General features: G+C 50.6%; 2 protein-coding genes across 12 annotated transcripts in view; both read left to right on the top strand.

Moving 5' to 3' along the window:
* The window catches only part of LOC144934104 (uncharacterized), a 24115-nt gene extending 11173 nt beyond the window's left edge, over positions 1 to 12942 (top strand). For both annotated transcript variants that reach the window (XM_078859499.1, XM_078859498.1), the window contains 3 exons: positions 1399 to 1599; positions 5955 to 6101; positions 12201 to 12942. In XM_078859499.1, coding sequence (XP_078715625.1) covers positions 1443 to 1599; positions 5955 to 6101; positions 12201 to 12313 — 417 coding nt within the window. In that variant the 5' untranslated portion in view covers positions 1399 to 1442 and the 3' untranslated portion in view covers positions 12314 to 12942. The remainder of the gene's footprint in view (positions 1 to 1398; positions 1600 to 5954; positions 6102 to 12200) is intronic.
* Positions 12943 to 25644: 12702 nt separating this feature from the next.
* LOC144934103 (calcium-activated potassium channel subunit alpha-1a-like) lies at positions 25645 to 132041 on the top strand. 10 transcript variants are annotated; one of them, XR_013637132.1, is made up of 31 exons: positions 25645 to 26703; positions 35174 to 35329; positions 39746 to 39807; positions 44918 to 45011; positions 46165 to 46276; positions 51639 to 51714; positions 55077 to 55152; positions 56009 to 56179; positions 60066 to 60157; positions 67066 to 67176; positions 68629 to 68734; positions 69873 to 69955; positions 71031 to 71100; positions 72093 to 72248; positions 75655 to 75764; positions 77124 to 77192; positions 87510 to 87596; positions 89442 to 89518; positions 95129 to 95257; positions 98968 to 99061; positions 99835 to 99958; positions 100552 to 100776; positions 102245 to 102437; positions 111095 to 111208; positions 112764 to 112894; positions 117152 to 117346; positions 117697 to 117815; positions 118683 to 118880; positions 120048 to 120288; positions 121320 to 121355; positions 122556 to 122601. XR_013637132.1 is itself a non-coding variant. In XM_078859495.1 (31 exons), the coding sequence occupies exons 1-30, from the start codon at positions 26536 to 26538 to the stop codon at positions 121343 to 121345; spliced, it is 3444 nt and encodes a 1147-aa protein (XP_078715621.1). In that variant the 5' UTR covers positions 25645 to 26535; the 3' UTR covers positions 121346 to 121355; positions 122556 to 122670. The 10 variants fall into 10 exon arrangements, 9 of the variants coding, with proteins under 9 accessions (XP_078715621.1, XP_078715622.1, XP_078715616.1 ...); XM_078859495.1 differs by having other exon boundaries at positions 120048 to 120067; positions 122556 to 122670; XM_078859496.1 differs by having other exon boundaries at positions 120048 to 120067; positions 122564 to 122639.
* Positions 132042 to 144179: the final 12138 nt, after the last annotated feature.

The following is a 144179-nucleotide window of genomic DNA, read 5'->3' as shown; positions in this document are numbered from 1 at the left end:
CGGCTCTTGTGCAGGAGTGAGATGGACGAATGCATCGTGAGACCGCGATAGACGGTGACGACTTGGTGACGCCTTCATCTGGCAGTGGAGAGATTGAGGCTGATAATGATGATGGTGATGTTCTTCATGCAGTCAACAGAGCGTAGCATTGTGTTTACTGGTTAAACCCAGCGCATACCAATTGGGTGTGGAGTCTCGTCTTGAAAACTTTTAATGTTATGCGGGCGGTTTTGGGCAGCTTGGTGAGGTTTTTTCAGGTTTGGCTGTGTGCCCCAAGCCATTAGCACGAACGAGTCTCATGGTCTGCATGTTCCTCTCCTCTGCGGCGCGTGCACGTGATGGCACGGCCGCCGGCAGTAGGCATGCGATGATTAATCTCACGTGAGTTGCTTTGTGTCTTCAGAGACGGGAGCTCGAAAGTGCAACTGCTGACATCATGGCCAAAACTGGGTTTTGGCTACCCCAACTCGGAATAGACCAGATTTCTTAAGGTGTTGTGTGCAGATGGTCTCATTGGTCACCCCTCTGACTGCACAAAAAAATATCTTTTATTTAGTCGGGCAGTCTATAAGGGGGATCTGGGGATAATCCCGCTGTGTCGGCCCCCTAAACTGGGAATATTACGCCTGACACTGTGACATCAAAACGCAGGGCCTGGGGCGATCGCCCCGATCAGTCGTACCCTCGGGATGGTTCTGATATTTTGGTTTCAATTAATCTGTTCATACATGACAGCACTGTAAATAAATACATTTACTAAAAATTGCCTGCATCGTGGCTACGTACGGTGCGAAAGAAGTTCAACATACGCGCAGTTCAACATACGAACGTATTTTTAGAAGGAGCGCATGGTACAGTTGCCCTGGTGTGGATAGGAGGTCATGTGAAGGCATCTCACAATTAGTTTAGTGATATCCGTTCATGGGCCATTATCTGATGTTTAATGCTGCATTGCTGTGCATGAGTTCTGAAGGGACACAGTCTCTGCTGACATGCTGTTGATAGCACATTTTGTAATAAAATTCAAAAAATCTATTTTACAGCATGTTTTCGTGCTCACGACACATGCGTCGCTTGGTGCACATGTAAATGTTTTATTTCCAATTCCTACTTCGTATTTCATGGTATTCGTTCATGGAAACCCTATCACGTGTGTGAACGTTTTGCTTGCACTATGAATTCACAATGGCAATATAGAGATTGAATCCTACTTCGAAGGTATCTGTGGTTGTGCTGCATATCTGTCAGTTGTATTTTTGGCTAAACTGTGTATCGTTAGACATGGTGTCTGACGTTTCGAGCCGTGCGCCGGCGATCGTGATCATGAATTGTGGGGAAGAAATCATTTTCTTGCGTAGTCAACGTGTCCCTTTCTTCCCACCCCTCTCTTCCTGACAGGGATCCTTCTTCTGCAGCTCGGCTGACCCTCTTGTGCGAAATAAATGAATCCGTCGGCACCGCCTCCGTACCCGGGTGCTGAACCCTACCCGCCGTACCCTCAGCAGCCGTACCCTCAGCAGCCGTGCCCTCAGCCGGCAGGCCCCTACCCAGGTCCCGGAGGACAGCCCCCACCTTACGGAGGCCAAAACCCATACCCAGGTAACCACGCGGCACTCTCACCTGGTGAAGGAAACACCCGTTCGTCCGATAATTATTTTTTTGAGAACTGAGATTATTTAAGTAATCAATTAGTCTGCCGATTATCTGTTTGATTGTTTGGCTAATTTTATTGCACCAAAATAGTTGGTCGTTCCCATGTTTTGCTGGGTGTGGGAGGTGATGGGCAGGGCATGGTGGTTTTGTCGACATTGTCAACCTGGGGGTGGGGCTTGTAGGGACTTCCCACCTTCGGGAGGGTGCGTGTGTCGGGAGGAGGGGCTGCCATTTTTAAAGGGCACAATAAATAAACCAGAAAAAAGTAGGTGATTGCAATTTTTTATCGGTTAATCAACGAATCATCCGAGTTTTTTTTATTTAAAGGCAGGTCCACCTTATTGTACTAATATTAAGACCGGGTTGTCAGTGTATTATTGTCTCAAGTCTCTCGACCTTGTGGTGTTTCTCCTGCATCATCTCAATGACATATATATCCCCACTGTGTTTTTACAGTGTCTTGAGATACGGTCACAATTGAATGCCATGTATGTCCAAATTGTAATGTAAATTGCCCTGTGGAGGAAGGACCTTTCTGATACCATTCTGCCAGTTGTCTAAAAACACCATCAGAGACCGCTCAATCTGTCGAATATTCTCTCAGGATCCCATCAAGGATCGGTGCGTCATTGTAACATTGTCCAAAGACCCCCCCCATCAGACATTGGTGCGTCAGTCTAATATCGTTCCAAGACCCCAACAGAGGATGGTCTGTCAATCAAATGCTGACTAAAATGCCCAGCAGGGACACAGTGACACTTTCTATCTGTGTACTTGGAATAGTGACACTCATTATAAGTAAAACGCAACTTGGCCTCTTTAGTGTCATGCACAAAACACAATACAACAACCCCCTACCCCCCATATGGTACATTTACATTATTAAATATGTTATTATTTTAAAGTTTGCCATGCTCCTATTAATCTCATCCACACTGCCTTGCTGAACTGGACCACTCATTGTTTGTGCTGTCACTGCTGGGCAAACAATGCTCTTCGGTCCACTTAAGTCCGCCGCTAAGTCCGTTTTGTTGTTGTTGTTTGTCATGCGCTTTGTAACAGCAGCCTGGGGTAAATGTCACGACTTTAACAATGGACGTTTTTTTCTCCAGACTCCTTGCTCCGCGCGTGTGTCTGTGCAGGTGTGTAAATTACAGCGTCAAACCCCCCAAAGGAGAAAACGCTGACCCCCCCATACAATAATGTATGGCTTAAAAAAAAAGAAGCATGTTGACTACTTGTGCGCGGGTTTCATGGCTGTGCTGGGCAGCTCCCTCGAGTGTAATCGGGTTGTGTGCGCTCTGCCTCGTTCGACACACGATGTCTGACGTTTCGATCCACGTGCCGGAAGCGTGTTCATGAACTTTGTCTTTTCCCCTATTACATACATGTACTACAACTTGTTCTCCGTGTGGCAACGTTATGTTTCTGTTTTTTTTACGTTTCCCTTCCGTCCCTCCCATGTGCACAGCCGCTCCAGTTGAGCACTGTGCTACCCAGTGTCACGGAGCTGTTTTAGAGCGCAACAAAACAATGACTCTGTACTTTACCCAGTGCTGTGGATGCGTCATGAAGAAATACATCCACATTCTTTCTCATGTCAATCATTTGTTTATTGAACGTGTGGAACGAAATGTACAGGCAATTGCACAGAGGTATTTAAACGATATGAACGGTACATGCTTGCGTAATGAAATGTAATCAATCGCCAGATTAAAGTTACGTTATTTCCTGCTCAAGTGAGTATTATGACAGCGCTCTCATCTCATCTGTATGCCTTTGAGCCAGTGGTGGAATTAATCAGAATCTGAATTTTTATTTATACTGGAGGAATCCAATGAGCTCTAAACCTATTCTTCTCAGATGCCCAGTCGGGGCGGTTAAGAACGTTACAACAACAAACAATACAAAAACATGATAGCAGTGCAAAGTACAATAAAGGTAAACAAATCACTCAAACAAATGCAATTAAAATTAAACCATCCTCATCCTTCGAGGCGAAGCCCACTGAGGTATTAATTTTTCAGAAGTGACCTGACTATCACAAAATGATGGCCACTCAACAAAGTGGCCCCATCATTTGGGACGAGTCTCTCCACAGGACCAACCACCACCGTTGGTTTCCCAACCAAAGTGTGGAGGGCTGATGAGCCGAGTCGGCCGCCCAACGAGCTTGTAAACTCGCAACATTGCGAGCCGCTCGCTCGCTCTCTACCACTGAGCCACTGGCCGGTTGGTGAGTCGTGCCATGCCTACAGGGGGCCCCTGCACAACAGTTAGAAGGGGTTGGGTGTCAGCTAAGCCAAAGGTATGGGAGAATGTCCACGGCTCGAGCTTGGCTTGCAGTTCAAGGTGACCTTAATCCATTCTTCTACTTGTAGAGTATGCGCCTGTGTGCGCGCGCGCGTACGCTAAAATCTCCACAAACAATAACATCGAACCAGGTAGTCTGAATGTGGATTCGGTACTTTCCTGAGGATCGTACTTTGTGATGTTCAGCCGGGTGGCGCAGTGCTTAGAGCGCACGGCTCACAAGTCGGTAGATCGCAGCTTGAAATCTCATTCGGGGTTCAAATTGGTCCGATAAATATCATCAATTGGTATATTTCCACGATCAACTTCAGTCATGTTTCCTGGGCAAATAATGAATGATAAATACAAATCTAAGTACAGTGAATGTAATTAATCCTCGGGGGCGTGTGCATTTTACAGTGGATGGTTTTTGTTGTATGACTCGGTGCTTAGTGACGCTGTCCCAAGGGAAGAGTGGAGTTCATTAATATCTGTACAACAGACACATTGGAGTATCACTATACAATCAGAGGCTTGTGTTCCATTGCTGCCATGTACGCAGCATTGCAAGGGTGCGCAATAACGAGCGCACAGTGTATTTACCCCTCTCTCTTTTGTACATACTCTTGAAATGTTTCATTTAGAGGGCTCCATAAATGCAAATTATATTTTACTCGTGTATGCAATGGGGGGAGGGGGGGTTGGCGTGGCGACCAGACAACCTACTTTCGGTTCCTGGCCATGGCTATAATATCAGTGGCGAGTGATATTTTAATCGTTGCTGGCTGCCCCTGACAACTCTTTCAATTTTTAATTTAAAGCTTTCGTGACTGCAGGGATTCATATTCTTGGTTCTTTCCCTTCTACGTGACTTTACCGAAAGAACCAAGAATATGAATTCTTTCAATGACTCCATCCTGCACTGACCAGCGTGGTGAAGATTGGTCAAACAACGTCATGTCAGGAGGCCATCATCCAGCAGTGGATTGATGAAGGGCTATATTTTATTGACGTGTGCATCGATTCTTCCCTATGTCACAGTTTGGTTCGTGATCAAATTCAAGTTAATTATTGTCCTGTTTAACTGTCTCGTTTGTATTCTTTCTGAGTTTATCCCATCTGGTTTGTGGTTTTGTTAACTTAAATTCATGAATAGCATGCCATTACCAGACGTCATGTGCAGAAACCTATGGCTAATGTAATGTCCTTAAAAGTCAAGTCATTTTAGCCATCACGAGGTATAGATTTTTTTGTTATGTGGATGCCCACTTTTTGTAAAGCGTTTAGAGGTGCAGTCTTATTTAAATGCTATATTAATCCACGTTGTATTGTACCAAACCCATCTCCTATAAGTACACTGAGACATTGTTGTAAATTAAACATTATTTTTGCAGGCGTTGTCAATCAATACAAATAATCAACTATGGACATCTAACAAAGTAGTACCAAATTTTGTTAATCATGAAAGAATAATCAGCATGCTTAGTGTTCACGCTGATAACTATAATATCTGCTGAAAGTGGTACTCATTGTATTAACCGTGCAGGGATGATGGGCATGTTTCGTGTTCACACGGAGAAACAGATCTGCTTCAAGTGGCATTCATTGTATCGACCTTGGAGGGTCGATGGGCATGTTGCGGTGGTGAGATGTTAACTCCCTCGCCTGGTATGCAGGAGCTTGTGGGTTTGATCCTGACTGACACCTGTATATTTGGAGTTTGCGTGTTCTGTCGGTGGTCGCGTGGATTTTTCTTCAGGTCCTTCAAATTTCCCCTCCACGTTTAGAATCAGCATGCGTTTAGAGTATCACGGCTGCAATAAATTTCCACTTGACGATAAGCCACGTCGTCGAACTACGATTTGTGGCTCTGTAAAAAGAGCTGTATAGCTCAAAATGAAGATTGTTTAGCTTAATAATGTAGCAGTTTACACACGGAGGTGAATGTATCCGCTGGGCACGCTTTATCCCTTCGTCACATTCACCTCGCGTTCGCCGTCTCTCCCCAGCGCCCTACCCTCCTGGTTCCCAGCCGGGCTACGGGCCGCCGGGACAGCCGCAGTACAACTGGCAGCCCGGGGCGCCAGGCTACCCGGGATACGCTCCACAGCCACAGCCGCCGGGACACTATGGCGCGCAGCCCAAGCCCGATACAGGTACGGCTACCGGATTCCTGCGAGCTCAACCAGGGTGCGCCCTGGTTCCCAATCCTGTCTCCAGCCACGCCCACCGCTCATGGGCTCCACCCACTCGCCTGCCAACCTCGCCCACTACACCGGTAGCTTAGATACGGGTGAGAGGGGGGGGCGACGGGCACGTGGGGGGGGGGGAGTATTTTGGCCTGTGGAGCCGAGTGCCGGTGGGTGCCGAGTCTGTTGGACCTCGGTGTGTTACAAGAATAACACCGTCGCTTGTATGCTAGGGGGCCACTCGACATGTACACTTTAGCGATAAGTGAAGTTTCGGCTGCCTTGGATCACACCCTAAGTCGACTGCTGTAATTCTAACCTGTTAATATTTACTGGTTGCTCAAGATTCCCTCTTCTGCTCTACATCTATGCCTCTATACTTTGTCGATATATATAAATGCGTTTTTCACCAGCGCTGAGCGGCCAGTAAATATAGAGGGATTGTCTTTAAACAAAACACGCAGTGCTTCAGCTTAACGGGCAACTGAATAGAATCCGGGAGGCTTGACTTGGAAAATAAATAAATACAACTTTCATGTTGAGTGGCTTTTGAAAAAGTTAATACCTCAGTGGGCTTTGCCTGGTAGGAGGGAGATGTTTCAGTTTTCATTGCGTTTATTTGGGTTATTTTTTTCCCTTTTTGTACTTTGCAGTGCTATCGTGTTTTTGTGTTGTTTGTTGTTGTAACGTTCTGACCCGCCTCTACTGGACATCTGTGAAAAATAGTTTTATAGCTCATCGGATTCCTCCCGTATAAATAAGTATTCTGATTCTGTACACTGGAGAAAGCCTCGCGGGGGCTTTATCGTGTGACAGAGCGATGTGGTGAATTTCAGACCGATGGCCGTTGCTTGTGACCAGATAAAAAAACTCTTCAAGAGGGAGAACCTGGCTTTCAATAGCTGCAGAAACATGGCAAACAAATTCAAATATGTGAAACAGATAGGCTTTGACAATAAATGGCGATTGTATAAGAATAATCATAATAATGGACTTAATTAATCCTGGGAAATCCTTTGCCGGATCTTAAGAGAGGTGGACTGTTTCACAGGGATGCACGGCCAATTCTACGAATGTGTTGTGTGTGGCATGTGAGAGGCAACTGGAGAAGCCTCCGTGTTAAGTTGAACTAGAGAACCTGGAGACAACCCAGGAATACGAGGAGGAGGGGTAACCTTTAAATCTCCACACAGATGCAATAAGTCATTGCTGTTCCACCATCTTCTGCCCACGTTTATAGGGTGAAGGACATTATTATGCTTAAGGAGATCATAGTGAAAAGGTCAAATAAAAACGGTGGTGGTTGTAGTAGTCATCATTGGTCTGTTTATCCAGCGTCACAATGGGGTGAAGTATGCACAGCACCATTTGAAGGGAGGGGCAGTGGGGCAGTGGAGAATGGTGCAGACAGTTCTGTAATCTGCTTCATTTGCAGTCTGACCCGAAGATCAGCACATTGCAGATGCTGTTTGCAGATAAGCATTTAAGTTAACATTTACACCCAGCTAGGGGAAGGGTGAGGGACATGTGGGGTGCCGAGTGAGGCATGGGAGTTGTAGTTATTGATCAAGCTTTAAAATAAATAATATTTAAAAATACTTTTAAAAAACACGCTTTAATGAAATGTACCTTACTCGTAATGGCAAAACTCTGATAGTGCACTGTTTTTGAGTTGTACGCCTTTTGGCGTCATCTGGTCCAACACTAATGGAGACTAGGCTCTAAGAAAAGCTGTCTCGGGTGTGGACCAATCAACTTCAAGGACAGTGCATATCATTATCATCATCAGAGTTGTTTCTTTTTGTTTGCATTTTGACTGCTTCTGTTGTGGTTATTGCAAACATGATGCCTTGTATAAAGGTGTCAGTTTTTGTACCAGTTGAAAGGATAAAAACCTATTACTATATTACTATAATACTTCCATGGACAAACTTATCTTGGGAAAGCAATGTGTAATGCATGATTTTTCTTGTTAAAAGTTTGGTTGGAAAACCCAGAGCAGGCACGACTGTCCACCGATAATTGGTTTTGCAAGCTTAACGCACTTATAATAATAGGGTTTTTCCACTTTTTTCTGGCAACAAAACTGAAACCTTTTTACAAGAATTCATGTCTGCATTGACCACAATACTTGCAATCAAAATACCATTCAGTTTCAAGGACAATGCATATATTATCATAGTATGTTTTTTGTTTGCATTTTGACTGCAAGTATTGCGGTTAATTCAGACATGAATCCTTGTAAAAAAGTTTCAGTTTTGTTGCCAGAAAAAAAAAGGGGAAAACCCTATTATATTTTGGTACTGGCAAAGGAGGTCTAATGATGTAGATGCTTAACGCACTTTTCCCTGAAGGCCCCCCCTCTCTCTCTCTCTCTCCCTCCCTCCACGGAGCCCCATGATTTACCCGGCGGTGAGTGGAACAGAGCACGCGTTGTGTCTGAACTGGTGCCTTGTTTAGCATACGATACAGGGTGGGAGGCCCGTTGGCATGGCTCTGGTTATATTTGGTGTGTGTGCGAGTCGGGCCTGCGACACCATTCCCCCCTAAGAGGCTGCTGGTGTACAGTGGTTGCATTTGGCTGGAAGTTGCTCGCCGAAATTAGGACCCCCAACGTCAGGGTTGGTGCTGCCTGGCGTTTGCGTCCAAAATCCTTTCTTATTTCTAAAACAATAAAATGCTAATTCGTTTTATACAGCGATCTCAAGACGTTGTACAGGATGAGTGCGCATATGCATTTTGTGGAGGCAGTCAGGCGTAGACGGAAGGTCTTTAACTTCGGACTTGAACAACAGCAGGGAGTCAACAGCACAGATGGCTGGGAGAAGGGAGTTCAAGGCTACGGGGTCGGCAGAGGAGGATGGGTAACCTACTCATTCGGAAGATTCTACATCACGCCACTCTTCTTTCGCGACTGCGCAACAAGGAAGCACGCCTGCGACTGCAAACGCCTCCTTACGTTCTGAAGAAATATCTGACGAAAGCCTTTCTCCACGTTTCTCAATTTCTGCTTTGCACCGCTATCTCGCCGCTGGTGTGTCGTCGGGCACAACAGCCCTGAAGCGCACGCTGGGGTTTGTGCGTTACCAATGCGACGCTTTGTAAAACTTGCACAACTGACCTCAATATTTCCTTTTGCGTATTCTGTGTTGCAAAAGTCCTGGACAAAGGTTGTTTTTGAACTGCAACTACAGATTTTAATCATCGCCGGAAACTCATTTACGTTGAGCAACTACGCCAACTTTGCATGATTAATCTTCTTTCCCACGGTGGGGAGTTGATCAGCAGTGTTTGTCTGGTCATGTCTGGTGGGTGAGCCAGTGGACAGCTTTGGAGTAGCCTCATGGTGAAAAAATCTGAAACTCTGCTCGTGAATGATCAAGGGGATGGTGGCCTTCCTACGTACTCCACAGTTTTAGATTGGTTACTGCAGTTGCACTGTGGGTTATTCCTAATTGTTCAGTGTATGGCAATAGTACCGTTGATTGATGGAGTTGTGTCTGGCCAGTGAAAACAAGTGTTTGTTGAAAAGTGAGTGATCAACAATGACTGGACTACAAAACACTGCAACCTCGGGTAGTCCACGTGACTTCGTCAGCGATTCTGATTTGAAGTTGCCATCCCAGTTGTCCGCTTGGGGGAGCAGTTATCAGCAACTTTGGAGTGCGTTTCCACGAGCCACAGGACTTGAGAAGCGACTTTCTCCCTGCGCCCCCCCTTCTCCCCTCCCAGCACTCTGGTTTCTATATTTTTTGTGAACATTTAGAACTGTCCAGGCGAATGACGAGATTCAGTTATTTTCTCTCAAATGTTTTTCCCCATCTTGCGATGCATCACTCCTCTCGTTTTGTTTCATCTCTACAATTTTGTCCACTCCTTTAACCCAACTGCAACATTTGCATGTAATTTGCGTTTGACGTAATTTACAAATTGTCACCTGACTGTATCGCGAGTGTAGCAACCAAGATTGAAGTGCAATCTGGCTAAAATTCACTTCATTTTAACACCTGCTATTTGTATTTTCCGGATATGATCCTCAGACTTAATTGAAGAAGCCTTCCTCCTGAGAATCAATACATGTTTATTGAGGACCACAGTGTGAGATAAGTTTCCCTTGAGTGGACTTTTGCTCTCAACTGGTTCTTGAAGCGTGTGGCACTTGCTGACTGCACTTCCTGTTTACAGTCGACTAAACGGCCGTCTTCATTCGCGGCTTTAGCAGGCATGCGATGCTTTTACACCTGGACAGTTCTACGTTTTTGGATGTACATGTCAGACGCCTTTAGGCTGTGGGTAACGATTAGCAGGTAATGATCACAAAGTGGCTATTTATTTTGAGTTGGCTCTTTATTTGGGCGTAGCATGTTAACCAATGAGCACTGTAATTCAGATATACATTTTTTCTCCACTTTTATTAATTGGGGAGAATGTTGTTAATATCGTGGCAGACAAACTGACTTTTTCATCCACCCTGGGATGGTGATGGTGCATTGAATTTCATCGAAGTGTCAATTCGTTAGTTTTATTCCATGACAATCCATGTTTTCTAAAACTATAATTATCTTCAAAATAACACTCCATATGTAGTCTTATTAGAATGATAGTGAAATTGACCACAACCCATCATATGAGGTCTCAGAAGCTAAGCAAGACTGAGCACGGGGGTAATGCTTGTATGGGTGATCACCATGTATGACAGTTTATCATAGGCGTGGGGGCTACCTGGTCAGAATCGGAGGACAGTTGTATTGTACTCAGCTCCCATATCTATGCTCCAAGGCACACTGCCCAGCGCACTGAACCAGTAGAAGTTAGTCACCCCCGACGATGCACACGTGGTGAGAAGGGCCCTCATCCTGCAGTGTGCATTGACGCACGGCTGCACGATGGCGTTAGGAATTGCAAGCTTGCCCTGTTCGTGGAACTGCCCCAACTTCTCTAGCCCCATGGACACCACAGTCCCTATCCCCCACAGATGTATGGGACGTTTTAGCTTGCACGGCTTGGAGGTCATCGTGCGTTGAGGGCGTGCGTTTGTGAAATGGCACATCTAATGTTGTTTAACCTATCGCAACCTGAGTGACCGATGTAAATTTTAATCGCATGCTGATATTTAGTGCAAATATAGTCGGATCTATGTTAAGCTATTACGCAAATACCAACGTTTTCCAATTGTGGGCCATTGAAAATTATGGCCGGGAGTTTCATTGGTTTTACGCATAGGGTAGCATTGGCCTCAATCTCTAATATGTCTCAAATTTCACGCTAGTACTTGCAAACAAATGATCCTCGTCATCGGTGAACCCGGTAATTTGCCTTCCATTGAGTGTGATGATGATGATATAATAATGTGGGCAAAGTCTACTGCCAGTTATTTATTATAAAGGTCACCTGCGAATACATAAATTATGGAACGTTCTCCTGTTGTGTGTGTGATGAATAATTAACAGGTAGACCTCCCTTTTATTATTTCTTCAAACGGGGTTGCAGTGATGTGGCCGGGTGGCTCCGCTTTTCCAGCAACATTGAGGGCCCAGGGTTCAAGTCCACGATTCAACCGTGCATGATTAAAACCAGATTTTCGAGTGGAGCGAGTTAATGATCAATAACTGTTCCCAAAAAACAACAACACTTTAAATTTGTTGTGAATGTGTCTAACGTTCTTCTCTTGAGAAGGTCTATAGTATAAGTTTGATGAACACTTTGTCAATCCACTGCTGGATAGGAGCCTCCCCAATGCCACGTGGGTTGATAATGGTGGGGAGCGTTGACGCGGGAGCATAAATGTACAGTACAACAATCGATTTCGCTCCACTGCTGTCTGGTTCCCACCACGCAGCCAAGCAGCAACCCCATGTCGCACAACTTGTTGTTCCATGGTGGTCGCCCATCCAACCCCCTGCCAAGCCCCACCCCGCTTAGCTTTCGAGATCAGACGATCAGGGGCGAGATCTGACGGTTGAGTTCGTCGAAGGCCGTGCCGAAGTTCGGTTCCAAAGTTGTCAACTCGTCTAACACGTGCACGCTTGCCGTTGTTGCTGCTGTTGGATGTCGTGTCGCCCTCAGTGTACGTGGTGCAGGAGCAGAGACGCAACAACAACAGCAGCACCACCGAGACGTGCCTGACGGCCTGCATGGCCGCCATGTGCTGCTGCTGCGTGTGGGACATGCTCACCTAGGTGTCGCCACTGCTGCTGGCGCCGCCTGTATATACACCGACACGCGCACGCACAACAACAACACACACGCACACAACAACAATACACGACCTTCGCCACTAAGTGGCGGTGACGTCACCACGGCGCTTGTGCCAGGCTAAGTGCACACGTACACGCATACGGACACATGCTGCCCAGACAGACGTTATGGGTGTGTGTTGCCAACATTGCACCCAAAGTCCTTGTGTGTGTGTGTGTGTGCCGAAAATCACAGTGCGGTAAAAAAGCACCGTCCTTTCGCGTACGCACGGGCAGGTGCCACGTCGACAAAATTCGACGGCAGTCGTTCACGTTGAGGGGGGGGGGGTGGGCTCTCCGACGTGTGTGCCGCGTGTCGTGCCGCGTGACGTTCGGCGCGACGTCCCGGAGCTGAAGCTCCCCAGCATGTGGAGCGAAACGTCGTGACACAGTTAACGGACAGCACGCGGTACAACCCGGAACCACATCGGAACAACATCGGAGAGCGACACCGTAACACAAGCTGGCGGGGGGTGGGGCGCACGTAGGCGTTTGCGGTCGTGAGCGTCAAAGCGCACGCGTGAATGCGCACACTTAGACATACGCACGCACCCGGCCCTTCCTAGCGTCCATAAATACCCGGCACAAGGCCCCCCCCCCCTCCCTCCTCCCGTCGTGTACTCCTGAGCGAGGTTCTGCCCACGGCATGCACCTGCCACCTCGGGCTTGAGTTTCACTCTCGCCACCTGCCAACTCGACTCCCCCCCCCCCCCACCGTTCTCCACTCTCGCCGCTACACCACCGCCCCCCGCCCACTGCAGCATCCCATGCTTAGGTGAGGCGATCGAGCGACAACAGAGAGGGGCGGCAGGTATTTTTATCTCCGGCAATTGGCGCTCACTCGGGCGATCTGCTCACGTCGCCCTTTACCCCCTTAGTGCCTCGTTTTTGTAGAACGTCAGCGATGGCGACCACGTTGCTATGGAGAATTGCGATTGGTGCACTCTTTTTTTGGCTTCTGATTTCTTTAGTTGCGGTTAGATGTCGATCCTTACGGTTAAAACAAGATGCGGTTTATTTTTTCCTGCTGTGGAGGTAGGCAGATTATAAGGCGTTGTGAAGAAAATCATTGCATTTTGAAATAAACACGATTGGAAATTTGTCTTGACTATTTGACACCGTTAAGAATTGCAGTTCCGACCATCCCTACATCATAGCCACTGGCCTGCAACCCCGAGTCCCTTGAGTGGGAGCTAAAGAGCAATCCTCGCTGTGTACGGAGCGTACAGTGCGTACGGGGTGCTGGTGCGGTTAAACAGCCCGCGTTTCACAAGTCGCGATGCAACAGCAGCTAAAGGTCGTTGGGTTGTAAAGGAACCTAGAAATGTATTTATACTGCAACTGGCAGGGCAAGTGAGGAATAGTCGACGTTGAGCACTCGGTAGCAATCGCTCTTGCTAAAGTTGATCTCATCCACCAGCTCCGGCGGTGATGCCTCCTAGATAATTGTTGTACTTAGCGGCCCCATCACCCCACAATGACCTGTAAGCCCCATTTGAGAGGATGTGTCACAAGCGTCCGACGCGGATGGTGGTGTTGATAAACCGCAGCCTTTGGAGAAGTTGGTGACTGGGATAGTGGGACGATCCAGTTCATTTCAGGACGTGTGTGTGTGCGTGCGTGTAGGGAACGGTGGCGCAGTGCACTACGAACCACGCGACCCGAGTTCGATTCCAGCTCGTGACCAATAGTGACAGCGAATATCTGAACCGATCCTGGGCCTCCCCTTGGTAGACTCAGTCTCAAATGAGTACCTGGTGTGACATGTAAAAACATCGCCACTGGGGAGGCAAAGGCGGCCCCGAGCGTGGTGCTGGCCACACCATCCTCTCGTATGCCGTTCTGGCCTTCATATGTTGTTGCTGACAGCACTGGCCTCAACTGTCTATTAAAGGCTTGCGTGTGCAAATGCCAGCAACTACGTATTTGTGCGAGCACTGATTTAGGACTTAATAATGGACAACCAACTAACCCCTTCGTTTATATCCCAACGTGTAATCTGACTTGGTTTTACTGACTTGGTTTATCATCCATCTCCACCACAAACCCGCGAATGGCAAAAGTCGTCCTCTGCCTTCCAACCAGTGTCCCCCCCCCCTCCGAGACTATCAGCTCGAGCATCCGGCCACCCTAATCAGAAAGCGCAGCAACTTCCCACTGTCACAATTCAATTAAGAAAAAAATAATGTGCATAGGTTTCCAGCAATTTCAAATTATGCAGTCAGTCATTCAGGGACGAAATGCCTTTTGAGCAGCTGTAGAAAAATCCACCTCGTGCGCACTAACGTTGATGTTATCGCGTGGATATTTTTGGCGTCGTGTGTTCAGACGCTGAAATAAATGCTAAAATTATTCAATAGCTGCAATGCTTGCAGACATAGACATGGCACGCGTAACATACATATGGTTGGTAGGTCAAGCGCTTAAGATAAAATTAGTTTAAGCACACGCACACAATCGTGGTTACTGTGGTTTCGAGTGGCTGTTAACTAAACCACCAGAGCTTAACAAAAAGCAGATAGCATGAAACATGTCTTTTGTTTCTTTGCAGAATATTACATTTTATTTGGCAACCTCAATTGAAGGAAATGCATGTAACTGTGCATGTACACCACATATGTAGCCTGATACTTGGTGACTCCAAGCACTAATTAATTATTTTTAACATTGCATTAAACTTTTTTTGATACAAATTAATATTTGCCAGCTGATATTAATTTTAAAAATAATTCTCTTAACAGGTGCAATTTCTCTTAACATTTACGAAGACTGCATATGTATGTATCTATGTACAGACATTAACAAACTAAAACCTAACTTCTCAGCTTGCTGGTATTATTCATGAACCAAATCTAATTTTTTTTGGCTGTCAATGGGTTGGTTGGTTGGGTGGACGGACGGACGGTTGGATGAAATGTGACGTGACGGAGTTGTGCCGATTTCTATAGAGGACGCCCTTATGTTGTATTTAATTGCTGTTGATATAATTATCGTTAGGCATAAGTGCATCCTGTTTAGTGTGCTGTTAACGAGGTCGATGGAAAGATGATTAATCTAGCTTTATAGTATAGTGTATCTAGCAAAATGTATGTGACGTATGCTGCTATTCTTTTGAGAGGGGAGGAAACCCATTAACGTCGACAAGTGTGGCCTAACTTTGACGACAATAATTTAGAAACGCAAACTGCTTTGCGCACGTGGGCATTACAGTGAATGCAAGCGGGGAGAGTGCAGAAGCTTGCACGCTTCGACCACCGTCCCAGTTAACCTGGGTTTGAGCCTTGTCATGATGCACGACATGATTTGCCAAAAGACATTTTCAACTTCGCAGATCCCTTCGGTAGGCTGAGCCAGCCAAAAATGTGCATATCCTGCAGTTTTGAGGCTTAACTGCACCGGAGAGACAAAGGTGGCCAGGTGTGTCACTGCCACTACCACCACTCAATCTTGTGCCACGCTAGCCTCAATAATTGAGAACAGCACTTGTCCTGATAATTTGAGGTTAACATGGGCATCTTTTTTATGTTGTCAAATAACTGAAAAGACCTTCCACTTTGGAAATTGTAATGGGGTTTCTCCTGTTCCATTATTGTGCTTTAGGCTGTAATGATGATGTAAGTAAATATTGTAGCATAAATATATTGTTAAATACTGATATGCCAGGTCCGTAAGGTACTTTTAAAAACATGCAATACTAGTTTCTCAGCGTGTGCGTTCACTAGTGGACAATTCTCGACTACATAAATCTCACTTTTATATAATAGACGGTTTGAAATTGATAGGTGTTTGATGTCCGCCTTTGTATGTCTTCCCGCATCACGGGTTCCATTCAATGTCATGTGCTGTCTCACCTTTGGAACTGGGAGGCTTTTTTCAATAAATTAACTGTTGCCATTATAAGACGCGTTTTATGCTAAATGAGGTTAAGGTGCACACCCCTGCAATTGCTCCCTCCTAGCGATGTGACCTGCCCAAACTCACGTGCTTTTCTTAACCATTAAAATTGTATGTAACCGTTAATAAATGTACTCCATTTTCTGTCTCTCAATACCCCTCAAAGAACATCATATCCCAATGGGAATACTTGCTCATTTGGAGCACGTACATGTCCCATAGCTTGCAAGAGAAAAATCCTCACGCTGATGATTCATTGTACCCTTCTGAGTCCATCTTGACACCAACTACCACCCAACTTCCTATACTTTTTCTTAAACACAGGAGGCCCAAAGCCCCAACATGTCAAGCAGTTGGCAACACACAGCACTGTCAGAGTTGTAATAGGACTTACGGCCTTTCTCATTTCAAGAAATGTGCTAAGAGCTTTGAGAATGTTTATGGGAAGAAATTTGGATGGGAGAGAATTGACTGTGAATTGTAATATTGCCAGAAAATACCAGTTGGTAAAAACACTTGACATTTAATTTTATTATCAGTATCCCCTTGAACCTCTAGTCAGTAAAAATAAATACAGTCGTCTTTAAAAAATATAATGGATGAAGGCCCTCCCATTGTGGCAGTCACGTTCGTCAGCATGGGTTGTTGGTAAAGGACCGAACCAGATATCGATTGGCACGAATATTGAGCCATGGCCTGGAATAAAACGCCGGTCGCTCGATGGGTCCCATGGTGCAGTGCGCGTGCACCACCACCGCCACTGCACCCCATACAAACGCGTGACTTGATGGTAAGATACAATTTTATTCCGCTTTCAAATTGAGAACCAAAAGTAGAAGAATGAGCAATTCACGAAAGATGTGTAACAACAAAAAAGTCCGCTTTTTAAAAAGGCGACTGTCTTTTTTAAAACGGAGTTACTGGTTGTGATAGGTTACTAGAGCCACCTATTGACAGATACATGAATTACACAATTTCAAATATATATTACTGTATCGTAAACTCCGGCTTTAAAGACGCAATTTTTCCCGATGTCATTTAAAGTAAGGTTTGGTGGTGAGTCTTACAATACAGAAGAAAGGGTATCAATTATAAGTCGTCTGCCCAGTGAACAAATCAATCAGTGTGCTGTGTTCCCATACACGTTTCAGAATTTTAAATCAACTTCATCTATAACACAATCATTAAGCGTCGTTGTTGGTGATTGTAATAATAAATAATGACTCATTCCCATATTCGTGTCTGCACATAAATATGATAGCATCGGCAACAGCAGATGGTGAGACGCGGCCACTTCGTTGAGCGAATATGTGTGGCCAGGTCGCTTCTACGTCGTTCTGTGGGGCCATACCTGGTAAAATAAAATAGTTCAAGAGAATGCTGAAGTGGCAGATGTCCGTCTATACTGCGGCCAGGAGAGGGCGCTATCAATTCGCACTCAGTACGCGGGTCACCCCGATATGACAAGTGGACAATGATGTGCGTTTAAAGCGTGATGTCACAATTTCTCTACAGTCGAATGGTTTCATATTCTTTGGTTCTTTCTATAAAGTTACGTAGATAGAAAGAAAAAATATAAAGTGAATAAAAATATCACGACGTTTCGATCGCAACATAAGCGGTCGTCATCAGGAAAAGGGGTTCGCCTCTAAAGGCAAACCGTTTATAAAGGTTTGGAGATGGGCGTAGCCCAAGTGTATCAGCAGCACCAACAGCATTGGCGGGGCAGCAATGCCAATGCAGCAACAATGCCAATGCAGCAGCAATGCCAATGCAGCAGCAATGCCAATGCAGCAGCAATGCCAATGCAGCAGCAATGTCAATGCAGCAGCAATGCCAATGCAGCAGCAATGCCAATGCAGCAGCAATGTCAATGCAGCAGCAATGCCAATGCAGCAGCAATGCCAATGCAGCAGCAATGCCAATGCAGCAGCAATGCCAATGCAGCAAAGGGCCACCAAGAAATCCCTGCACCCCGCTCCACCCACCACACTGCTGATGGTGGAGGTTGATTGACAAGAAAACACAAGTTAAGTTATGACCCAAAGTGGTTGATGACATCTTTCCAATGATTGCTGAGTATAGAACCTTCCTCTCGGTTGAAATTGTGTCTGTATATATGGATGGCTTCATGAACGAATCTTCTTCTTCTTGGTTCTTTCGGTAAAGTCAAGTATTGTTTTTTATGGTTTATTTTTATTATTTTATTATTTCCCTTCTACGTGACTTTACCGAAAGAACCACGAAGATGAATCCCTGCAGTCACGAAAGCTTTAAATCGAAATTGAACGAATCTTTGTTGATAGCCAGTAGGCTTGCAAAGTACCATCGTCTTAGAGAAATCATTTCGTGTGAGCTAGCCGCCTTAAAGTAATGATCAGCCACGGCAGAAGTATTGGTCCTACCGTGTTTCAAATCTGCCTTGTGCTCACGAACACGGTCCGAGAGATGTCGCTTAGTTTCCCCAATGTAACTGCTGCCGCAGACACAGCTTAGTTTGTAGACGCCGGAATATTGCATGTCAGCAATCTTGTCCTTCACAGATGGGATCAGATCACGAATTTTATGTACTGTGTTAAATCTAACCTGGATCTTGTGTTTGTTCATTATTTTAGAAATATGTTTGGTTACCCCTGCTATGTATGGCAGGGTGATGGTCATGATTGGATCCACAGATGGCTACTTCCTCGCGGTTGGGGTGACGGCTTTGCGGATTGTGTAGTCAGAATATCCATTCGCCTTGAGAGCTTGGTGTACGTGTTTGAGTTCACTGGTTAGGTGTTCATGGTCGGAGATACATTGAGCTCTATGGTGTAGCGTTTCGATGAGGGAATTCTTCTGTGATGGATGGTGGTGGGAATCAGGTTTTAGGTAGGCGTCAGTATGGGTTACTTTCCTGTAGACAGAACGGCTCATTGAGCCATCTGGTCTCTGATTCCCACCACCATCCATCCCAGAAGAGAAGCCCTGGCAGCAACCACAATGCACTATCCTCGAGATTTGGCAATGCCAACACCAGAAGCTGTGGCCTGTGCAGAACATTGGGGGGGAAAGACGATATAGGTTGGACAGGAGAGACGACGAAGAAGACGACCAGGGAGTGGGCAAGCACACGGGCCGCGGGCCGCACTCACTCCCCCAAAAGCCTCTTTCTCCGGCCCGCCACGTGTTAAAATTTCATGACTTATTGAAATATTAAAAACGACATTCTAACCCCCCCCCCGCTCTCCCGATCGATGCCCCCTTGCCTCGACCTCCTCCACCCCCTCCCTGACCCCCCGCCGCCCTCACCCAGTCCACCGCGCGCGCGTGTGCAGTTCTCCCCATCACGCGATGTGTGCACCCCCACCCCTCTCCCCCGTCGCTCTCCACGGCCACGTTATCTGGGCAAATAGACAACCGCGGAAGTACCCCCCCCCCACCTCTGTGTCCCTTAGAAATCCGAGGAAGTTCCTCGCGCTGCTTCCATACACGCAACCCCGACAGACGCGGCCATCCTAATCACTCCAGCAGCAAAAAATCCCGCGTTTACATTTCCGTTTTAAATAAAAAATCCGACGAACGCGGGAAAAGAGATTGTATTTTAGAGAATTGTGATGATGCGGTAGACTTCTCCATGGAACTCCAGCGGGCAGCACGCGCTCGACTGGCCTGGGAACACCTGGGAATTCCCCAGGAAGAGCTCGAGTCTGTGTGTAGTCGTGTAGTGTATAGTGTAGTGTATAGTGTAGTAGTGTGTAGTCGTGTAGTGTATAGTGTAGTAGTGTATAATGTAGTGTATAGTGTAGTAGTGTATAGAATAAGATGAATCCCTGCAGTCACGAAAGCTTTAAATCGAGGTATAGCCCTGTGAGCCATGAGGCTCTTGACTCGGGTGCAACCGTAATAAACAAATCATGAACAAAGAACATTTTAAAGTGACGTTTCGCAACAGAAACATCCTGGAAAAAATCAGTAAAAATCTTCCAGAAAAAATCACCGTATCAGGCTAACTCCGTACTTCAACAAACAAACACGGCTTAACCAAACGTTTTCGAATATCACCAAAATAAAGCTATAAAAACAATGTAACAGTGATTATAGGAACTGTGATTCCAATTGAACAAAAAACGATATACATGACATGTACGACCAAACTTTGCAGCCATAGCTGGCAGCATGAGCCACTTGTTCCGTCCGAACTTTGATGTAGCGATTCAAACAACGAGGCGTCAGGCACCACGAAATAAACAGCCGCAGCACTTTAGCGCGGAGCTGTACATATCATATTATTCATACTGGTAGGAACCTCCTGGTTACACCAGCCCACAGGGGATTATTGTGTCCATCCGTCCGTTGTGCATCCAAAAATGAGAGGGGTGGGGCTGGGTGGAGAGGGGAGGGTGGGGAGGGGCTGGGTGGGGAGGGTGGGGAGGGGCTGGGTAGGGAGGGGAGGGTGGGGAGGGGCTGGGTGGGGAGGGTGGGACTGGGTGGGGCTGGGTGGGGAGGGGCTGGTCACCCCATGTTGCCCTTATACAACTCAACGTTTAACCTACTCACGCCGGCTTGTGCCCGCCCTCACAGTCGGCCATATTTGCGGAATACACCACGCCGCCGGCCGTTGACCCTGGTCATTGACCGAGCAACCCAACGTTCCTACCAGCTCCCTCCGCAGGAATGTGTTTAATATGGTTTGACATTACGCGGCTTGGATCGAGCTACCGTTTTTACACAGCCGATGCTCGGCACATGAATACCGCGCTGTTATGCTTTTCATTTGCATAGGCTCAACTCTGTGGCCCGCGGGAGGTGGATTTGAATCCATAGCGGTCCGCTGTCCGATTGGGTTTCACGCCCCTGCTGCTGTTCACAATGCCACGCACTTCTTTGTGACGCACGTGGCATTATTGTGACAGCAGTGTTCCGTGAATTCCACCAGAGGGCTCTGGTGAGCCCGCGTGCATCCCGCTGAGTCGGTAACCCGAGGGACCCAATTGCGTTGCCCTGGCAACAGATATCGTGTCTGCTCAAATCTCACACACACAAAGGCTACAGATTGCGATCCTCCGTGTAGCCTACATGGGAGGCTGTGGGGGGGGGGCACCTGCTGCGAGCGAGCACCTGTTCACGCTGGGCGGGTTCAAGTGTGGCCGGCACCACCCCCGACCGCCTTTTTCTCCCTTTTAGGGTTGCCACCTTTTCCCCCCCATCAGACGCGGACATATTTCTCAGTCAGCCTCGGCCGAGCAAAATTGTGCAGTTTACTAAATTGTGCAGTGTACTACAATAATGCTCAATCGCGGAAAAGTCAATATAACATAGATGCCAACTCTCAGACTGTCTGGGTCAAACCTGGACATGTGGCAACTCCCCGGTGCTGATGTTTACACACCACACTGATGGGTCCAAAAGATAAAAGCAACGATCCCCCGTGCAGCCTGAACAGACTGTTGGGGCAAGTGCTGTTAGTGAGCACCTATGAAGGCCGGCACGGCACACGAGGGGGTGGGTGGCTAGCACTACGCCGCCCGGCCGCCGTTGTCTCCCCAGGGGTGATGTTTACACACCGCACCGGGTACTCATTTGAGTCTCAGTCGACCTGTGGGAGGGCCGAGTACCGGGTTTAGCCACTCGTCACCAGTGTTGGCCGTGAGCGGGAATCGAACTCGGGTTATTGTTGCCGCAGTGCACACACGCGCACATGCACCGGCCCCGTTGCTCCCGTCCGCTAGAACCGGCCACTCAGCCCTGGTGATTCAGGGGCCATCAATCGGCGGATGAGTTTCAATTCCAGGCCGTGGACGACGTCAGTGGAGAGCGACATCTGAACCGAGAACCGATCAACCAGCAACCCTCTTCAATGCGTGCTACCTTCAACTCGCACAGACCAGCGTGGTGAAGTATGGTCGAACAACCGTCACGGTCGACGCGTCGCGGAGAGGAGGTGTTCATCCGGCAATGGATTGACAGAGGGTTTAGAATTAAAAAAATTAACCCGTAAAAACAAAGTTTTTCACTATAAATCCTTTATATGCGTGGCGGCTAGAGTCCTCTCGTCCTCTGGCTTGAGATGGCTGCCACCTATGGGTCAGATGATTGTCTGGCAGCATTAAGCAATTGGTAATTAAATATTTTAAAAAAAAATTCCCTAAACAGTGTCAAATTTTGGAAAAAAAAATTCACGAAAATTAATTGTCACGCACAACGAGTCTGCGTGGAAAATGTCAGCTCGATTGGATCACGGGAAGTGGGTTAAAAAACGACCGAAAGATTTGCACGGTCGTAAGCAAGCAAGCAAGCACGCAAGCAAGCGAACTTAATATAAAGGGTTTAAAAAAACCGATGCGGGAGGTGACGAAAGGGTGGAACGACAGGGATGACGAAGCTTCGTGTCCGCGTTATGAAATGACATTGCACTCAATAGCAGAGCAAGCGCATGCATAATGTAGATGCAGACAACAGGTGCATGAGATGTAATCGACGATTAAAGAGCCGCACGGAATGAACCAATAATGTCCGTGAGGCTGACGTCAGCCTCGCGTGTGCGAGTGGGGCTGATGCCAGCAGAATCTGTCAATGACTTGATGACTTGAAAAACTAATTACAGCGTCATCAAAAACCCGTCATGGAATCTCATCTGCCGAATTGATCTCACGCCAAGACGAGCCCATCTCAGGCTCGCCATCGTGCGTGGAGCGACTTTAATGTGTGAGTGGTGGAGGTGCGTTCGTCTGCGGAGTGGTGTGCGCTGGTGAATGAGCGGGTGTGTGGAGTGGGGTGTGCTGGTGAGTTGGGTGTGCTGGTGAGTGGGGTGTGCTGGTGAATGAGCGGGTGTGTGGAGTGGGGTGTGCTGGTGAGTGGTGTGTGCTGGTGAATAAGCGGGTGTGTGGAGTGGGGTGCTGGTGAGTGAGCGGGTGTGTGCTATTGAGTGGAGTTCCGATGTAAACAGTGTTGCAAACTCAGCGATTTAGTCACTAGATTTAGTGTTCGGTTTCCTACGTGACACAATTTTTGCCAAAACTATACGCAAGTCTCGTGACTTGCGTGGACGAGGACACTGCAGATTGCGAGCAATACGAGTCGTGCATGAAGGACCCTGCACCATGTCCAATACTCGGCCCGCTGTCGTGTGCCATGTTTGACGACTTCGTGTTCATCATCTTCATCGCGCGACTGTTTGAGCTTTGGAGTGGACAGCTCTGTCTGCGGTGCGGACTTCACCAGTGTCACGAGTAGATTTGGCCAATTGCGTTTCTAGTATCAACATTTCTGCATAAAAAATAATTATTTAATAAATCAAAGTGTCACAGATTTGCCGATACCAATGACATTGACTTTCCAATCGCAGAATATCACTGTAGATTCCACAGATTCCCTATGTCGACTCAGCTTTAAATGAGTAATCGCGTGCAGACACGAGTGACTGGGAGACCACCCGCGCTTCAAGATGTGCCTCATCACCCCCAGCGGCTCAAAGACCTTTTAATCCGGATCGGTCGTCATCACTCACCATCAGTCCACTGCTGGACCAAGGCCTCTCCAAGCCGCTACTGTGATGTAACAATCCACCTAGCACCTGCAAACGAGCCGATTTCATTGTTCCATCTCCACCCTGGTCGTCCTTTCCCTCCCATTAGTGTAGCTGCTTTGCTCGGCTCGCTCACCGGCCTCCATCCCTTCTAGCGACGCGTCCTGCGCAATCTCACTTTCATTCACAGTGAAACTTGTGGCTTGTGTCTGCATACGTCTCTGAAGTAGCACCATATCCCTCTGCACATTCACGCTATTTGGAGCTGGTTGGGCATTAGAGACGTGCATGAATTGTACGCACCTGTTTAATTGCAGAGTGGCTGGAGCCAATTGAATGCGACTAGAGTCGTGTTCCCCATATCAGGTGGGTTTCTTCGTCAGCTCTCACTGCCCAGCGTGGTGAAGTATGGTCACGTACCTTCTCACAATGGCATTAAGAGCACACCATGCAGTCCCCACGACAGCACCCACATGTTCACTCCCTCTCGGCGCTTCATTGCTCACTCCATAATTTCCAGAACGACTTGTTTAGAGTAGGAGGGATTTTTGGCGTAAGGCACAACCACAAGAGTAGAAAGTACGCCTATCCATAATAATCCCATATGATTGTACCCTATGCTGTACAGTATTCATATCACCCTATGAGGGTTAATCATTATCACAAGGACAAGATAACGCGAGATCGATGTGGAGTGGCAAAAAAGATAAAGAGTTCTGGACTGTTCCGGCTGAAATCAAGCACTGAGTCTAACTCTAACCCTAACCTCGCAAGGTCATTGACCACGCACTTATGTGTACAGCCGTTTTGTCAATCCACTGCTGGATGTAAAATAAACCCCATCAAACACATTTGTCAATGCCAGTGTCTTCAAGGGGCATCTATATCTGCGACGTTTTGAGCAATGGGCCTTCTTCATGGCACACCGGTGGATGAGCGGCCGTGGGGGGTTGTTTGAGCATACTTCCCCAGGCTGGTCGCTCCGGCTTGGTGATGGCGGGGAGCGTAGACACGGGCGCACAAAGCAGCTCAACCACATGAATTTGCTGCACCGCCCACAACGGAGCCAAACCGAATCGTGAGACTATCCCTAAGCTTACCCCAACGGTGCCCTATGCAAATTCAGGTTTTCCTTTAATTTATTTCAATCCTATGCATTTCTAAACGGATGTTTCTCACCCCTACCACGAGGCTTAAAACAAAATATGCATTACCCCTTGTAACCACAATGGCATCGTCCACAGACAGTGCTGCGTCCGGATGATATTAGGCCGTACCAGTAACTGCGGGTGTGCGCGACCTCATTGTGCGCAGATGGTGCTTTAATTAATGACAGTGCGTTCATTTACGAGCCCGTCTGTAAATCTACTGCTGGATGAAGACCCATTCACGCAGTGTCTGCTCATGGGGGTTGTTTGACCATACTTCAGGGAGGGGTGGGGTCAAGACTAATTCTTGTACCACTCTCCACTGATATTGGCTGTGGCTGCGAAATCGACCTGCGGTTTCCCTTGTTCACAGCGCGTTGCGCTAATCGCTGCGCCACCGCTCCAGCCAACCATTGCTAACCCCGACGATGACCCCCTAGTGCTGGCTACCAGATTATCGGTTCGATTGGATTGCTCGACTAATCGGATGAAGTGTGCCGCTGGACGGGAGGTAATAGGCGGGACTTGGCAAAGCGGTCAACATCATCAGGTGCATATGGATGGGCGGTAGTTCATCATGGGGGTTTCCGGCCTTCGGGAGGCGGGGACCAATGGCAACTGCCACACAACAAAACAGTCAAATATATTTAAAGTCGCTTAATCCACTTAACCGACGAATCATTACAGCCGTCCACCCCCTGGGCTCACTAATCGCGCAGCTGGGGACAACCACTAGAGGCGCCATCGTGCGTGCGTGCGACTGCTCCTGCTGCTGCTTCTCTCTGTCCGCGCGCAAGCTGAACGCTCGCTGCTCTCGAACACCAGCCACGGGAGGGTGGGATGCGCCCTTCCCCTCCCCTCCCGGCTGCCACTCTCTCCGTGCCTCTCCCAGCTCTCTCCTCCTCCTCATCATCTATACCTCTCCTCCTCGTGTCACAACGCCGAACCGCTCCCATCGCGGCTGCAGCGCAGCCATCCCAGGGAGCCGCCCGCGGTGTAGCAGGAGGAAGAGGAGCGGTTTAGCGGCGCAGCAGCGGCAGCAGCAGCAGGAGCAGCAGGAGAGGTAGACGGAGGATCGGGATGAGGCTGCGTCATGAGGATGAAGAGGCGCGGGCAGCGGTCGCCATGGCTGCAGCGCTCCGAATGAACAGAGCTGCGGGTGACGCTCGCACCGGCCTCTGAGCCCGAGGTGGACGCGAGACCGTGGTGGTGGTGGTGGACGCGAGACCGTGGTGGACACGACTATCGTCGAGTCATCGGTGGACTCGATCCCCGGCCCTCGAATAAATCAGTGGACGCGAACCGTGGTGGTCCAGCTGCAGTGGACCCAAGACCCTGGTGGTGGCGGTGGTGGTCGAGAGCGGCGGTGGTGGATACGAGGTCGTGGTGGATACGACCATTGGTGGACACGAACCGTGATTGTCACGAGGCCTTAGCGGACGCAGACCGTGGTGGACACCGGGCTTTGGTTGACACAAAGCTGAACCTGTGACGTCTTCTCGGCGGTGGACACGCAGGCCGTGGTGGACATTAGCTCGGGGGGCCTCTACAAGAATTTCCCCGCGGCGAGTTTGCGGTGTCAACCCCTCTGGATCGTGCACAGCACAGCGGGCACCATGGGGGTCATCTTCTCCGAGATCCAGTGCAACAACGAGCAGCGCATGTGGTGGGCTTTCCTGGCCTCCTCGCTCGTCACCTTCTTCGGTGGCCTCTTCATCATTCTGTCGTGGAGGTCACTCAAGTACCTCTGGACGGTCTGCTGCCACTGCAAGAAAGCGAACAAGGTGATCGAGCGTGCGTGACACCCACCTCCCCCTTCGCTCCCACGGACACGTGTAGACATGCAATATTCATTGCACCTTCGACGCTGTGGTGTGCAAGGGCGCGTCAAGCCCCTTTAATTTCTAACCGCACGTACATCTCTATATGCACATAGAGTTTCGCGATTGCACGATTGCTGTTCCACAAATACCGAACCTTGCCTTCCTTGTCAGTTCAGCTTTGATTTCATAAAAAGTATTGTGACCCCACCACCTCCACCACCACCACCCCCCAACCGCCCACATCTTTCTCCAAACCGGCACTGACCAGCGTGGTGAAGTATGGTCAAATGACGACCACGGCTACGTGGGAAGGCCCCCCTATCCAGCAATGGGTTGACAACGAAAGGGGCTGTAAATGCGCGTTTTGATTGCTCCCAAGATATATGGGTTTTGTTGTGGTGTAGTTATATTTTTACAATTATGGTTCCGGGATCATGTATCGGAAAAAAAAAACATGAGCTCAACAGTGGATGTGATGAAGATCATACCCAGTACGGTCATGGTGGTGGTTCATTCAAGCATTAAATATCCAGGCTCAAACCTGCTCAGCTCCCGAGATTTGACGAGCTCCGACACGTTGATGAAAGATACCGTGTCGATATATATTGGTTCAACGCCTTTGGTATAGATCTATACAGCTGGGGTAGTAAACTCTACGTATCTGATTTGCAAGAATAATGTACCGCTGGACGAAGGCATGTCGTGTTGGTACACGGGAGTTGTTTGACCATACTTCACCACGCTGGTCATTGCGGGGTTGGTGACGATGGCCTAATCGATTCGAGGTTTACAAATGGCAATCGAACCGTGAGAGGGTGGCCCGTTCGGTAGCTGTAGTAGCATGCACGGACACACGGACAGGAGGATTGAGGGTGCAGCAGGACTTTCATATCTAGTTTAGTTTACCTTCTTGGTTCTTTCGGTAAAGTCACGTAGAATGGAAATAATAAAATACTAAAAATAAAACATAATAAATATGCTAAATTCCTCTTGATATGCACATTTTTTTGTCAAGGCGCTCTTCCCCCCTCCATCCCAGCTTAAATAGTAGCTCCAAGCCTGGAGTGTGTCATTCAGACTCTGTCTTCTCGACAGACCTGTTCTTCACCTGAGGACGGCTGCTTGCGTTGTGGCCGAAACGTCGTGAGAATTATTTTATTATGTTTTATTTTTATTATTTTATTATTTCCATTCTACGTGACTTTACCGAAAGAACCAAGAAGATGAATCCCTGCAGTCACGAAAGCTTTAAATCGTAGTTTAGTTTACCTTTGGTGGACAACCAAATACAATTATCCTCCTTATAGCCTCGAACACACTTGCGTGGCAAGCGCCGTTACTGAGCACACATACACAGGGTGCAGGGAGGGGTTGGGTGGCCAGCAACACGACGCCCGGTCGCCTTTGTCTCCCCTGGGGTGATGTTTACACACCGCACCAGCTACTCATCTGAGTCAACATGTGGGAGAGCTCAGTACCGGTTGAGATAATCGTCACCGGTGTTGGCCGTGAGCCGGAATCTAACTTGGGTCGCAGCGACCTCCCCCTACCGCCCCCCACCACCACCACCACACCTGAGCGAGACGTGTGCCTCCAGGTAGGCAAAGGCGCTGCCCTGCAAGTGCATGCTCACACCTCTGCTGGTGGAAGGGTCTCCGCTATGACAGAGCACCCCCTCTAGAGGGCATTTGGCCTACTCGTCCACGGTGGCCAGGCGTCGTGGAAGGAGTGGGAGTCAACCGCCACCTTACCACACCACACGCGACCTGTATGTGTGTAGGTTGAACTTCTTTCGCACCGTACGTAGCCAACCATGCAAATCGGAGGTGTTACCCATTCACACTGCTGGGATGGACAGAGTTCGGGTTTGTGAGCACAGGAGCCGCTAAACCCTTAACAGCGCGAGCACTCCCCGTTCACTGGACTGGCGGAGGCGACACAACGGAGATCTTTGGGGTAATGGCGGTGGATAGAAGCGGAGATAATGAACGTGCAGATCATCAGAGAGGAGCGGGAAGAGATGCTATCACGACGCGGCAGTGGGGAGGGGGGGCAAACTGATTCTGTGTTTTATATAAGACTCTGCCCAAGGGGGGGGGGGGGGGGGGCTTCAGATTGGAGCTATATGGAACCTTCAATGGCGGAATGAAGATGGATTAAGATGAGGTACAATAAATCACGAGAATAATTTGGTGACTGCAGCAGCTGGAGGGGCGGGTCATGCGAGTTCATTAGTAATCATATTGTCGTGCAGAAATTATTTCCCCCAGCGTCTGCGCTTCCCCTGCCTTCACCAACCCTCGGCTGGCCATCGTGGGGAAGTATGGTCCAATAACTGCTGACACGTTGCAGAGGCCCGCGTCTAGCAGTGGATTGACAGGAGGGGCTGCACAGGTGCATCTGCAGTAAATGATGATTCGACAGCCCTGTGCGTCCACTGCTGGATGAGGGCTACCCCACGTCACGTCTGTCATGGGGGGGTTATTTGACCATACTTCACCCACGCGGTTAATGTAGGTTGGGGTGCCACGGTGGCGAGATGTTAACTACCTCGCCTGGTGTACACGAGGTCGTGGGTTCGAGCCTGACTGATGGCGATATATTTTGAGTCTGCACGTTCTCCCCGTGGTCGCGTGGATTTTACTCTGGGGTCCTACGGGTTTTGCCTCCACATCGAGACTCAACATGTGTTTCAAGTATTTGGCTGCTATAAACTTCCACGTGATAAGCCACTTCGCTGAGCTATCATTTGTGACAAGGTTGCTTCTTAAAACAAGCTATATAGCTCAGTGGGTATTACCTTGTAAAATAAATAAAAAATAGTTTAGTTTTGGTGAAGGACAGGTTGAGATATCACTTGCCACTGATGTTCGCCAAGGCATGTAATCAAACTCTGGTCACAAGGTCCGTATCACGAAATTGCGCCAACCACTATGCCACCGTTCCACCGAAGATGATATGCATAGTGCGGTTACGTACATTCAAACTGTTCAAATATACAAAAAACGCATTTAATGAGACGATGCCCAAAAAAAATATTTGTTTCAAGTGAGCGTTTTTTGTGTGATTACGCCGAGACCGTTTGGCACGAGACGCCCATCATCTCCTGGGTAAACACGCGGCGGAGCCCCTGTAAGGCAGCTCAGTAAGTAGGTTCGATCATCTCTTCAACGCATTTCTGAGCATCGCTCTTACTCCCTTGTCCACTTTGTTTTTCTCTTGGTGCTCTCGTGTGCTCTTAAAATGATAATAAGATATAGATTTGGCAAGCATGTTGAATTGCCTCTTCAGTTTCAGAGGGTTCTCGCTCATGTGACCCCAAGCAGAACTTTCCAGAAATAGCCGTCGAGAGATTCAGTGAAGGCGGCTTCCATGGGTATACAAATACATTCATCATCTAATTCTAGATTTGAAGCTGTCGTGACAGTCAGGATTCATACTCTTAGTTTTTTCGGTAAAGTCACGTAGGTAAAAAATGAAATTAAAATTAATCAAATTAAAATAATAATAATCACTTTTATTATTTTCTTTTTATTAATTTTAATAAAAAAATCACTTTTATTATTTTATTTTTATTAATTTTAATTTCATTTTTTACTTACGTGACTTTACCGAAAAAACTAAGAGTATACATTCATCATCCCTATCTGCAGTCGTTGTCTGTTCCCCGCTTGTGCGAAGGCCTCCTTCCCATGCCGATGCCATCTCTCACGATCCCCCGTGCACGTCTGCACGTGAACTGATCTCACGTGGCTCCATCTCCAACTGTGGGCAACTTCTCGGATGCATTTCCCTCTCCTTTGACTGCCATTCCATCACGATGGTCGTCGTCGTAACTTCGCCATCACCCCTGCGAGCAACGTGTCCTGCCGAAGCCTACCGACTTAACCGTCAACACGTCTCTAATTTGCGTTTGTTCCCTGAATCATGCGCTCCTCCTTCATCTCTCTCTCAACGTGCAACTCCGAACGTGCCACTTCTCAGCGTTTCTTTGCTGCGCCCGTTTTTGTTTTCTTTTGATCTTTTATTCCAAAAAGCCAAACTTGCTGCAACGCGCGAGTGAAAGTAGTTCTAACATAAGGAACGGGAACCTGACGCTTTCTGTGTTTTGTGTGTTCGTTGTTTACGTGACGAGTGGTCCTTAATGGCTCCGTTGACAAGCATCTTTCGGTGCGCAGATATAATTACATGAATTTTTTATTGCTGTCATGGAGACACTGTATGCATTTTTTATTCAATTACAGCAGCAGCGGTGCGGACCCGGAGAGGGATGTGAATAATGTAAGGGGCTAAATGTCTCAACGGCGAACATGAAAGGGTCCGGTGCCCCCCCCCGCGCCTCTTCATTTGCGTGACCTACAGTGAAGCGGCAGCGGTAACGGGTTTTCGCGTTAGCAATTGATACGTGAAAGTAGAGACAGGGAACCTTTTCCTGGAACGAGACAATTATTTGGTGGTGGTGGTGATGATGATGATGATGCTGCTTGCTGCTGCTGCGTTGGCAGGAGTGCACAAGCACGAATCACAACAAACTCAACACATTTGCGAATAACACTTTGCTCTTAAAAGAGGCAACGTTTCGGGCAATGGACCATCTGCATGGAAGTGTTATTGACAGATATCCTGCGAGGTTCATCTTCTTGGTCTTCGGTAAAGTCACGTAGAAGGGAAATAATAAAATAATAAAAATTTAACATAATAAAATAATTCTCACGACGTTGTCTCCTCGACAGACCTGGTCTTCACCTGAGGACGGCTGCTTGCGTTGTGGCCGAAACGTCGTGAGAATTATTTTATTATGTTTTTTTTTTTTCCCTTCTACGTGACTTTACCGAAGATGAATCCCTGCAGTCACGAAAGCTTTAAATCGAAAAATCCTGCGAGGTCTTTATTTCCTTTACCGAGGGTTGAACTGGAATTTCAAACAAACAAAAAAGTTGGCGGCCAACCACAAGTTGGCACACGCCCGCACCAGCCTCGGTCTGAAGATATACCCCTCTAGTACTCGATGAGTGCGGCTACGATGCCTGCCCGGATGGATTTGGACCCCGGGACGTCACGGTCCAAATGAAGCAAAAATTTGTTCGCAAATGGCTTAGTTGCAAAACAGCAAGATCAACATTGCCTCTGCCCTACTGGCAGACGCATGGCCACTTGCAGGCTGGTGCTGCCTTCACCTGGGACAGATGCCAAGCAGTGGGTCACCGAGGCCCAGCAAACATAATGACAACAACGACAGCTGGGCATTGGAATAATGGAGATGAAGATGTTCAGGCACTTTAAATCGCTGAGGCATTTAAGCAGCCTCTAATCACATATTCTTATCCTTGCACTTGTCAGCAATAGGTAAACGTCATACATCAGGGATTTGTTGGGTTAGATCGCGTAAATATATATATTGTTAAATCTGCCACCACCCGACATAGCCAATTAGTAAGGTGTGTCACGTCAACCAAAAAGATGCCAATTATTTATGAGTTCAGCACATCGGTGTGCTGGAGAGTGAACCCGCAGCATTTACAATTCGAGTACGACGTTTTGCGGGTAATTACAACCAGCATCATCATGCCACAGCAAGAAGGTCAAACATTTGGCGGTCCTTACATCGGTTCACACTAACTTTGATCGTGCTTGGACCGCCGACATTCACTTTGTGGTCAGAGCTACTTAAAAGTCCAACGTGTGGGCTGATTGCGCAAAAATTTGAAACACAACGTTGCGATGATGCTTCAATATTTTCCCCTCCAGTACCCGATTAGTGCGGCTGAGCTGTTTGCTCTCATTGTTGTATGTTTGTTGAACTTCTTTTTGGTTCTTTCGGTAAAGTCACGTAGAATGGAAATAATAAAATAATAAAAATAAAACATAATAAAATAATTCTCATGACGTTTCGGCCACAGTCTGACTCTGTCTTCTCGACAGACCTATTCTTCACCTGAGGACGGCTGCTTGCGTTGTGGCCGAAACGTCGTGAGAATTATTTTATTATGTTTTATTTTTATTATTTTATTATTTCCATTCTACGTGACTTTACCGAAAGAACCAAGAAGATGAATCCCTGCAGTCACGAAAGCTTTACATCGAAATTTAGCACCGTACGTAGCCAACCGTGATAATCGGAATTAATTGTTCAGTACAAATTGTCACTGGCAGCAGTTTGTATGTATGTTGAACTTTTTGTCGCACCGTACGAAGCCAACCGTGCTAATCGGAGGTGCGGAATAGCGTTGTCACTTCCTCCTCTGCCGGGCAGAGGTCTCTCGCCCACGCTCTTCCATTGCTTTCCTGAACTGCTCCTGCCCAGTCGCGGCCTCACACTCCTGTGACGACGTCTCGCTGCTGCAGCTCGTCGCGCCGTCTCCGCTCTGGAGTTGTCCTGCCCAGTTACCCTTTGGCTTCTTTATCATCATCCATGATCGCTGTTCTTATCATTAATTATATTGATTCCTTCACCTGTCACTCCTGAACCTGCCACTCCAATGCTGGACGAATGCTTACTCACGCCCCATCAGTCATGAGTGTTGTTTGACCATACTTCACCAAGCTGATGAGTGCAGGTCGGTGAAGTGGACAGACAGGAAGAGCAGTTCACATTTGACTCGCCCACTGATGTTAGCCATGCCTGAAAATAACACTCAGGTCATTGGCTTCATAGCGCGGTAGGCGAACTGCGGCGCCACCACTCTACCCATACCTTTTGTTTAATCAACCACTCATTAATTTTGGTTGAGTGGTGGCACGTTGTGCCACGAACCTGGAAACGTGAGATGAATTCCCAGCCACGGCTAACATCAGTGGCAAGATCTATCAGATCCGATCCTGGGTAACCCTCCACGTCCTTCCCTCGCCAACCCGCACTGACCAGCATGGTGAAGTATGGTCAAAAAATACTCTGTGAGTGACAGAGCATGTGGAGGCCTACATCCACTGGGGAATTGAGAAAAGGTAAAAATGTAAAAGGTTACTCAGCATAGGTTATTTACAGGAAATGTATTTGTTACCCATTCAATGCAACTTCCATACACGTTCCTTGTGCAATTAATTAGTTAGTGAAAATTGATTTAATGAAAAGATGCGGATCGCAGTGCACACTGAACTATAGCGCCAGGGCTCGTTCGTGTGAATGCGGCGTCTCAGTTCTGCCTTTTAATGAAGTTAACACTGGAGCATTGCGATAGGGACTGTGACATGCGTAATATTACACCGGTAATTTATATTTTTTTATGATAATACAATGCGAGTTACATGATGAAATGGCTTAATTAAATATTTAGAATGGAAATATGGAGTGGTATATGTTAAGATATTACCATTTGAAATGCAGTTATCACTGTTGGATGAACACTGCCCACGGACCGAACGCGTAACGAGAGAAGCCCTCTCCAGTCCGTCACAATCCCTCGTCCTGCATTGGCCGCAATCCGTCGCTCCCGAGCAACAGAGCTCTTTATTCCATCGCTCCGTCTCCGTGGCGGGCGTGCGTTTGGGGTCCTCTTCGGCGAGTCCGCTGCAGTTGACTGACGTTCCGTCATCGGTCTCGTCCACGTGCCACCATCTGTCACAGTAACGATGCGTCTGGCCCAGGCCCATCTCTCTGAATGGTCAATACGATTGCCGTGACATGTACTTACACGGACGGCCATTATGTGTTTATACTGTCAATACGAAGTCCCATTATGTTTTCGCTCCACGCGGTTGGGATGCAACGGTGGAATATGAATTGTATGTACGTGTACGAACGTTGAACTTATTTCTCGCGGTACATAGCCAATCGCGCTCATCGGAGGTGTGGAAATGACAGATGTCATAACGTGCGTTGCACTCCAGCTGGAAGGCTGCTTTGCGTCTCACTGGTGGCACGGCGATAGTGCCCTGCACTACGAACCTCGAGAACGGAGTTCAATTCCCGATTACGTCTGACATCAGCAATGAGTGATGTCTGAACTGGTCCAGGTGCTCCCCGCCCCCCCTCCCCAACCACCGCCACTTACTTCACCGACTCACACAGCATGGTGAAGTATGGTCAAACAACCTCCTATGATTGACAAAGCGTGAGGGAGGTCATCACCCTGCAGGGGGTTGACAGTGTTGTAAGTTATTTGTAGAAGCGTGCAGCCCTTAGCCAGCACGCCGCTTGATGAAGGGCTGCCCATGCCGTGTCTGCCACGGGGGGCTGTTTGACCATACTTCACCACACCAGGCAGTGCGCCTCGGTAAAGGGGGTGTCACTCGTGACCGTTGTCAGCCGTGGCTGGGAATCGAACTCAGGTGGTCATGTCGGCAAGCGCTCCACTTCGTTAACGACCGTTACATCGCATTTCCAGCCCAGAGTGCGTAATTTGTCCACTGTTAAACGATCGATGGAGGTCACGTTGATACAAAGCGCCCCCCCCCTCCCCTCCCCTCCCTCTGCTCCTTCTCGCTGCGACAGGAATTACAGAAGATAAAAGCCGACGGAGCGCCTCCCTCCGAGGGCACGTACCGACCACGAGAAGAGGCCGAGGACTCGGAGGTCGGCTGGATGACCTCGGTGAAGGACTGGGCCGGTGTCATGATCTCTGCGCAGACGCAAACCGGCCGCGTGCTGGTGAGCAATCCACGGTGGCGTGGGCGTGCGCGCACACACCCGCCAACACCCGTTTGCGAAGGTCCCGCGTTTTATTTGGCGATAGCAGCTGCCCCCGCTGCCCCCGCTGCTGCGATGCCAGTGATGTGCGAGTATGAAATACAATAAAAGAAACCTTCGCATTCCTGAATAACGTCGTTTAGTTTTATGTAGCGTTGTTCACGCAAATTGCATCTCTCGCCATCGCCGAGGAACTACGCGAGGGGCTGGAAGGCGGCGACCGGGTGGTTAGCCGGCACCAACAATTGGTCAAGCTCTGCAGTCCTCTATGAATTAAGATGTCTTCAGCCAATGAATGAGTGTTTATACGCGTGGGAGGAAACCCTGACTCATGTGGCACTGTGGCCTCCAAAGGAAACATCATCGGCGACGTTTTGGCCAAACATCCCTTCTTCAGAGCAAATGAACCAAATTGAAATATTAGGTCGTCGTCGCGATGATGATAATGATGATGTCATTATCTTTAAGGTAAAAATTAGAGACTGTGTTGGGAATCACAAAGCGATGAAAGTCATTTGTGGTCCTCGGCCTCTTGATCATCATCATCAGTCATGATCAATCCACTGCTGGATGAAGGCCTCCCCAAGTCTTCGCCATCGCCAATATCTATTGAGATCCTGTATACGGGCTGATGTCATCACTCCATCTCTCCTTTGGCTACTGCCCTGTCATTAACCTCAGCTACCAGCCTCCATCCCTCTAAGCGACGTGTCCTGCCCAGCCCACTCACTTTATTTCACATTCCATTTAATATATCCTCTCTACATTCTATTCCCACGTAATGGTCTCTACCGGTCACCAATGGCTGCGCATTAAAATTGGTTTTGCACTTAATTTTTTTTCTAAATTCCAGCTCCAAGTAAATATCGGCGCAAATGTCATGCAACGGACATGAATCTCCCCCGGTAGAGCGGGTGCGAAAGTGCTGCCTAGCGGCCACTTTGAAGGGGTCTCAGAAGTAGCTTTGTGATATCCGCTTTCCACCGACCGTTCTCTAACACTGCTCGGCAAAAATTCCGAATGGTTTCTGCGGCGCATGACGCGACGCGGATATCACGAGCAGGATAACATTTGGGGAAGATTACAAAAAAAAGTATTTTGAAACAAAAAATTACTAAAAAGATCAACTCACGTTCCTGTTTGTGGTTCCTTGTGGAAGTTCCATTGATCGCCCAGCAGCCGTAGCCAGCCCTTGGGGCAGCACACTTCACCCATGACCCCAAGATAAGTGTCGGTTGCACATAGACCAAAAACCCTCTCGTTGGCCAATGGAACAAAATATATGTTGTACTCTTGAATATTATAATCTAGTCTACTTTGTTCGAGATGTGATTGCAGCCTAGGCTTGACAGATTGCTCAGGCTGAAAGGATATGCCAATTAGCCAATCGCTTCCTTGCAAGGCACCGTGGGGTGTGAGCCCAAATTTAGATATCGCTATTTGCGGCTTTTTTCCAATGGAAAAAATTTGTAGATTTGCACGCAAAGTACACAGCATTTCCTTTCTTCACAAGCTCACTGTCCATGCGGTGCATCGCAAGTGATGGGAATATCATCCATAACACACACCACCAATAACAGCGTTGAAGTTAAATTAACAATTCCCATTACTATGATAATCATCATCATAAGCAGCAGCAGCATCATTATCCGCAGCAGGAGCAGTAGTATAATTCATGGTAAATCCACTGTGGGATGGATGAAGGCTTCCCCTAGCCACTGCCAGCTCCCACCATCCCACGATGCAATGATCCACCTCGCACCGGCACTTCGTCGCTCCATCTCGCCAGTGGGCGTCCACTCGGACGTGTTCCATTCCAAGGCAATCGCTATTCTTGTACGAACTCCTTCCGCACCGTGCGTAGCCAACCCGTGCTAATCGGAGGTGCGGGCGAAGGACAACAAACGAAACACAAATTAATACCATTGGAACCTCCTTTGCCAGTAGCAAAATATGATAATGTGTTTTTTACCCTTTTATCTGGCAACAAAACTGACACCTTTTTACAAGGAGTCATGTTTGCATTGACCACAATACCTGCTGTCGGAATGCAAACAAAAAGACAACTCTGATAATGTATGCACTGTCCTTGAAATTGATTGGTCCACACCCGAGACAGCTTTTCTTAGAGCCTAGTCTCACATGGTGTTGGACCAGATGACGCCGAAAGGCGTAAAAAATTTGTCATTTTTGTTGCCAGATAAAAGGGTAAAAAACCAATTATCACAAATTAATGAGTATTTAATCTCGATTGAAAAGTACATAGCCTCCAGTGGCTTCCTAATATCGGAAGGAAGACAATTCCAGAAGGCCGCAGAAGCGCTTATAAAAGCACGCGATGCGGTGGCCGTCTTTGTTCGATGGTTAGCCAAAGTCACTGCTGCGAGGATGAGCGGACTTGGCGTGATCACTTATGCTCCTCGACGAGTTCGGAAAGGTATTTCAGTTCATTTTATGCGAGCACTTTGTGTCTAATGAGTGCGACCTTAATACCTTCATGGCCATTGGCCATCACCGTCCCTTCTAGCGGAGTGTCCAGCTCAAGCTCACTTACTTTTCCTAACAGTGTGATGATAGTTGATTTAATAGCTACAACATTGCGACTCCCAAGGAGGCAAAATGGCAACCGCGACAGTGCAGTGGGACCGTGGGTCATCTGTCTGTGGGTAAAGGCGGGTGAGCCTTGGCAAGGCTCTCGGTGCCCACACACACACACTGGGAAACGAGTGGCTTCAACTTGGGGCATTGCTCCAGCCACCAATCATCAACCCCCCCCCCCGCCCTCCACAGCGATGAAAGTGTGACAGCATCAAGGGCTTTGGTCACGAATGACACCTTGATCTTTGGATACGGACATACCCCGGCCTCTGCAAGCCGGTGGGCACAAGTGGTAGTGCAGTGGTAGTTCAAGCACTGCACTGTCAGCCTGACGACACCGAGTTCGATTCCCAGCCACGGCTGACATCGGTGGCGAGTGATATCTGAGCCGGTCACTGAGTGCGCCCCCCCCCCCCACCCACCCCATCACCTTCGCTAACGAGCACCGACCAGCGTGGTGAAGTATGGCCAACACAACCCCCATATCTGGAATGTTATGGGGGAGGCAGTGGACCGACCAAGGGCTATCAATTATTTGATGTTATAATTATTAGAATTACTATTATTATGATTCATATAATTATAATTACTATGAATACTCGTAACAAACAAGTACACGCTGCATTATCTAATGTGATGAAGCTGCCGCCTTTCAGTTTCTTCGTAACAACTGACTTGGGGGAGGCCTTCATCCGGCAGTGGATTGATCGTGGCTGATGATGATGATGATGATGAATTTCCATGCTCGTTTTGTGTACAGTGTTACGCCGCTTATCCGTGACGACGTAAGGGCACGGGCTCGCAGGTTAGCAAATTAACTGCTAAGAAGATTTGTCCCCCCAGGATCTCGTCTGCTCGACGAAGGGGGCCCGTTTAAGTTGCGCCGCGGTGTCCCTGGGCTGTTCCGCGACACGCCGTGTTCGTCATCGCGCTGGCGATCCGGGTATTTTTTGTTGCGAGCTGGGACCTCTCCCAATCCTTCGAGAAATCGATTACTCTGCCGAGTTTCCTTTCATTAACTCGGCGGAGTGTCGGCTATTCGGATTAAACACGAAAATACCCGGAGGGGGGGAAAAAACTTGTCTCACGTTGGTGTGCCGCTGGACGGGGGGTGATAGGCGGGGGCCTGGTGATGTCATTGGCGTCATCGGCATCATCAGCCGGGTCACGCTGGGACCGGCGATTTAGGAAATTTCTGTCTTCGGGATGCCCCTCATGGACCTAATAACAAGCAGTCGTCCACAATAGTCGGGTAACGTCGACAATCATCTTCGCTAGTTTCCTAAGCTCATACCGGTAGGCACCACGCATCCGATAAGCTCCGTCCTGGGCATTTTCCGCACTTAAAAAATAAACACGAATTACGGCGCTGCACAGCTTGACAGAAAGACGTGATGGAGCCGTCACGTGGTCTTCAGTGTCCATGAAGGGGGACATTCGTTAATGTTCACCGCTAAATTTTCATCCCATTTAGCATATTTATATCCCCTCCCCCTCCTCCCCACTCCCGTTGTGGGAAAGCTATTGCAGACTGCTCCTCTATCGCCAAGGATCAATGGATCAGTGTTCGCACAAAACGTTTGTTAGAGTTATCATTGCACCCTCCCACCCCTCTCTGCTTCTTTGTCGTCGTCATCGTACTCACCACCAACTCCCTAAACTCACCACAAACTCCCCAAATTCACCACCAACTCACCACCAAATCACCACCAACTCACCACCAACTCACCACCAACTCACCGCCCCCCCCCCCCCTCCTCTCCCCGTGGCTGTTCGCAGGTGGTGCTCGTTTTCCTTCTCAGCATCGGGGCTCTGGTGATTTACTTTATCGACTCGTCCGAGTAAGTTCATCCATCACACAGACACCGGGAGAGGGGTGAGGGTTTTAAGTGGGGAGGGGGGGGGCAGGGGGGTGCAATGTAAAATAAAGGAAGTATGGACAATCCCCCGCTGCTCCCCCACCCCGTGATGCCGACGACGCGGCGTGGGGTGGCCAGGCCTTCATCTAGCAGTGGATTCACAAAGCGGCTGTAGTTCAGGTCATTCAATCAAAGGTGATTATGACGTCGTGGAATTTGCCTGCCCCCTGTATTATTCACGTTCACAATTTCGGATGCACGACCGTCATCTGTCGGAATAGCAGGTGCAGAGAAGAGAGGGGGGGGGTGGGGGTGGTGCAGGCTTCTGGCTGTTGACACACATCACTTGCCATTTAAAGCAAAGAGGGGTTTGTAATGTCCCATGGTGGCATTTATTAGAAGAACTAAAACAACATCGCTGTGGGTTCTTTCCCCTGCTCTCCGCTGTGTCGGTCTTCAGGCTGCAATTGCGATATTGCAGCGATTCAAGCTGTTTCTAAATCCAATATGGTGTAGCCGACTCGGAGAGCCTTTATTGACAGGTTGACACAGCCACTGAAACTTAGATTACCAGCCACGTAGCGGGCGGGGTGGGTAGTGAGGGAGGGCCTGAGCCCCCCACTCATATTGACGGCTAAGCGTTCCTTACTCAAATCATGGCACGATATTGAACGCCGGTGGCAATTTAAGAAGGTGCACTGGAGCCCGTCCTCAAAATGCACGCGAGGGTACAGTTTGTTTAACATTGACTGTGTCGTGCCCTCCCTGACCTCCCCCTCGGTTTTTGCATGGCCCCCTTTAAACAGCGGTCACAGGTCATGTACAGGAGAACTCCTCTTCTCTGCGGCCCTATTACCCATTAGTTATCCATGGCAGCTGTGGGGCTGTCAAACTCCGATTATCGGCAGCCTAATTTATTACAATTGTCCGCGGTTTTACCCACAATGCACAGCAAATCAGTTTACTGATACTCGCGATCTTTCCACAGATAAGAGGAGTCAAATTCATTCCATTATCCGCAGGGTTATATCCTTTCCAATGAATGAAATAACCCCGCCGATAATAATAATAGGTGCCGCCATACAACCACGGATAAGAGGGGATCTCCTATATTTCCGATTAAGAGCCCTGTTGAAGGTTATTTGAAACGTTCACTAATTCGTCACCAGAATTTCTGCCTAACCGCACCGTGAGCTCCATTTCCTTAGATTTTTCTTCATAGCCAAGAAAACGGTTTTCGTAAACTGAGCGTAGAGTATAACGTCACTTATCCCACTGTCACATGTCCACCCTGAGCCATTAACCGCCCACAGATACGTTCACAAACCCAACCTTTACCGCCCGTACCACATGGGGTTGGGATGCGCAACATTGCACCGAATGGCACTCGAACTTTAGTCCGTTTGCGAAAAATGCCGAGTGTTAAAAGTCGTCTCATTATTGTTAAATTTGCTCTGTTTACCAATTAAGGAAACGAAGGTAGATAATCATTCAATCGAGGACGTATGTTACTTTATTGACAGTGAGACCAAAGGCGTTGGCCAACCTCTTACGACTAAACTGAAGTTCTATGACCCCGTAGGATTTTGCTGCTGGGTTGTATCGCATGTCGCTCGGCACGACGTCCGCCACTTGAATTCCGACGTTCCCCCTCCGCATGCTGCGAACGCGCTTTCACTTCCTCAAACGGCTCCCGGCAATGAGGAGCGGACCGTCGTACATCGTTCCGAACGACACGCGGTACCGACCCGACGTCGCGTGGGGAGAGCCACGCTCTCGGGCGCTTTCTTCTCCAGCTGAAGAAGAACTTCAACAGCCACTAAAAATGACAATGCCTGCACACAGGCCCTCACATGCAAAGCATGCCGGGGTTGCTGTTATTGTTCGCTCTTGAAGGAGCCGAACAATTGCTGCCTTCGCTTGACTCTCATTTAATTTCTGCTCGTCATATTGGTGAGCCAGGTTACTGTCGTGCAAGTGAGGCGCTGTCCTGGTCTCTTGAGCTCTCGCCTGGTTAAACGGGGAAAAAAATTGCGCGCGCGTGTGTGTGTATATGTGTGTGTGCATATATATAACATTGCAAGGTGGTAGGCTCATTTGTTTTATTTCCCCCCCTCCCGAAATATTACCCGAAACCCTGTTCCTGGTGTAAGTGCGACGAGGTGAGTGTGCATAGACTGACCACGTGTGCCCGAGTGATTTCGCGTGCGTGTGTGTGTGTACAACGCACCTGCATGCCCTTCTGCGTACTCTCGGTACACCGTGTGGCTATGTTTTCAATGAACCTGCAATGTGACAGAATCCCGCCGTGTCGATTCAGAATTATAACGGCACCCACCGCTGATGCTGGACCGTTGGGGGCTCTAAGCATATGCTACTGTTGACCCCCCCCCCCCTGCAAACTTTCCTTGTAAGGTGACAGAAGGGATGCAGACCCTTGCCGTAGTGAGATGAGAGACATGCAGACAGAGACGCAGTTAGGAGGAGCGACACAGATGAGCCAAAGATGTCGCAAATCGAGCGAGGTCTCGGCAAGGGATGTAGATGTGAGATGACGGATGGGCTGTAGGCAAGAGATAGATAATGAGAGGAATTGCAGACACGAAAGATGCGGACAAGATTGGCTTCTTTATGTTTTGTTGGGATTTTAACTCGAGATCATATTTTATTGCATCCCATTTTTTTTTTTCTTTGGCGGATCCGGGGCGCTCATGAAGCTACTTTGGCACGCTGAAGCTTTACACTCGGTCTGCTTATGCGTAGCTCCATCGCTCGCGGTATCAAGTCAGTCGCGTGTTAAATTGTCAGGTCGATTGGCATGGCGGGGGTGAAACCGCGACGGGTGCAGATATCGACGGTGGCGTGATAAGCCATGCCGATGGCGATGGTTACTCGGAGTCGGTCGAACGACCCGGAGCGTTGATGCTCGTACTTTGTTCTCACCAAACGCAGCGGCACATCTGCCCTTCCATTCCACAAAGGCCTTTACAGCTTCGTGTAGCACAGTCACGACGCAGTGTGAATGTGACCGCGTGTACAGACCACAGTGTGCATGTTATCGATTGGCGTTTCTGGGTAAGAGTGATTAAATTGATGTTACACTGCAACATTTATGAATTTACGTTCAAAGTAACGACAATGCCAATTTTAATCACGCGAATTGACAAAAGTAATTAAATCCCGTAATGAAAACAGAATATCGTTAATGTTAGCGACTTCAACATGGGCAGCCATAACCATTAAAATTAGACTCGGCATACGCTCTGTCTTGCCGTAGAGGCCTTCATCCAGCAGTGGGTAGATCACTGCTGCTGCTGACGCCGCCGACGTTGACACGCCGCGTCACTTTGCGTGCTCGCGCGAGCCGTGATATTCGCCGTGGCATCTACAGCGGAGCGAGGGTCAGTGGAGAGGTTGTTTCATTAGGAACAGAAATTTGATGTCGTCTGACGGCAACGGCTGCCGGAGGATTATTAGCACGGCGACGCGGGCGGAGAGATTCATTGCAAACATAGCGCTTGGAATTGCATGCACAGCTCTGCTGATTATTCATTTTTTTCCCCCGGTGATATTCAAAACCTTGCGCAAACCCCATTTCCACACATTTGCAAATGTCTCGTTTATTTATTCGTTTGCATATACGAGTGCCAGAGTTTAAAATTGGATTTTGCAAAAAAAAAAGGAATTTTAACCATGCCTCGGTTTGCTCTTTGAGTTGATGATGACCATGGTGTGGTGAAATAATAAAAAAAAAATTACTCCAAAGAGATTTCCTACTCAGATGAGCACCACGGTGATGCTCATTGCCCATTCACGGCCCTGCAGAGCCGGTGGTGGAAATGTATCCGTTGACCATACTTCACCAATCGAAGGCAATTTGCGAATCGCGATGAGGACACGTAAGCGTAGTGCAGCACTTATCACCTACAGAAAGCCCAAGCCAGCGGTGGGAATTACACCATACTATGGCCGAAAGGAGTGACTGTCCGTAGGATAACCAACGTTTTGAATACTCAATGTGTGGGAAGCACTGCTACCTTAGTGGCTTGTGTTGTACTCGCCAGCGGTCGTCACAAATTAGATATTTTTTTTTCTTTTGGTTTGATCGTTTGTTTGACGTCGAGGCCACGCGTGCCACCTTCGACTGATTCCATTGGCACTTTGCCCATATTACATTGGCGCTGTTGGCTCCAAGAGTCGCAATGCAAATTAAATGGATGTGCTATGAAAGTCATTCGAGTGGGAAATTAGAAGGTGAATCGACATTATGATGCGCACTGAAATGTTTGGGTCAGATCAGCGTGCGGAAATAGCGTGTGTCGTAAACACTCCACCGCTAGAGACAGACAATTAAGAAAGTTGTCACGTGATGAACAGACGTGGCAAGTTTATAACTGCTGCAGCAGTCACAGGATGCCCATGACATTGAGCGTACCAGCTTTATTGGGCCCTTCCCGCTGTAATAAACTAAATCTGTCTTCCTGTAAATGAACATGAATGTGGGCAATTTGCCACCCTACCAGTCAACTGTGAGGGTTGGTCCATTTTGGACATGAAATAACTCCTTCCCTTGTAGTCGTACCCACACACACACCACCCGCTCTCTCACAAGTAGTTATTGTGTCAAAGCACTCGGCACAATAACTACAATAACAATGACTTATTCAAGACGTTTGGCCCATTCCATTGATGAGCGTTGGGAGGACCATTGTAATGCCCAGAGAACACCGCCTCGTACAAAGGGTGATAGTCGCAAGCTGTCATCTGCAGGTCAAAACCTCACAGCCCCATCACCAACAACCCCTGGCAAGCCCTGGTGGTTGGTCACCCACGCAAGCGCGAATAGCCAGGCTTAGCTTGCGAGATGGGGCACATTCATAATCATTTGGTTGTAGATCTCTGAAATTCTCGATTTTGTTTGTTTTTTTCGCTATGCAATCATTCATTCTGCTTGCACGTGCCGTCAGTGATCGTCACTTTTCGTCGCAAGCATTTTTTTTGTTTCGCTTGCGAAATGCCACGAAGCCGCTGTGCGCGTCCGTGCGGTGAGCCAACTGGTCCTGTCCCGCGCGCCCGCGTGTCGTCTCCGCAGCCCCATCGAGGATTGCCACTACTTCCAGAAGGACACCACCCTGCAGTTCGACATGGGCCTCAACATCTTCTTCCTCCTCTACTTTGGCTTGCGGGTAAGGCAGAAGACGCAGCCGCCGCGCTTGCGCTCGACTCGCCCGTGCCCCTTTCACGAGTCGCCCACCCAACGTCCGTTTAGCGTTCCCGCAGCTCAGTTTGGCTGTCGTGGCTCTGAACGGTCAAAAAATTATCTGCCCGAGCCACCTTACGCGTAGGGGAGGGGAGGGGGAGATTTATTACGTCACTTCGACCCGCGTCTGGGGAAATATTTACGATTGTTCATGTCACGCAGTTTTCTTTGGCCAGATTTACATTTGCTTCCAACGCTGTCACTTTATTTAGTTTTGCGTCTGTCATTTTGGTGACCCGGTGCCTCTCTCGCAAATGAGACCTCCTGTCCCCAGGTCCCTCGAGTTCCCACGCTGGTTACATGGAATGCTACTGCTGGATGTCTGCGAAAAAGAGCTTTACATGCTCATCGGATTCCTCCAGTATAACCATTCTGATAATTCTGACAAATAAACGTGAAACTTGAACATCACCTCTTACACCCGGGTTCATCACATACCAGTTCCCACAAGCAGCCACCAACCGCGGTCCACCTTTCCCTGCTAAGCAGCCTCCCCCCCATTGAAACGGGAATTAAGTCGTTACTTGCTATACGTGCCTTAATGATGGATAAACAGTTATGCCTGTAACATAGGGCGAGCGCTGATTAATCCGCGCGCCGTGTCATATAGGACACACACGCACACGTGCACACAGATACACACACACACAATTTCAGTCTTAATTTAAATTAGCTCTCTTTTGCTGGAATTGAAGCTACTGTACTTTGATTACTTGTTTCCAAAATTCATTAAATTAATCTCAACCCTTGCGTGTGTGTGCGCTCGCGTGTGTGTACGCTCGGATGCATACGTGAGCGTATGTGTATGGGGGGTGTCGGGATTTGTGTGCGTATGCATGTGTGTGTGTGTGGATGCCCGGGTATGTGTGTGTGTGTAATTCCTGGGTCTGCGCATGTGTGCACTTGCGTGCATGTGCGAGCACGTGTGCACGTGAGCATGCGTGCGAGCGTGTGTGATGGCCGTGTCTGTGCGCGTGCATGTGCGTGCGTGCGTGCGTGCGTGTGAGCGTGTGCGGTGCGTGTGCGGTGCGTGTGCGGTGTGTGTGGGGTGCTCGGGTCTGCTCCGTGTGCCCGTGCAGTTCATCGCAGCCAACGACAAGCTGTGGTTCTGGCTGGAGGTGAACTCCATCGTGGATTTCTTCACCGTACCTCCAGTGTTCGTGTCTGTGTACCTCAACAGGAGCTGGCTCGGTAAGCCCATAGGTTGCCTTCATCGCGAAACACAAATCCCATCCAACAGCGGGTCACATTGCCTCGTGCAACTGCACACAACATGTTGACGTCAACTTATTCTGACTTGTCTTCTTATGTTCTTACACCATCGGATGCATGAATAATACACAAACTTTAGATGGCTTCGTGGTGCTTCATTGCATTTCGCATGCATATTTAACCAGGGCACAAAGCACATGGGAACACACACTGATTGACACAAGCATTTAATTGATGCCGTGTGAGACTGTGATGAAAACAAAGTATTTGGTTCATGACAGCCGGGGGCGGATGAGGTTTGCGTCGCCCCGCGCGGTGCCGCTACACAATTGGTCGAGAAGGCCCAATTACACATCGCAAAGAGAGCGTCGTGGAAGGTTTTTTTTGTAATTATTGCGCTTCTCAGCGAGTCGGGGTGGAGTGGTGCGGCGCAAACCCTGCGGCCCGAGTTCGATTCCAGGCCCCGGCACAACCGTCAGTGGCGAGTTGATCATGTGACCCGGCCCTGTGCCGCCCACTTCACCAACCCGTATTGACACAAGGTGGTGAAGTACGGTCAAAGCAACCCGCACGAGCGAAACGTCGTGGGAGGGAGGAGGGAGGAGGCCTTCATCCGGCAGTGGATTGGCAATGGGCCGTCAGCAGGATGCACCGCCAGAGGCCATGACGGCCAGTGGTCGAGTGTCAGAATCAGAAGATTTATTTCTACTGGAGGAATCCGATGAGCTATGAAGCTATTTTTTTCACAGATCTCCAGTAGGGGCAGTCGACACTTGGTAAGCGCCCGAGTGATGAGTTCAGCTCGTGGTGCGGAGGTGCTGGGTGGAATCTTGCCTCGCGGGCTCTTGACCGACGGGTCACGGCTTGAGGAGGCCTTCACCCGCGGACAGCGGCGATGACGACCATCGTAGTGTTCAACGATGTCCGATGCATGCCAGTGCATGGCGAGGTGTCCTCGTGTTTCATAAAACCTCCGGACGCAGCTAAATCTAATTCGGGCGCAGTGCGCATTAGAACTTCTCCTGTAATGTTTAATTCAAACTAAAAAAACAAAACAATTTTCAGCACGCTATTAAATTGCAGATATTTAATATGTGCAACCAAAGGAGCTGTCTAACATTTGAACACTCGGTGTATCTCGGGGGACAGCGCGATTGATTTCATCCCATTATCCGCACCCTCCGATTAGCGGGGTCGGCTACATACGGTGCGAGAGAAGTTCTACCTGCGTACATAGTACACATGTACCGTGCTAAGCGGAGGTGCAGGGGAAGGACAACAAACGAAGCACAATCAGCAGTTGTCAAGAAATTGGTTTTCAATCTCGAGTTTGTTTTTGCTTGTGTTCCTAATCCGTACATCACAGCTGGCAGGACGCGTTGATTCCGAGAGCGAATCTCAAAACATTTTGACTTGTTTTGGACAAATGACACGGACCCAAACTCTTTGGCACCGGTCCAAAGAGTGGAATTTATGCAATTTTTTACTTATAACCTTCGCTTATATTTATTTATTAGTTATTTGGTTACCATTCCTACACTTTGCTCTCCTATCGTTTTTTGTACTGTTTGTGGCCGTAGTTTTCTGACCCGCCCCCACTGGACATCTGTGCAAAAGAGCTTCACGGCTCATTGTATTTCTCGAGGATGAATACAGATTCTGATTCTGAACGGAGCTCGGAGGGACATCTGAACTGAAACTCCGACGTCCTCTCTGGACGACTTGAGCGAGACATGCGGGATTGTGCTCTTACGAGTGCGTTTCGGCTCACGATTATTAGGCGCCATAAGGAGGTTTGCTTAAATGTCGTTGAGAAAAGCAATGTCATCTCTGCCTGACGGGCGGGCAAGTCAGTTTGTGTCGTAGGTGGCCGTTGCATGTGAGAGAGCGGGTGGTGTGTGTGTGTGTGGACTACAAGGGAGAGAGTTATTTCATGTCCAAGATGGACCAACCCTCACAGTTGACTCGGAGGTCGGCGACGGACAGGATTGGCAGGCCCACGTCCGTCCCGTCGCCCGTTCGTTCGTTCGTCCCTCCCTCCCTCCTGGCCACCGACTCTTTGTTTCTTCGGAAGAGAATGAGCCGGCACTAATCCAGCTTTCGCTTGTGAACGCAACGCAGGGGATGGACTGTACCGGCCTCCCAGGCGGCAGTGCCGTAAAGCAGATTAGCGTCTTAATCTGATTGGAGGATTTGGCCGGAGTTTATTGCAGGCTGTTCCTGTAATGTTGCCACCTTGTCCCCACACACAAAATCCGGACGTGTTTCTCTCTTATTGTTGTTTTTCTCGGTTTGGCCTGGGTCTATCAGAACTGTTGCAGTAGCCTGTAATAAAGTTCACGCAAAATAAAAACACAATTCCGGCACCAGGTCTCGGCACAAATCAAATGAATCCGCCACCCCCACACGGATGCCTTCCTGCGAACTCTCCGGGTTAAACGGAGTGGTGAGTAGGCTTGCCGCACGTCCAGGTCAAACCTGGACAGGTGGTAACCCCTACACGAGGGCAACTCTGGGAAAACTAAATGTCCCGCGAATCTCATACCTCGTTAAACAAACCCGAGGGATTTCGCCCCCCCCTCCCCAGCACGCTTTAGGACAAGTCTGCAAAGAGTGATCAAGAATCAGGGGCTACGTTGTCAGTCGAGGGCGGTGCAGGAAAAAAACCTATTGTTGTACTGTACTATGACACCGTCTACGCTGCCCGCCTTCACCAGCCCAAGTTGACCGGCGTGGTTAAGTTTGGTAAAAACTAAAAAAATCACCACAGCACGGGGAGAACTCTCATCCAGCAGTGGATTGACAACAGCGCCGAGCGTCTTAATCAGCAGCGAAAGCAATCTCTTGCCAAACCGATCGTTGAGGCAGTGCTCATGTGCTCATGTGCTCATGTGCTCATGTGCTCATGTGCTGTTCACAGCGCTGGAGCCAATGGTGGAAATTCCACATTCCTATGACACGAGTGAGTCGACCAATCGGACAACCACCATTGACTCTGCACGTGGCTGCTAGCACTGTGGAGCTAGCGAGTGTTGGTGTATAACCGCACAAACCGTTGTGAAACTTCCTCCCCGTGGGTGTCGAGGGAGTGCCATACCCTAGCTCGCCAGGAGAAGGCAGTACAGCAAGCGGACGAATCGCCATCTCTTTCCATCTGTACGGGGATAGAGCGTTGCTCCCTCGCGCGTGTGTGTGATTTCTGCGAGTGCTCCGGTTTCCGCCCACTTGTATAATAAACATGCATCATCATTCGCTCAACCCTGCCTTCTGGACACCCGTGAAAATGAGCTTTATAGATCATCGGATTCCTCCAGTATAAATACAGATTCTGATTTTGATTCTGAAAATATCTTCGGATAAAACCCTAACAGAGAAACCTCCTGAAGAAAAGTATCCGTGTGGCTCTCGTGGACAAAGTGAATGATTAAATTAATTGTCATATCAACTTATTTCAACAATCCGATGACCTGGATTAGTGATCGGGAATCATCATTTTCAAAGCCATTTCCCATGACAATCCATGGTGGAGCTCACCAAAAGTGCAACGGTGGCTAGGAGATGTTAACTAGCTCAGCTGATCTACAGGAGGTCGTGGGTTCGATCCCGACCCTAACGTCTGCTGCTGTATGTTTGGAGTTTGCGTGTTGTCCCCGTGGTTGTGTGGATTTTTCTCTGGGTCTTCCGCTTTTTCCGCTCCACATTGAGAAACGTGTGTTTTGAGTATTTGGCTGATATACATTTTCACGTGATAAGTTGCTTCTAAAAAAGAGCTACATAGCTCAGTGGGCCTTACCTGGTCAAATAATAATTTAATAGTTTAAGCAGCCGACTCTCTGACGTGGCTGCCGGGCTGTGCTGCTCAGCGCGATCTACGGACGCGTTGCCGTATAATCGGGGGATGCAGAAAACTGGCCGCTCAATCCAGTTTCCCCGAAGAAGCTCCCAGATGATACGTGGAAGCGAAACGTCGGACATCGCGCCCAACCAAGCACGTGGGCACAGCCTGGAAATTACCACGGGGAGCCGTGCGGCACTCGCAGGAAAGGCACCGGACGCTCCCGACAAACGAGAAACTTTCCACAAACAAGGCTCTCCAAAGCCTTTTAGCCTCACGGACACCACTCCCCATAAACACAGCTGCTGGGATCCCGAGCCATCTGGCCTCCTGGATTAGTGCTTCTCTCGGCCGCTAAAACATTACAACCGGGGCTTACTCCTCCATCCAATGCCTCTCCCCACTGGCCGCTCAACTCCGCCAGTGGCAAATAAAACGACGCGGGGTTAGCACGAGTTATTTTTCTCTCTCTGTCTCCCTCTCCGTCTCCCTCTCTGTCTCTCTCTCTCTCCACGCACTCCTCATTCACGCGACGGGAAACTGCGCGAGCACAGCTTTCCACTCGGCGGCTGGCCGCTTTAGTACGGAACGGCGCTCGGAGCTAATTCGGCAGCTCGCGGTGGGGATCAGTCGCGACGTCGGGTCGAAGTGAAAAAAACAAAAATTTGAATAGAAAAACGACAGGGAACGCGCCGGCGAGCGACGATGATTTCCAGCAAGATGCTGGTTTACCGCGGAGCGGAGAGCGGCGGTGGCCACTCCGACACGGTCCAGCCGCCTCGCCGCAAGAAGTCATTTGGCGATCTCTACCAGAAGGGGTTTCGCGTCAAGAAAGAGAGTAGCCAGGACAAGGAGGAGGGCCAGCGGGGATACCAGCACTACCTCGAGGGCTTCCAATACTGGGGTGAGCAGCGCCGCCGCTCGCCATGAACGTGACGGTGACCGTTCACTCGTGCAGGGGCAGTGTCAAAACCACGTCGCGAGTGGTTTGTGCTGAGCTCCGCTGCGTAGGCCGTCGCGAGGTGTGCCGTCGCGGGGTTTGACCACGTGTTGCCCGGCACGGCGACGTCCGACGTTTCGCTCCGCGTGCTGGCGGTTTCACCTTCAGGAACCATTTGTGAATTTCATTCGGTTGCAATTCCATTCTTGCATATGGCTGCACTATGATTCAGGAGCTTACGTGCCAATGTCGAGGTCTGCCGCTACTGCCGGCCACGATGACGGAGATTCAGCAGGAAGAGATTGTGTCGTTTTGCTATTCCTCCTCCTCCTCCATTAAAGGAGTGCAGGCTGCAGTGGTGGAGAGAGGGGAGAGTTGTCCTCGCAGTTATCGTACGTACGCATGTGTGTTGAACTTCTTTCGCACCGTGCATAGTCCGTACTATTCGGAGGTGCGGGGGAAGGACAACAAATTAAGCACAAAAAGCAGTTCTAAAGATATGATTTTTCAGACAGTAACTTTGTGTTCTAATCAAATTGTGTGTTGTGTCTTTTTTTTCCCCCTAGGTTTACGGTTTCTCAGGGCCTTGCGGCTGATACAATTCTCTGAAATTCTGCAGTTCCTAAACGTGTTGAAAACGAGGTGAGTCTCCCCCCCCCGCCGCCACCCGCCCCTTCCTCTCGCGCGTGTTCATGCGAGCGCTTACCCCCTCGCGACGTCAAAACGTGCACAGTGATCGCGTCGATCGCGCTGATCGCGAGTTTGCGCGCGATCCACACGGCTAGCGCGGTCGTGAGATACGCACACAGACGAGCACAGATGTGGATTGACGTTGTATATTTTTTGTTCACCTTAAGTCTCACTAGCCCGTTGAAACACAAAGCTTAGCCGACCTTAGATTTCGTGGGGAAATATAAAATGTGGTTTAGTCAAACGGCCTTTTTATTTACTTTCCCCAAGAACAATTAATCAAGCTCCTCCGATTGGCACGGTTGCCTACGTACGGTAGGGAAAAGATTTTCTCCATACATACGTGCAGTATTTTTTCCCAAGCAATGCAAACTCCGGACCGGTTTCAACCTTCTGGGTCTCATTGGCAGCGTGTTCAACAAACGCTGCTGGATTTAGCAGATGTTATTGGGAAAGAGAAGTCCATCGACACTAGGGGACTCCGGTGCACGGCAAGAAACAGTCCCGAGTTTCTCGAGCGCTGGGAGTAGCGAGATTCCAGCAAAGGGCACTGGTTGTCGTTTCTGAGCGGAATACGGCTTCGAGTTTTAAGCTCCTTATAATCCACTTGAATGTCACGCTTGGGGGCTACATTAGCGCGAGTGTCCCGGGCCGTCTCAAACGTCGAAATGGGCTTCGGAATTAGAACTCTGATGGGATACTTGCTCAGTGACAATGTCCTGGTGATATGTATATATTTTAACATTTCTTGAAGGCTTCTTCTTCTTGAAGCCGTGAGTGCTTGGGCACTGAATTTAAATCGGGCAGAGGGAGAGCGGCGGCGCAGTCGTTTGCGTACTCAGAACCCAGCCACGCGAGAGCTTGATTCCTGGCCGTGGCGAGCGATGCCTGGACTGGTCCCCGTGCACCCGCGCACTCGCCCGTTACCGACCCGCATCTACCAAAGTGGTGAAGTATGGTCGAACGAATCCCATGACCGACGCAGCGTGAGGAAGCCTTCATCCAGCAGCGGATTGATAAAGTACCGTAATTTATTAGTTTTGACATAAATGTGCACTATTTTTGTGACATTTTATATGTGTCCGTTGTCGTTTTTAAATGCCGTCGTTGCAAAGTGTCCGAATGGCACTGGTAGTAAGTATGAGTCCGTACCAGAAGTGCCATTGGCTGTCGACTGAAGTCACATGACCTGTAGCTGTTGACAGTGTCATAAAGGTAGACAGCACCTAGAAATGAAATAACAAACCATTATCATCATCATCAGTCATGATCTATCTGCTGCTGGATGAGGGCCCACATGAGACGCTGACCATCCCACCAGTGCGATGAAACATGCTCATTTCATGGGTCCATCTCCGGGGCAGATGTCCTCTGGGCAGTCTTCCTCTCCTCTGGCTGCCATCACTCAGGCGTCACAAGTGGCGAGATGTTAACTACCTCGCGTGGTATGCAGGAAATCGTGGGTTCAATCCCGACCCTGACACTTGCTGTATATTTGGCGTTTTGCATGTCTCTCTCCCCGTTCGTCGCGTGGATTTTTCTCCGCCTCCTTCGCTTCCCCCTCCCCCCACATTTACATGTCCACGTGACGATAAGCCACTTCGTTGAGCAATCATTTGTGATATCCGGGTCGCATCTGAAAAGAAGCTACGTAGCTCAGTGGGCTTTGGTAAAATAAAAAAAAATAGTTGTTTTAGATCCAACGCGGTTAGTGTTGCCAACCCTCCCGCACTGGCGGGGAGTCTCTGTGGGAATTGGCGTCGATCTCCAGGTGGATATGGAAAGAAATTCCGGGAGATTTTAATAAATAGGATGTTTTAAGAAAGTTAATGTAATGAATGCACATCATTCATTTGTGGCTAGGTCGCTTCTGAAAAATAGCTAAATAGCTCAGTGGACCTTACCTGGCAAAATAAAAATAGTTTTAGTTTTTAGTCTCGACCACTGGCCAGCATCCCCTTCTCGCGACGTGTCCTGCCCAAGTCGACTGTCAATATAGAAGAAATGCGATGTTTTCAACGTGCATATGTTCTCTGATCGGTGCATTCCTCTTATTGTCAGTGCAAACACCAAGCATGCACCTCTCCACGCTTCTTTGCGCACTTTTCAGCTTTCCTTGCATTTTCTTTGTCAATGTCCCCGTGTTCCCAATCCGTACGTCGCAGCAGGTAATCCTGCACCGATTAAAAACTCTCTTCGGCATGCAGGAATGGTGATCGTTGCTCCGCAGTTGTTTTATTGCCAGAAAAGGGAAAAACTTATCCTCACATTTAGGTACTGGCAAAGTAAGTCCCATGCGGTGATTGTGCTCCAAATGGACCTCCCCCCCCCCATTCCTAATAATTAGCGGCTGACGTCACTCCACATGGCGGGGCGAGGCGCCTCCTCCCCCTCCTCAGCGTCAACTTACAACCCTCACTACAAAGGCAGAACCCTCACGTCACACGATCTCTGTAACGCTGTTGAGACATCAAAGTAAAAAGGACGTCATGATGAACAAGGGATTATAACCTTTAAACGCAATAGGTCCGTGTCACCGCGCCCTTACAAATTGCACACGAATTGATGCAATGAATATCACGTCGCGGCCTGCTTTTCGCTTGCAAGTTTCAGATTTACTGCAACACACCCGTCCTTGGACGGGCAAAAGGCGAGTAATTAAAATAAATGACAACTTACCGCGCTTTGTGAATCCACTTTTGAAGGCCGCCCTAGGCCATCTCTGTCATGGGGGTTGTTTAACCATACTTCACCACGCTGGTCAGTGCGGGTTGGTGAAGTGGGGGGGGGGGGGGTTCGGGGGTGGGGGCAGGCATCGCTCACCACTTACGCTAGCCATGGTTTGGAATCTAACTCGTGTTTCCACATAACGCAACGAACACGTTGACCACTGCACAACCATTGTTCTACATGTGACGTGAGGATATTGATTAGGTATCGATCGTGCGTATCCCATTCTGACGGACGCTTTGCGACTCAACACCATGACTGCATTCACTGCCAAACGTCGCCTTTTACGCGTTGCGGTGAGCAATAGTGGTGCCCCCCTCTCGAGGCTGCACGCGCGCAGCGTACGCCGCGTAAACAATCGGAGCGTCGATTCTCTCGCGATTTGACGGCGCGCGTCTCACGCGCTAAAAACTTCCATTTCAAATCGACGCATCGGTGCATCGGTGCATCGTTGCACACCTATTGAGTCTCAACGATCCCAGACGTTTGTTCCCCCCCCATGTTGACGAGCGCGGGCGCGACGCGATTATTTATCCACGACCTTAAGTTATTTAACAGATGTGCCGTGCCTCTGTATTTTCCAGCAACTCTATAAAGTTGGTGAACCTGCTGTCCATTTTCATCAGCACATGGCTGACGGCGGCTGGCTTCATCCACCTGGTATGCGTTTGTGGCTTCGCTCTCGCGTCCGTTCGAATCACGTCGTCCGATAAAAACCGAAACACCGCCAGCGAGCGTTCACACGCGCGCACGCATGGCGCTCATTCGAGTCCCAGGCTGGATTAGGGCCTCCCCGTGCCTCGTGAATGCTGGGGGTTATTTGGCCGTCGTTCGACCGCGCCGGTCAACACCGGTTGGCGAGTGTGGGGAGCACAGAAGTAGAATACAACATCAGTGTTTGCCGTACTGCCGTCTCCTGGCCACCGGCGCTCGGTACGTATGGTCAGGAGGCCGATACGAGCACTGTCCAGGCTCAAATCCGCTTTGCTGCAACGAGCTGACGAGGTAAGGCGCGTTGCGGGTGAGTTTGTCAGAGCCACTTTCGCTCGACCTCAGAAGCCAAGCGGGGTTGAGCCTGGATCGTCCCTGGATAGGTGACTGCCATGCATAACAGGTGTTATAGACTTTGGGGTATACGTTGAGGTCAGTGCAGAACAATCCCCGGGACCGGACCTCCACGGGGATAACTTGCTAACTCCAATGCCGGGGAGCGGAAGCTTTTTCCGGCTCGCCGATACGGATGGACTCGACCGAAATGAATCGCTCTGGCTGCTGATGATGATGTCGATGATGACGATGATGACGATAATAATAGCGATGCTGACGATGACAATGATGACTACGATGATAAGAATGCTGACGATAAGAATGCCGACGATGATAATGACAATGATGACAATGATGACTACGATGATGACAATGACTGATGACGATGGTGACGATAGTGATGATGACGATGGTGACGATGATGACGATGGTGATGATGATGACGACGAGTGGGCGCCACTGCGGGCAGGTGGAGAACTCGGGCGACCCGTGGAACAATTTCCAGAACTCGCAGGAGCTGACGTACTGGGAGTGCGTCTACCTGCTCATGGTCACCATGTCCACCGTGGGCTACGGGGACGTCTACGCCAAGACCACCCTGGGACGGCTTTTCATGGTTTTCTTCATCCTCGGGGGACTGGTGAGAGGTCGCACGTCTCTGCGCACTTGAAAACGAATGTTTCTATTATATTATTATATTATGAGCTTCATTGTTGTTAGCATCATCAGAGGACCGCTTAATACGAAGGTAATTTTATACCCTGAGCCCGACGAAATTGGATGGCCTAAGTAACAATGTGTATACTTATTCTTGGTTCTTTCGGTAAAGTCACGTAGAAGGGAAATAATAAAATAATATAAGTATTAAACAATTATATTTATTTTATTTTATTATTTCCCTTCTACGTGACTTAGAAGGGAAATAATAAAATAATATTAATATAAAACAATTATATTTATATTACTTTATTATTTCCCTTCTACGTGACTTTACCGAAAGAACCAAGAATATGAATCCCTGCAGTCACGAAAGCTTTAAATCAAAATGTGTATACTGTTGACTCAATTGAGAATGCGCATGTTCACATCGCCCCCCTATTGCAGACTCTGGTCTGTGAATCGCAGCCTTCCCATGCGACAGCCTTGCGCTGTCACATGGGAAAAGCCTGAATACCAAATAAGTACCCACGATTTGTTTTGATAGTGATCATCGCTACACCCCCCCCCCCATCCGACCTCGTGGCAGGCCGATGCCCACTTGTCGGCTGATGCAGTCACCTTGTGACGCACACAGGGGCAAGCTGTGCACAGAGACGTATTTCGTTACATTTTGGGCACAATGTGAATGCAAATATTGGTATTTACTTATTATTGCATTGAAAATATTTGAAGACTAAATGATTAGAGGTTAAAATAACAGACGATTAGGTTAAAATGATCAGGTTTTTATTTTTATTTAAACCAGAAAGTATTTTACAAAATACGATAGACCACATATGAGTCGATCGGCAGGTAGTGTGTGGTGGGGTGCAGTGTGGGTCCTCCCCCACCTCTTCCAAGATTCCTGACCAGCGCGGAAGAGTAGACCAAATGACATGCTAGAAGGGCTGTGTAGAGATCCATCTCGTGGAAGCCCTTTAGCCATTAAATAATTTAGGGTCATGGGAACGATTTTACATCTTAAACGAGCCGTCATAATTACCCATGAGGGAGTGGTAATGCTACTGTTCAGTGTTGTATTAAAAGGATCCAAAACAGGTTTGTCTTGATGTTGTTGTTGTTGTTGTGACTAACATTGTTGTATCGCATTAAACGTTTTGGCTGTTTATCATTCCACTGCTGGATGAATGCCTCTCCCCGACATACCAGTCGTGGGGGTTGTTTGACCATACTTCACCACGCTGGTCAGTGCGTGTTTTTGATGATGGGGTGGGGGAGCTCAGAACCCGTTGGGATACCACTCGCCACTGATTCTATGCTGCTACGAACCTGGTTCACCCGAGTTCGATTCCCGGCCGTGGTTCAAAATCGGTGTCAAGTTTTTTCTGAACTGCTCCTGGTGTACCCACACTGACCAACGTGGTCAAATAATAAAATAATAATTAATCACTGACCCAGCTCGCATACAGCAGTGGCTTGACAAAGGGCCGTACGTTATTAAGCCAGTATTATTATCATTATAATTAACAAGTTGTTATATACTCTGAATGTGCTATAATTTAATTGGATTTGCGGTTTCTGTATTAATCCAGACTTCCCCCTCGATCTGTGAATCCCTTCTCGTCTTTCCTCTCTGCCAAGAAACATAACGGCCACTGGAGGGTTTCCCGTTGCGATAGAAACTGCGAGGCGGTTGCCCTCCTCACCCTCGCCGTTGAATCGGCCGTCCCCACCCAATCGGCTCGCGACAATTGAGTCGCGATTCGGCGAGCACAGCTTTCCCGACGTTCCACCAGGGTTGTTGCCGCCGCCGCCACGCGCAATCCGGCACGACGTCCGACGTTTCGCCCCACGTGCTGGGGAGCGTCGTCATCAGGAGCTCGATTGGAACAAACAGACAGCAAAAAAAAGCCACTTCGTTGAGCTATCATTTGTGGCCAGGTCGCTTCTGAAAAAGAGCTACACAGACCAGGGGTTGATTAGAAAAAAAAAACATTTGGTTCCTGGAATGAAACGTCGGACATCGTGCCGGGCAAATCGCGGAGCGACCCGAACGCACGTCGGCGAGTCGTACGTCACAACCGTGGCAAAAACCTCCGCGGTACAATTTGATGGCCCATCTAGGATTGTGGTCGTGAATCGATTCAGGAATCTATTCGTTTCATTGACGATGCGGTGAATGGCAGTGCCTCTAGCGTTTGTCAGGTGAACATGCTACGAATTAACGCAATAATAATAATAATGAAAACATTTGTTCATACGTGCGCAATCCAAAGGTGCACCGTGGGCGCACGGATCGATTTTAATCCACGCGGCATTACACACCCCCCCCCCCTCCAGTTCAGCTCGAGACCTCGTCATACACACACATTACACTTCACGGCGATTGCTACCAACAATACACACCTCCCCGAGAATGCAATCGATTCACTGGGTCGTCTGCGGGGTTCTCTGGGTTCCTGCCGCATGAAGCCAGAAACACTCGTTCCTGAACCTGGCCCCCAACATCCCCATGTAGCAGAATTCTACAGCGACAGCCTTGCGAGACTCCAATGAGGACTTCCCGAGTCTTCGTAAACAATTGACGTGACTGTTGTTATTTTTTACTGGAGTTACATTTAATCGGCAAAGCATCACGTGCTTTGGAACGACTTCACTCCACACTCTTTATGGATAACTAAATTATTTTGCTGGTAACACTTCTCCATGAGATGGTTTGGCATTTCATCACCATCGAGGCACATTTTCAGTGTTAGGCATTTCAATTATTGTCCCCTTTAAAGTGATGACTATACCCCCGACTGTTTCATATGAACTCAAAGTTATAACGATTTGAGTTGCTTCCCAGACAATTGCATTGTAATTGCTATGACCATTTCCCCATCGCAAGCTGCAGGTTTCCAATTAATTTTCTCAAATTCGAATAACTGCCGTCCGTGTATTTCGAATGAAAGCTGTTTGGGAAAATAGATAGGATGAATAAAAATGCGTATATATATATCTTTTCTCCCTTCCAAAAACTAAACTCTATTCTACTCCCAAACGTGGTTATAATGCATTCGTGCTACGAGCGAACACACTTTCGATTTTATATTAGCTACAGGTGGCACATTTCATCCAATCACAGATATTTACAATGGGGGACAAGCTGAAAAAAATCAACTCGAATCACCATCGCACGATGCCAGTGGCAGCCGTGAACGTAAAACGAGAAGGCGTTCATCGCAAACAAACTCGCATTTTGCTTCAAATCAGCCCAGTTATTCCCCCCCGTCCCACCCGCTTCTTACTGGCAAGCCGGTCATGTTAATTAGGCGCACTTGTACGCGCGGGCAGATTTATCGCAAGAAATCCTCCACGGGTTTATGTTTGTTGCAACAACAAAAAAACATGGCCTCACGACAATGCTTCGTTGTCTCCGTGTGTCCGACCCCGCTCTCGACGTGTGACCGTGGCGGCTATTTTCTACGTTTCCGTTCATTTTCAAAAGTGCTCAGGATGAGTTAAAAGAAAGTTGCAGAGTTGCAAACGCAACTGGCGCGACATTAATTTAATTCTCCCGTAAAGCAATCGCTGCTCATTGCGCCACGGGGAAAAAAAAAACCTCGCGTAAGGGTAAATCATTAATCTTACTCACATCCACAATTTGTGATCTGAACTTTAAGAATTTGGTAAAAGTAATATAAAAGAAAATGACCATGTGCTTCACGAGCATATGTGTGAGTGCGACACGGGTCACGGATACAACCGGTGGACTGTGAAACATCCGACAACAGTTAAGCTCTTCAGTTCCTTCTCTGCACTCGAAACTTGCTGTCTTTAGTCTCTGTGTTTGTCTGTTCTTCTCTCCTGTTTTCCTCTTGTAGGCCATGTTTGCCAGCTACGTCCCTGAAATAATAGAATTAATAGGAAACCGCAAGAAATATGGTGGCACCTATAGTGCTGTTAGTGGAAGGAAGTAAGTATGGCATGCTGTACACAGAGGTTTCCCCATCCTCCCTATGCCCCCCATGTTCCCTTCACCCCCTGCCCCCTGCTTCACCCCCCCCCCTCACCCCCCCAAAACATCCACGCTCAGAGGCAGACACCTCTCCGCATGCTCTCTTTCTATTCCATGATGCATGTAGGCAATGTTTGCTCGCTACGTGCCAGAAATCGCTGCGCTCATCCTAAACCGGAAGAAATACGGTGGGAAATATAATCCGACGCGGGGCAGAAAGTAAGTCGACCGAATGAGCGATGCGGCCTCGAACGTTTGCAAAGAACGCTGACGGGATGTGGCTTGGATGCAAGGTGTCCGCAGCCATGATTGCGACTCGCATCATTGCTTTACACGTGTGACTTCGTCGCCCGTTGTTGCTCAGGCCGCCCGCCTTCCAGGCGGTTTCCGCCGACCACTTAGTCCAGTGTTCTTCACTAATTTTCAGAGGGAGGAGCACTTTCGCCGATAAGACTTTAGCAGCGTGAGGGCCGCCACACCACCTGGAAGGGGTCTTTTCACATTTGTGTATTGTGGGGGGGCCACACTAAAGGCCACCGGGGGCCGTCAGTGGCCCGCGGGCCTTGCTATGAAGAACATTGACTTAGAGCCCACCTTCGAAACTAGGAGTGGGAGTCTTAACACGATGGGACATGTTACCAGTAAATGAATACTACATTTAATGCTGTGGATAAGCTTTCTGCGGCCAATGTTATGAATCATAAATGATTAGTTTCGGGTTAGATTGCGTACGTAAGATAGCGTGTGTCGCAAACCCTTCACCACCCGACGCAGCCGATTAATAGGGTTTGTGGCGTGAACAAACGTGGCAAGTTCATAACTGCTTCAGCAACACCATCTGTGCAATCCCATTGGCACATTTCTTCGTGTGACTGCATCGGGTGGAGGAGGGTTTATGACACATTTTATTTCCGCATTTTATTCAATTTTTTTTCGAATGAAGCAGAGTATTAAACCTGCGTTTTCAGTCAGTGATTTCCTGCTGCTTAAAATGAGGATCGAGTTATTCCCTGGTTCACGATCCCTGAGCCAGTTGGTGCAATTTCCACATTCCCATGACAGGGGCGAGTCTATCCATAGGACAACCACAGTCGACTTCCCCCACCAAGTGGAATCCACTTTATATCAACCCCGGAAGGATGTCAACTCCCAACGAGGATTTTTTAACTCACAACCTTCCCTTCCGCTTGAAAGCCACTCGCTCTCCCGCCACGAGCCACCTGGCCGGATGAACCGTCCCGTGCACAGAGACCTGGCAGGAGGAGGGCGACCTAAGCAACAACTGTCACACTCCTGATTAAAATTTGAATATGAAACGTGGCTGTTGAATCATGTCGATGAGCCTCACGAGATATTATGTAAGCGAAGGCTCGGAAATGGTTTGAATGCACACGCAGCGATTTAAACCTCTTTGGTGATCGTCAGCATTCCAAAGACTGTGTGTCCGATTTTTTTTCTAGCCCGACTGGAGCAGCTGTTACGACATGCACTGATGGAGGTTTCGTAACGAGCGCAATCGGGAGCGCGTCCGTTCGCTCGGCGTAATGAGTGTTTTCTCGCAAATGCTTTTGCACGATCCCTGTCATGCCGATCAGTTGTGTTGGCAGCGCGCATGTTTGCACGTTGTGTCTGGTGCCACTACGGCTGTTGCACTGCATTCAAGTGGATGCGCACCCACCGACATTTATTTGTGAGTGCAGGTAACTGGGGCTTAATTTATCAGTGAATATTTGCTGGGTTGCTAGTAATTTCAAATTTAAAGTTTTTTTCTTTTACCAGATGTGAACTCAAGATTAACGGGATATAGTCCCATTTGTGAAGTGAAATGAAAGCCAAAACAAATAAAATAAAGTACAAGCAACAAAGCAAATGGAAAACTGTAGCGGGTCGTCACTTGGTGAGCAGCCACCGCCAGAGCGAGAGGCAGCATTGGATCCAAGGCTGGGACACCTGAGGTCGAGGTCAATGCCGGAAGCCTTTCAGGTAGAGGCCAGTATCTAGACCAGATCTTCTAGGTGAAGGCCCGTGTCAAGTGCAGATCCTCTCGGGGGAGGCCAATGTCATAGCCGGATCCTCTAGGTGAAGGCCCGTGTCAAGATCGGATCTTCTCGGTGAAGGCCAGTGTCAAGGCTGGATCCTTTAGGTAGAGGCCAGTGTCAAGGCCAGATCCTCTAGGTGGAGGCCAATGTCAAGGCTGGATCCTTTAGGTCAAGGCCATTGTGAAGGCCGGTGCCTCCAAGCCAAGTCCTCGGGCGAACGCCAAGGCCAAGGATGAGAGCTGAGAAAATGTCCTCGAGCTGACCTTGAGGCCAAGGTCTGGTCTCGAGAACCTGAGACTGGTGAGAGCTATAGTATGGGTGCGGTGTGTAGAAATATTTTCCAGGCCACGGACTCGGTCAGACCCGGCTTACAATCAAGCCCTCAATGTAATCTTACGGAGAAATTCTGTGCAGTCCACCGATGGACCTCATAATGTACGCAACAGGTTGCATATGAACAGAATGTCATCACCCGTTAAACTACAGCAGTACTATGCAATGGTACAATACAATTTGGATTAATATAGCATGTCAATATGCCGCATAGAAACAGTGGGCATGGTGCTTTTGCAGAACGAGGCAGGCAGAGGGAGAAGAGGAGGAAAGGTCTTAAGCCTGACCTTGAACAGCAACAGGAATTCAACAGAACGGACGGCTGGGGGAACCGAGTTTCACTGAGTCAATCCTCATTCTGTAACGGCCAAATTACTCGGCAAACAAATGAGTACATTTTTATCTGCCCCGAATATTTGTATCTATAAAATTAAGTGCAAATAACGCAGAAAATGGAAGACTGGAGGGTAGGTCGGCACGGGACGAGCAGCCACCGCCATCAACAGCCAGCAGAGATTCCAGCCTTCCTTGCATCAGTTGCTTTGTGACCAGGCGATGACATGCCAAATCAGCTGGCTTCTTGGGGGAAAGGTGAAAGCCAAGGCGCCAGATCCAGAGCCCCCACTAAGCGTCATATGGGTCTACCGCGTTCCACTCCATCCCCTTGTAGTCCGAGTCGGCTCGTTACAGCTCGCCAATCCACTGCTGATCTCCACCCTTGGTACCCCTCCATGTCCACACACTCCGTGCACACGTTACATCACCTGTGCATCTGCCATGCAGTGCCCTTCACACACAAACACTCACTCGTGTTATATCCAGGGCTTCATTTCTCCATCGAGATATATATTTTCTGTTCCAGGTCACTAGTTACTGGGGTTAGGCGCGTGATTAATAGCGCCAGTCTCAGCGAGGTATACTGGATGTTTGTGTCGGGAGTGGATGCTATTGTCCAGGCCGCTAATCTGGACAGACTCCGGCTCAAACTAAGCCCTGGTCATATCCAACCGCTCTATGAATCTCCATAGATCTAAACAAATTATTTGGCGATCATGTCGCTGGCAGCAGTGCACACCAAGTAAACATGCAACGTCGGGCCAACGTTGGCGCGCGGGTAGAACCGTTGGACGAAGTTTGGCCCAACGTTCCATGTTTATTGGACAAGTAGAAATAACAAGAACACAGCGATGACAAACGTGTCGAGGTTTTTTTTTTTCTTCCCCCTACAAATTGTAATTTGCTTCGTAGCCATAGAGCTCTGCCCGTTCCCAGTACGATTGGGAAATAGAATAAAGAAGCAGAGAAATGGAGAGGTGTGAAAGCGATGATGCAGCTGGGCAGTTCCGCAAATTCGGATGCACATTGCGGACACAATTTGAAAGGTGTGGGGTTGTGAGTCAGTTTGACACGTAGGCTTCCGTGCCCAATATTATTCATAATTAAGGTTTTATTGGTTAGTTTGCCTAAGTATAAATGTGTCGTTGGCAACGCCAGCACCCAACACAACCAATTAGTAAGGTTTGTCACTTAAACAAAATGTGCCAATTAGTTACTACTTCAGCCCACCGGTGTGTTTAAGAGTAAATCCACAACATTTACAATTTGAGTACGACGTTTCCCTGTCAATTACATCCAGCATCATCGGGCGCTTCTTGCCAGAATTGCCATCGGTACGATCGCCAGGTGGTGTTTTCCTTGGGCATGCCACGTCAAGCAATCAGGAACCGTAATTCACATCGGGGAAAATGACGTGTCCACCTTTCTTGGTAGGGGAGAAATGCGCTCAAATTTCCGCGGTGCCGGATGTACTTGGACGAAGTGACGCTTTCATCTACGCTGGGATGGTGGTGGTGCATTCCGTTTGATGCGCGCCAAACAAACCGCCCACTTATTCCACAAAGAAGCCGTAATTATCAACAAATGTAGATAATTACCTTTCAAATAACATCTGTGTGTATTATACGTGACATTTTTGACCGTGAGGTCGCCTCAATTGTGGACCTGCTAAGCTGTAGTAAGATCAAGGTCAATTGTTTTCATATCTGAACGTAATTTTCGTGGGACAAACGATAAGAATGATAAGAACGCAGTGCGGTGGGTGAGATGCACAGGGCACGATTCACAAACAGCACATTCCTCATTAGCGCTGCCTTCTAACGCGATGCGTGATTAATTATGTTCGATTGGTTTATGTATTGCCGCAAAGAATGTTCACTCTCGTGTCGTCATGCGGAGGTTGCTGCTCCACTCCGCTGAGTCGTGCCATTTTGTAGGAATTCAGAACTGGCTCCTCCATCATCACCACGCAGCCGTTATCATTCCACTGCTGGATGAAGGACTCCCCATGCCACTGCCATCTCTCACGATCCTGCGATGTAATCACAATCCGCCCAGCGCCTGCACGCGAGCGGATTTATTCACTCGATCTCCCCGGTGGGCGTCCCCTTGGGCGCGTTCACTCCCCTGGTTGCCACTCAGTCGTCGTCATTCTCACGAGTGGCTGTTCCATGGAAATGTCTCCCCAGCCGATAGTGATGTGGAATTCCCACCACGGACTCTGGACTGACCAGTGAAGGATGAGCCAGGCCCCCATGCTTATGAGAGCATTTTCTACTCGCCGGCTGTTGTTACGTTTAGCTGAAAGCACTACGCTGGGGTTTGAATGTTAGACTCGCAGCCAGGAAGCAGTGGAAGTTGCGCACCACAGGAATGATGATAAGATGAGAACTCGGGGTTTGCAAAACTGGATCGGCTCAAACATTGGAGACAATAGTACCCATTGAAAACGAGCCGAGAGATAGTCGACTCGGATGGCGAGGATGTTGTTGAAAGAGAGGAACACCGCATGGGAAGAGAGGCGATGAACATGGAAGCACTGGGGCAGAGACTGAGAGGCAGGGCCGAGAGAGGGGTGGATCCAGGCAGTGGACGAGGATGTGAAGGACTGCGAATTAGATGTGGGAGATGATGGCCCGAGGCAAACACGATTAGAGAAAGAGGACCAGGAAGGCAGAACCTCACATGGACGGGGAAATGCCAGGAGAAAGGTAAAGTACCACACGTAGGTCAGGCACGAGAGCGGTGCTTTGCGTGGGAGCGAAAAGAGATGAGTGCATCGGTTGTAGAACACGCGCAATGACACTGGGATCAGAAACATTTGACATTGACCAACAAAGTGGAACAAGCTATGAAAAGTGTGCAAAAAAGCATGGAGAGATGCATACTTGTAATGGCACTTAAGAGACGGAAATAATACTTATAGATCATAGAATTGTTTGGGCTGGACACGTCGCCAGAAGAGATTATGGCCATTGTCGGAGTCTTCCGACGCAGAAGCAGTCAAAGGGAGGGCATCCAGCGTGGAGAAGACACGACGAGATCAGATTGTGTGCAGCTCGATGAATAAGACCTGAGAGTTTGCAAGAGCTTTGGTCGACCTTTTCCCAGCAGTCGATAGATCATGGATGATGATATGCACTGGAAATTACTTTTTCAGAACACAATGAAATGTAACGTTTACATTGTTATCAGAGTACCCGACCCCAGATTATCTAAAAAGGGGAATTTCGTGCCCCACACCAACACTTGAATCACTTTGATTGGGCAACATTTTTTGACTGCTTGAGTCAAATGGATGCAGAGAATAACTGAAATGAATTTTCACGCTATTTACACTTTAAAAAAATTCCACATGTTGCCATTGTCTGGACTAAAAACATGACTACAACAGAATACCTTTTTTCACCCCACTGTACCAACCGAACCGTGCCATGGCCGTGCCCAGCCAGCCTGGCACGGCACAGCAAAGTGCCACGTTGGTTTTCCACTGCAGAAGCCGAGCAGAACCGTTGAGGCCACACGTGAGACGACGCAGCGACGCCGTGATCCTCACCGATGTCGCACACGCAACGAGAATGCTCTCATAGCTCCTGGCCCTGCTTGGCCCCGAGCCAGACTGAGATGGCCTTCTGAGGGCCAGCGTAGCACGACTCAGTTGCGACTCGGTGCTGCAAATTGGCAGTGAAAACCCACCCTGAACCGCGAGGGCCCTGCCCCGGCCCGGCACGGATGTGGCCAGTGGAAAGTGGTGACGGTGCCCATGAACTCCTTTCCCATTATGACACGTCCGCAAGCTGCGGGGTGGGTGTCCTGTTCGCCGCTGAATCTCAGAACTCGCAAGCGGCTCGGCGCTAATTTTACTTTAGAGAGGCATAGCCCCGTTATTTTTGACTCGCTGTAGAGAACCGGAGCGACATGACCGCACTCTATGATGGCCGGCGCCAAACTGTGCCACACGCCCTCCCGCATGGCCTTGCGGGAGCCTCGGTACCGATGAAGTTAGTCGAGTTTAGTTTTTCACGTACGTCATCGGACTGGAAAATCGGATTTAATGCCGATGAGGTAAGCGTACGTACTTCATCGGAATTGGGAAAGGGGTTAAACGAACGCCGGCCGACCGTTCACACCGAGCCCTGCACTGTTTGCGTTCCTCAGACACATAGTCGTGTGTGGCCACATAACCCTGGAGAGCGTCTCCAACTTCCTCAAGGACTTCCTGCACAAGGACCGCGACGACGTGAACGTGGAGATCGTCTTCCTGCACAAGTGAGCGCCGCCCGCCCGCCCCCTCGTCGCTCGCGCTGCTGCCGCCGTTGTGGCGGCGTGGAGGTCACCGCAGGTCGCCACGGATAAATCGCGAATTTTGATAACTTCTCTGAAATCTTGGACGTGGCCATGGAAACGCGTTCCATTAGGTGCTTTCTTTAAATAACAATTTACATTTATGAGGCGCAACTCATCAAGGGATCTCTGCTTCCTGCGTGGCGCACTTTCTCAGCGAACTTGGTTGTGGAATTACCATTAACTATTTTTATTTTACTTAAAAAAATTGTTAATTTCATCAACATATTTCATTACAAAATAATTTTGGCATTTTTATTATCTTTAAAATGTAATTCAGTGTTTAAGTCGGGCATCGCGGGCCCCCACCTTTCCCCCCCGTGACCTCTCCCAGACCGAGGCTGTGAATTTGACTCAAAACGACCGTGCAAGAATTGTAGCCTCGCTCATCATCGTGATGGATAAAGTGACAAGAAACCACTTCCATCCGTCATCCTCTTATCCACGAATCCTATTATTATTGATGGGCTGTGGGGTGGGGGAGGCAGGGAGTGGGGGGGGGGCATTACTCAGTGGGGAGGGGTCGATTTCAAATGTCCAGTCTATGCTTTGGTTAATTCCTTTGCTGTGCACAAAACGTGATTAAGCAAGCTGTACAACCCTGTCCGTGTACATGTGGGTCGCAGTTGGGTAGTGTCGCTGCACTACGGACCTCACGGCCTGTCCCCTATTCCCACTGCTGGTGTAACGCAAGTTTAACTATTGTAATACAAATCCAGGTGGACCAACGCAGCGATTCGTACATGAATGAATCGATTCTCAAGCTCACGATACACACGTGCATGAATCCATGACTTTTTCAAATCGCTTGCATTATAGGTAATGGGTTCCTGTTCCCCCTGGGCTACAATTCATAACAATGTTAAGAAATAATCGATATTTAAATGGAAGCGTGACCCTGAATCGCAACGATCGAGTGAGCGAGTCGAGTGGGCGAGGGGTGAATATTTCTGCCCCTAAAAGACCCGAAATCTTGCTCATAGTCCTTCACCACCACACGCGTGGTGGTGCGTTCACAGTTCGAATCTATTGGCCGCCCTGGTTATCACTGGCAGGTGTTAGAATCATAACAACACTACGCGCCATCTGTTTCGCTCACAGTGGACGTTAAAGATCCCCGTGACGTCATTCGTAAGGGTAGCACCGTCGTGTGCCAGCGTCAGGGTGCATGTTTGCCAAATTTCGGATGAAGATCTCCACACATATCTTGCTGCCCTCCGCCGTGTGAACCGGAGGCCACTTGAAGGCCTCTCAGACGCAGCTCTGCGATATCCGCTTCCACGGACCAGCTCTCCGACACGAGAGATACCTACGGATTAGCGCGGGGGGGGGGGGGGAATCTGGATAGATTCGGAGAACTCGACGTCTCGTCCGCAGCATCTCTCCGAACCTGGAGCTGGAGGCGCTGTTCAAGCGACATTTCACGCAGGTGGAGTTCTACCAAGGCTCCGTGCTCAACCCCCACGACCTGGCGCGGGTCAAGGTAGCACGCTCCGTTTCACTCCGCACTGGCGGCGATCGCGAGCGTAGCGTCTCCAGCCGGCTCAATGTGTGTATGTGTACATGTTTGGAAAGTTGCCAACGTTTCGGGCATGGGCCCTGGCTTCATAGCACAATATGAGTGGCGTCCATTCCTGTGGCGTCATGTTTTTGGGATCCCAAAACTGATTTTTGATTTCCGCATTATTCAGAAATTCATAGCGAAGTCGAACTTTGGAATTTTTGTCAGATTAACGTGAAAGTTGCCGACCCGTCGTGAACTCACGCTGGCTGGAATCTGACCGCATCTCATTCATTTATTCATTATGCTCCATTCATTAACTCCCAGCCGATGCCCTCTCTCATGGCTAGCAGACCTCCACTTTTGCATGGAGCTCCTCAACATATTGCTGCTGCCATCATGCACAGAATTGAACAGAATTGTCACCGTAACATTTATAACGTGGGGAAATGTAACTTGGAGAGGACAGAGGCGCCGTGGTGAGGGATGCAAACTCTGAATGAATCGATTCTGGGGAGATTCTCTCCAACTTGACGTAATGACAGCACACATTACGTATTAAGTGGTTGCACTGTCAAGGGAATGAAAAATCGTATTAACAACGAATGCACTTGCGGCTGAATTATGTGCATTCATTTTCTTAAAACATCCCATTTATTAAAATCTCCCGGAATTTATTTCCATATCCACCAGGACATCGACGCCAATTCCCACAGAGACTCCCCGCCAATGCGGGAGGGTTGGCAACGCTAACCGCGGTGGATCTAAAAAAACTTTTATTTTTATTTTACCAAAGCCCACTGAGCTACGTAGCTCTTTTTCAGACGCCACCCGGCTATCACAAATGATAGCTCAACGAAGTGGCTTATTACGTGGAAATGTAGAGCAACAGACAAATTATCTGAACGCACGTTGATTCTAAAACGTGTAGGGAAAAACCGGAGAACCTGGAGAGAGAAAAAACCACGCGAACTCCAAATATACAGCAGGTGTCAGGGTCGGGATCGAACCCACGACTTCCTGCATACCAGGCGAGATAGTTAACATCTCGCCACGTGTGAACGTCTGTCGTGGTCATTGTCTTCGTTGTGTCCCGGCGTGTGCGGGGCGCCGCGTGCAGATCGAGGCGGCAGACGCGTGCCTCATCCTCGCCAACAAATACTGCGGAGACCCCGACGCCGAGGACGCCTCCAACATCATGAGGCGAGCCAGGGAGCCAGCGAGGGAGCCAGGGAGCCAGCCAGGGAGCGAAAGAGCGGCACCGGGGCCAGCGCCCTTAGTGGACGGCAGACTCACTGCCACGCGTCCGCACGAACGTGTCGGACGTGCTTTAATGCATAGGTCGCCGACTACGTGTGTATGTTGAACTTCTTTCGCGCCGTACGTAGCCAACAGTGCTAATCGGAGGTGCGGGGGGGGGGAAGGACAACAACTAAACACAAAAGTGGACTGAGGGAGTGGGTGGGTGGGTGGGTGGTTGTGTGAGACCTTGGGGGTCAGAGTGGCTGGGTGGATGGCTTGGGGAGCTGGTTGAGGGGCTGGCTGGCTGACTGGGTGGGCGAGTGGCTGCTGGCTGAGGGGCTGGCTGGCTGACTGGGTGCGTGAGTGGCTGGCTGGAGGGGCTGGCTGGTTGACTGGGTGGGGCGAGTGGCTGGCTGGCTAAGGGTGCTGGCTGGCTGACTGGTGTGCGTGGAGTGGCTGGCTGAGTGGCTGGCTGTGTGGCCGGATTGCTGGGGTGGGTTTGGTGTGCACCAGCAGCATTGGCCACAGCCGCATTGGCCACAGCCAACAGCCAAACATCACTTTGTTCCCATCCCACGGAGTTGGCTGAGTTCGGCGATGCTGCCACGGACTTGAAAGTCAGGTCACCAGTTCAATTGAATTGAAGTATTTAAAACAATGGGCAAGTTTCTTAAAATCACGCCACCTCCGTCTGTCCCACCCAGCAGTATAACTGTGTGCCCGGCAGTTATCCGATTGTCAGATTGCATACAGTGGGGTAAAGTGTGGGTACTCCGACTTCTTCCAAGACATCTGGCCACTAAGGATTAGACGACATCCCCTCTAGAAGGTCTCTCTGGAGGTCCCCCTGGTGGAGGCCCTCCTGAGGGCAGTGGCGTGGGCGAGCGATCGCAGCGCTGGAACCTGCGCTAGCTCCTCTTCCGGCGCAGCTGGTGAACCACGTCTAGGAGTTGTGCTCGCATCTGTGCACTGGTGCATCCGTCTGAATCGAATTGTCGCCGGGCTTTACTGGGCCATGCCACTTTTGTCGTTGCAGGGTCATCTCCATAAAAAACTACCATCCCCGCATCCGAGTCATCACCCAGATGCAACAGTACCACAACAAGGTAGCAGCTCGCCACCGTCGTCTGCGACGGCCACACGAATGCTCTCTCCTCGCACACACGGCCCCCAAAATCCTTCAACCCGCCAAAACGGCAAAAAGACGAAGTGCCAAGACTGGGGGACGGTGGCTCAGAGGTCAGAGTACCGAGGGGCACGGCTGAGACCCCGAGATCAGACGCGGGTTTGCAGCTCACCTGTGATTAAGCCCTGCCCGGAATTAACTGTATCCAACTGCACACGATGATCAACATTGTACCCAACTTCACGATTAATTTCTCATCATGTGACCATGGGTTTTGATTGTTTTACTTTCGTCATTGTGGTGACTCGGGTTGCTCTTGCAGGCGAGGCCAATCGTGCTCTTTCGAGTACTTACCTGGCTCAACAAAACACACCCTGTTGCAACATTCTTTTTAGTGCTTTTCTGCAGAACTTGTATTTCAGTCGTCTCCGTACACCGTTGGGTCCGTCGTTATGCTGCGGTTTTATATATATTTAATTAGTATTTAGTTTTCATACACTTTTTTGTAACACTTGTTTGTGCAACAGGCCCGCAGGCCAGCAGACAGCACGAGCAACGTCGTAAAAGACGCGAGTTTACGTTTCGTGAATTTGGCGAGGTTATTGTAAGAGATTGGGGACGGTGGGAGGGAACTCAAAGGTGAGCTGTGGGTGGGAATAAGCAAAAAGAGAAGTGAGCTGCAGTGTGGGGAGTGAGTGGATGGGTGGGTGGAGTTTTTGTGACCTGCAGTGTGGTGTGTGGGCAAGTGGGTGGGTGAATGAGTAGGTAGCCAAGTCAGTGGGTGGGTGGGTGGGTTGATGTGACCTGCTCTGTGGTGAGTGGGTGGGCGAGCATTGCTGTGACCTGCGATGGCTTGAACACGGCGCCGTTGAAACCACTGCAAAAGCACCGTTGCCCGCTAGTTCCCCCCCACTACCCCCCACCGCCGCCACCACCACTTCCTCCGTTGTTGTTTGCTGCCCCTGCGTCCAGGCCCACCTCCTGAACATCCCGAGCTGGAACTGGAAGGAGGGCGACGACGCCATCTGCCTCGCCGAGCTCAAGCTCGGGTTCATCGCCCAGAGCTGCCTCGCGCCCTGCCTCTCCACCATGCTCGCGAACCTCTTCTCCATGCGCTCGTACATCAAGGTGAGCGTGGCCCAAACCGGCGAGCATCAAAACTCGCCGTTTCAAAAAACTAAACTGAACGTATTTTTCCTCGTTATTTTTCCACGCACACAATTTTGTAGGATCGCAGGAACATTGGGTGCGATCATTTAGCATTGCTGTTGATAGGTATAAACCTTGTAGTCTCATTGTGGTTGCCTTATGCCAATAATTGCTACCTTCCAAGCCAGCATTACAGCATATCCAGAAAATATTCAGCAAGTCAGGGGATGCGACCTTGGTTCTTGTAATATTCATTGTATAATTTATATTTACGATATTTTAATATATTATACAGTCCAGAGGTCACCGGTTCAATCTCCCGACGTGGCAGTATAAATGCGTACACCACGCTTCGTCGATCAGCAGGTCACGTGCGGCGAGGAGAAATGTGGGTTACTTCCCACCCCCTCCTGAAAGACGTCCAGCTCGCATGGAAGAGTAGACCAAAATACCTTTTATAGAAGGGGGGCTCCATTTAACTCCGCTGTCCGTCAATAGGCGCACGAGCAAGCAATTGCAGGGCCACGCCTTTACCTCTTTACGACCCACGCAATTAGTGGAAGACTAAACACCGCTCGGCAAGGACACTGGGGGAGTGTCCACGCGTGTTTTTATTTCTGACTAATAACGGGGGCACCGCGTTTTGGTCCGCTTAGATTTTTTCTTTTTTTCTTCCACAAATGGAGGATGCAAATCGAATTAACACTGAGAGCTTTAGACCGCCGTGTCTCCCAGGGGCTACTTCGAAGGCACCTGTAGATGTGCGAACGCGCCGATGACACTTCCAACGCGGGTACGGTGGCCTCGTCCCGTCAAGCCACGCTGCCAGCAAGGGATGGAAACCGAGTGGGCGGGGCACGCGCTGCGCCTCGTCAAGGGCTGGCCGCGTCCGTCCGTACCTCGTTTATAATCCAGCCTGAAAACTCATTTGATCAGAACTGCTTTTTGTGTTTAGTCTGTTGTCCTTCCCCCGCACCTCCGATTAGCACGGTTGGCTACGTACGGTGCGAAATAAGTTAAATGTGCGCACACACACACACACGGGCAGCACAGCGGTCGTGCCGTCCGACCCGGTGGCTCCGCACGATTGAGCCGCTCGTGAGTTGGAAGGCCCCAGAATTCGAATCCTGGGTCAGAGATTGACGCACCCCTCTGCGCCACTTAGTGTGGGAAGTTAACGGCAGTCGTCTGCCGTGGGAACGTGGAAAGTCCCAACTGGCTCAGAGCTGTACGCAGGAGAGCACTGCGTCAATGATCGTTTGTGAAAAAATCACTTGGACATGACAGCCGCAGTTTGCTCTTAGTTTTTGGCTTTGCACTCCTCTTCTGTATAGACACTGGGATACAACTCTGCCGCTCTGCATCCTCATCTATAGAATACTCACAAAGGTGCAGCCGATGATCAAGTCACTGGGAATGTTACACTCTCGTCAGATCTTGGCTAGCCAAGCAGGAGTTGGACGGACAACAACCCTGTGTGGCAGGTGTTATAGGCTGCTGCAGGGTGACACTGTGGGCAGCACAGCGAACAGACAGGCAACGTGTATTGTTGTACTGTACTTCTATGCTAGTACAGCTATGCTGCTCATCTTCACAGCTTGTACCGACCGGCACGATGATGTACGGTCAAGGCACCCCCCCCACCCCCTCCATGATCAACACGGCGGTGGAGTAACACAGGGCTGTGAATTGTTATAATTTCACACAGCATATTTAGAAGCGTATTAAATCTATGTATATGCATGGCTTACAACTAAATAAATGCATATTTTGATAGATACAGCTATAACAATGCAAACACCCCACCCCCGCCCCACACGGGCAATAATTTTTTTTTAAACAACCGTATTTTCTGGATTAAAAGACGTCACACGGAAAATCAGGCGGCACGCCCACGGTGTTGCCTGGGGAATCCGGTATCCCTTGTGCATCTCAACGTGCCCTCGCTGTCGGCTTTATTTGCATCGGTCGGTAATACCCACAACTGCCGTTTAACCGCAGATTTATATTTAAAAGTTTGCATCTGCCACCAGGTGCCCATCGGAACGTCACGCTATGTCCGACAGATATTATTAATAGGCTATGAATTGTGTTCTTCATCGCCATGAGCTGCGGTCAATCCACTGCTGGATGAAGGCCATCCCAAGCAGCCATCGCCACCTCTCGCGATCTGTCTGCTGTAAACGATGCACCCAGCGCCTGCACACGGGAACCAATTTCATCGCTCCGTCTCCTTCGGTTGGACGTCCCTCTCGGACGCGTTCCACCCTGTGCGCCGTTATTTTATTATATTACTATTTATATCCCTTTTGTCATCCGGGACGTAACAACATACTGTATCGTGTATTTATAATCGCTGCGTGTAGAATTGCGGCTTAACGTGTTTGACCCCGCGTTTAAAAGGAAACTCAGAATAGTCCCGAGTCCCCGGGAGGGAGGCACCGCCGCGTGCGATTGACCGAAGGTGTCGGTCAGAGCGCACGGCACGACCATCAGCTCGCCAGCTCGGAGGTCAGAGCCTTGAGCCAGCGCCGCTGGGAGGCTGGGTTCGAATCCGGGTTTTCGGTCACCCCGGTGACTTAATAGCGGGTTCCTCGACGAGTAGCGAGCCGATGATGTCAGGCCAGCTGCCAATGACTGTGCATGAAGAGCGAGCGTGTCAACTTTGGCCTTGCACTTACATTTGGATTATTTCCAGCTCGCAGTTAAATATAAATCGGTTTGAATGTCATGCAGCAAACAAAAAAAAACAATTGCCCTCCTGTAGCAGGGAGGGTGAGAAAACACGGAATCCCTCGCGGGGATGACACATCACGTGATGACATTTAACAGTAGTTCTGTGATCTAGCATTCCCCTCGGACCGTCTCCCCCCCCCTCCCCCCCCCCTAACACTGCACCACTCTGAGATTAGTTTTGTCTCACGACACTGACAGTACAATTTGGCAATAAAATTGTAGGAAAACACACAACAGCAAAAACAAAAGACGTGTTATTAGACGTGGCGAGTGTGCCGCTGTCACCGGCATCACAATGCTCCCTGGGGGTCGATGCCATTGACAATGGGGATGCGTGCCTCCCCCCAAGCTACGGTTTTCTCGCCGGGCATTTTGCACACTTACATCAGCCGGCTTGTCAGAAATGACAGTTACACCACTAACAAGAACTTGCAGTGGACGCGGGCGGTTTATTTTTCTCGGTGGCTACGCGACATCTCGCTGGACCATGGCGTTCATGTCCAGCCATGCAAATCGATGCGACCGTGGGTGTGTGTGTGTGCGCGCCTCAAGGTGCACATGGCCTGGCACAAGCGTCGTGGTGACGTCACCACTACATAGTGGTGAATGGCGGTTGTTGTTGCCTCTGCGTGTCCCTTTGCCGCACCAGATCGAAGAGGACACTTGGCAGAAGTATTACCTGGAGGGAGTGTCCAACGAGATGTACACGGAGTACCTGTCCAACGCCTTCACGGGGCTGTCCTTCCCCACCGTTTGCGAGTGGGTCTGCGTCCCCTGCACCACCACGATAGCGCCACCACCACCGCCGCCACCACTGACACGGCCTTGAAGGAAAGGAGAACACGACATCGGCCGTTGGCGGCGTTCACAATGACGAACCGCGCTTCGCTGCGCCGTTACCGCAGCCCGCAATCCACACACGTGCCTCGACGCCCTGGCATTGACGTCAAGTGTGCAGGCGGTGCAATTGCACGGCAGTCACAGGCCCCCACCCCCACCCCGCCATGCCAACCTTCTAGGAGGGCTCCATTGAACTCTCACTTTCTGCCAGCAGCAGTAGGAGAAGCAAGCGATTTCCCATGCCAATCACGAGCAGCACCACCTTAAGTTCCAGTGCTCGCGGCCCTCCACGGCAACCAGCTTTGCGTGATTGCTAAGCGCCAGCTGTAGCAGCGGATTAATTTGTGTTTCAGCAGACAATAGATTTGTGAACACGGAGAAAGTGGACCGTGCGGTGAGTGCAGACACTGTAGTTGAGCAGCACTGACCAATGTTGTGCAACTTTGTGATGTAATACATTTCAGTTCCGTTGTAATGAACATTGCCAACGTTTAATTAAGATAAGGGTTTTATGTTTATGGGTGGGAGACTGTTTGCCCATGGTCACACGAGACCCACCGCATTGGATTGACCCGCAAACGACACTCATCCGTCATTGCAAGCATCTTAGCCGCACTAATTGGGTAATTGAGGGGGGAAATTTGCCTACCTGGCAACATCAGCACTGCATTTCTAATTTTGTGCACACAATCACTTTTGTCACTGCCAGAGAAGTGACCGAGGTGGTATCGACTGCAAACTTGGTATACTTATGTCATACTGATGACAATACTATATTTTATCATTAAAATAAAAATAAATATTTTTTAACATTCTTTTTTATATGTTATGTTTCGGCTTGGGTCTCATTGTCCACGGTCAACTGAGGTTGGCTGTAAATGACCACGGTTCCTTACGTTATGGCAAGCTTCGGGTTCACTTCCTTGAGTCGTGGAGTTCTTCAATTACTAGTACGGTACATTTCATTAAAGCGTGTTTTAAAAAGTTTTTTTTTAAATATTACTTATTTACTTGAAAGGTATGCTCGCCCATCAGTATGATGAGGAATCTTTGCCATTGCTCGATTTCAAAACGACAGGGTTAGTCGCAATCTCCGTGGCACCAGTAAATGCCGCGTTATTATTGTACATACTGTATGTTGAACTTCTTTCGCACCGTACGTAGCCTCCCGTGCTAATTGGAGGTGCGCGGGGTGGAAGGGCAAAAAAAGTATTAAAAGCCCTATGGTGGTGGTGCACGCCGAGCGTTCGTAGTGACGGCCGTGCGTGTGTTTTGCAGGCTGGTCTTCATGAAGCTGAAGCTGCTGCTCATTGCCATCGAGTACAAGTCGGACATGCGAGAGAGCAGGCGAGTCGTGCGCATAAAGTTCGACCGTCACGTCCCCCAATGCCTCGTATCGAAGCGATAATACAAAGCGGAAAGCCATACAGAACAGCCCTAGCGTTCCATTTTACACATGTACATGTTGATTAGTGCATATGCAACTGTTAAGCGAAAGGGGAGCGGTGGCGCCACGGTTAGCGCCATGTACTGTGAAGCCGATGACTGGAGTTCGATTGCGGTCCACGGCTAACGGCAGTGGCGCGTGGTTTCTGAACCGGTCCTGGTGCCCCCCCCTCCATTCACCAACCGACATTTGCCCATCAGTGGACGGACAAAGGTGCGTGAAATAACAATTATTTGGCCCTTTCGGTAATGTCACGTAGAAGAGAAATAATAAAATAATAAAATAATAAAAAATAAAACAATAAAATAAAATTCTCACGACGTTTCGGCCACAACGCAAGCAGAGAATTTTATTTTTTTGTTTTATTGTTATTATTTTATTATTTCCCTTCTACGTGACTTTACCGAAAGAACCAAGAATATGAATCCCTGCAGTCACGAAATCTTTACATCGAAATTCTTTGGCCGTTTGGATTTGAACAGTCACCCGTTCGGTTTTCAAACCACCGGGAGAACACTTCGTGCCGTGGCCACGGTGAATGAAGGACCCCCGTCTTGACGCGATGAGCAACTTTGGCAAACAACATCGGCACCTATCGAGGCACAGATGCCTAATGAAACACCGTGAAGGTGTGTGCACGAATGTTAGAAGCTAATCAAAAAAAATGTGTTGATCACACAAGTTATTGTTGCCCGTGTATATTTAGAGTACAATTTGTAGGGTGACAATGAATGAGAAGAGCTGTGAATATACCTTGGGGACACCAGCCTTTAATTAAATAAACACAATTCATTGACTCCAGTGAAGTTATTGAAGCGATCGTCAAGATAAATTGGACCTTTAAAAGACCTCATTTCCACAGTTTCGAGATTATATATTTTTAAAAATAAGTGCTAAAGTGTGGACGAATGGGTAACGGTGGCACGCTGCGCTACGAACCCAGATGTAGAGTTTGATCGGCTACCGTCAGCGGCCTAGCGATTTTTCAACCGGTGCAGAGTCTCCTCTAGGTCGACTTGGCCTCAAGAGTACCAGGAGCGGTGCATAAAACATCAGTAGCGGGGAGACAAAAGGCGGCCGTCCGTGCTGGCCACACGACCCGTCCCCGCGTGCAGCTTCGCCCGTAGTTGCCCACCAACAGCACTTTCCACGAAGATCGACACGCTTGTTATACCAGTGGTGCCTTTGCGTGAGATTACAGTGCATTTGCAAAGTTGGCGAAGTGCGTTGACAAGTAATGGTCGCTGTTTAATATCCCCAACCACGGCAAACCCACGCCAATGCGACGCTCACAATGAGTTCACTCCACTTTGCTGTAGTCAACTTTCACTATTTAGTAAAAGACTGGTGCCCAACAAGTTGCCATTTATTATGAATGTATATTTGCATTTTTCTTTATTTTAACGACCGCAAATACATTTTACATGATTACTTGTGTTTATGCAGATATTTCACACTGCGCTTTTTTTTTGGAGTGTTAGGTTTTCTCTCCGCACCAAGCACCTGATGTTGAACGTTACACCTACCATGCTTAAGAGTCAATCTTTGCTTTAAGACAGCCGTTTTATTACCAGGAAAAATCTCTATACATCTACAAAAATAACGCGCAATTTCCTAATGTCTTTATTTCAGCTGCCAAATGCGGTATGATCCACTACACTCGGTTACTCACCTCTGGTTTGCCTGCTTTAGAAATGGAATTTGTGTCCGTTCTGTGCCTGCGTATGCATCAAAGTGATTGTACCGGGCATATGTACGTCACGTGTATTACTTATTTTAAGTCCTCCTATTGCACGTCGGTGATCATCCTTCCACGTTTCCCCTCCCCCCTTTCCCCGTCGTATTTAGTGTCGTTTTGCCCACCCACGTTTACTTGAGCGACGAGCATCTTTGCTTGCAGACAGCACATCCCACACCTCACCTCACCAACCGGACTTCTCCCTGCCAACTACACCCCAGGCACCAGCAGACACGGTGGCGAGATGTTAACTGCCTCGCCTGGTATACAGGAGGTCGTGGGTTCGATCCCAACCCCGGCGCCTGCATATTTGGAGTTCGCATGTTCTCCCCGTGGATTATTTTTTCCGGGTCATCCGGTTTTTTTCTCCACCCACATTTAGAGAATCAACATCACACGCTTAGAGTATTTGGCTCCTTGAAATTCCCACGTGATAAGCCACTTTGGTTGAGCTATCATTTGTGGCCAGGTCGCTTCTGAAAAACACAGCTGTAAAGCTCAGCGGGCCTTACCTGGTCAAATAAAAAAAAATGTTGTTTTAGTATAACCAGAACACGACACCACGGCTCTGCGCTCTGCTGCACTGCGTAGCGTTTGGCATGATGCTCGCCTCGTGGCTCCACGTGGGGCCGTGTGCCGGGTAGCCAGCAGATGGCAGTGCCAATTGCCGCCTCCTACCCCTCGAATGCCCCGTGGGTTCTCTCTGGCTTCTCCAGTTTCCTCCCACGCGAAATTAGCACGTGGAGGAAGAAACATTTCAATTGACCGGTCGTCATACCGAACAAGACACGGCAGGCCACGAACTGTCGGGGTCAAGCTCAGCCTCACGACATAGCTCTCCACATTTAGCCTTCTATGCCATTTCCAGACATCCTCTCTCAGATTAAATATGCTGCACGGGTTGTACTGCGCGTTGCTCGGCACGACGTCCGACGTTTCGCTCCGCACGCCGCAGTTCCCTTCGGGGGAACCGAACCGAGCTGCTCACTTTCTCCCTCGACCACGGAAGAAAGTTGCCAGATGCTGACATTTACCGACTCGGATTGGGCTCGGCTCCTTGCCGTCGGCCGGCCCGTGGCGAGTTCTTTTCATAAATCGTCGAATAGAAATATCGGACGTTGTGCCAAACACGCACGACAACCGCGCGACGCATCGGCGAGCCGCGCAGCAAAGCCCTCTACGCAGCGGCAATTCCTTTGCCACGGCACGCGAAATGCAAATTAAATCACGGGGTGGGCCCCGCGTGCCTGGGCCCAGCTGCGAGCTCATTATTAATGATCAAGCAGCAAGCCGTCGCACATTCATCTGCGTTTGCCGACTAAACTAAATGCCCCCCCCCCACACCCCCCGAATGGACGCACACGATCTCTGACGGCAAGGCAGCAGGCTTTGAGCTTGGTTAGGAAACTAGATCGGCGACGAGGTCCATCCACGCACGAGCCGGGTGTAACGGGCGTCACGTGGCAGTGCCAAGTGTCGCCCCCCCCCCCCCTCGTACACAGCTCTCTCCGGGCTCCTGCCACGTGAAGTCATTCATGACATTGGCCAATCCCCAGTGGCAGGAACCTGCCGATGAGTTTTGACGTAGCGAAACTTTCCTGGGGCAAATAATTGCAATCGACAAAATAACCTGTTCTTGGTTCTTTCGGTAAAGTCACGTAGAAGGGAAGTAATAAAATAATAAAAATAAAACATAATAAAACAATTATTTTATTACTTCCCTTCTACGTGACTTTACCGAAAGAACCAAGAAGATGAATCCCTGCAGTCACGAAAGCTTTAAATCGAAAAATAACCTGTGTTAACGTCGATTTCACGAGTCTCCTATTTAGCTTTTTGTATAATCCTGACAGACCAGTTACACCGTCAACCTTTTTTTATGTATAACCTACATCACTCACTGCATTTTTCTCACAAGCAAACTCCACCATCCGTGTTCCTGCAGGACATATCCCAGACACGTCACCGTCAATGCCCCGTTTGGGCGCCGTTCCTCACCGCATGCACGTTCATTACTTTCCTTACAATATGCCTGCTGCTGCATGCCAATTGGTTATTCAGTGATTATCTCACAGCATGCCATCGTGATGAGTCTGTTGTGCAATATATGGACGGCATGGAGGAGCGGGCACTCGCCAGTAACATCTGGGTCACCACCAGTAGCAGTGTTTGTTTAACCAGCCTATGGGTACAAGGCTAGAAAAACGTTCGTTTGGCAGAGGCAGCCCCACTGGTTTCAGGAAGTCTGTCCCCGTGTCCCGAAGCTTTTTTGAAAACTGGCATTTTGTCCATGGAGGTTTTTGTGTTAGATCGCGTAATTAGAAATGTGCCGTTAAACCTGCCACCACCAACACGGCCAATTAGTAAGGCGTCACGTCAACAAAACATGCCAATTCGTTACTAGTACAGCGCCACCGATGCGTTGGAGAGTTAACCCACATTTACAATTAGAGACATTTCGCCAGTAATTACAAGCATCATCAGGCGACAGCCTGGTGGCGGGTTTAACGACGCATGAAACCGCGGCGTGATCCAACCCAAAAACCTCCGATGGATAACATTGGCCGCGAAAGCCTCCTACATATTAGTTGAGCTCGCATTTTGTCGCAAATTTAAAATATTTTGACAAGGGGCGGGGCTACCCATGTGGGGGGCGGGGCTACATGAAAGTGGGCAGGGCACCGAGCGAGGGGCTGCTGCCAGCTGAGACTGCCACATGGGTCCAGTTGAGCCTCCGAGCAACTCTTTAGCCTCTGCCGATGATCCCCAGACCGCCGATTCGGCGTGCTTAAGACAAACGCTACTGGATTATGCAAGGTCTGGAAGCCTAATAGGATGGACTCCTAAATATATTTAACGCAGATAACTTTATTTATTTGAATACGGGTGGGGTGTAATACCAGGATTAATGCGCTCACCGAAATGCTGCACTGCGGCAGTAGGCGATTTTTCTCTTTGCAAAAACGCGCAGAGAATCTAAAGTCAAGCTGCTGCCTCCCTGCCACTCGCGCCGATTGTCCTCACCCGGCGGTCGCTGGGAGCATTAATCGTCGTTAGCTCCGAGCAGCTTCCGTCATTAGCCGTGAAGCATTTATCGTCATTAGCAGCTGTGGAAGAGGCTCGCACGTCTGACATCCTTTCAATATCGGAGCGAGCACGTGTCTCGCCGTAGAGCACAAGGGAAAGCTGTGCATAGGGCCACGCGAAGCAGCGTGTAACAGGAGCAAAAACACGATGTATACACGAAGCTACATCGGGCAGCCTCGTGATTCGCGTGTTAATGAAACCTCTTGTAAACGCCAGAATGCTTTGGGTCTCGGGCAATGCATAAGCGGTTTATTATAAAGGGAACTGGAACAAAATGTGCTTAGAACATTATGGAGGAAGCAATTAATCACGTAATTCTTAAGTGCCTGCAATGAGCCGATTGTAACGACGGAGTTGCGTTGGCTCACCCTGTGCTGCACTTAGCGGTCAGCCATCGACTGGGGTAACTGAAGCCAGATGGTGGCGACGCGACGAACAGCAGACGGAGGTCAGGTGTCGACTATGCGGCAGTGGCAGGGTCTGGCGGTAGGAAGCGGAGGTGTTCGGCAGGGGGCCGAGTTTCCCCCTTGACAGTTCTGTGCATATCGTTTGTACACAGCCATGAACTGGTGCCACCCGGCGTGCTATCAGTCACAGGAATACAATTAAATAACGATTTTGCTAGACTATTTCGACGAAAGTTAAAAAAAATCTAAATCTGTGCGTATTACTGCCTATGGACAGTGGACAAGGAAAATGGATAACACTATATATTTTATTCAATATCACTAATGTATTACGATATGTACACTTGGAATTACAGAGGGATGGGGGGTTAGAGGAACTCCTGGATCAGAACGTACGCAGGTTCGACATCATACGGACTGCAAAGAGAAGTGGGCTTGGGTAGGACACATCACGAGGCGATGGTGGTGACCAGTGGTCGAGACGAATCATGGAGCGACAGCCAAAGGGTGGAACACACCCCCTCAGACGGCATCCACCGTGGAGATGCAGGGATGAAAATCGGCTCGTACGCAGGAGCCAAATGCAGTGTTCATTTATAAGGGTGGCAGCAACGGTGACAGCTTGGAGGCATTCATCCAACAGTGCATAGATCACGAGTGACGATCGTAATTTAGTGGTTCCCTGTGCCGACTGATGTGTACCGTCAGGCTCGCTTAACCCCGCCACTCCAGTCATGTTCGAATGACCAGCATCCTTGTGGGAGATTAATGTTGTTTGGCAGTCAGCAGTGCCAACCCACACCCCATGTACTCTCACCCACCCACACACACCCAGCCACCCCAAACAGAAATCCCCCCCCTCGCTCTCCACGACTACCACACCAAGTGATGGAGAACACGGAATTTCCAGCCGGCACCGCGTGTCTGCCAATTATCAGCAGCAGGTGCCGGTCTAATATTTGCAGAAACGATCGGCAGCGGCGGTGGCCACCGCCAACGACTGCCAGCTTCGTCATGGATAAGTGTTATTGCGACAGTTATGGTGAAAATGACAATGACTGAAACAAATTGCCTAACTAATTAGGATGCTATTTTGTAATTGGCCAGGTGGCTCGGCAGTAGATCGCCACTCAAATTTGAAAGTTCAAATCTTCGGTGGGCATCGACTCAGCCCAACATCCCTCGGGGTTCAATAAAATGAGTACGAGGCAATTGCCGGTAGTTGAGCCATGCATACGACTCGCCCCCGCCATCGGAAAGTGAAATTGTCACAGTCCAAGAGCTGTAAACGGGAAAGTTGCATTAATCCTCATTTGCGCAACTACTAACCTAATCTTTGCGTCTTTCGGTAAAGTCATGTAGATATAAAAAATAAATCACGACGTTTTGATCGCAACACAAGCAATCGTCTTCAGGTGAAAAATACAGCAGGCGAACTGCTGAGGAAGAGCAGCCGAGGTGCATGGATAACAAATACAAATCCATCAAAGTGTAGAGGTCTTCACTCTAATCATAATGTAAAATGTTTAAAGCGCCCTTACAACAATGGTTCTCAGGGCTTGACAAAAAAAAACTCTTAAAGTGGACGGCTGAAGTGGGTGGATAAACGATGCAAAGCACAAGTCCATCCCAGCAGACGTTGCTGGAACTTGGCATTGAGTGCAAGAGTCAGCCAGGCAGGATGTCACCAGGAGGGAGGATGGTCGGTGGGCGAGACCAATACATGGGGACAGAGGGGGGGGGGGGGCAGCCAAAGGAGGAAACAAACCCATAAAAGGATGCCCACCGGTGGAGTCGTTTAATTTCGTTTTTCAGATAGCCAGAGCTGGAGTTTGCAATGGTAGAACTCAAGAGGACGTTAGATGGCTAGGGAGTATAAAACACACCCCTAAAACAAATTGCACTAAAATTATACACTCGATAATCATTTAGCAATCGCATTTGCAAGTCAGTTGCGAATGTGGTCCGAGATGTCCCCCCCCCCCGCCGCCATGAAAATGAGCACGTGCACGAGAGTTGAGTTACAGGTCAGGACAGCCGCCGATGTACGGACGCATTAGCGGCGTCACTGCCGTTAGCCTGGTCACTTGCGGATGGGTGGAGTTCCACGCGTGCGACTCCGTCGGGGTGACTTCGCGTCAGTTTGAAGGCACGCCACCACAAAGGGTTTCTATTGGAGTCGGGCAGTTTTATCTAAAAGGGAGCATACAATGTGAATTTAATCGAAACGCACACTTAGTGGCAACCCAGCACATTCCTCAATTGACACGTTGAAAACAAGGCCGTCTTGGAGAGCCCTTCCAGATGTGCGCAGAGTCCACCTTTCAGAACCATTCGGATTCCAGGGGGGCGGGGTATGAAAACCTCGCGATTTTAGCCCCACTTGGTTATACTTTTGGGTTCTGGAATTCTTGAGTCCTTGGGCCCATGCCCCCCCCCCCACTACCCAGCCCCCTTTTTGCACCGCAGAAATCAGATTTACCAGCTTGTGTGCAGGGCAGGTCAAGCGACAACCCACCAGATGACGCCTTGCCATACTCAACAATAATTTCACTTGTGGTCAGACGCCACAGCAGTCGAACACCACCATCCAGCACTACAGTTCGCACCATGCAGCAAGCCAGCGAGTCGGCCCCAGTCCACACGCAGTGTTTCCGAGCGGCGAGTGCGGTCGCCCACGCTTGCACAGATCCCTCTTCGCCACAGGGCGGCGCTAGAGACAGACGCCTGCCCTTGACGGTCACTTCGACCACTTCCCGGGTCCGAGCCACACGGAATCACTCTTGTCACAAGGAATGCCGCGTACAGCATAAACTACACAGCCTGACGTAGTTTACTCACAACGTAACGTCTGGGAGTTCCCAGTGCACTGAGTCGACTTTGTCAACGCAGGCCCACACTGCTTTTGAGACTCCTGCCGGTGCTGGTGCTCCCCTCCAATGCGGATAGTTATATACACAGCGCCTGGCCACCCGCAGCCAATGGAAAAACAGCTCCAACCCTAAGCAATGACGCCTCGTCACCCGAGTAAATTTCTCCAAATCAGAACTCCGCACACGGTTGCAGACAATAGGCTACATGATTTGAAAGCATGCAGGATCAACCAATGTTGATGTTGAACAAGCAATGCATTTCCGACTGGGAAAATGAGTCATCCCCCCTCTGCACGTGCAAGTCCCACCAATCGGAAGCAAGGGTGGTAATTCTGTACTTTTACTCACGACGACCCACTCTCCCGCACGTGCAAATTGAACCAATCAGAGCTAGTCGCGTCTAATTGGCTGCCACGCATGCATCTCCAACCAATGGGTGATGCGACTGCGAGACGAAGCTCAATCATGGCAGTCACCCCAAGTGGCAGCGTGGTCCAAAAACATGGCCGAACTCTTGAGTCCTGTCAAGTTACTTTAACAACATCACACTGATGTTTGGGGGATGCCTTAATACAGCAGTGGGTTGATCATGGCTGCCGCTGATGATGAGGCGCAAGCTTCATTCCGTCGATGAACACAAGCTCCCTTGGGACTCGGGATAGCCTCTCACCAAATCGTTGGAGGACTTCTCAGCATACGCAGGATAGCCAGACGGGTGCGCCTTCTGGCAACGAACGGTTCTTTTGAATACTCATGAAAGTCCCGTGCAAGCAAATACCATAACTTCTAAACCAATAAGAGCAAGAGATACCCTGTTTTAACAAATATCCTGGTTAGCGTTTCCATACTACATTGCTCCCGTAATGGACAGTATGTTACATATATATTGGTGGTGCGGTGATCAGTGCCCTACAAATGCATTCGTGGAGTCGGTCCCACTCAGACCTCCTTGCACACAAGCTGCGCTGGAAATCCGTACATCGGAGTTTTTACTTCACCTTAGACGCTGCCCATTCAGCTATCGTCCGTTAAAAAAAGCCTCATCTTAGTTTTTATTTGGGCATTTTTCAGATTTTTTTTTATCTTTCTGCATTTTATACATACTCGGTAATCTTAGCTTCATAATAGATGCGAAGTTCAATCTAGATTTGAAGTTTTCGTGACTGCAGGGATCCATACTCTTTGGTTCTTTCGGTAGATGCGAAGTTCTTTATGTACTGCATGTATGTGTATGCATGTATGTGTACTGTGTGTGTACTGTTTGTGCGTGCATGTATGTGTACTGTGTGTGTCATGCAGCAGTTAGCGCACCGCGCTGTGAAGCCTGTCACCTATGTTCAATTCCCGGCCACGGTTAACATCAGTGGCGAGTGATATCTGAACCGGTTCTGGACCTCCCTCTAGGTCTACTCGGCCTAAAATGAGTACCAGGTGCAGTGTGTGTAAACACCAGCGCCAACGGTGACCAGGCATAGTTCTGGTCACACAACCCTCTCTGGTGCCTTGCCGGCCTTCATAGGTGCTCGGTAACAGCACGTTCCCCAACATTCTGCAATAGGCTACACGGGGATCTTTGTTGTATGACGCAGTACAACGTCGCATGTCTGACACGATGTAGGCGGATATGTGAAACGGTCGGATAACGTTAACTCGTGCAGTAAAGTTACACCGTGCACAGGTACTGAACTTAGGAGTTTCCAGTTCAGATGTATTTTTGTTTAACCGGGTGAGGAATGGTGAGCCCAGGATAGTCTCATTTACAAGAGCGACCTGGGTAACCAGAATGACGAAGGTAAAATAAATTGAATAAAGTCCAGCAATACCGCAAATATAAATCGAATATGTTGCACAAACTTACAACAACGTTCATTAGCAACATCTCGTAAGCATAAGTCGTTCTGGGCAGATTATTTTTAGGGCGGTTAATTGGTCAGAGGGGCTACGCGATGGTCGGATAGGCGACGTTGCACTGTATGTTCAACTATTGTTGACCCCCACCCCGCCAGTTGAGTGGGGTCGGAAAAACATTTCAAATAGAACCTTGAAACCCTTTTAAGAATTCGCAACGGAGATGAGCTTGACTAATAAGCATCCGCGTTGACCCTTTTGCAGCATCCTCATCAACCCTGGAAACCACGTGAAGATCCAAGAGGGCACCTTGGGCTTCTTCATCGCAAGCGATGCCAAGGAGGTGAAACGGTGAGTGCGTCGTTACGACGCCCCCCCCCCCGCCCCGGCGAGTCCTCGGCCGCTACGAGATGCAAGATTCAAGCCGTAGGTCAAGAGGTTACGCGCCCCTTCACACGGACGTCCGATAAAGACAATGCACAAACTACCAGAGCATGCTGCGTTTTGTTTGCATGTTCACCACAAGTACATGTGGTTAATGCAGACATGATTCCTTGCAAAAGGTTTCAGTTTGGTCTGTTAACATCTTCACACAGCTGTTTTATTGCCAGAAATGGTAAAACCTATTCTTATAAATCCCACGATTTTGCTTGTAAAATTCCACTTAACCATCCCCCCCGTCGCGTGGAATTTCATACGCAATCTACATGAAAGAGTCCCTGGGGAATTTCCATAACTATATTGCAAATTATCATTTTTGGTCAGAGGTACAGCAGCAGCCTCTGTTCTCGTCTAAATGAGCCTGGGTTGTTGCCAAGACGCAGCGGTTTGTGAGATGCATTTCGCAGGCCTTGAGTCGGGCGTCTTTGAGTGACAGCTCGCTAAATAATAAATGGAGAGGGAAAAGAGTTTCCGGCTTTTGAAAAAAAAATGGCTACTTTGAATAAGGTCGTTGCCCATCTTGATCCGTCACACAGAGCCGTATTGTGATGCTCGTGAGCTTATCGGTCCTCTCAGGGAGAGGGAAGACGCTCGATGTCTTGGTACTGTGACCGGGTGTGACGATGCCGTACTTGGATTCATCGATTATTATTTGATTCTTAATCTCGTGATACACTACGGGTTTTCAATTTGAATGTTGTACGTGATGGAGTCACGTGGCCTCTCCCTCCTGCCACCAGAGACCGCTATATTTGCTGGAATGTTTAAAAAAAAGATGCATTATTGAACACTGTTCCATAAGTCATCTCTCACACAGTGCTCGACCAGCACACAGGTTACTACAACAATCATCACACATAGTGTTCTACCATCAAATGAGACTCTCCCGGTATCTTTAGTTCTCCCCTGGTTAAAGAAATAAACTTGAACGAGATCACACAGTCATCGCATGCAGTGCCTGACAGCTCACACCTAGAGAATTGCAGCTGATGTGCATACACACACACGCACGCACACGGACGGCCATAATGTGCACCCAAAGAGGGCCTAACTCGTGTAGGACATGCGCAAACAGCAGAGTCAGCTGTCAAAACACAGAGAGTTGGAGGGGCGCTCTGTGAAAACGTGCACGTGCGTTGATGTGCGTGGACAGATGTCACAGATGCAAAACTCCTCGTCACTTGCAAGTGAGCGGTCAGACGTAGCCTCCTCGGCTGGCAGGCCTAGAAAGGACATCAGCACACACGACGTAGCATTGAGAAGGACGATATTGACGATATTTCTAATGTAAATTCGTTGTTGAATACAAACTGTCGAGGAACAGCAGTAGCATTGTGGCCATGGCACTGTGAATGTGAATCTAACGACCTAAGTTCGCTTCCCAGCCCACGTCTGACATCAGTGGCGAGCGATGCCTCGACCAGTCCTGCGTCCCGCACGCTCCCCGCCTGCACAAACCCACAGTGACCAGAGTAGTGAAGTGCGGACAAACAACCATCAAGACTGACACTGCATGGGGAGGCACTGAACTGGCAGTGTACTGATCAAGGGCTTTAATAAGTATTAATGTATTGTTATAGTGCTTAACGCATAGATTTACTTGATAAATGAATGGCAGTATTATTACATTTTTTTGCGGACTGATCGAACCTTTGTTGCTGATTTTATTGAGTTAAAATATAGTTGGTGAAATTATCGCGTTTATGACTGCACGTGAAAAAAATGTGCATAATTCTTATTTTTATTCTTTCGCAGAGCTTTCTTCTACTGCAAGGCCTGCCACGATGACATTTCTGATGCCAAGAAAATCAGGAAATGTGGCTGTAAAGGATGTAAGTGCTTGACTCTCAAAACATCTCCATCTCGCAGTCCCGTGGACTGGTAGTGTTCATGGTTGAGTCAATGCGATGCCACTTCCAATCAGACATCCAAAGGCAAACACACACCTCGGGACACTGATACAAATGACAGCAATGGCTATCGTTAGGAATTCAATTGTGCCGAATTATCAAATTGAAAATGCGTTTTGCCCTGCCAGCTACCCGTCAGCCTCCGTACCGCCAAATTAACACTTCCAAAGAGCGATTGCGTGTTGGAAAGCATTGACAGAATCCGTTCGTCCGCATGTGTTTTCCTAACTCGTAAAAAAAACCCTGAAATGTATTTTAACAACGGACAGTCAGTGGCCCCGCGTCTGCGCCCCACGCGTCTCTGCGTGAGCACGGTTTAGTATTTTTATATTTTGCCACTCGTGAGTCACTTGACCGAGCACGCCATCCCCACGGTTGCTGAGAGTCGCTAAACGCTTTGTAACAAAGCGTCGCGTCCGACGGCGGAAGTCCTACCACCGAGTTTGCGCCCGTGTACCTATTAACGATGCGATAATACCCCACCGACAGCCGCTGCCGTGGAGGAACTCTTAAGATTCAGATCGTGCCAAATGCTTCCTGGCCTCCCCGGGCATCTGCGGAAAAATCTGAACTCGCGTTCGGAGCAAGTGGGCTGTGAGTGGAAAGCGAGTAAACACTCGGCACCCACGGGGGACGGGGCCAGCGAGTGCCGCCCGCCGGCCGCCACCGCTCGCCACTTAAGCAGCGGTGGCTTCGACGCGGCGCTTGCGCCAGGCTAGGTGCACTCTGAGGCCGTCACGTGAAGTGCCGAAGGCTCCGCTGACAGGAGGTCAGCGGAGCTTTCGCTGACACGCACGCAATGATAATTAAATAATTACATTTCATCGCTATGCATGGCACAAAAACAGACCTGGGGCAACCGACCAAACGAGAGAATGAAGGCCACTTTAAAGAGATGGCTTTTCAAAGCTGACTTTAATATAACTACCGACTCTGATTGCCCGATTTCAAGTAGCAAGGCGTTCCATAGCTTGGGTGCCATGCTAACAAAAACCCGATCACCAAAAAGAGCGAGTGCTGAAGAGTTGGAGATCAGCAGATTTTAAGGACCTTGATGGAATACATACATGTATTAGTTTTACGCGCATGCACACACGCACGCACTTTGTCTGCCCGCCTTCTCGTTGCGGATTCCATGGGTGAGTGGGGAGGCTGCCCAGCATTAGCCAAGTGCGCCCTCAACATTTCACTGCCCCATCCTGGTAGCATGCACGTGGGCGGCCGTTTTTGAACGTGATTATCTTTAGCTTCAGGAGACATGGCTAATTGGTGGACCTGGCGGTTTCAACACGCCCATGAACCTGAATGCACTAAAATCGTTATCGGCATAATCCCAGCGTGCATGGCAAAAGCCAGTCGGTAAATGGTCTCCGTTTGACGTACACCCTTTAATGGACAGACTGTGGCAAAACAAAAAAAATGGCACTTCACGATTTGTCCGAATAATCACCCAATGCCTTTGAAGTGTCTGAAGCGTTACGTACGAAACTGTGGAACTGCCTTCGATATGAGCCACATGGCACTTTAGCAGCCGTTTATGGGAAGAGAAAAACAAATCGTTTTACTCTTCGTCATTTTAGTTTGAGACACCCTGCAGTAAACAAAGATCCCCCGTATAGCCTTAGCAGACTGTGGGGGCAAGTGCTGTCAGCAAGTAGCCTCGTGGCTGACCTTGCCGTGACCTCTCCGTGACGTCACACCTCCGATTAGCACGGGTTGGCGACGTACGGTGCAGAAAGAGGCTCAGCACACTCACACTCACACACTCACACACTCACTTACACACACTTACACACACTTACACACACATTCACACACTCACACACACTCTCACACACTTACACACACTCTCACATACACACTCACACACACTTACACACACACACACTCACACACACTTACACACACTCACACACTCACACACACTCACACATACACTCACACACCCACACACATACTCTCACACACACACTCACACATACACTCACTCACACACACACACTCACACACTCTCACACACACTTACACACACTCACATACACTCACACACACACACTCACATACACTCACACACACACTCACACACACTCACACACTCTCACACACACTTACACACACTCACACATTCACACACACTCACATACACTCACTCACACACACACACGTGGTAACAATGGTCACACTCGTGCCTTACAGCAAGAAGGGCCTGGGTTTGATTTCCTGACATGGGTACTTTCTGTTTGGGCCTGTGTACGCTCTCCCCCTGTTCTGCGCGGGGTTTCTCCAGGTTCTGCGATTTCCTCCCATATCTAAACACAAACAATGCCACCGGTGTTGACCAAACGTCGCAATGCGAGACCCCCCCCCCCCTCCTGAGAGAGGACCCAGTGTGGCTTTTCTGGGTAAATACATACTTATTAATTAATATTACGTAAAGAATAATATCTCACAATACCAAAAGAGGGGATAACTTAATGTAATTGCTTCTTCTTGAGAGATGTGTTCATTATTATTATTGTGCAACTGACAAAACCTGGATTTTGTTACGTCCCAGGACGACTTAACAGATTTGCCAGGACAGCAGCTAGCCTCAAAATGAGCACCGTCCTGGGAAAACCCAGAACAGGTGGCAACACAGCACTGCGAGTTCTCCATCGTGCCTTCGAGAGGATGCGCTCAACCTTTTTCATGCGTAGATCACAACGCAATCTGGATGTATTCAGCTCATGAGTGCGACCACATCTCGTAGACGCAGGCAGGTCTCGAGCCTGGCCTTGAACAAGCCCAGGGAGTCGGTGATTAAGGAGTTGTAGACGCTGCGGGGCAGCAGAATGGCAGAAGTTCAAGTTAAAGTTCATTTATTAGGTATAGCCCTGTGAGCCATTCGGCTCTTGAAGCGGGTGCAACCGCAACAAACAAAAAACAAAAACATGAACAAGAAAACATCTTCAAGTGACTATGTGCAAACAGAAAATCCAAGAAAAGACAGCAAAATTTTGCAGAAGAAGCACCGTACACCAACACTGTGTGCAACCTCCCACAAAGCGAAGGTTGACGGGGGGCTTCGACAGAAGGCCTCGGCTTATGGTTTTTTTTTTACGCACACACGGTCTGTCTTTACGTTTCACTATCGGTACCAGAGGACTGTGCACAACTGAATGATGCTTTGTTAGTGGCAACATAAAGTGCAGTTTGTGTCATTGCACGGCGTGCCATTGAAGGCGTCATCCACTACTCGGTGACTACAGTTAGATGGACTAGTGGGTGAGATGGCAGGATGGGATTAGGAGAGTTGAAGGCGCGTGCTGGACGGAATTGGCGAGAGATCGTAGAGAGAGTGGGAGACCGGTGGAGGAGGCAGCTGCCCAGGTAAAATCCAGTGCTCATCTCCCGTTCACAACTCTGATCCTTTGATGGGAATTCCACATTCCCGTGGCGGGGCCGAGTCTCTCCATAGAACAAGCACTGTTGGTTTCCCCACAAAGTGGGTGCTCATTTTATCGACCCCAGAGTGCCGATGGGCTGTCAACCGCCAAATCCGGATTTGAACTCGCAGCCTTGCGATTGTGCACCACTTCGCTCTCCCGCCGAGTGGAGGAAGGTCAACGGCTGAGGAAGACGAAGCTGCCAAGGAATGAAACACTGAGAGTAGGGCATGCTAGTGGGCGTGCAAAGGAAACCCCATTACGGTGTTTTTCGACTGCCCTTCCTCGTAGGCCTTTAACACCCCCCCCCCCTCACGGCCAACAGCCCACCTTTTTTTGTTTCACGATGACCTCAAACTTTCCAAACCGATAAACAAGTCGGGCCGCTTGCACGCACTGCACGTGCCCGATGTTGGGTAATCACGGACAGCCGCTGTGCGGTGATGTGTCGTGCGGCGCCGGGAATTGAGAATCTCTGGCCCCACTTCACCTTAATTCTAGATTTGAAGCTTTCGTGACTGCAAGGATTCATACTCTTAGTTCTTTCGGTAAAGTCACGAGCTGTATGCAGGAAATCCGCACACGGCCAAGGGAGCCCAGAGGGCTTAGTGGCGGCTATTCAGCGTAGAAGACGCCAGGGGGAGGCAGCAAGCCGCGCGAGGCATTGCCTCCACCGCCGTGAACAGCCAATGAACGAGCGGCAGTTGGCTGCTGAAACCCGAGGAGGGGGAGTTCATTGCCACAGTTGCATTTCCCGTGGAACATTTTCACAGTCAGAATATTTGTTTATTCTGCTGGTTGGAATCCGATGAGCCATGAAGCTCTTTTTTTCCCACAGATCTCCGGTAGGGGCACGGGGTAAGACCGTTGCAACAACAAACAATGCAAAAGACGCGATAGCAGCGCAAAGTGCAGGCAAAGGCAAATAAATCATCCAAAAAACATGCAAATGCAACTAAACCATCCCCATCCTACCGGGCAAAGCCCACTGAGGTACTAACTTGGTTTGTGGAAGCGAATCTGGCCACCACAAATTGACAGCTCAGCAATGTGTCTCACCCCACTCCCGACCCTACCCTCCGCTTCCTGCCACAGTGTGGCGGTGGTGGCGTGTCGGCAGGGCCCATGATGGGTCCTCCTTCCACATGAAGCCAGACGCTCGCTGATTTGGAATGGGCCAAAAACCCCCGGGTGTAGCGGGTACCTATCCCGAAAATGGGTCTTGAGATTCCAGCGAGGCTTTCCGACATAAATAATTTGCCTGTGCTTTGTCGATGTTAATATTTTTTGCCGCAGGATGTATTCGGGGGTTATTGCCACAACTCGTAATTGATGTTTTGAGTTCGGCCGCGTAATGAATGAAGCCTAACCCAAGTATCAATTATGACTCAAGACGTTGGCTGCGAAAACCGACGTGCGAAGTCGTTATCCTACGTTGCGTCCAAGTGATGCGAGGCACTGGCTTTGCGCTTGTTGCAGCTGGGAATCAATAGCAAGTGCCCCAATGGTAATGTGCTAATACATATACACCATGGGGAACCCTGCCTTCACCACTGGATTGACAAAGGTTGTGCATTATTAAAATGCTGGGGCAGAGGGGGTGGTGGCGCAGTGGTTAGCCCATAAGCACAAAATAAGCACATAGTGTGACGTGTAAAAACATTCCAACTGTTCCCCGCGACGGCAGACAGCAGCGTCGAATGATATCTGAACCGGTCCTGGGGCCTTCCTTATTTTTACCAACCCGCAATAGAACCGGCACGGTGAAGTGTGGTCACAAAACGCCCGTGATGGACACGGCGTGGGGAAGCCTTCATCTGCTAATGAACGGAGAAAGGGCTACAAATGAGTGTCCATCATCATTTTAATGATTGTTATAAAGATGTCCACACCTTGCCGACCTTCACACAAGGGGCTGACTACCAGGTGATGGAACTTGGCTCTGTGCATTTCTGACCATTTTTACATTTTCATTTATTGTCCTCTCATTCTGCCTCTTGTTGTTTCTTTCACCTCTCCCCCCACCCCCATCCCCCCAATACTTTCCCCTGTTTGTGGACTAACACTGCGTTGCCTTCCCTCCTCCTCCTTTTCCACCACATCCCAGTCAAGCCGTCATTCTACCAGAGGCTGAAACAAGCATGTTGCATGTCCACCTCCCCGCGGCACACCGACAGGACGGTGCCGCCCTTCTCGTCCCTCTCTGTTCATGATTTCCCAACCACTTTCCGCACCTGTAAGTTTGACATTCCGCCTGTCCGTCCGCCGCTGTCCCGTCTCGTCCCGTCTTCGCCGTCACGTGATGTCACGCGTGGCTCATGTCGCATGCACTCGCTGTGTTTCGTCGTCCGCCTGCTGATTGGCTCGGCTGTTTGTGTAGAAGGCAGCGCTTGGTAGAACGTTCGAAAGGATTTTGTAAAAAAATACATGTTTTTTTGTTGGCTCTCGGATGTGTTTTCGGGTTGCCACCTACCGCGTGATGTTGGGCTTCGGTGTCCGACGTTTCGTGCCGCGTCCTCGGAGCTTTTCCAGAGAGTGAATTATTTAGCAGCGAAACGTCGGGCACCATGTCGTACACCGTGCAGTGCGACTCAAAAGCACAGTCGAATAGCTGTATAGCACAGCCTGCGAACACCTACGCAGCGATGTTGTTGTTGTTATTTATTTATCCATGGCTAAGCTTTTGTTTTCACTATACAATGGTGTCCTTGTTGTTTTAGAATGCAGTGTACCCCTACGCTCTTGCGAGTGCTTCAACCTGCCATGAGAAACGTTGCAATTGTGTCCGCGTGACATACGAGACAAAAAAAACCAGGTTACTTGAAACAATAATAATCATCGGACGGACATTTAGAGGGATGCAAAACTGTGTGCGCTCATTCTCTCGTTTTCTCCATTGTGCTATCCTTGTGCTTTTCCATTTCTGTTCTCTCAACATAACTTCGTGTTTATCATTTTCATTCTTTGCAGCCAAGTACTTTGTTAATGGATTAATCCAATCACGTAAGTTATTTGCTTTGCTTCGTTTCGTTTTTGAAAATGCAACCACTTTGCTTTTTGCATTGCTCTAGAGTTAGTGCCCTGCGGCCTGTCGTCATAACCGCTGCCATTACCTTCAAATAAATAGCACGCAGCACATCTTCTTAGACAGTTAACGCAAACCATGTGGGCCATGCAGCCTGCCAAGAGAGCAAACGTAGGTTGACCAAAGCCACGTTCACGAGGTGATCGTGCCCCAAAGCTCAAACGAATGTTGGGTGCCACTCATCAAACCTTTGGTGGCCCCTATCCAGTGGAGGAAGTTCCACGTTCCTATGACGGGGGGTGGGGGGCAGTCGCGTCTACGACGATCTTGACCTCAACATCGCTAGATGACTTCGACCCCATTCTGAACTGCTTGCCATGGCCTCGGACAGCGTGTATCTTGGCACGAATCAGCAATTGCAGGGCTGCACCTTTACATTGATGTCTCGGGGTAACTCGTTTACTTTGTTGAAGTAGGCGAGAGCCCAACAGTGTACACGGGTCTCACTTGCCAGAGCGAGTGACCTGGGTGATCAAAAATAAAATAAAAAGTCCAAATATCTGAGCCACAACTGTCGGAAAGATTCATGGGAAGTGTTAAGGTATCATGGGTGGAGCGGTAGCGCAGTGGTTAATGCTCTGTACTCGGTGACCCGAGTTAGATTCCTGGCCACAGCAATTGGCTTCTAATTGATCTGCTTTCTTAGATTTTTTTTTTCTCCTTCCTTATATTTAAATTATCACATCAGATATTGCTTTTACGCATTTTTGTTTAAATTCTGCGTTTTTCCTATCGCTGCTGGATGTTTACTTGTTTATTTTTGCGAGCGTTATCATTTTACCGTTACGTGGAGCCAAATCGGAAGAGCGCACCACCGCTGAGTTACCTCCGATGCAGCGCATCTCGCACGCCGCCTGTGACCACACCGTCCCGCCACGAGCAAATCGCCCCTCGTCACCGTGGCAGCGGCATTCTCCCTACGCGCGCCCTTTTGGTCTCCTTCCCAAACCGAGTCCCCCGGGCGCGCTACTGGCGTCAGCTCACGGGGCAAAAGAATCCTCACGGAAGCCCTCGGCGCAGTGGCGCGAGTCCGTGTGTTTCGCGAGATATTCGTGCGGAACGTTTTTTTCTTCTTCTTTCGACAAACCCTTCGCGTGGACAACAGAGGGCGCACCTTCCCCGCACGCTCTGCTGGCACGGGATTTGGTTTTGTCGCATTGACAGCCGACCCAATCCGCGGAGCTGGAGGTTCAAAACCAAATTGAAGACCACTTCTGTGCAGCCTTTGGCGGTGACCGGGGCCTAGACAGTCAGCGCACGAGAACTTGAGAACGCAGTTTTTAAGTAAGGGTGGCCGAGACCCGGATTCGAACTCGGGACTCTTGGTGCTGCTGACTGAGCGCTCTGACCTCTTGGGCCACAGTGGAGGGGGGCCGGGTGACATCTGAGGACTTCTCTGTGCGTTGCGTGTTCACCGGCCCGTACAGCAGCAGTCCACATGTTTTGCATCCCGTGGGGCGTAGATTATCCTGGGGTTTCTCTATCGTACGGTCAAACAAACCCGTTTAAATCCAATACGGCATGTAACTGGTATTGCAATATGGGCAGTAGAGGGCAGTGCGGTGAGTCATTGTTGTACTGTACTATCAGGGGTGGCCCGTCCCTATAGGCGAACTAGGCGGTCGCCTCGGGCTCCAAGTTCAGTGGGGCGCCAAATTGGAGGGGGGGAAACCGACAAAAAATACAAATAAAATAACGAAGATGTTATTATTTCAATTCTCGTGCACGTACGAAGGGAATATCACTTATAATGCATTTCTCAACATTTCTGAAAATGTATTGGTTGGACAGATGGATGGACGGACAAACCGAATCATTATGCATCTGTTTCCCAGTTTACCAAAAACCTCAGCCTGGATCTGCCCTCGGGGTTCGGGGCTCCGATCACATGGTTCGCCCTCGGGCGCCAGTTGCTGGCAGCTAGTCTAGGGCCGCCTCTGTGTACTATACTCCGTCTATGCTGCCCACCTTCACCGAATCCACGTTGACCAGTGTGGGGAAGTATGGTCAAACAGACCCGAATGACCTGCATGTCTTGGAGAGGTCTTCATCCACCAGTGGATTGACGAAAGGCTGTACGTTGACATGTACACGTGTACATGTACACATGGCGACATCCTGCACTGTGCACATCGTCCAAGGGCGCTGTGTACACGTGTGGGAGGGGGGTAGGGTTGCCACCTGTCCTGGTTTCTCTTTCTTCCCAGGATCGTCTCTTTTTCAGCTACCTGCTCTTATCCTGCAAATCCGCCTGTCTCTGTGACGACCGACGCCACTCACGCAGTGACGCGGCGAGCTCCACGAACATCGCCCCGGAGCGAGTTCGCCCCGCGTCCCACGCCCCGACTCCCCTCTTCATTTCCATCGTTTATCTCTGGACGCGCAAATCGGTTGGCGGTTATCATCGCGTTCCACCTGAAATATTCCACCGTGGCGCGTTTTTTTTTTTACAGAATATACATTTTGTTCTTTACAAAGCGCCGGATTGCTTTTCTACTTTCCATTGTCCATTGTCCAAAGGAATTACTATGGAGGGACGTGCGGATGCCTCTGTGTGGCAGAATGGATAGCAATAGAGCAGCAAGGTCTTCATCCAGGCAGTGACTTCTTGACAAAAAAAAGAGGGCTTTGTGTGTTATTGTAATAAATGTAACGTGGCATAAGTTTCGTGAAGTTTGGTCGCAGACGTTCACCTCGGACAATCCCTTACTAATACGTGGTGCATGGCGATAGGGTGGTAGAGCAGTCCTAACGGGAGTGACGCGACCACATGCCGACGTCGCCAATGCTTGCGAGTGTGCATGGTCCTTGCTGTTGCCCTTTAACCCTGCTATCCCCCCTACCCTCCCCGCCCCCCTCAGTCGATGAGTCCTCAGCTCTCTCTCCCATCAACAAGAAGCAGAAAAACGGAGCGGTCCGAACGACGCCCAATTCGTCGCCACCCCGCGTCATCAGGTAACTCCGGTGACGATCTGCCGAGGCTTCGTTTCTCGCCGAGGAATATTTTCCGGGCCGCTGGTAGACTGCAGCGGGCGGAGAGCAGCAGTCCCTCGGCCTCCTCCAGTGCGGCGGTGACACGCCGCTCGAGCCAACGGTCCGCTAAGGGAAGGGCGTTAGCTGCGGCGTGGATACCGTGCAGGAGAAAGGTGGAATGCGGTGCAGCGTCGCGGCGACAATACACGTGGATACGCAACGACTCGCCAATAGAAATTGGTGCGGTGTTGCACATAGAAGACGGGGAGGTTATGGTTAGGGTTGGGGCACATGGGCGGCTGAGGTTTGGTGACCGGTGGTCTGGACCGGACTGGCTTTCGATATGAGACTGGGCAACAAAGGGGGTTTGAATGAAGCCAATTCCAAACGTCGTACTCAATTTGTAAATGTTGTGGATTTACTCTCCAACACACTGGTGGGCTGAAGTAGTAACCAATTGGCGTTTTGGTTACGTGAGAAATCCCTTACTAATTGGCTGTGTCGGGTAATGGAGGGTTACGACACATTTATACTTAGGCGATCTAACCCAAAAACCTTTATTACGAATATTGGTCGCGCAAGCCTGCGTATTAAACTGAAATGAAGCTGATGTATGCATGATTTTCACCTTCCAGAGTTTGCATAAAGCAGAGAAGCATAACTGCCTTGTTAAATGTGGCTATGCTCGGTAGCCTGAGAGCTATTCTCACCGTCATGGATGTGTCACTCTGCGTACCGATACACGTACTGCGTAGGCATGACTTGCTGGCCATCCCGGGCACCGAGAAAGCAGAGGACATGGACTGCAACATCAAGAAGTACGACTCGACCGGCATGTTCCACTGGTGTCCGTCCCGCGACATCGAGAGGGTTATCCTGGTAGAGAAACACGCACGCATACACACGCACACACACAACAACAACAACAACCGCCATTCGCCACTAAGTGGCGGTGACGTCACCACGACGCTTGTGCCAGGCCATGTGCATCTTGAGGCCACGTGAAGTGTCGAACGCCCACTGGCAGGAGGTCACGGGGCAGACCCAGGTGCCACGGGAAGACTGACTGAGACGACTGAGACGACTGGCTGATGCACCACCTGTGCCCCCTACTGTGCCAACTTGCTGTGCTTTAGCCACACATACGTACACACGCACAAAGGTCATCGATTCCCAACGGAGCCGTTAACACTTGCTGTTGGACCTGTTTATGAGCTTATAATGAGTCCTGTATGACACACTGGATGGAGAGACATAGGGACGAACGCAAATAATGCAGTACGGCTCCCAACATTACCTGGAGAGCATTCCAAAAGTATTGAGAAATGTCACCGTTTGCGAAGTAGTATCGCACATTCACCCAATAAGTTGGCGCAGTCTCATAGGAAAGAGGCTGCCAACGTCTCGGCCTGACACATCCTCCTGCCTCTTGTTGACATCACCTCTTGCACGCCCCCCGCCCCCCACCAAAGACGCGCAGCGAGGCGTCCATGACTGTGCTGAGTGGCCACGTCGTCGTCTGCATCTTTGGGGACGCCAAGTCGGCGCTCATCGGCCTGCGCAACTTCGTGATGCCGCTGCGTGCGAGCAACTTCCACTACCACGAGCTGAAGCACATCGTGTTCGTGGGCACCCTCGAGTACATCCGCCGCGAGTGGGAGTCGCTGCACAACTTCCCCAAGATCTCCATCATCCCGGTGAGACGGCCCACAGGAGAGAGTTCGCCATTCCGCTCGAGGTCACGGCCGCGAGTTACGTGCAAGATAAGGGACCAACAAAAATCCGCCCCCCTCTCCCCCGCCCTCACCCACCGTGCAGCCCGGTGGCTCTTCATTGCAAGGCCGGCTGGCCACTCGCGGCTCCTGGTGGCCTTTAGTGTGGCCCCTGATGTGGGGGCCCCCCGACAATACACGCCTGATGTTTTATCGGCGAACGTGCCGCCCACCCCACCTGAAAATGGGTGAAGGCGACCGATGTAGCCTATGTAGGTGGTTGGACACGAGCGGCTGTTAACGAGCGGCGTATTAAGGCTGGCACGGCGCACAGAGGGGCTGCGAGGAAGCTCCGAGTGGCACGCGAGGCAAGGGCCTCTCGGCCCGTGCAATCCAAGTGCGGTTATCTAAGTGCAGCATTCCTTCTGCCGAGCTACTTGAATTGCGGTGCGATCGTCCGGAGGGGTATAATTCGACCGTTGTAGAAGGTGCCCCCGCAAGCGGCCCGTAGGCGGAAGCTTGAGAGGAGATATTCCCACGCACTGCCCAACCCGCAAAGCCACACTTGGATTACGAGCGACTGCGATGGCATTGCCCGGTAAATCCTCCGTGTGGCCTACGCGGGTTTGTTCGAGCAAGTGCTGTGAGCCTTATGGAGGCCGGCACAGTGCATGAGAGGGTGGTGGAGCCAGCACCACGCCTGACCGCCTTTGTCTTCCTCGTCCTCATGCTTTATACACCGCTCCAGGTACTCGGTTATGGCTGTTGAGTTGACCTTATGGGGGAGGGGGGGGGTGGCTCAGGACCAAGTTTAGATCATCGCCACTGATGTTAACCGTGGCCAGATTTCCAGAAGTGGCGTTGATAAGTTACGCCGCCATAAGGGGCGATACCAACCTGGCAGTTTCTTCACCTCTCTCTCGTTGGGTATTTAATTATGCAAATACGAGGATACGGATTTGCACACCGAGGCCTCCTAATGCGTCAGCATCTCGAGGCGCCGTGCATCACACAGCTCACCCACTGCAGTGCCGAGGGCAACCTCCAGTGGCCGGAACGCCTCCATCAACTGGGCGTGAGTCTGCCAGTAGGGGGGGCAATGCTGCTACTAGGTAACAACCGTATTCATACGCCCATTGAAAAACTGGTGATACATTTTTTTCTTATTTCATCGTTTGTTGCGCAATAATCCTTCGGTGCTCGACCTCGGCGAGGTGTTTGTCCTTTGTTGTTGCTGCTGCCAGGAACCTTTCTAATTCCTACGTCAAAACCCACCCCATATATGTATGGCCAGCTTGCAAGAGCAGGCCAAATACCCTCTGGGTGGGTGGCCCTCCGGAGCTCCCTGAGGTGGAGGCCCTTCCGCCAGCGATGGCTCGAGCAAGGCGGTGATCGTGCCGTCCGCGCCATCCCGGCTAACCCGACCTCTTTGCGCTCCCGCTCCCCGGCACAGGGCTCGCCGCTGAGCCGCGCCGACCTCAGGGCTGTCAACATCAACCTGTGCGACATGTGCGTCATCCTGTCGGCGAACCAGAACAACATCGAGGACCCGTCCCTGCAGGACAAGGAGTGCATCCTCGCTTCACTCAACATCAAGTCCATGCATTTTGACGACAGCATCGGCCTTCTGCAGGCCAACTCTCAAGGTGATCGCGCTGGACACCACTGGGCCCCTGAGCCTGGCGGGGTTTGGCTGGTTGGTCGGTACCACCTGTGGTTGCCAACGCTACTACAAGTGTCCACCACGGGTAGTGTCCACCACGGCAGTGTCCACCACGGCAGTGTCCACCACGGCATTGTCCACCACAGTGTCCACCACGGGTAGTGTCCACCACAGTGACCACCACGGGTAGTGTCCACCACAGTGTCCACCACGGGAAGTGTCCACCACGGGTAGTGTCCACCACGGGTAGTGTCCACCACAGTGTCCACCAAGGGTAGTGTCCACCACGGGTAGTGTCCACCACAGTGTCCACCACGGGAAGTGTCCACCACGGGTAGTGTCCACCACAGTGTCCACCACAGTGTCCACCACGGGAAGTGTCCACAACAGTGTCCACCACGGGTAGTGTCCACCACGGGTAGTGTCCACCACAGTGTCCACCACGGGAAGTGTCCACCACGGGTAGTGTCCACCACAGTGTCCACCACAGTGTCCACCACGGGAAGTGTCCACCACAGTGTCCACCACGGGAAGTGTCCACCACGGGTAGTGTCCACCACAGTGTCCACCACAGTGTCCACCACGGGAAGTGTCCACCACGGGTAGTGTCCACCACAGTGTCCACCACGGGAAGTGTCCACCACAGTGTCCACCACGGGTAGTGTCCACCACGGGAAGTGTCCACCATGGGTAGTGGTGCAACAATCCACCTAACTCCTGCATACAAGCAAACTGATGTTATATCGTTCCATCTGTCGCGGTGGACGTACCCAAGGCTATGTCCTCTCCCGTGGCTGCCACTCTCTCGAGTCTCTCCGTGGTCTGGACCAACGGCCGTCCCCTCTCCCAGCGACAGCTATTGCGCAAGCCCGCACTGTCCTTCACCATCAACGTGGCCTTTAAGTTGCGCGCCATTCCTAATTCGTGTGCTCCTCTCTGTGCCGCTCGTGCTTTCACAAAAGTTACACACGCAAAGAAAAGAAGCACATTTGATTCCAATTGCGCCTTTCGTCATCATGCCACTCATTTGAGATACGGGCATTCAAAACTCCCGCGGGAACGATGCACGGGTCGCGTGTGTTAGAGGACGATGATTTTCTCACACGCGCGAACCCCGAGCGCTCATTAATGGCATTGGCCAAACATCTCAAACAATCCAGGGAGCCGAGTCCTGGGACGGACTCGGCGTGGCCTTCGTGACTAAATAATTGTACTTAGTATTATTGTATTATTATGATAGTAAAATGCTAATGAAGATGGTAGTGGTACTGGCATGTTTTTTTGATCTCTTGGAGCACCACTGCCAACTCGCTTTTTTCCGCCGCTCGCCGCCGTTCACTTTAGGAATTTGTGCCGCGTTTGGTTCTGATTTTGACTCAAATTGACTTTGCGGCGTGCCGCTTAGGCCCGCGTCGAAATCTGATTATTCCTCGTCGAGCGGGAACACCTCTGTGTCAAACAAGACGCGACAGTCTCCGCAGAGAGATTCAATAGTCATGTAATTGGAAAGTTTTCCTTAATGTGCATTGTCACACATTGCAGCCTCGGTGTGTTCGTTAAGTGCATGCGTAAGTGTGTTTGTGCATGTACATCAGAAACTACACACGTGTCTGCGCGTGTTTCCGTTTGCATGTGGTTCTTGCTTGGGCAGAGCGCTTAGCTCACTGCACTACGAAACTGGCGACCTGAGTTCTATTCCCGGCCACTGCTCACATCAGTAGCGGGTGATTTCTGAACCTGGTCTGGGCCTCTCCTAGGTTTACTCAGCCTGAAATACGTACCTCGCGTCACGTGTAAAATATCACAACTGGGGAGATAAAGGCGGCTCGGTTATTGCCGCTGACCACCCTGCAACCTTGTCGTGCACCATACCGGCCCTTAATAGGTGCTCGCTAACAGCACTTGCCCCAACAGTCTGTTGAGGGCTCTCCGGGGAGTGTTTGTGGGCAGTTGGGCAGCAGTTTGGGGGGGGGGGGGGCGTTTGCTGCGTGGGTGGGCATGTGGTCGGGGTGCAATGTGGAAAAATAAATAAAATAAATAACCTGCACATTTTAGAGCGTGTTAACAGCAAAGATAATTAACGTTGTCATCCGGCGAGAGGAGCATTTTGCATGGGCTGGCTGCACGGAACTGGAGATAAACAATCTGGGCCCTGGCAAACGCGTGCCTAGTGATCGCCCTCCCTCCCTCTGCACGCTGCTGATGAATCGGCTGTCGCCTGGCTTGGCAAGACGAGCACACGATACTCACCATCATCAGGGGCTGACCATAAATGACGTCACGCACCTAGGGGGGGGGGTCAGACATTTGTGACGATGTGTGAAGAGGGGGGGGGTTTGAGAAATGTGACGTCACATCAAAATGCGCAACTTTAAATAAATATAGAATTGTTGTAACAACACTAATTGTTATAACAACACTCCTACAACATCAGAGTGCAGCGCCACAATAAATACGCACTACAATGACAATAGTTTAAAGCGATTTGAAGCACGTTTTATTTGGGGGGGGCAGAGCTTTGTGATGTCATATTTGAGGGGGGGGGTCTGAATTTTTGTGATGCCGTGTGACTAGGAGGGGGGGGGGGGGTCAAAAATCGTCCAAAATCGCGTGACGTCATTTATGGACGGCCCCTTACCTGCTAAAATAATAAAAAGTTTAGCCCCCCCACGAACCCCGTGCTGAGTGCAGCGATTCCGCGCGACCGCTAGGGGGGGCTCGCGCTGGGTCCGGGGCCCCCACCCACCACTCCGTTGCGACCTCGCCGTGCCCGGCTCCCGTCAGATCCTCCCGAGAAGCTAAAGGCACAGCGCCTGAAATGTCCCACTCGCGCAGCTGCGGGTGGAAGAGCCCCTCTAGTTGGTTAGATTCGAGTTACTGTAGTTGGTCTGTTACTAAACGGTACTTTACAAAAGTAAGATTGTATAAACTACTCCCCTCTCCTGCCTCCCCCATCCCTGCGGGCATCCATGCCCTCCAACAATACATTATTGACCCGCCGGGTCACCGCTGGCTCAGAGTGACGTGCTGTCGAGCTGGCTCCACCGAGGGGCTGGGTTCGAATCCAGGCAACCGCCTGGATTTTGACACCGGGTTCTCAAAGGGAGTGCATTGATGGTCTCAGACCGGTCACCAATGACTGCAGACACACACACGCAAAAATAATCACATTTAATATTTGGTTCCGCGTATAATTTTTGCCCAAAACTCCAGCTCTAGGAATTAAATTATCGGCTCGACTATCACGCGGAAAATGTCACTCCCAGAGCGTCCACTTGCAGGTATCTCAAGAGGTAGCGTCGCAACATCCGCTTCAGTGGGCCCTTGTCCACAACACGAAGCGTTGCACCGCCTCGCGAGAGACCTCGAGCGACAACGTCGGCGCGTCGCGACGTGACGCCGACAGCGCCATCGAGATTAAATATCGGGCGATGTGTAGGGCGGGGGGGGGGGTGCTTAGTTGATAGCGTGCACTCGGGGTTTTGGTCCCGCGGTTCTCCGTGGGTGCGTGCGTTCCCCCGTAGCCTGCCGCCCTGCGACACTCACCAGGCCACCGGGCCAGCGGTGCACAGCGGTGAACACAGCGGCAGCGGCAGCAGCGGCGGCAGCGGCGGCAGGGCAGCAGGACCGGCCCTCTCCGCGCGCGGCGCGTTTCCACGTTATTACGTTTGCCCGAGTGCGGTTTGCCGCTTGCCAGCCTCGATCAGATCACACCGCCGCCGTTCACGGTCATGTGATATGACAAAAAAGGTCATGTGATTTGACAGATGTTATCTCACGCAGACCGCATTTTGTCCGTGCGGATTAATGTCTCAAAAAATATATAAAGGGCTCTACATGATTTATAGGCACGCGATTTTTCGCCGATTTGCATTGAATTTCATGCATTTGTAATGATTTATCTTAAAACTCCGCCTGAAAGTTTTTCATAAAAAATCGCATTAAATATTGAAAACGGCGTTGGGAGCAGGAGAATGGGCATGGGGGTGTGCACGGTGCTGCTGTTAATTCACCCTAAATGCCGACAAACCAACCACACGTGCAGCAGCAGCAGCAAGCAGCCGCACAGCTGGTAGGCAGTTGCGGAGAGACGACGCCCTCTTCTTCGAGTCTCAGAAGGCACAACAAAAACACATGAGGAAGAAATCTACAAATTATTGGCGATTTTTATGTCGTTTCATTTCGACTGCGTTTAGCGCTCTTACGCAACGCACCCCGGCGAGCCGAGTTCGATACCCAGCCACGGCTAAGATCAGTGAACCAGTTCTGCCCCCCCAACCTCCCCGCTCCACCAATCCGCACTGGCCATCGTCGTGATGAATCCACACCCACGCGGCGTGGGGGTGGCCTTCCTCCAGCAGTGGACGGACTAAGGGCAGTGATGTATTGTGACCGCTACGTGGCGTTAGGCAAGAGTCGTGGGTACGTCCAGAACAGTTCACAGGGTGCGCGTCCAACGTGTCCCACGTCCAGGCAGGTACACAACGCGCCTCTGCCTCCAGCGGGTCTGGGTAGCCCCGCGTCACCCGCGCAGACAAAGAGGTGGACGAAGACGCGATGCGGCAGCAGCGACACGCAGAGAGAGCGAGAGGCCCCTCCTGGCTCTGAACCCGGCTCTTATATCGGAGTTCAAGAGCCTCCACCCAGCTCCGCAGCTGACACTAATTACACGAACCCCACCCACCCCCCCAGTAATTATGATGGGCATCTGAACATCCCCGAACCAGTATGTCCTCACTCCCCCCCTCCCCTCATATCTTTCCCTGCTCCCTCAATTCTCGGTCATTACAGGTGTACTCATTCACAGCGCTCACGCAGCACGAACACACACAAAGCCTCGCACGCACTCTGCGGTGCCTTGGTAGTGCAGCAGGTACAGCCGCAGTCACAAGGCACCCACACTCCCCGTTAATTACACTTCATTCCCTCGACTAATGGTGGTTCCCCGTTGAACAAAAATCACTCGGAATGTGCCCGATCTCAATCCACGAAGCTCCCTGTCAAAGCCCGCAGTCAACCTTCACTCAGCAGGAGGTCGCTCCATTCTCCTCTGCTGCACCCCATAGTCTGGAACTCGGTACAACTCAGCCATCCGTGCTGTCGACTCCATGCCCCTCTTCGAGTCCAGGTGCAAGAAGTGAGATGGGAGGGGAGAGGTAGGAGAGTGCGTGGAGGAGAGAGTAGAGTGAGTTGAGAGGGGAGAGGTAGGAGAGTGCGTGGAGGAGAGAGTAGAGTGAGATGAGAGGGGAGAGGTAGGAGAGTGCGTGGAGGAGAGAGTAGAGTGAGATGAGAGGGGAGAGGTAGGAGAGTGCGTGGAGGAGAGAGTAGAGTGAGATGAGAGGGGAGAGGTAGGAGAGTGCGTGGAGGAGAGAGTAGAGTGATATGAGAGGGGAGAGGTAGGAGAGTGCGTGGAGGAGAGAGTAGAGTGAGATGAGAGGGGAGAGGTAGGAGAGTGCGTGGAGGAGAGAGTAGAGTGAGTTGAGAGGGGAGAGGTAGGAGAGTGCGTGGATGAGAGAGTAGAGTGAGATGAGAGGGGAGAGGTAGGAGAGTGCGCGTAGGAGAGAGTAGAGTGAGATGGGAGGGGAGAGGTAGGAGAGTGACATGGGAGGAGAGACTTAGGCAGAGGCGAGTCAGTGGAGGATCTTTAAGATGCTGAATGCGATCTTGAATTTGATCCACGACTGGAGAGGTGGAGTGATCAGGGTGTTGGCATGAGGCAGCCCCGCTTACGGGCGATGCTGATCCGCCAGTGTTGATCATCTGGAGTTGGGTGGTGAGGAATCGGTTGGGTGAGGAATGTGGAGAGAGGTGAGGGTTTGGGGGATGGCTCGAGACGCGTGGAGGTGAGGCATTTCGAGGTGGACCATGGGATGAGTCTCACAAGCTCGCCACCGTCGCTGCGCTGCCGTGCGTGGTGTCGGGGTTGAACCTAGGTTGCAACCGCACACCGAAGACAAAGATCCCCCGTATAGCCTAAACAGACTGTTGGGGCAAGTGCTGTTAGCGAACACGTATGAAGGCCGGCACGGCACACGAGGGAGTGGGTGGCCAGCATCACGTCCGACCGCCTTTGTCTTCGTCGTGGCGCTGTATATACACCGCACCAGATACGCATTAGAGGCTGAGCCGATCTAGGCGAGGCCCAGAACCGGTTCAGATAATCGTCACCTTCGTAGCGCAGCGCGTTAACCTCTGCACTACCGCTTCCCTCCCCCCCACACACCTGTACACACACACACACGCGCACACACGTGCACACACACACACGCACACACACGCGCACACACACGCACACACACACACACGCGCACACACGCACGCACACACACGTGCACGCGCACACACACACACACGTGCACACACACGCACACACACACGCACACACACGCGCACACACGCACGCACACACACGTGCACGCGCACACACACACACGTGCGCACACACACACGCACACACACACGCGCACACACGCGCGCGCGCGAGGCATCTCCGCACCCCACCACCGCGTGGCAATCAAAACCATTTCTTCAGCACGGGGCCCGACGGGAGGGAGTTGTCAGCCCGATTCGAGCGGGGGGCCCTTACTCCCCTTACTCCCCTTACTCCCCGATTCAAGCTGACACATATTCGTGCCCTCGGGCGAGCCAATCACTGGGGACAGAAATGGCTCCGAAGCAAATTCCATTAAGGTTTGTCTGCGAACATATTTAATGACTTGTATTCTGTTCCATTGGCAGAAGGTGACTGCCACGGCACCGTAGCGCGTGTCGCGGTGCCTCTTTCCATTTTCTCGGCGTGCGCCCCATCGCTTGCACGCCCCCCCCCTCTCTCACGCATTCTCAGTGTCTTGCCGACATTACTGCCCCCTGAAGAAAGATTAAAAAACCCACACACGCAAACTCGTCTTGTGCTCGCCCGCCTTGATCTTGCTCTGCTGCCCCTGATTCCACGTCGCGGTAACGAGCCACGTGGCCTTGTTTCCCCGAGAGCTGAGACGTGCTCCCGAACGTGACGCGTCGACACGGAAACATTCGTCTGCTCGTGTTCTATGGGTCTTTCGGGAAAGCCACGTAGATAGAAAAATAATTTTTAAAAATATCACGACGTTTCGATCGCAACACAAGCAATCGTCTCACCTGAAGACGATTGCTTGTGTTGCGATCGAAACGTCGTAATATTTGTATTATTATTTTTCTATCTACGTGGCTTTACCGAAAGACCCATAGAAAATGTATTCCTGCAGTCACGAAAGCTTTAAGTCAAGATTCGTTTCCTCTTTTGCGGCTGTGACGATTGAACCCACGATTGCACTTCCAAATCGGTTTCTTCTTCGCATTCTTCGCATTCTTCTCCTCCAACTGGACATCTGTGAACAAGAGCTTCATAGCCCATCGGATTTGTCCAGTCTGATTGACGTTTCTGATTCTGAACCGAGTCGCTATGGTTTCTCCACGCGGGTACGGTGATTGCGCTTGGTGAAGAGCATCAATGTTCGTCAGTAACACCCTGCGTGTGTCCGAGTGGGGAGCGGTGGTGTAGCGGTTAGCGAGCTGCGCTATGAACCCGGCGACACGAGTTCGGTTCCCGCTCACGGCCAATACCAGTGACGATTATCTGAACCGGTCCCGGGCCTCCTCTAGGTCGACTCAGCCTCAAATGAGTACCTGGTGCGGTGTGTAAACATTGTCACTGAGACAAAGGCGGTCGGGCGTGGTGCTGGCCACCCACCCCCTCGTGTACCGTTCCGGCCTTCATAGGTGCTCGCTATAACAGCACTTGCCCCTACAGTATGTTAAGGCTATATGGGAGAGATTTGCTTTTTTTGTCTGTGTGAGACGTTAAGAGGTAAAGTGGATAGTGGTGATGTAGCGCTGAGCGCTACGCTGCGCTACAAACTCGGCGACCCGAGTTCGGTTCCCACTCATGGCCAACACCGGTGACGATTTTCCGAACTGGTCGTGGACCTCCCCTAGGTCGACTCAGCTAAAACGAGTACCTGGTGCCTGTGTGTAAACTACACCACTCCGGAGACAAAAGCGGCCGGGCGTGGTGCCGGCCACCCACCCCCTCGTGTGCTTGCCGGCCTTCATGGCTGCTCGCTAACAGCACTTGCCCCAACAGTTTGCTAAGGCTATACGGGGGATCTTTGTCTTTTTGAAAGCAGGTGGTGTTTTGGGTAATGACCCACCTTCATCGAAGGGTGCAGTAGAGTTACGAAATGTGGCGACTTCAGCGGTTGTAAGGATATCGCCACGCGCTGTCAGTGGGTGTAAATACGTCACTCAGTTCGACGATTATCCCCGGGTGTGATGATGTCATTCAGCTGGTGTGATGTGTCGCTTAGCTCCGGCTATTTCAAACCCGTGTGACTGTGACTTCACCAAGCATAATAATTCCCCGGCTACCATTTCTTAACTCGCTGTTATGGTTATCACCCCTGGTGTAATACTTCCGATGCGTGTAATTATCTCTCTAGTTGGAGTAGAAATATCCGTGTTTGTAACGATATCACTTGTTCAATTGATATCACTGATTGTAGTGATATCTCAAGTTGTATTGATTTCTATAATCGTAACCATCTCACCGGTTGTAACGACCTCGCTGGGTGCGCTGCTGCTGTTGTGCGGTTGACCCTGCAGGGTTCACTCCGCCCGGCATGGATCGCACTACCCCGGACACAAGCCCCGTGCACGGTCTCACACGGCAGCCCTCCGTCACCAACGGGTCCGGAGTACCCATGATCACCGAGCTCGGTACGTGACCGCGCGCGCGCACACACACACGTACACACACACACGTACACACACACACACACACGTACACACACACACACGTACACACACGTACACACACACACGTACACACACACGTACACACACACACACGTACACACACACGTACACACACACACACGTACACACACACACGTTCACACACACACACACGTACACACACACGTACACACACACACACGTACACACACACGTACACACACACACACGTACACACACACGTACACACACACACACGTACACACACACGTACACACACACGTACACACACACGTACACACACACACACGTACACACACACGTACACACACACACACGTACACACACACACGTTCACACACACACACACGTACACACATACGTACACACACACACACGTACACACACACGTACACACACACACACGTACACACACACACACGTACACACACACACACACGTACACACACACGTACACACATGTACACACACACACACACGTACACACACACACACGTACACACGCCACTTGTGTATGCAGTATACGACACAGACAAAGATCCCCTCTGCAGCCTACAATAGACTGTTGGGGACACGCGTTGCTCTCCGTGAATGCCGATGAAGGCCGGGATGGCACACGAGTGGATAGGTGGCCAACAGAACACCCCGAGTGACCTAACCACAACCATATCTGGAAGGCAGTCTTAGTATTTGGAGAGGGTGGAATTGACGTGATGGGATGTGTCGAGTTTTATGGGTTGAGCAGTGGCACAATGGTTTGTGCGCTGCACTGTGAACTTAGAAACCCGAGTTTGATTCCCAGCAATGGCTAGCAATCAGTGGCGAGCGATATTTTAACCAGTTCTGGATTCTTCTCCAACACCAACCCACACTGACCAATGCGTTGAAGTCGAGTCGATGAACCCCGATGGACTTGGATGACAAGCTCGTAATGGTGCGAGCTGTGTGTGAGCCCTGAAGAAGCACCACACTCACCCTGACATCTCTCTCATTAAATTTGGATTTAAAGCTTTCGTCACTGCAGGGATTCATCTTCTTGGTTCTTTCGGTAAAATCACGTAGAATGGAAATAATAAAATAATAAAAATAAAACATAATAAAATAATTCTCACGACGTTTCGGCCACAACGCAAGCAGCCGTCCTCAGGTGAAGAACAAGTCTGTCTTCTCGACTTCTCGACAGACCTGTTCTCCACCTGAAGACGGCTGCTTGCGTTGTGGCCGAAACGTCGTGAGAATAATTTTATAATGTTTTATTTTTATTATTTTATTATTTCCATTCTATGTGACTTTACCGAAAGAACTAAGAAGATCTCTCTCATTACCAACGCTCCCCCCTCCCCGCCCACCCGTCTCGTCACACTCGCTCTCGTCCTTTCGCCCTCCCGTGCCTTACTCTCCCTCCCTTCCTCCCTCCCTGCCCTGACCTGCCCTGCTTGCCCTTCCTGCCTCCCTCCCTCCCTCCCCTCCCTGACCTGCCCTGCCTCCCTCCTCCCCGTCGGCCGGTGTCGCCCAGTCAACGACTCGAACGTGCAGTTCCTGGACCAGGATGACGACGACGACCCCGACACGGAGCTGTATCTCACGCAGCCGTTCGCCTGCGGCACCGCCTTCGCCGTGAGCGTGCTCGACTCGCTGATGAGCGCCGTGAGTAGGAGGCCTACAGACACGCCCCCCCGCCCCAGCTTGTACGAAGGCGCGCACGGGCACATTACGTAGACACATCACGTAGACACATCACACGGACACGTACTTACAGCACTGGCTCGCACGCTCACGCTGAACCGTTTCGCGCGCACACAGAGACGAAGATCCCCCGTGTAGCCATAACGGCCTTCGACAGGTGCTCGCTCGCAGTACTCGCCACAAAAGTCTCTTCAAGCACGCACGCACACACACGCACACACATGCACACACGTGCATATATAGCACCATATACGTATGCCAGCACACGATTGGACATTCTTACACACATATGAGTACATACTTGCACATCTAAAAAAGACAAAGAGCCCCCGTATAGCCTTAACATACTGTTGAGTCAAGGGTTGTTAGCGAGCATCTATGAAGGCTGGCACGGCACACGAGGGGGTGGGTGGCCAGCACCACGCCCGGCCGCCTTTGTCTCCCTTGAAGCGACGTTTCCACATTAGTCGTCGGAGCGTACAGAGTGTCCACGCAAACACCAGCTGCAAATCGGCACCGTCGATTCCTGCACGAGAGATTTGATGCACGTATTATGAGCATGACAATCATCCCAAATCGATGCATGGATTATAAATCGACGCAATCGTTCGATTCCCTGGCCCGGGTAATGTCACTGGTGAGTGATGTGTGAACTTGTACTAAAGTTGTGTAAATCTCTACATTTTTAATTTACTATTTTTATTTTTACCAGGTAAGCTCTTTTTCAGAAGCGACCCGGCCACAAATGGTAGCTCACCCAAGTGGCTTATCACGTGGAAATTTAAAGCAGCCAAATACCTTTAACGCATGTTTCTAAATGTGTGGGGGGGGGGGGGGTGCGGGGGGGAACCAGAAGAAATAGAAAAATATCCACACCACTCCAAATATCCATGCATCATCGGGGTCGGGATCGAACTCATGACCTGTATACCAGGCAAGGTAGTTAACATGGAGTGAATTGAGAGCATCAACAGTGGTGTTAATCTATAGTCCTAGGCACTGTTAACCCCGACTCGAAGAGGGGCATGGAATCAACAGCACGGATGGCTGGGTGATACCGAGTTCTAGAGCGTGGTGGCAGCGGAGGAGAATTAGCGACCTCCCGCTGAGCGGATTATTTTGGCGCAGCGATCAAACCGCTGCAACTTTGCAAACTGCTGCCGCGGGCAGGTTTCTACCCGCCGGCGCGGTCATTTGTTTTCCGTGCGAAACGCTCCGCACTCGAGCTGATGGGAGCTCCGCGTTTTCCTGGGCCATCTGACAACGGGTCGCTCGCGTGTGCCGCGTTCCTGGCGCGTCCCCCCCCCCCCCCCGCTGCGCCGTTCCTACTGCTGTCCCGATCAGATTTAAACGCGTTTCTTTTTTTGTTGCAATAAATTACAAATAATTACACCCCGCCGTCTGACAGGCAGCCCCGGAACTACAGGGATGCCTCTAATTAGGGATTCCTGGGAGGTCTCGCCAGTCGAGATGAATCGGTAATAACTGCCATGAATTCAGGTTGCAACCTTGCCGCCTTAACTCTTAACGCCGTGATGTCGAGAGCCCGCGTTGCTTTGGTACCGGGCGCACGAATTCGCACAAATTAAACCGCGATTCTGGCCGGCCACCTGCGTGTCCCCCTTGTGCCGTCTGACGGAAAATCGCATCGCTCCAGGCGGCGCGGTAACGGTTCGCCGTTTTTACGGAGCGCCTACGATCGCGGTGGCAGAGACTGCCGGTGTGTCGTCGGCGTTTTCGGACTGGCGGGACGCGGATTTCTGGGATAAATGAGTACAGTAATTACTCTGGCTATTAACACCACCACCCCCTAGCCATACTTGACCACGCGCTGGTCAGTGCACGTGGGTCAATGCGGGGAGCACGGACGCGAGAGGAATGGAAGTGCAGCACCAGCGATGGATTTTTTTACCGATATATTTCCCCCCCTCCCCGAATGGCACCGCTTCTGACGATTAAGATAATTCGGAAGTGTCGACTGTGAGGTTGTAGCTTCTTTAGAGATGGGTCCAGTCAGGGTTCATTTCCAACCTGGTCTGTCCGGGTCGGCAGTCTGGAAAAATATCCCTGTGCCCGGCACACTGCGTCCGGTATCCCTCTCGCTACGGCTGCGGATACTGCTTGCCACGTGCGACCCACTCCCAAGTCTCATCGGTGACCCGGAGAACATTCGGCGAGGACTCGAGCGAGCTGTGACGCTGCCTTGACCGGCCCTGGTCGAGTCCAAAGCAAGAGCCGGAGCTGTGGGTCAGCCGCTCTGAGCGTGCATAACGTGAGGCCAGCGGAGTGAGCGTTAACGGGAGCTCCCTGACGATAAACTAACCGGACAGCAGTTTTGCCAAAGTAAACCCTAACTGCGAGCGGAGTAATGAACAACCGTGCTACTGCCACCTTGCGTTACCGACGCACGCCTCGCCAGCCTGTCGCTCCGTCTGAGTTTCTCCAACCTCCCCCCACTCTCCCACCCACTCCCACCACCACCCTCCGCCCCCCCCCCTACCCACGTCTCGCCTGCTGCAATGTAAATGAATTCAGAGTTCAAATTGCGAGCGTTTAAGTGACGCTGTGCAAATCGCAATCAACTCTCGATCGCCCGTGGTGTCGTCTCTATCCACGGGATTAATTACGAATCAAAATGTTATTAACACCGTCACACAATGGACCTCATCTAGCAGTGGAGCGACAGAGGGCTTTTGAAAACCATAGCGGAGTGGTACAACGGTAGCGCAGTGCTGCACGAATAACCTCGCCATCTGAGTTCGATTCCCTGCAGTGGCTAGTAGCGACCACTGCCCATTCCCAACCCACACTGATCCAGTGTGGTGAAGTAGGGTCAAACAATCCCCCACGATCGACACGGAGTGTGGACGCCGCCTTCGTCCAGCGGATGATATACAAAGAGGCAGTAAAGATTGTGGTCAACATTTCTTGCATGGTGAAAACGGGTGTACGAAAATAAAATAACAAAAATACACGAATAACAGCGTCATTGTCGGCAGCACAGCGAATGAGTACGGTCTTTACGGGGCAGATGATGGCAAGAGATGAGAACACATCACACGCCGCTCTGAACTTAAGTGCATCCATCATCGAGACGATGGTGCCCTCGCCATTCATTTACACATGCCCGCGCACACACACACGCTGTAAGCTGTGCTGCTTCAGGGGCAGGTGAGAGGAGGTCGCACAGTGAGCTGGCACGCCTGAGATCCTGGGCCCAGATCCACGCAGCCGCCTGTCATTAAACCGGGTTCTCGAGTCTAGTGAGGTGATGGTTTAAGCGTGGTCACCAATGACTGTCGTGTTAAATCATGTGGATACAATTCCTTTTATGAAGAATTTTAAAGAAATATCGCTTTGACTGCAATGCAACAAACAATCTCATTGGCAGAGTGCATGGCAACGCACCGCTCCCTGCTGTGTGCACCAGAGGTCACTCGAAGGGATCTGGGCACTAGTTCTGTGATATCCGCTTTCACGGGTCGTTCTCTAAACCGCGACAACAAAGGGGTGTAAATGTAATTATATATAAAATACGCAATATAGTCCAAGGGCTCATTTTCAGGAGGGTCCTACTCCTGCCGCTACATTGGGTTTTTATTTTCAGATGTTTTAAGCCAATTAACGATGAGCTGTGTTCATTATACAAGCCGGAGGAAACCGGAGCCCATAGAGAAAATCCACACGCCCGAGGGGAGAGGCAGCCCTCTACCCCCTCACGAATCTAAACCGATGGCGCTTCGTCCACTTGCTCTACTGCCTTTGCTTGGCAAGCCAGGGAATTGCGCTCCTGCAGGAAGGGAGTTTCACAACGTCTGTGCGCGGTGATCCACCAGCCCTCGCTGCTGCGGCCTCCACAGCGCTGGACTACAGGCAGCCACGTGCAGCAGCAGCAGCGTAGCCACCACCAGCACCGCCCGGGCCTGCAGCCTCTCGTGGTGCCGTGGACGATTTTTTGCGAGAGCGTGTCCCCCGTCCCCTTGTCTGCGTCCGACTGTTCCTAGCACGGCACGAGCGTCGTGGTGACGTCGCCGCCACTTGGGAGCGATCGGCGGCTGTCGGGGTACTGGAATACGCGCGTCGCTATCTTGTCGAGCGCTCGAATAGATGGGTGGCCGACGGGCGATCGAACGCCTGCGATTCTTTCGGCGGCGCTCGTCGGATGCCGCCCGCCGATTTTACCGCTCGCGGTGCTAACGGCCGCGTACGCTCCCGCAGACGTACTTCAACGACAACACGCTGACGCTGATCCGCACGCTGGTGACGGGAGGAGCCACGCCCGACCTCGAGGCCCTGCTGGCGGAGGAGAACGCCCTGCGCGGCGGCTACAGCACGCCGCAGACGCTCGCGAGCCGCGACCGCTGCCGCGTGGCGCAGCTGGCGCTGTCCGACGGGCCCTTCGCTGACCTCGGGGTACATCCCCCGCGCACGCACACACGCACACGCACGCACACACACGCACACACGCACACACGCACACGCACACACGCACACACACACGCACGTACACGCACGCACGTACACGCACGAACGCACGTACACGCACGCACACACACATGCAAACACACACGCACGCACACACGCACACACACACGCACACACGCACGCACGCACGCACACATGCACGCACACACGCACGCACACACGCACGCACACACGCACGCACTCGAGCATTCCGTTACGCCGTGAACCATCGCGGCGTTAACTGCTCTGGAAGGGCGGCGTTCCTCGCCACCGGCTAATGTGCGGCGTGCGTGTGGCAGGAGGGAGGCTGCTACGGCGAGCTCTTCTGCAAGGCCCTCAAGACGTACAGCATGCTCGCCTTCGGGATCCACAGACTCCGAGACGCCCACCTCAGCACCAACAGCCCGTCACCCAAACGGTGAAGCGTGCGCACCCCCCACCCCTCCCCCCCACCCCCCGTACAATACCCTCCCACGCACGGCCGGCATCATCTTCATTATCATCAGCCACGTTCTATCCACTTCTGGGTGAAGGATTCGGCATCCCCCCGCGGTCTCGCGACGCGGAAATCCGCACGAGTTGATCTCGTCGCGCTATCGCGGTGGCGGCGTTGGTGGCAGGCGTCCACGTGGGGCGCGATCCCTCCCTTGGCTGCCACTCCGTCGCTAGCCTCGACCGCTTGCCATCCTGTGGCTCATCGCCACGTGACTGCCTTCCCGCTTGTCTGCGGTCAGCCAGAACCTCCGAGTCGTTCTCTCTCTACGAATATGAGCGTCGCATTGTAAGTTGAAATTATGATACATCGTGACCGTTATCATCCCTTCTAGCGATGTGTTCTTCCGCAGCCCACTTGTGTACACGCGCCGAGCGTACCAGAGTGTTCGGGCGATCTCTACCGGGGGCGGATAAATCGCGGCTCATAAGCGGCGGGTCCCCCCCCCCCCCCACGCCGGGCCATTCCAGCGCGGCTCCATGGAGACGCGGATGATTTGTAACTTTTCAACGGGACCTTAATTTCAAAGAAAAAAATTCTGCAGAAGCGGGAGAGGCCCCGGGGTCACTCGCCCACCTGGCAGCGGAGCCACATACGAGTTCACCTGGAGCGCTGCCGCAGATTTCTAAAGTACAAAGCAGGCGACCGGCGCGAGAACGAAACGCCGGCGGCTCGTCGGCTCGTGACGTTGGCCGCCGGTCAACAACGACCACGACCGCCCGGCACACTCCCCCCCCACCTCCACCCCCACCCCACCGAGTGACGCGCGTTCCTCTCCCGCGGGTCGCGCAGCTACGTGATCACCAACCCGCCCTACAACTTCGAGCTCTTCCCGAGCGACCTCATCTTCTGCCTCATGCAGTTCGACTTCAACGCGAGCCAGCCGCGCGGCTCGCACTCCTTCACGGGCAAGCACACCGCCTCGCTGCACTCCATCTCCTCGGCCACGTCCCGCCACAACAAGCCCAGGGCGAGGGACCCCAAGGCCAAGTGAGTGCCAGGTGCCCTGCTGGGCCCCCCAGGGCGTGATGTGGGGTGGGGGTGGCGGGGGGCCTCTATCCCTTCCTACATATATATTTTTTTAATATCGCGTAACGGTCGGAACACTCAACTTGCAATGTGGACGTCGCCAGTTCTCATTTCTCTAACACTGCTTTTTGTGTTTAGTTTGTTGTCCTTGCCCCAGCACCTCCGATTAGCACGGTTGGCTACGTACGGTGCGAATGAAGTTCAACGTACACACGCACAGTTCGATTTGATCTCCCGGAGTGGCAGTCCTCCTAGCCGCTCACCAGAATCGATGGGTGCACCACCACCGCGAGTGAATGTGGGGTCAAATGTGGTTACCTCCCACCTCTTCCAAGTCGTATGGCCCAGGTCCCGCGCTTTGACGAATAAGGGAATTGTACGGGAGAGCCCATTTTATTCATCCAATGGACAGTCAACTACAGTGGTTTAGTGTTCCTTGTCCATCCGATGTTACACAAAGACCTTCGGTTTCCGGATCGCCCTGCGTGTTGCTCCACCTTCTAAGGAACTCGGGAACTCCCGGAATAACTCAGGAACTCAGTTCCTGGAGAAGCTCCCAGCGCGTGAACGTTGGACATCGTGTCGAACAAAAACATTGCGGCACGAGCCAAGACCCCATCGGAGAGCTACGCGGCAGCGCATCGGGGAAAACCTCCGCGGTCGTTGCGCTGCTACGCTGTTGTTTCCCTCACTGCCGGTGGCCTAACCTCGTCTTCCGTGCCGCCCTCTGTTGCGTGCGTGTGTGCGTGCGTATGCATGTGCGTGCATACGCGTGTGTGTGCATGCATGTGTGTGCGTGCATGTGTGTGCGTGTGTGCGTGTGTGTGTGTGTGCGTGTGTGTGCGTGCGCGTGTGTGCGTACGCGTGTGCGTGCGTGTGTGTGCGTGCGTGTGTGTGTGTGTGCGTGTGTATGTGCGCGTGTGTGTGCGCGTGTGTGTGTGTGTGTGCGTGTGTGTGTGTGCGTGTGTGTGTGCGTGTGCGTGTGTGCGTGTGTGTGTGCGTCTGTGCGTGTGTGCGTGTATGTGTGCGTGTGTGTGTGTGCGTGTGTGCATGTGTGTGCGTGCGTGCGTGTGCGTGTGTGCGTGCGTGCGTGCGTGCGTGTGTGTGTGCGCGTGTGATCGCACCCAGGAGTAACCGCCCTGGCGCAGGTATTTAGCACAGAGGTCACTCGCCACAGCATGAACCCAGCATGAAGCCACCTCCTCACCTCCTCCTCTTCATTCTTCTTCTTTGAATCTCTCTGCTTGGGACTCACGAGGAATTCGCTTCTTACCCATCGCCGCTGATTTTCTTGAATTTTATTTCCTTCTTCGTCATGATTTTTCAATCTTTTGAGTTTCTTTTTCGGATGCTTCTGACGACCAACGGGGTACGCGCACCACAGCTCACCTCGGGTTAAAACGCTCGGGTACAAGAGAGTTTCAAATGTTTCAGTAGAACCTAACATATGGACACCGATGAACACGAATAATTACAATCGTTTATGATCGTAATTGTGTCGGTGCACTGCTGGGCGAAGGCCTGCCTGTTGATTGTGTTGAGCGTCATACTTCACCATGCTGGTGCAATGGCGGGCTGGTGAACTGGGTACCCAGAACCGGTTCAGATATCAATCGCCGAGTTCGATGTGCAATGCGCCCCCGCGGATTACTGACACTGGCTGAGAGGCAACGACGGTGATACCGGTGGCAGACAGATGGACTGACAGACTGACTGACGGATGCACTGATGCTGACTGACAAATTGAAAGTAGGTTTGTTTTTGGGTTTTTTGCTTTAAAGCGAGGAACCCCCTCCGGCTGATTTTACTCAGAAAATGGTCAAAAATGGAACTCCGTCAAAAAGTGTAATGCTGCGTTTGACACGTCTGCAAGGCTGACGGGAATGTCTTGCTTACTGTGTTGGTGATATCAAAACACCAAACATGTCGGTTTGTTCGTGCTCCGGCAATCTTTACAACCTTGTAGCAGAGTTTGGAATTGTAAAAAAAATATCACAAAAACCTGGATCGACAAATTCCCAATGCAGTTGCAGCTGTGCAACGGTTATGGCACTGCACGATTCCCGGACGTGGCTAACAACGTTAGTGGCGAGTGACACCACAACCGCACTGACCAGCGCGGTGAAGTATGGTCAAACAACTCCCCACGACCGGCATGGACCGGAGGCGCCTGCATCCAGAAGTGGATTGATAAACGAGTAACAGCCTCTAAATGTTTCGTACGGGCGACTTAAATTAATTTTATAAAATACATGACAGCTAAATTTGCAACATTCACACACACCTGACCTGTAGCCTGATGTACACGATTTTCAATTTGTGTTTATATTTGCGTTTCTATGCTTTGTTTGCGACAGTTTGCATTCACTTTTCGTTTTGTTTCTAATCCCCACCTTTTAGCGAAAGCGGTGCAGCCCTTGGATTAATACGCAACCGGTAATTACTGTCGCTGTGCCGTGGGCCGTGTGTACATATCTTGCTAGGCGTGCAAGTCGGCTGGCGTAGCTATCGAGTGTGCAGACGGTGCAACTGCACAGGGCCGCCACCCACGTGCCTACCACCCCTCCTCAGCCTATCAGGGCGGTGAAGGGAAATGGAGCTGGGGAGGGACCATTTAATTCGTTGTACCAGGGCCCGTGCCAACCACGCTACACCGCTAGTGACAACAACGAGCACAATGCATCACAGGCCTGGCTGCGCGCATATCTCTCGAGAATTAACAGAGAGGGAACACAATTTATTGCAGGAACAATGCGACTTAAAACGAAAATGACCAAACACGTTGCACCCATTGGCCAGAGGGGCAGGCCCACCCAGAGGTTCAGAATTCCACGTGGGGCCTCTTTCTCATTCGCTACGTTCAAGCCTACATCAGAATTCAAACAAAATTACCACTTTTTCGATCAAATCATTACATAATTATAATAACGCAATGCAACAAGACAAACCAGGCCGCTCGTGAGGACCCTCTTTTGTGTGAGGCCCATGTCACACTGTCCCTGCGACACCCCGCCACCACCAAGTCGGGCATCCCTTTGAAGGATGCCCCCAGCACTGGGCTACAAATGGGGGGCAGCACCCATTTCATCCCTGTGCCAACCACGCTATGCCGCCGATTGCAGTGCATGCTCGTGCCGCAGTATCCCGTGCCGTGGCCGTACTTTCTCGCCCGTTGTAGAGCCGCGTTTTCTCTAAACGTCGCCGTGGCTTCAGAGACATTTCCATTCCATCGCCCCGCTCCGAGCGGCTGCCGCGACGCTCTCCCGCGCCGTCGAAGCCGCCCTTCTCGGCTCGCACCGCGCGCGTCGGTCCGGCGCGACGTCCGGCGCGTCGTCGTAGCTCCGTGCGCCGCGCCCCCAAGAAGCTCCCGGACACGCGGAGCGGAACGTCGGACGTCGCGCCCGACGGCCACGCGGCACGACCCGAAAACGCGGCGGAGAAGCCGTGGGGCGCAATCGCAAAAACCTACGCGGCGGTTTTATCGACGGTCGTCTTTTTTTTTTGTAATTTCACTGATGCTTTTGTCATTTTTGTAACGGTGTTGCGTGCGCATGTGTGTGCCTGTGTGTGCGCGTGCGTGCGTGGTATCCCTCCCTTGTCCTTCTCTCCGTGTCACCCTCCTACCTGTCACGGCAGACAAGCAGTGGTACCCCGACGAGGTGGAGGATGCAGTCAACCGCAACATACTCATTAAGCCGATGAATCCGCAGCTGTCAAACCAGATCAACCAATTCAAGGCGATAGGCAGCCCGATCCCTCCAATCCGGGAGATGGAGGATGAATGCTGAGATTTCGCTGCCTCATCGCTCTCACGCGCTCTCTCTCTCTTTATCTCTCTTTCCGCTGAATAACACTCTCGCGTTGCGTAGCGCCAGTGAACGATACCCGGGGACGGGTTGTCAAGGCGCACAGATACCACGAGATGCTTTGAACTGCAGCAAATTGCTGAGTAGATTGCGAGCGAGCGTGGCTTGGCATGGGCTCTGGTGCATAGAATCAAACGAGCCGTCCTCCATCCCCACCGCCCCACCACACACGCGCCCTTCATAGCCAAAATGCGCGTTGCCGGTGCAGTTGCACCGCCTGCACACTCGACGGCGACTGCGCCGCTGCTGCGCATCACGCCTGACCCCGGCGCGCCGTCCCCCCCTTCCTCGCCGCTGCCTTCCACGCGTCGCAAACCTCGACCGCGTCCGCTCGTGCGTCGAGCTGGCGCCAAAGGTGAGGCTGAGACGACGCGGCTTGGGTGCCCGATCTGCGTGTCTCCACGCTCTTCCCTCTACCCCATCGGAGTCTCCTCCCCGCCTCCTCCGCCTCCTCCGCCTCCACTGTGAGAATTGACCAAAAGCTCACTGGCGTTAAACGGCGCGGTCCGCGCGAGTGTTCGAGAGGGTCGTGGCCAGCGGCGTCGTTATGCACGAGTGCGCAGGCCGTGCAACTGCGCCGGGGTCCATCGGCCGGAGGGACCCAGAGGCCCCAGGGATTACAAAGAGAGGTGGGGGTGGGGGGGGCGGTTAGCCTGTTTGGGGGGTCCCATAGCATGCTTTACACCGGGGCCCATGCCAATGACGCCACGCCGCGGGTTTTAAGAGTTGCCAGGAATCGAGTTGCGCGAAGATTCATCGCGTGAAGAAATATCGCGGCGTGCGTGATTCTAAGCCGGGGGGACAAGCCCACGTGACGTCGATTGCCGAAGTCGCTGACAGCTGCCATTCATCCTGGCCCAGGGTTTCCTGTACATGTCAACGGTTTGCTGTTGTCAGGGAAGGCATTTCTACCGCTACACCATCCCTGCAGTAGAATCTGCATCAAAAAATCCCCCTCCGCCGCGTGTAGCCTTTAAGAGACTGTTGGGGGCACGTGCTGTTAGCGAGCACCGATGAAGGCCCGACCGATGCACCACATCCTGGTGGTGGTGCCTGCACCACGCCGAGCCGCCTCCTGTCTCCCGAGTGCCGATGTTTACGCACCGCACCAGGTCCTCTTTTAAAGCGGAGTCGACCTTGGGGAGGCCCGGAGCAGGTGCCGATGTCACGTCGTCACTGGCGATGCTAGCCGCGGCTGGGGAATTGAACTCGGGTGCCGCTGCGTTTCATGGCACGGCGCGCTAATCGCAGGGCCACCGCTCAGTCTGGGTGAACGCTGGCGTCGCACGCGAACCTTGACGTTTCCCAATTTGCACAAAGCCTACTTCTACGTCACATTCCAGTCATAGGTATATGCGTTCAATAATAATGGATTTAAAATAATTATTATATTACACCTACAGCCCTTCTTTCAGTTCCACTGCTGGACGAAGGCCTCCACACGCCACGTGGGGGGGGGGGGGGGGGCTCTCATGGCGATTGTTGAACTGCTCGACTCTGTTCGGGCAAGGGTGGCGCGCAGGAATAACCGGTCCAGATATCGCTCGCCACCGATGCAAGCCACGGCGGGAATGGAATCGCTCAGGGTCACCGGGTGTTCATTTCGCGGTGCGCTAAAACCCACTGCGCACCGCGCGTTCACGTGTGCGGGCGTGTAGTCACTTGAAGATGTTTCTTGTTTTGTTGCGGTTGCACCCGAGTCAAGAGCCGCATGGCTCACAGGGTTATACCTAATACATGAAACTCAAACGAGTGTGCACCAAAAGGGGTGCACGGAAATCCGTGGGAAGTCGGTCGATTTTAGAATCACGTCTCCCCTAATAATGACGGCAGGCTTGTTTTGAAGCCGAGTCCCGGTCACGCGTTGTTCTACGCGTGCCGTGCAGTGTGTCCGTCGGCGTTACGGTTTTTAGAAGAAAAAATAACCGATTGATAATTAATCGTTGTCGCGTCCGTATTTTTAACCATCCCGCGTGGGAGGCGAGCAATCTGCCCCGTAGCCCGTGGGTAACAATGACGTCATATCCACCAGGTCTCCTCCTCCATCGAGGAGGAGATCTGTAGCTTTCGACTCTGAATTCATTTGCATTGCAGCAGGCGAGACTTGGGCTGGGGTTGAGGGTGGAACGGGAGGCGGGGGGGTAATCTGTGTGAAATGAAGATTGCCTCTTTCACTTTGAAGTGCTGGTAGCAGCCACAGTGGAGAGACCTCGTGGTATTTGAACATCAATCGCGGCTACCGCGCTCTCGACTCGGCGTGTCCGGCGAAGAAATCGTGCGATTTTGTCGGCGCGTGTCGGAGCGCGCCACCACCCCACGACCCAGTCAACCCCGCAGGGTTGAGCCTGGCCCGGATGGCTCATAGCCACCAGGGCTTGCCACGTGTTGTAAGCGTGGCGGGCGGGGGGGGGCCTCGTGTGCTAGCTCGGGTTTTCTCCGAGTTCTTAGCTTTCCTGGCACGCGAAACCAAATGCTCGTGAATGTAACCGGAGGAAACACATTCCAGCAGGACACTTCTCAAAGAGAGCCATGAGACTCAGGCCTTCCAGAGTAACTCATTGACAGGAATAATATTAAACGTAAGAATAGGTTTTACCTTTTCAGGCAATAAAAACAGTTGTGTCAAGATGTTAAAACACCAAACAGAATCCTTATTCAAGGAATCAAGTCTGCATTAACCACGCGTACTTGTGGTGAACATGCAAACAAACATGCTTTGATAAGATGTTTGCATTGCCTTTGAAACTGATTGGCCTACACCAGGGACAGCCTCCTTTATGGCCGAGTCTCACTCCCAGTATCAGACCAGAGAACGCCAAACGGCGAACAGTTCAAAGACAATGCCACACGTATCAGAGCATTTGTAGCTGGGGGTGAGCAACTGTATAATTGGACCTTTTTTCCAGTATTAAAAAGGTCCCATGATACGAATAATATTGTTCGTTAGAGGGCAACGCTACATTTACACTTTCATATGTAAAACAAAATTCAGACGCATGGGCACTCCCAGAAGTGGGTGAAGGTAGAGGCGCAGCCCTGCAATTGCTCACGCACGCCACTGCTGACAGAGCTAGGAGTGGGGAAGTCATCCGTTGATTGCCCTGTGTACGCCTTTAAGATTGCTGATGATGTCAAGAAGGATTCGTAAATCACAGTGATGGGCAGTTGAGACAGTCTGCAGCTCGTGGTGGTGGTGGCGGCGGAGTTGGTAATCGTGTATTAAATTACAGCATTTACAAACGTGTACTCTGTATTATACACGTAAACCTTTCGGCGCATCGTCCACGGACTTGCACACGGGGCAATTCACCCACAACAGCTTCAGGTCATTCAGGGATAAGTCAGGAATCAAGTATAGATTGCCTAAAAATGTCATTCAGACTTAACGCTCGGTAATGTGGGGGAGTTGTTTGACTATACTTCACCGCTTAACATGTAGGCTTTCACAACCAATATCATCCATCATACAGGGGTTTTTTTGGGGGGGTTAGATCGCGTAAATATAAATGTGTCGTTAAACCCGTCACCACCCGACAACCAACTAGTAAGGGTTGTCACGTAAACAGAACGTGGCCAATTCGTTACTAGTACAGCACACCGGTGTGTTGGACAACAACACCACAGCATTGGTCAGTGCGGCACAGCGCACTCGCTTCGAGAAGTTCGTCTGAACGTGTTGAAGATTTGAGAAGTCTGCCCGAGTTGTTGATTTGCCCTTCAAACTGCCAGGATATTTTGTGTTGAGTTATGCGCAGATTATAGGATTGCCCGCGATATGGTGAAACGAACGATACGATGTACCGACAGACAAAGTCCACGGCAGTGGTGTTGTCTTTCATTGCAACACGCCGTTCTATTGTGCTTATCGTGGTACCGATATATTTTTAAACAAAACAGTTGTATTAGCCGGCAAAAATATTTACGAACTAACAAAAGCAACACACGCAGAGAAAAGTGAGGTTCAAACTAAATGGCTATTTTAGTGATTCAATTGCTGCTTTGCAGAATGTCGGTCACATGACACGGTCATCGGCGTGGTTAATTAAGTTTGTTAATTAGCTCTCGACGGCAAGCTTGTGTGAATTACGAAGTTGGAGAACGTTTCGGTGGAACCTTGCCTCGCCCCTGGAAGTTCAGACGGCAAGGCAACGAGAAACAGGGAACGATAGCGATCGCGAAACACACAAAATTACGAGGGGTGGGTGGGGGGGGTTGATATCGCGATAATTATATCGTGATAATTACATCGCGAAAACATGATATCGCGATAATCGTCGTGACGATTCGTATTGTCGTAAATTATATCACGGCAACTCTAAATATATATATAGCACGAATGCAGGACACTGACAACAACACGTAATAACGTACGCGTGAAAAACAATGATTGTCGTGAACGTACACGCCGCCGTCGGTATGACCTTCATGACATTAAAGCGGCGAAGGCGTCGGGCGATTATTTTTATTTTCATTGCAGACCCCGGTGCCTGCCAGCTGATTTGCTTGGACGCGGAGTGAGCCACTCGGGCCGCTCGTGCGGCCACCACGTTCCTGTTGGCAACTCAGAGACGGGGAGATGCGCCGCGATGAATGAACGGGAGCGCGGGTTGGACGTGAGCGCGCGTGTGGCCGCGATGTCACTCGTGCCTGGGTCGCACGCAACATCTCCACACGGCTGCGATGCGATGTGAAGTGCACGTTCGATTCATTGTGCATGTTGTGGTTGCAGCATCGGTAGGGCTCTTCAGTAACCCCCCCCCCTCACTACCCACTCAGCCTCCAAATATAAAGATCCCCCCGTATATAGCCTTTAACAGACTGTTGGGACAAGTGCTGTTAGCGAGCACCTATGAAGGTCTGCACGGCACACGAAGGTAGTGGCTTGGCCACACAAAGACAAATATCCCCCGTATAGCCTTTGACAGACTGTTGGGGCAAGTGCTGTTAGCGAGCACCTATGCGTGTGTGTGTGAGCGCTCACCACACGCGAGCACAAGAGGCAGGCACGTGGCTTTGAATGCATTAAATACAATAAATGATCATCTTTAAAAAAGTGACCACACTGAACTGCCTGGGGGGGGGGTAAAGAAAACTGAAGCTGTAATGTGAATTGCAAACTGCAACGCGGAGAGGCGTTAACTCGGCCGGTTTACTGAAACTTACAGTGGTTGGTCGGCTCGGAGGGAGCGCGTGGCAGCCCAACTGCTGGGACGTGGGGGCGAGAAAATGTGTTTTGATGCCTTTAGGGAGGGAGCGGTGGATAATCGGTATTCTTCTCGTTGGTGGGTTGGCCTAGCACGTATCTAAGTGATCTATGCGCGACCTATTAGATGTACGAATGCATATTACCGGCTATAATCACCAAGAAATGTCTGTCCGTCCCGCGCGTGACGTCACTCCACATGAGGCCCACCCCCCGCGTGACGTCACTGCACATGAGGCCCGCCCCCCCTCATTAATATTCATGAGTGGGTGGATTTTTACACTAACGCAGAGTGAGGTCGAGCTGAATTAAATAATTGATTACGCAAAGTCGCTTCAAACGTGACGTTTCTTTACAGAAAGTGACGGTAAAAAATTAATCTCCGCAACAGAGTGCTACATCCGTGCGTGACGTCACTGCAATGGAGCCCCCCCCTTAATTAATATTCATGCCCGCGTGGAAATTTACACTAACGCACAAGATCGCGCATTCCACATGCCGCACCCCTCCCATTAATAATCTTGAGCAGGTGACGTCACTCCACATGGCGCACCCCTCCCCAATAACCATTAGCGGGTGACGTCACTCCACATGGAGCAACCCCCCCCCTCATTAATAATCATGAGCTGAACAATTTTTCTATTGAATATTTCAGATTTACTGCAATATACACTCACCCTCCTTGGACGGGCAAACAAGCTAGTTTGAATTATATTGGTCATTCACACAACTCCAACCTCTAACCTTGGACCAACTGGTGCATAAGCAAGGAGAAGAATCACGTGGCAATGGATCAAAAATGTCAGTGGGACATGTATACTCTATATATCTATGTATTAAGGTGTACGTTTGATACATTTATTTACGTATTTATTTATAACGCCTCTTAACTAGCGAGGGCCGAGTTGGGAGTGAGGCGCTGCTCGCTCTGCGGAACACGGAGAGAAACGTCGCAACAACAGGGCGCCATGTTGGCGAGATGTTAACTACCTCGCCTGGTACGCAGGGGGTCGTGGGTTAGATCCCGACCCTGACGCCTGCTGCTGTATATTTGGAGTTTGCGGTGTCTCTCTCCCCGTGGTCGCGTGGATTTTTCTCCAGGTCCTCTGTCCCCCCCCCCCCCACACACATTTAGAATCGACATCACGCGTTTAGAGTATTTGGTTGCTGCTATAAAATGTCCACGTGATGTTGATGACGAGCCACTTCGTTGAGCTGTCATTTGTGATCGCCAGGTCGCTTCTGACAAATAGCCACGGAACTCAGTGGGGCCTTACCTGGTCGAAACACCGAATAAGCCCCTCTCCTCTCCCGTGCGGTTATCTTGCGGGTCGCTGCCCTGGTTCGATCGGTGCGATTCATCTGACGCTCACCGCCCACGTTCCAGAAACTTCTCCCAGAACTTGAGGAGCGAAAGAGGGTCCCAGGACGTGGAGCGAAACGTCGGACATCGTACCAAACATCGCGTGGAGCAGCCCGAAAGCACATCTGATAGCTACACAGCACAAATCGTGACAAAAAAGACCCCTATATTGTTATTTGGTGACGCTGCTGCGTCCGCAATGGTGCAGAAGCACAATTAACAGCACAAAATATCAACACATTCGTCAATAACACTGTGTGGCCTTAAAATGAAAAACATATATAATGTGCGACGTTTCGGGCAATGTGCTATGAAGAAGGGCCATCCCCTGAAACGTCGCCTATTCTATATACGGTATATATGCCCCTTTGAATGCAACGGTCTTTATTGACGAACGTGTTGAGTTTTATTTTACTCGGTGGCATACAAATGTGATGTCACGTCAAGTGGAGGCCCTCCAATGTTGGAGGCACCGCGCCCGAACGTAGTCGCCTTCGTGAAATCCGCAGAAGCTGCCCAAGGCCGCTACAGAGATGGCACAGAGAAAAAAAAACCTAAGAGTATGGCACAGAGAGGCAGTGCTGTGGCGACAAAGACAAAGATCTCCCGTATAGCCATGAACTGACTGTTGGGGCAAGTGCTGTGAGCGAGCACCTTATGACGGCCGTCACGACGGACGATGGTGTGGGTGTCCGGTACCATGCCCGGCCGTCTTTGTATCCCCCAAATGCCGACGTTTTACGCACGGCACCAGGTAGTATTCATTTCAAGGCTGAGTCACTGGTGTTGGTGGGCGGCCCTGAGCGGAAATCGAATTCGGGTCGCCGGGTTCGTAGTGCAGCGCGCTAACCGCTGCGCCACCGCTCCCCCACACTCAACTGACGGGGCCACAACCGCCGCTCGACGCTGCTGGGATGGAGCGCGTCTCTTGCGTACTCGCGTCTGTGAGAAGAAAATAACGAGCTTCATAGCTCATCGGATTCCTCCAGTATAAATGAATATTCTGATTGTGTCTGCTCGTCACGCAGCCACGAGGACGAGCAGACACCGACACGTGTTGTTTCATCACTTATCACGGGACCAGAAAGTAATTTTACCTTGTCCCGCAACAAAGCAAACACAATCTATGTTGTGCGTACGGCATGTTGACAACGTGATATGGCTTCTATTTTTAAATATCTGCAGTTTACCGTTGAGGCTCAGCAAGAGGTTCTGTGTAGGTAGGTGTAGGTATGAACTAGGTTAGGTGTGCAGTGGGTTCACACGCTCTGTCTTTGCTTGCGTTTGTGTCGTATATTTATATATCCACACGCGTAGCTGCGTGTGTGTACGCGCGCGCGTGTGTGTGTGTGTGTACAGGCTGGGTTTGTCACGTGCGCTGGTTGATGATTGTGACCGTGTCGATTCCGCCACTGCTACTGCAGCTACCAACTCTCTGCTCACATTGTCAATACTTTCATTCGCCGTCATTGAATTCCACGAGTCAGACGCAAACGTTTGGTCACGTCGTACGTTATTAATTAGTTAACGCAGCTTCTTTACGCCGCCTTATCTGTGTGACTGGTTCGAGGTTTCAATGCCACATCACCATCAGCACCACCGCCGCAAAACAGCATCATAAATTCGCACAGGGTTCCAATTGAGAAGTTTGCAGGATTAACTCGGTTGATTGGCGTTATATTATTTGTTTTTAAACCACGTACTCTCCGTGAGTAAACGTCTCCCAGGATGTAAGCAACCTGATTGGTTCTCTCTGACGGCCACTTACAGGTGTCACGTGATGTCGATGATATTACTCCACGTGCGGTCTTAAACAGCGCCGTTCCTATTGGAGTCGCCCGTCTACGATTGGGCAGCATCTGTCACGTGTGGCCGACGTCGACTTGAAATCCTTTCTGCGATCGGACACAATCCCATCGCGTGCATGCCGACTCGGCCTCTTCGCAGTGTCCCAAATGCATTGATTCAAACATCATGCAGAGGGCAGCTACCGCTGTATCCTGTTCGTGAGGATGATCAGTCGTTCTATGAAAGGATGTTATTCCTTTCTCCGACCTATCAATGTTCATGGCAATTTTTTTGTTTGAATGAATGGCACTTATTCGATCGAAACAAACAAACTCCGGCGCATTGGAAACCCCGAATTAGACGTGATGTGCTCAGCTGTAGCATTGTGCATGTGTACAGTCGCCGAGGATGCTTTCGTTACAGGGAAAAAAAGGTACACAATTGAATCGGATGTTTGAACACGTTAATTATCACACGGGACCTACTTCTGACAAAACCCCATCTCCGACGGTGTGTTTAGCTGAAGCGCGTGTTTAGTTACAGAGTTTGTAAAAACATTTTTGAGATTAATATTTTATCTGCAGGGACAAAGACGCGTAGTGTGTAGCCATGCCTTCAGTCCTGTGTGTCAGATGTAGCGTTTGTGTGCGCGTATACACAACGTGTGGTGCGCCATCTTCACATATTTAAGAAATGTCTGCTGATGAGATGTCAATGTGCATGAGCGTGTGTGCGCGTGTACCCGTGTGCGCGCGCGCGTGCGTGTGTGTGTGTGCATATGATGGGCCTCAAAATGCATATCCCTAATTTATAGATAACGATGTAAATACATGTACATGATTTAATTTTGTATGATTTTTTTCCTGCTATCTGGAATAAAGCCTATGTGATCGGTAAAACCACGTTCCTGTCGATATGCGGTATTCTTCGACACGTCTTGCACGAACTTTGTTGTTTTTTTATGTCACCTCCGGTTTGCAAAACGGGGCGTTGGGAGGGGCATGGTGGGGTGCGGAGGGGCAAATTGAGTTCAGTACTCAAGTTTCTGCGCTTCAAATAGTCCACGGGGCAATGCGGATAAGTGTATCCGTACCACCTAAGGTAGCAAGCAAACCGTTAGTCGTAACCGATTAATTCGACCAAATACGGAGTGAATGACTGGATCAACCCCATGCACTCATTTAAAATAGTTACCGCATAAATGCACTGTCGTTAGCCACGGCAAGAAATCCGAGCCACGCATGTTATGCCACCTCATCCCGCAGGTGGTGCCGACAAAGTGAAACATCTGATCTGGGCTCACGTGGGTGCGTGGGGCCTGGCGGGGAGGAGCAGCAGCGCTCCTCGTGCGGTCCTCGTGCGGTGATGTGCCCTTGAATCGCGCCGCCAGAGGGTGGCGAGCGGTGGCGCAGCGGTTAGCGCTACGAACCTGGAGACCCGAGTCCGTTTCCCGCTCACGATCAACACCCAGTGACGATTATCCGAACCGCTCCTGGCCCTCCCCTAGGTCGACTCAGCCTCAAATGAGTACCTGGGGCTGTGTGTAAGCATTGCCACTGGGGAGACAAAGCCGGCCGGGCGTGATGCTGCCCACCCACCGCCGTGTGTACAGTACCGGCCTTTATATGCGCTATTCGCTAACAGCACTTGCCCCAACAGGATGTTAGGGCTATACGGGGGACATGTGTCTGTGTGTGTGGTCTCACTGACCACTGCTCTCCACTCGCCAGCTTCTCTTCTCCCCACAATGCCATTGCCCCCATGTGGAAACCTCTGGAACAGCTGAGTGGTTCCCTTGCGTCACCGATGTCTCTCTCTGTTTCTACGTGCCATGTCCTTTCTCAAATGGCCTCCTTCCATTTATCTCCGTCCACGATATTTAACTCAAGAACATTGCATTATATAGATTGCCCCTCTTGCCTACAATTGTTCAAATTGCTGATATAATTAATTCGCTGTCTTCCGTGGCTTCTTGCTGCACCACAAATATTAGTCATTTACAGATGCCGTGATCGGCTAGAGCGATCACTGCCAGCGAATTATATTTTGTTACAAAACTATAACTTGCGCAATGCGGGTGCATCTGACAGCTGCGAACCCCGGTGAGCGATGGGGACTCGATAGATTGTCACGGCTTGATGCAAACCAATATTTTTTACCATCTCATTTGTATTGTTTTAATAGATTTTTCAAATGCAGTCTTTGTTCGCACATGGTAGGGATTGTAAGGAGGCTCTGGTCATTCCTCCCGAGTGAAGCCAAACAATCGTCACAAGCCAAACATCGCAACGATGTAACTGGTATTGTCCAAACATCCCAATGATGAACACAAATACCTGCAAATTACTCAATTGGGATTCCACACAGCAGCAGCAGCATCGCCCCCTTACAGCTACAACTTGGCAGGACCTTCCTGAAAACGAGTCTTTCGACTCAGACTTTCCTGCGTAAAACAAGCATAACACAAATAATACGAACGAATGGGATTGGCCAACCACCCCGATGTTGCAGGACCATCCTGACAAAAAGTATTGAGACTCGGTGAGGATTCCCTGCATGGCTTTAGCAAATTGTATTCAGCGTTTATATAATTATAAGCGCACGTGCCGCGGTGCTACGCGGATTATTAAACCGCAAGGCCGTGAGAGATGGAGACGACTTGGGGGCGGCCTCCATCCAGCAGCAGATCGGTTACGGCTGATAACACCGATGACGATCTGTCCACGTGTTTACATCACAAAATAACCAATTAAGCAGAGCGCATATCTTCTATTCGTCACTCGTAGCGCGCGTGACGATGTTCGATGCCAATTAGACTCCAAGTCGCTGTCTATCGAGGCCACCGAGGGTTGCCGCTGCGCGAGATGGGCCAATATAACTCATGCTCGCTGTGAGCCTGACAGCCTCCCCCGCCCCCCGCCTCCCCACCTCGCCCCCACCCGTGCCGTGTTCACCATTAGTAGCGGTAAAGTCTTGTGCCAACAATCCACCTGTCTGTCTGCATGTACATGCGGCCGGCGAGAAATCATGTTTCGGTTAACTCTTGATTGTCCGTGAGCGTATTAACCGTACGCGCGCGTTCGTTTAAATAATAGTATTATTAGCAATAGTATAATTATTATGTTATCGTTTGATTCTCACTCATCGGGGGTCATTGACTCGTTGCCCACGTGACCACAGACACGTCGGCAGGTAAACCGATTTAAGAAGCATCAAAGGCAGACGACGCAGTCATTCTGCGTGTTCAGCCCCATCATTCGGTCCTACGTGGATTTAACAATCACCGGCCGTGGTCAATCCACTGCTGGATAATGGCCTCCCCAAAAGGCGACGTATTACGATTCTGCGATGCAATAATCAGAATTAGATTATTTATCGTGGAAGAATCCGAAGAACTATGCAACGTTTTTTTGCAGATGTCCAGTAAACGTCCAATGCACGTGCGCCTCTTTTCAGATTTTGTTCCATCTCCTTTATCAATGTATATATTTTCTGATCCACATATATATAATATGCATGCACGTATATACTGCATATATGACATAGAATATCTGGTTCATTGTGAGGCTCTGCGCAATATTAATCAGGCGACCCAAGTTCGATTCCCACTTATGGCCACCAACACCAGTGACGAATATCTGAACGGGTCCTGGGCCTCCCCTAAATCGACTCAGCCTCAAATGAGCACCTGCTGTGCACAACTTGCCACTAGGGAGCCAAAGGCGGCCGGGCGTGGTGCTTGTCACACCACCACCTCGTGTACCGTGCTGGACTTCACAGGTGCTCGCTGACAGCACTTGCCCCAGCAGTCTGTTAAGTCTATACGGGGGATCTTTGTTTTTGTCCTCTCCTCGGTTGGCTTCCCCCCCCCACCTTTGGCTGCAATTCCGTCATTAGTCTTGACCAGCGAGCAAAACCAACTCTAGCCATGGCGTGTCCTCCTCGTGTCCTTGACAACTACACACGATGCTGAATAATTCAATCGACTCAGTTTCACCCACACCGACCGCTAGAGTCACAGCGGGCCCATGTACAACAAACCAAGTGTCCAATTAGATTGCAGCTGAGATTTTGAGATTTTGAAGGAGGAAGCCGCTCTCGGCTCCTCTCCATAGCTGTGGGGGGAAATGAACCTCATGGCGGTACCCCCAGGGTACCATAGTACCCCGGCTCTCGCACAATGTCCGCGATGCAGTCATGTTTAGTCTGGTGATGGTCGGCGATGCGGCAATCGACTCATCTCGACGAGCTGTACACGATGCACCACTACGGTGCGTACCGCGAGCGTTCGGGGTTTCAGCGCAATCGACCTCACTGCGTTACGACATCGCGGAATGTGGCACTGATTTCGGATTGAGTGAAGTACATCCCTTGGAAAAAATAGTGGCCCTGAAATAAAATGTTTAATTGCCTCGGCCATTTTGTATTATTTAGTACCCCGGGATACCGCCATGAGGATCAGAAACCAAATACAGCGTGATCCATTTATGGATATCCCACTAAAATATTAGGGATAAATTATAAGTGTTATAACATTGTTCCTTTCAAAGCCTCTGTATGTCTCCCACAAATCTCTGGAATTCCCACCAATAGCATCATTGTCCAAATTCTTAAATAATCATTTATTGCACATTTAGTTAGTGCTGATTCCTACTGGCCGCTTGGCGTTTTAGGCGGTTGGGGTGGGGGGCTGGGCTCAGCAATCATTATCATTACATCTCAGTGAGAGCGTATTATATATTGTGACACTCTCCTCCGTAAGATATTTAAGTATTCCCCTTCACAATATTCAATCACCCGTTGAGAATAAACTAAGACAGACGATAGGCATTAGAGCGTATTGGGGTATCTACAAATGGATCGCCACAGCACAGCGTACCGTGTCTAGACACACAAAAACCCTGAGCCGTGTTGTAGCTGCACACGGCACGGCGTTGGCTGTCTGCCTTCCAAACAGCCCTAATGAGATGGGCAGGATAAAAGCTTTTTTTTATTTTTGGTGAACACATTAATTTTGCATGCGACAGTTTGTCACGGCGACGCGGAGAGCGGATGTGGCAAGCGGAGGTTCGCGACTGCGCCGAGCGCAGATGACACGTGGCGAGACGCCGGTGCTGAGCTGGGGCCGACACGTGACGCCTCTAACCCCCCCCGCCACCCTCACTCCTCCTCAGTAAGCAAAGACAAAGATCCCCCGAATAGCCTGTAACAGACTTATGGGCCAAGTGTTGTTAGCGAGTAGCACCTAGGAAGGCCAGCACGGCACACGAGGGGGGGTGGGTGGCCAGCACCACGCCCGGCCGCCTTTGTTGCCCGAGTGGCGGTGCTATACACAGCGCACCAGGTACTCATTTGAGGCTGCGTCGACCTAGGGGAGGTCCGGGAACGGTTCATGAAATCGTCACTGATGTTGGTGGCCTTGAGCGGGAATCGAACCCAGGTTCGTAGCGCAGCGCACTAACCTCTGCACTGCCGCTCCCCACACAACGATACACAGGTTTTTAAACGCATATTAAAGGTTGTAGCATGTGGAGATAATCACAAAATGAATAAAACTTTCAAAAGGAATTATCATTCCGGCTAGCTTTTTTGTGAAGGTGTTCATAAATAATGCAGCCACCCTTAAGTGCAAAAGTTCAAACGCTGAAGTGATATCAGAGTCATATAACAGTGAAATACCCAACACGTTCTTTAATAAGACTGTAGCCTTAGTAGAACAAAACATTGAGTCGGTGACGTGTGGGGCAATGGTCCTTCTACACATCATATACATAGAGGGGCCAGGAGAGAGATCGAGTGGAGTTGGAGACTGCACTGATGACCAGTTTTTACGTATACTTATGGATGGTTGCGCTTTTAGTAGCTATTGAGTCGCGACTAAATCAACGACATTATCATCACACGTTGCTGGCACATTGCATGGTGGGCTGATGCGTACCTGTGAGCTCGATGCACGATCCAGTAAGCAAATGCACTCCTGGACGCCATCGCCAATCAAATGTAACAGCAGCAATCAGAATCAGCAATGTCTCTTATCGATCCACTGCCGGAGGAACGCCTCGCCATGCCGTGTCGGCCACGGGATTGTGTTAACCATACTTCACCACTTTGCTCAGTGCGGGCCAGAAAAGACGTGGGGGATGAGGGTGGGGGGGTCCAGAGCCGGTTGAGAAATTAATTGCCGCTGATATCATCCCCAGTCGCTGTCTTTGCGATTAGAAATCAATTGGAAATCAACTAGAAATCAACAAAATCAACTAAAACTAAAATCAACTAAATCTAATTATTTGGGTCTTTTGGTAAAGTCACGTAGATAGACCCAAATAATATGAATTCCTGCAGTCACGAAAGCTTTAAGTCAAGATTCAACTAAATCAACTATAAATCAACTCAATCAACTAACATCAATTAAATCAACGAAATCAACTAAAACTAAAATCAATTAAATCAACTAGAAATCAACTAAATCAACAAAAACTAAAATCAACTAAATCAACTAGAAATCAATTAAAAATCAACTAGAAATCAATTAAAAATCAACTAGAAATCAATTGCCACTGATATCCCGAGTCGGGAATGGAACTCGGATATCTGCAGTGCCATTGGCGCGGTGCTTTAATCACGATGCCACCGCTCCACCAACTATTATGACATTACCCAAACGTCACCTATCGTATTCATGTTTCCTTTTCAGGTCGCGTTATTGACGAACTTGTTGAGTTTGTCTTTAGATGTTCACGGGGCTGAGACCACAATCAGCTGATCCGAGAGTTTGAGGAGCGGCCAAGGTGAAGGGGAAGATCATGACCGGAGCTCACCACCGCGGTGCCCCAACGTGCTCGTGGCTAGACCGGTCACTGGAGATGGAAGAGTGATGGAATGCGTGTGAACAACACAATACACAACGTCAAATGGTAACAGGGTCTAAATGTGACCGCTGCTGTGCACGAGCTATATCTGAGCGAGCTCTGCGATGTATCCCAATGTTCAAAACGTACTTAACAGTTTAGTCAAACATCACAAACGGGACCTTCCTGGTATATAAAAAAAAACTAAATCGACACTCGGTACAATAACATTTGGTATTCATACAGGGTCGAAATGCGACCCGCAGGTCCCACACCCAGAGAGAAAGTGGCCACGTTGCGTTTATTTGACACCTAGAGATCGGGAGAGCAACGAGAAAATGATCTTAAGCCTGGACTTGAAAAGAAGCGGTGATGGAGTCGATATCACGAAGGACGGCGGGAAGAGAGATTCAAACCTGGGGGGGGGGGGGGGCAGTAGAAGGAGCGACCTCCCGCTTGATGGGGAAGAGCGCTGGTCTCACGTAGCAGTGATGATATGAACCCGCTCGGAGCTCACATCTGCAATGAAACGTGAAAAATGCGCACTCTTAGCACCGGGAGCCTCCGCTGTCTTGCCCTCTGCCATAATTGGACCGAAAATTATTTCTGACAATAATTGCTTCATCATCAAACGCGCCACGCTCGCCGCATATAGGACGAGGGCAGCAGCGACGTGGGGATGAGGTTGGAGGTGGGGGAGAGCGGCGGTGGTGGTGGTGGCGGGGGGGGGGAGGGTACCAAGTCAAAAGTGTCTGCCCCACTCCGGCTAAACTGACAAGTCAATCTCCCCTTACAGATCACTGCCAGCGTGCGAGGGGCGCGCAGACGGCTCCGGAAATAGCCGAGGAGCGGGACCACCCGACCGTCGCTATATTCATTAGGACAACGGCCACGACGCGCACCCACTCACTTAGAAATGTCCAAAGCGTTGCTCTGATGTATCCTTGATTTCAGGTATCTTTCTGTCACCGTGAATACTAATGCGGGAGATGTTTGTCGCTTATGGCCGAATCCTGCCGGTTCCCGTCCGTCAGATGCATTCGCCTTAATGTCACGCTTTGTGTGGGCCGTGCGGCGCGATGCGATGTGACACTTCCCCCGCTGCGGATGTCCCCGAGCCAGCCGGGACCTCTCCGACTCTGTCATCTCTCCCTAACGTCAGCGAGAGCCACTGGAGGAGGCGGGGGGAGGGGTGGAGGCGAGGGGCGGGGCTGCATCCCCACTTCGCGCTCCACCGTATACATGCGGGCAGGTGGCTTCAGAGGCAGAGCGAGCGGCTCGCGGTCGGAATGGCTGCGAGTTTAAAGTCCTGTTGGGGGGAGGTGACTCGGCCCATCATTCCTCCTTGGTCGATAAAGGAAGTTACCACTTTGGTGTGGAAGTCAACGGCGGTGGTCCGATCGAGAGACTCGCCAGCGAGACACGAGAGTGTGGAATGTCCACCCCCATTGACTCGGGGCTGTGAACGAGAGGTGAGCATCGGCTCGATGATCACTTGAGCGGCAGGAGGTCGCCTTGACTCACGAACGCAGAGGAAGGGCTTCACTTCGCACTCGGTGTTATCCGGGGCGCGCCTACTCCTTGACTTGGAGGAAAGATTATCGGCGTAAGGCACTACCACTAGATGACGAGAGTAGCAGGCTATGACTATCTACAAAAATCCTATAATATTACGATACTGTCATAGTAAGCATCGCGGGAACAAGATAACGCGAGATGGATGTCCCGTGGAAACAAACACAAATCCGGGAATTGGCGTTCCGGACTCGTCCGGCTGAACTGAAGCACTGGGTAAAGGTAAAGACGCAGCCCTGCATTTCCCTGCTCGCAGCACTGCTGACGGAACGCCCTCCACGACGAGAGGAAGCCCTAGATAGCCCCCCTCTCGTGGAGCTAGGGGTGGGGCGAGCGGGGAGAGGGGGGGGGTACGATTGGAGCCAGATGACGGCTCGCGAGGGTACCTGGCGGCCTCGTCCATCTCGGGGTCTCCTCGCCGCGTAGAGGACGCCAGCCACCACCACCACGCCCGGTGGACGGCGATCGAACGCGGTCGATTTGACCACAGCCCGTCACGCTGAGTGAGCACGGCTTGGTGAAGGAGGGGAGCACAGACGTACGGTACAATAGTGGATTCTACTGCACTGTAGATTCATGGGAAAGGTTCGCAAGAGAGCGATGGCGCGCGGGCTTGGCTCAAGCCACTCAGGTGCTTGAGAGACAGCGCATTGAAGACGCGGAGACACAACGACAGGATCAACAAGCCAGGAGACAGGGGTCAGGAGTGGCGGTTACAGGGTCGGATCCCAGGGGTTGCCTTCAGCCCACGGTGATTGGGCTCTCTGCTGTGGAAGGGGAGTTGCACGTCGCTTCAAAACGCCGGTCTCGTTAAGTCGCAATCGAACTCACGGGAGCCGAACGCGACAACCGCATACAGAAGTTGCCGCAGGATCACCGACTCCAGACGCACGGGATGTCATCGTCCTTGCTGCTGCGAATGGTGAACGCCACGACGCGCACCAACACTCTCCGGCTGTAACGCGGCAACGCATTGCGCAGTGGCATCTGAACGGCGCGTATATGTAACGGTATACGAAAACGCGGCGCTGTCAAGCTCAAAGACCACACACGAATTAATCGCCCGATCTCAATTCAAGCATCATCGTCGCTCGCGGTTTTTTGCAAAATGTTCGCGATTGTGACCCCCCCCCTCACTCCCCCACCCCCCCGCCACCACGACCCGTGCATGCACACTGAGCACGCCGCGCCGCATCAATAATGCACTCGCTCGTATTTGGAGCAAGACAGCGTTTTGGAGGAAGAGTGTGCAGAGATAAGTGCATGCGCTGCTATCTCCTCCCCCCCACCGCCACACTCCCCCAGATTCATGCCCAATGCTCGCGCTGCAGATGCTGTTCGGCGTCTGCGCGATCAACAGGGTGGCGATAGTCGCGTCTCCTAATAGGCACCCAAACCATCATCGCCATCAGCAGTCGTAATCTATCCAATACTGGGTGAAGACCGTCCCCCAAGCCGTTGCCATCTATAACCGCCTCGCAATGCAATGATCACGGGTAACTCGGGCAGCCGAGCCCCCCCCCCCCCCCACCGGCCAATCTCGACCACCGGGCATCATCCGTGTTAGCGATGTCTCCTGCCCAAGCCCCGCTCACCTTTCCTGACAGTGAACGTGGTTGTTGTCGACCGTGTGCGCTGTCTCTCGTCCATGCGCCCCTTCTTCCTCGGCAACAAGCCAAGCAAGCTGCCGAAGGATGAAAGTTTTGAATCGGAAAAGGAACGCGAACGAGAAGGAAGATGGGGCGATGAGATCAACCGATGCCGCTGAGAGTACCCGGTCCGGAGGGGGTCTCGACAATCACGGTCTCATCAGCAGTGCTCAGGCTCGCTTGAGCCGCGTCGAGATTCCCCAATCTCATCTCCCCACGCGAAAGATCTAATTGAGTCAAGTTCAGCTCTATGACGTCGCACGAGTCAGATTTCCGTGTAAATTGCCGATTTTAATTTGTACACGTTTAATTGTGAGGGAGCATTAAACATATACATTATTATTGTGAAGCACCCTACGCGCGTCTCCTCAATCATTTTAAACATCCCGAGCGCCACTTGGAAGTCTTCCCAACGTGCAGATTTGCTCCCAACCCATGGTGTAATATATTGCCCATTTGTCTGGGGGGTGTCATTTTCCAACGATTACGTGGCAATTAGAGTTCCCACGATAGGCAAACATTCTGAGTTTAAATGCCCCCCTCCCCCCGTTATCTATCACACCCTTAGCGTAAGAAGCAGCAAAATGTAGTGGCTGCGTGCAAGGCACGTGACGTGCGTTTTCGTTGCCTGTGGGGAGCGGTAGAGCAGTTGCTTGGCACACTGCGCCAATACAAAACAGTGACGGCGAATATTTGAACCGGTCCTGGGCTTCGCTGAGGTCGACTCAGCCTCGTGCTGGCCCTGCGGGGTGTTGGGCACCCACGACCTCGTGTGCAGTTCCGGCCTAAATAGGTGCATCCTAACAGCACTTGCCCCAACAGTCTCTTAAGGCTATACAGGGGATCTTTGTGTGTGTGCGGGAGGTGGTGATGTGCCTGGCTGATGTGCCACCTGCCAGAGCTTGAGACCGGGCAAATTGCCGGGCAGAGATGACCTCCCCAGTGAACTGCTGTGGGAGGCTGGCGATTGGTGTGCAAGCTGCCTTCCTTGACTTCATTACAGCTGCTTGGAAGGATTCCCCGGGCTTTGACGAATGCGTTGGTGGTCCCCCATAATAGGTAGGGCGACTGCACTGATTGTAACCACTACTGGGGTATCTCCTTCCTCGGTGTACAAAGAAATAATTATTCAAGATTTTTTGCCAGACACTCGAAGGAGAACATTGTGGAGTCCCAATGGGGTCTCAGACCAGGTGAGTCTTACACAGGTGCCATAACTTCTGTCCATCTGCTACAGCAGAGGTGTAGGGAACTTCAATAGAACCTGCTCTATTTCATTAACCTGGCTTATTAACATGGCCAAGGCCTATGATACCATCAAGAAACCTGGGCTTTGGATTTTACTTCTTTTTTTGGGGGTCCCTGATCCTCAGCTCACGATCATGAAGCAATATAATTATGCACTAAAAGCTGGGTGGTCCAGGAGTCACAGCAATTCCTTGTCCACCTTGGGGTGCGACAGTTGTGGCCTCTGACCCCTACGCCATTTAACACGTTTTTGATCACGTAGTTGTAGAAGCTTTCCATGGCTCCCACAGCGGAATTCCCATCTGGTACAATGGGAGGCTGATCGATGCCAGGGCCGAGGTCAAGAGATGGCTCCCTACTGATCAACCACGTTATGTATACTGAGGACCTGGTAATTGCTGCTCTTGCTCTGAGAAGGAGGTGAGGACTGTGATGCTGAACATTATTGTCGGCGGTCCAGTGGTTGCGCGCACTGCCCCACAAACACATCCACTCACGTTCGATTTCCAGACGCGGTGAACATCATGGCGAGTGGAGAATGAGCGAGCAGTCCGGCCTCGCCTCCCCTACCGAGGTCGATTCACCCTTCAATGAGCACGCGGTGCGGTGTGTGAACGTGACCACTGGGGAGACAATAGCGGACGGGCGTGGCACTCGCCAAACCACCCTTGCTGGGTGCGTACACACGAGTACTGGGGAGACAAAGGCGGCCAGGTGTGGTTTTGGCTCACACCGACGTCCGCGCGCGCCGTCACGATCTCATTGCAGTGCATGACACTGCTGATATACGGGGCATCTCTGTCTCTCGTGCGTGCGAGCGTGGTCTATGGGCAGTTGGAAACGTATTTGCGTTGGCTGTGTGCACAATTTCAAAGCACGCATTTGTTTGCAGATGTTGGGGGCAGGGGTGAGGGGGGCGGAAAGGTGGGAGAGGGAGGGGGATGTCGGTGGTGGAATGGGACGGGAAGGAAGGAGGAGGGCTGAAAAGACACGTTACGAAGGGAAAAGCGACGTTAATGTAAGCAGACAGGGCCGAGTCGTGCCGGTAATTCAGATACTTTGTGTCCTCGGAGTCATGCGTAAGTAGCGCTGTCCACAGTAATCTCCCTCCTCGTCCGCGTTTGTATCGCTCCGCTAAACCCGTGTCGCGCACACGCGCCCGCCCGCCCGCCCGCCCGCCCGCGCGCTCCATGTAATTTTTTGGCGTGTCTGGCGTGATGAGTTAAGGTGCGGCAATAAGGTCGCGGGGCTGGAGAGGCCATTAATCAGCGGCAGAGGTGGAGGAGGGGGTGGGTTTAGGGGGGGGAGGGTGCCCCACCATAAATCTTTCACGTGGCTTTGTTATTACCAGCCCGCGTGACATTGCGGCGAGGGCGCGCGCGCGCGCGGGACGGATGTCTGAAGGGAGCGCGCGCGCGCAGGACGGATGTCTGAAGGGAGCGCGCGCGCGGAGCACGGAGGGACGGCGTGACGCGGTTATTATCGGAGCGAGTCGCGACGCCTGGCCGGCTGACTGATTGATTGATCGCTCGACTTTATTTTTTTACACCAGGTGAGAGCCCATTGTTATTGTCATGGCTCCAAGCCGTGAAACCTCTGGCTTGGAGCTAAGGCCCCCCCCCCCTACCCCTATAGCCTGCCCCTCGACACCAACCCCGCACTGAGCGCGCGTGGGTGGTGACGTACTTGTCAAACAAATCGTCGGGGCCGACGAGGCGTG

The sequence above is a fragment of the Lampetra fluviatilis genome, chromosome 9, assembly GCF_964198595.1.
Source record: "Lampetra fluviatilis chromosome 9, kcLamFluv1.1, whole genome shotgun sequence".
NCBI lineage: Eukaryota > Metazoa > Chordata > Hyperoartia > Petromyzontiformes > Petromyzontidae > Lampetra > Lampetra fluviatilis.
The sequence above is the reverse complement of the archived record's forward strand: the minus strand, read 5'-3'. Positions and strand labels throughout refer to the sequence as shown.

What these genes read in the sequence shown, in the direction of transcription:
- LOC144934103 (XM_078859488.1), top strand. Translation starts at nt 26,536, where the DNA reads ATGGGGGTCATCTTCTCCGAGATCCAGTGCAACAACGAGCAGCGCATG. An exon ending in GAGATCGTCTTCCTGCACAA is followed by an intron (nt 67,177 to 68,628) that starts GTGAGCGCCGCC and finishes TCTCGTCCGCAG; the next exon opens with CATCTCTCCGAACCTGGAGC. An exon ending in GCGAGGGACCCCAAGGCCAA is followed by an intron (nt 118,881 to 120,047) that starts GTGAGTGCCAGG and finishes GATCGCACCCAG; the next exon opens with GAGTAACCGCCCTGGCGCAG.